The following is a 144,179-nucleotide window of genomic DNA, read 5'->3' as shown; positions in this document are numbered from 1 at the left end:
GATTTGTAGTGTAAATATATAGATGCCGTTTATAGAATACAAAATTAGATCAGAAACATAGTTATTAAAATTGAGAAAGGAAATGCATGGTGAATATGTCAAAGCGACAACCACCCGACCATAGAGCAGATAACAGCCGAAGGCAACCAATGGGTTTCCAATGTAGCGAGAATTCCCGCAGCTGTAGGTGTCCTTCAGCTGGCCCCTAAAAATGTGCATAATAGTTCATTGATAATGGACGTCATACTAAACTCCGTATTATACACAAGAAACTAAAATTTAAAATCATACAAGCCTAACAAAGGCCAGAGGCTCCTGACTTGGGACATGCGCAAAAATTGCGGCGGGGTTAAACATGTTTATGAGATCTCAACCCCCCACCTATACATCTAGCCAGTGTAGAAAAGTAAAAGCATAACAATACGCAACTTATAAATCAGTTCAAGAGAAGTCCGAGTCTGATGTCAAAAGATGTAACAAAAGGAAATAAATAAAATGACAATAGTACATAAATAACAACAGACTACTAACAGTTAACTGACATGCCAGCTCCAGACCTCAATTGAACTACGTAATTGAAAGATTATGTGTTCATCATATGAGTAGTATCATACTATCATAAAATATATGAGAAGAACATAACCCGTGTCATGCCAACAACTGTTTTTTTAGAAATAGATGTGTTTAGTTCCGATTCAAAGACTCTATCAGTGAATCAATATTAAAGCCAAAATATGCAATCTTTAATGACCTGACAACCGTAACGTAACTATATCCCTTTTTGATAAGTCTATTTGAAGGTTTTGTTAGTTTCTGAGGAGAATACCGACATTTTTGTTCTTTAAAAGAATATTTCCATAAAAAATTGGATGTGAAATACCTGAACGTATAAAATGTCTGCATGTTGAGTTATATTTACGATTTATTTCCTTACACCGATGATAAAATTTAGTAAATGTTTTGACCAGTTTGTGATATCGAAAACCCTGGTGTAATAATTTTTCAGTAATACATAAATTACTCTCGCTAAAATCTAATACGTTGTTACATACACGAGAGAATCGTACAAGTTGAGATATATAAACACCATAAGATGATGACAAGGGAACGTCACCATCTACAAAAGGATAATTAACAATAGGAAATGAAAAATCATCTCTCTTATCATAATTTTTTGTATTAAGCTTCCCGTTTATGATATCAAGATATCAAGATCGAGGAAAGGGTAGTGGTCACTGTTATCATTAGCTTTATTTAAGGTAAGTTCTACAGGATAAATTTCTTTAGTATACATACGGAAGTCGTCATTATTGAGAGCCAATATATCATCCAAATATCTAAAAGTATTGTTAAATTTTTGTATCAAATGTTGTTTAATGGGTCTTTGCTAATTTAAGTCATAAATTGTAACTCATAACAATACAAAAACAGGTCCGCAATAAGTGGTGCAGAGTTAATCCCCATTGGAATTCCAATAACTTGACGATATACGGAATCTCCAAAGCGAACAAAAATGTTATCAAGTAAAAATTCAAGCGCATACATAGTATCAAAGCATGTCCAACTGACATAGTTCTTTTGTTTATTGCTACTAAAAAATTATCGCAAAGAGTTTGAACATATGTACTCGCATTCTGACTTTTTAAATGCCCAGTTAATAAGGGATGTGAATTTTTTCTTAATAAGAATATGAGCCAAAGTGGTATATAGGGTAGAAAAATCAAAACTTTGAACAGATTTAAAATCACCAATATATGCATGCAATTTATCAAGTACTTCCAACGAGTTTTTGACACTTCAAAAGTAATTAATTCCACTATTTTCAAATGCCTCATTTGAACAATTTATTATCAGGTTTTTTATTGTACCAAGTGTACTAGTAAGTAAAACAGACAATTTAGTAGTTGAACAATGGACAGTGGCGGGTCCAGGGGTGTTCTTGTGATAGAAACCCTTTTTTTTTATCAATGCATTTGAATGGAAACATATAGTTTGCACCCCCTCCTTGTGTCCTTGATTGGGGACCCCCCTTTTTTTAAATGGATGGATCCGCCACTGCCCCTCATGCATCGGAAAAGATGGACTGATTTTCAATAACTTATCTATTAAATGTTATCATTTTCTACTTATGTTACTTTAAAAGAAGTAACCAAAATCAATGTATGCGTAATCTGTCCATATGTAAGTGTCATATATTATTAACTTTTTTAAAGCCAATCGAGTAAAATACGGATCTATAAATGTATGCTTTTCTTACATGCTAAAGATTTATGATTATTTATACTTTGATATAATTGATGGAACACTTTTCACATATCGATTGTTTGTACAACTTTTTTAGGAAAAAAACGTATGTGCCTGCCCCAAACCAGGAGCCTGTAATTCAGTGGTTGTCGTTTGTTTACTAGTAGGTGCTACATATTTGTTTTTGTTCATTTGTTTTATATAATTAAGGCCGCTAGTTTTCTCGTTTGAAATGTTTTTCATTGTTATTTCTGAACCCTTTATAGATGACAATGCGGTATGGACTTTGCACATTGTCGAAGGCCGTACGGTGACCTACAGTTGTTAATTTCTGTGTCCTTTTGTGGACAGTTGTCTCATTGGGATTTATTATTATTATTATAAGGCATTTTTATATTATATAAAAAAATACAATTACTCTAAGCGCTTTACATGTTAAAACAAAAGTACACAAGTTCGTACACACACGAAATTACAAAGTTAAAAATATACCAAAATATGTATTAAGCTTACATCAAATCAACTATAAAAAGTTAAGACTCAGGCAACTTAAAATGAATTAAAAGAATTATTAATGAATAAGTAAAAATTTGAAAATTCGTTATCTTAATTAAATATTTCTAAAATTTGCTTAATTTTGTGTTTAAAAATAAGTTACTAAAATATTCCAGCTTGTAAAGAAATTAAAAAATAAAAATACAAATACAAACGTTATATCAAAATATACAGAAACACATAAAATCAGAATAAAATGTACAAAATATTAAAAATCAACATTCAGTCAAATACAACCAATCACAGTTCCAGGTCTTAACTATGAGCGATCCACAAATGCAACTTTGAATAGATGCGTGTGTAGTCCTTTCTTAACAAATAGTTCTAGCGATTGTTCATTTCGAAGATTTGTTGGAAGGCTATCCACAGAGTCCCGGCCGCCACATCGAACCTTCGTTCACCATACATTTTGGTCCGATCATTTTTCGGTATCTCAATCAAAGAAGCAGTTTCAGATCGCAACGATTTATACCACAGCTTCTTTTTTATATGTATCATTATTGAACGCATACATATCGTTATCTAGGTTCTTCTATTTTAATTGTATATATATCTACTGCCCCTTTCGAATAAACAAAGAATGGTACACAAAGAAGCTTTAAATAAAATACATTTCAAACAAAGATAAGAAAAAACCAACGAAAGTGGTATTTATTTAACAATTTTGCATTAATGTTAATGCTAATCTTACAGTGCAAGATGCATGCAGTGCACTTAAATTCAAATAATGCCGTGACAGTTTATAGATATTTTTTGTAACAGCTCAGTGGCGGGTCCAGGGGTGTTCTGGGGATAGGAACCTTTTTTTTTGGAGATCAATGCATTTGAATAGGAACATATAGTTGGAACCCCCCACTTGTGTCCTGGATTGGGAACTCCCCCCTTTAAAAAAAAAATGGATGGATCCGCCACTGCCCCTCATGCAGTCGGACAAGATGGACTGATCTATTAAATGTTATCATTTTCTACTTATGTTACTTTAAAAGAAGTAACCAAAATCAATATATGCGTAATCTGTCCATATGTTAGTGTCATTTATCATATATTTAGTACAAAATACAGCTATTTTGTATATCTAATAAAGGTTCTTTTTTCCAGTCTGTATCACCTACCCTGTATCGCATACCCCGTATCGCATGGCTAAACCCGTATCGCATACCCCGTATCGCATGGTAAAACCCGTATCGCATACCTTTTTTTTTTTTTTTTAAGCTTAAGTCAGTTTTTTGGGTTTTTTTTTTGCTTAAGAATTTTTTTTCTATTAAAAAAAAAAAAAAAAAATCAAATATTAAAAAAAAAAAAAAAAAAAAAAATAGGTCAATTTTTTAATGACGTCATTGTTTGGTATGTAACGTCACGAACATCAAGTTTTTACAACAATTTTTTTGGCACACTAAATGCAACTATAAAAAATACAAAACACTTAATAATACAATAATAAACAAAATATTTTCAAAACAACAGATTGTAAGGTAACCTAGGTGCTTCGTATAAATAATTGAGCAGTTATTTGAAAGCTTTGAAACAAGACAAAAGCAGAACTGAAGGTAACCCAGTGCTATGGATCAGAAAACAGTTCATATAATATAAAACTCTTCTGTTGAAATATATGATAAAGCGTATAATACATGGCAAAATCCGTATCTCATGCCGTATCACCCTCGACCAATATCATCCCTCGGGCCTAAGGGCCCTCGGGCTGATATTGATGTCTCGGGATGATACGACATATGATACGGATTTTGCCATGTATTATTCTCTATATATTATCAAACACAATGATAGTCAAAGTTTCAACAGGACATTCACGAAACTTAGGCAGCAATCATTTCATTTTCAGGAGGGAATGGCTATGTTTTTTTTTAAAGTTAGTTTCTAATTGTTTGAGAAGCAAATAATTTGTTTTTGACCCTGAGAAAAAAAATTTGTTTGTTTCACCCTCAGCTGCCATGTTTGCTGCCTTAGGCATGTGTGGATAACTTTTATTCTTTAATAGTTAGTTTAAATAATTGTATACATTTATTTACATCAATCTTTATGAAACCAGTTTTTGACAACCATTATTATAAAAGTTTAAATCGCCATTCAAAAAGTGTTTTCTTTTTACTTATTTTAAGTCATTTACGTTTTACTAAATAAATATCTGTTAACGTTGCAATGATCACAAATTAACCAAATATTTTGATTTTTTCGTGAATTATTTGTCGTAACTTATTGTAAAAAATTGTATGTGTTCCTGTTTTCTTCTATTTTCGCACATATACTGTCAGTCGAAATAGAAAGTACAATGATGTATTTTTAGTTTATTCTATTTTTAGATCATGTTATTACTACGCATATGGGCACTATTGCCACGATTACCTGAGGGCACCGATTACCTAAGGGCATACAGCAGCGGACCTAACTGCCATCTGCCATTAGAACACGGCTTTGTTAACAAAGCGTAATAAGGACGTCATATTAGAATCAATTATAGTCTCAGCGGCAATACCCCTTTGGTTACTTTTTGCGGTTGTAAAATTGCATCTTGAATTTCTTATCAGTCACTTGGTTTTATCTAGTCCGGTGAGTATTAATGGTATTTGAAGATGTGACTTTAATATAAAGAATGATGATTGATCAGCCTAAATCACCGGGGTTGTACTGTACAAACTAATCAGATCTAACATGATTAACGAACCAAGAAAGTCAATTTTTGCACAAAAGGGAAATCTCATTTTAAGTGAGGCTATTCCCACAACTTGTTCTAGTCTTTTCAAGCATGTAAAACGTGTAATATACTAATGCAGGTGAGACGAGCTTTGGATTGACTCTTATGCTACCTAGTCTTGTCACTAATGGATTGCGAAGGGACAAAGAGGTTCCCTTTAAAAAAAACTCTTTCTGAGACCTCATCATTTTTTGAGAAGCTTGTACATTATGGATGTAAGAAAGGATGCCGCGGTTATTTTTAATGTGTAAAATCGGGTCTCCCGTGCACTGCCTTGTGTGCATGTGGTGGTGACTGTGAATAAGCATGTATTCTTGGCCAAATAGAAGTAGTTTTAAATATTTTTTAGTACTATAGTGATTTTATTTTGTTTAAATCAATCTATCCAAAACTCTACATCGAAGAAATAGATTGAGGACTCATCTTTAAAATTTACGTCATATTTTTACCGGAAGTGTCAACTTTATATCTTAGCATTTACAACATGCTAGAATAAGTGGTTTTGGGGATAACTTAAAGCCAAAAGTTTAATGACCAGCACAAAATAAAATCATTTTCTTTACATTTTGAAATAAGTTGAAAATTTGAATAAAAAAATTGATATTTCTCTGTCCGCCATTATGGATACTTCCGGAAGTAAGGGTTTTTAAGACATATGTCTTAATACATTGTCTCCATCAGAAGCACCAAAGGAAGGTTCATACACCATGTAATTATAGTAGCAATACGTTAAAACACATTTCAATTACCCTCCCTAAAAAATAAGCTTATTTAAGTACAATGTCCGCCATATTGGATTTTAACCGGAAGTGGGGTTTCTGAAGACATCTAATCTATTTAATTTATCCAAAATTAGTAAAACACAAAGGTCTGTACCAAATATTATAATAGCATGATAATAGGACATTTTTACACGCTAGCCTTCGATATTGGGCTGATTTAAGTATAACGTCCGCCATTTTGGATTTTACCGGAAGTGCGACATTTTTTTCAAATGCCTCCCTATCTGAAATAAAAGAGTAATAGTTGAGGAAGGTCTATGCCAAATTTCATGCTTGTAACAGGATGTGCACAATTTTTTACAAAGCCGCCGGACAATAAGCACCTGTGTGAAACATTGTTTGCATTGTTTGCATTGTTTCACAAGAAGGTGGCGATGTATAATATAAAACTTTACCTTCGGAAAGAAGTCATATGATGTAAAAAAACTTGAAAAACGAACGACAATTTTTCAAACTACAACAGTAAAGCATACAAAATTGTATTTAATTTAGCATTTATTTACTTTAAAACTGTTCTAAAAGTATTTTGTAGAAAAAGGAGGATCCCGAGTAAAACAGTTCAATACCAATGAATCGATCAGGTTTCACCTGATGATTTACCAAATAATGTAGACAATTTTTTGTTAAAAGTGTTATTGTGAAATACTTGTATTTAATAATAATATAACAAGCTACAGCAAAAATTAAAAACAAACCGACAAAATGAGCTTGACATTATCTGTCTTATGGCAAATTCTTTTTTACACGAATTAGTTTATGTATCAAGAACTATGAATGAAAGGATACAACCGTTTAGAACCGTTTAGAATTTCGAATATGTAAATTGACTTATACACGAAATACTAAAATCATTCGTATTTAATAAAACGGGGCCCAAACGTATTTTTTTCTACATTCATCCTCTTAACTTACGGAAATGGCCTTTTAACTGTCTGTAAATATTGAAATTGAATATGACTCAGCCTTATATTCAATTTCATATGTGATAGTTGTCGGTTTAAACTATTAAGATCGAACTAATCAAAATAGGAAAATTGCACAAAACTACAAATTGAACGAATGATTCTATTCTTGTTTGCATTGTTTTACATTTTTATTTCGAGGCCTTTTGTAGCTGACTATGCAGTATGGGCTTTTCTCATTGTTGAAGGCCTTATGGTGACCTATAGTTGTTAATTTCAGTGTTTTTTTGGTCTCTTGTGGAGAGTTGTCTAATTGCCAAAAAGGGGGGATTTTCCAGTTTTTAGACAATATTTCAAAAGTGCTGACTGGAGGGTACATATCTAAACTTATCCAGTGTACTACAGTCTGTTACTGTTACTCAAGAAATAAACTTGTCACAGAAGATGATCATTTTTAGCTCTCCTGGCCCGTAGGGCCAAGTGAGGTTTTCCCATCACTTTGCGTCCGTCGTCCGTCGTCTGTCGTCTGTCGTCGTCGTCCGTCGTCCGTCGTCGTTAACTTTTACAAAAATCTTCTTCTCTGAAACTACTGGGCCAAATTAAACCAAACTTGGCCACAATCATCATTGGGGTATCTAGTTCAAAATATGTGGCGTGACCCGGCCAACTAGCCAAGATGGCCGCCATTGCTAAAAATAGAACATAGGGATAAAATGCAGTTTTTGGCTTTTAACTCAAAAACCAAAGCATTTAGAGCAAATCTGCAAGGGGTAAAATCGTGTATCAGGTCAAGATCTATGTGGCCTTAAATTTTCGGATGAATCGGACAATCCGTTGTTGGGTTGCTTCCCCTTCATTGGTAATTTCAAGGAAATTTTGCTGTTTTTGGTTATTATCTTGAATATTATTATAGATAGAGATAAACTGTAAGCCGCAATAATGTTCAGCAAAGTAAGATCTACAAATAAGTGATCATGAATGAAATGGTCAGATGACCCCTTTAGGAGTTATCGCCCTTTATAGTCAATTCTTAACCATTTTTCGTAAATCTTAGTAATCTTTTACAAAAATCTTCTCCTCTGAAACTACTGGGCCAAATTAAACCAAACTTTGCCACAATCATCATTGGGGTATTTATTTAAAAAAATGTGTGGCGTGACCAGGCCAACCAACCAAGATGGCTATCACAGCTAAAAATAGAACATAGGGGTAAAATGCATTTTTTGGCTTATAACTCAAAATCAAAGCATTTAGAGCAAATCTGACATCTGATATCTGCCCTGAAATTTTCAGATGAATTAGACAACCTGTTGTTGGGTTGCTGCCCCTGATTTAGTAATTTTAAGGAAATTTTGCTGTTTTTGGTTATTATCTTGAATATTATTATAGATAGAGATAAACTGTTAGAGCAATAATGGTCTATAGTCAATTCTAACCATTTTTCGTAAATCTTAGTAATCTTTTACAAAAAACTTTTCCTCTGAAACTACTGGACCAAGTTCATTATTGATAAAGATAATTGTAAGCAGCAAGAATGTTCAGTAAAGTAAGATGTACAAACACATCACCATCACTAAAACACAATTTTGTCATGAATCCATCTGCGTCCTTTGTTTAATATTCACATAGACCAAGGTGAGCGACACAGGCTCTTTAGAGCCTCTAGTTTCCATTTCGAAACTTTCTATTCAATATGGATAAGTGCATGATGTTGTTGAAGGAGTGATAAAGAATGTTCGGAATTCGTCTACTAATTGCATAATAGACTGGATAAGTGCACTGCAAAACCTGGAATTACCCACAAATTGCACATGTAAATGTCATTACACAATCTGGAGTAAGATGGTTGTCTTCGGTTTTGACAATGCGTCCTCTTTTCCCTGTAAAAGGACAGTTACCAAAAAATGATTTTATAAAAATAGAATACAAGTTCTAGCTTCACATGTACAAAATATCAATTATTGACCTAAGGTTCACAGGTCAAGTCACACTGCAGTCCTTATAGCACATGACCTACCCTTCTTTGATTTTACACGTACTTAACAAACTTCATATTAATTTGTATAACAATAAAAACAACATTTTTGACATCCGAACAATCATGCATACTTAAAATAAGAATTATTTAATCTTGAAGCCAAAGGTCAAGGCTAAATTGCTAGCTTTTCTGATTGTTTACAACAACCTGTCCCATGGTTTTACAAAAAACATACAATACATCATCGATTTATCTCAAAAAACAGAAATATCAAGGCTCGGACAATTAAGTACAAGTTCATAAGATAATACTAAGATAGATATCAATAATTTGACCTTGAGGTCAAAGGTCAAGTAAAAAATGCGGGCTTTGTGGTACAAAACTCACCCTCTTAATATTTTACACTAACATACCAAATACCACTTTTTTATTTGATAATTTCAAAGTGTTTATCACTAATAAGTTTTCATAAAAAGATATAAAAAATCTATGGATAAAAAATAAGACCCCCATCTGCCTTTAACGTTAATTTATAAATTGTTATTTTGAGATTTTTAAAACATATTAGCTCATGTGGCTAGATTACTCTGTTTTATGTATAACATTACAACGGTTTGTAGTGGTATATTGCTTAATTATTTAAATAATTCAATATAATATAATTTTGGATGTAACGCGTCTTCTGATTGGCTGACGTTATTTTGTTATGAGCCCATAGACATAATTTAGTCATGTGACCGTGACGTCATCAACGTTTTTTCATGGTTTTCTACGGTTTAAAATGGAATTAAGAATTAAATTATAAGAAATGACTGTAATATTTTTTCTGTCTATGAAGAAATAACATAAAAAATTTGGTGCACACTGTTAAATAACCCACTACGCGCGTTATTCAGTGTGCACCACATTTTTTATGTTATTTCTTCGTAGACAGAAAAAATATTACAGTCATTTCTTATAATTTAATCACATGACCATGAACCTACCACTTGTCAGACAGTCACCAATTACATGCTTTTGTTTAGACAAATGCATGTCTTGCGTACACAATTTCAATTTTGGTATATATAATAAGTTTATCAACACTTTTTCGTCGTATTTGTGAACAATATCGGTTCTCCTCGTCGTTTATTTTACGACTGACCATAGGTTTCTTAGTCTTACATGTCGGTGGACTGTCGGTTTTCATTTCGTTTACTTACCAAATTTTGTTTGTGTTTATTTTCATATCGTTTGTCACCATGGTATGTACTTATGTTTCGACGATATAACCGATTTTGAAGCAAAAGCTTTAAATGGAGATTGTTAACAAAATTTTTCTTTTGGTTTTATTGGTTGTAAAACAGAAACTATACATTTAAACCTTTGTAACCAATTTTCCAATTATTTTTTTCGACCTTGCAAGCTAAAAATCTTGTTCATTTTTAACTATGAAAATATCATTCTATTTGTGTAGCGTTCTATTCAATAAATTTGAAAGCACTTCTTTAAAGTATTATCACAACCATCTTATGTAAATCTCACTATTCGTGAGTTTTATTTTATTACAAAATTTTTACTACATTGTTACTGTTAAATGTCGTAAATTCATGGGAGGGCTCTGTTATTATTCCACGATTTACATGGTGTAATGTACTATTATACTATTTATTGATGAATTTATCAGTGCTGAGTGTTCTTGTGTTGCCTTGTACTGTATTCCTATTACACAGTGCTGTCATTTTAGCGATATTTTCAATATTGCAATTTAAGCGGGCAATTCAATAATGCTCAACTCATATATTTCTCTTATAATGTGCCGTACCACGTCGGGGAATATGGTAGATGTTATTAAATAGTCCGTTTCTATGTATGTTGGCGTTTGTTTTTGTTGTAGTTCAGTATTTCCTTGGGTCCGTTGTTTTCCTTTTTATGGTTGATGTTTCCCTCGGTTTACAGCCGATTCCAACAAGTGTGTAGCTAAAGGTAGAATCTTTGATTAGCTTCCTTGTTAGCTCAACCATGAAATGATTATTACCTTAAATTTGCGAGGAACAAAGCGCAATAGTATCATCCATTAAAACATTTATATCAATGGCCTGTTTATCATTCACTTAGTACATTATTATAGCATTCCACTAAATACATTCTTATAGCATAGTACTAAGTACAGTATTATAACTAGAACAAGGTCCGTTCTTATAGCACAGCACCAAGTACAGTATTATAGCAAGAACTAGGTCCGATCTTAAAGCAGAGAATGAAGTCTATTCTTATAGCATAGCACGAGAAACATTATTATAACATATCAGTAGGTCCATTTTTATAGCATAGGACTAAGTACATTATTATAGCAGAGAAATGACTACATTAATAAAGCATGGAACTAGGTCTATTCTTATAGAGTAACATTTAGAACATTCTTATAGTAATCCTCTAAAGACTCATTCAGATGTTTTGGAAGCACTACCCTTTCTCAAAAAGATGTAGACGAAACCGATCAGTCATCTGTGTTAGAGAAGCTGTACCGTTACTCAATCACATGCATATGAGACAAGCTTGAGTTCTCAATCAGATTCATATGAGACAGGCTTGGGTTCTCTACCAAAAGGAGAAGCTGTACCCTTACTCTTTCGCAAGTATCTTAAAACTATTTCCATCCTAATAGCATGACATTAGAAAAACTGTCATTACATATTCCTAGTTCCATTCTTATAGCATATCACTTAGTACATTATTATAGCATTCCACTAAATACATTCTTATAGCATAGTACTAAGTACAGTATTATAACTAGAACAAGGTCCGTTCTTATAGCACAGCACCAAGTAAATTATTATAGCAAGAACTAGGTCCATTCTTAAAGCAGAGAATGATGTCTATTTTTATAGCATAGCACCAGAAACATTATTATAACATATCAGTTGGTCCATTCTTATAGCATAGGACTAAGTACATTATCATATCAGAGAAATTACTACATTAATAAAGCATGGAACTAGGTCTATTCTTATAGAGTAACATTTAGAACATTCTTATAGTATTCCTCTAAAGACTCATTCAGATGTTTTGGAAGCACTACCCTTTCTCAAAAAGATGTAGACGAGACCGATCAGTCATCTGTGTTAGAGAAGCTGTACCCTTACTCAATCACATGCATATGAGACAAGCTTGGGTTCTCAATCAGATGCATATGAGACAAGCTTGGGTTCTCAATCAGATGCATATGAGACAAGCTTGGGTTCTCTACCAGAATGAGAAGTTGTACCCTTACTCTTTCACACAAAGATGACATTGTATCCGTACTCATTTACATGTATGAAAAATTGTATTGGAACTCAATCATTTAAATGAGATACTAAACGTATCATAAATTTATTTCGCCTGTAGTTTTAATGTATCAAACACATGTCTGACTATTTTTTATCTTACAGTATAGCACTTTATGATTACAACAACATAGCGCTAGGTCCATTCAGCATGTATCCTTCGTGTATAAGATGTATGCCAGCATGTATCCTTCGTGTATAAGATGTATGCCAGCATGTATCCTTCATGTATTAGACGTATGCCAGCCAGTGACTTCATGTATTAGATGTATGCAAGCATGTATCCTTCATGTATTAGATGTATGCCAGCCAGTGACTTCATGTATAAGATGTATGCCAGCCTGTGACTTCATGTATTATATGTATGCCAGCATGTATCCTTCATGTATCAGATGTATACCAGCATGTATCTTTCATGTATCATATGTATGCCAGCATGTATCCTTCATGTATTAGATGTACGCCAACATGTATCCTTCATGTATTATATGTATGCCAGCCTGTGACATCATGTATTATATATATTCCAGCATGTATCCTTCATGTGTTATATGTATGCCAGCCTGTGACTTCATGTATTATATATATGCCAGCATGTATCCTTCATGTATTAGATGTATGCCAGCATGTATCCTTCATGTATTAGACGTATGCCAGCATGTATCCTTCATGTATTAGACGTATGCCAGCATGTATCCTTCATGTATTAGACGTATGCCAGCCAGTGACTTCATGTATTAGATGTATGCAAGCATGTATCCTTCATGTATTAGATGTATGCCAGCCAGTGACTTCATGTATAAGATGTATGCCAGCCTGTGACTTCATGTATTATATGTATGCCATCATATATCCTTCATATATCAGATATATGCCAGCATGTATCCTTCACGATTAGATGTATGCCAGCTTGTATTCTTTGTGTTTTAGATGTATGCTAGCATGTATCCTTCATGTGGTATATGTATGCCAGCATGTATCCTTCACGTATTAGATGTATGCCAGCATATATCTTTCACGTATGAGATGTATGCTTGCATATATCACTCATGTATAAGATATGTGCCAGCATTTATCCTGCATGTACTAGGTGTATGCCAGCCTGTATCCTTCGTGTATATGTTGTATGCCAGCATTTACCCCTTGTCTATCAGATGTAATATCAGCCTTTATTTTCAACATATCAGGTGTATGCAAGTCTCATCCAAAATGCATCAGAGGTATGTCAGCCTGTACCCTTAATGTTCAAGACTTTAATTGAATATTACTGCAGGAGTTGGAAGTTGTATACGGTAGTGCCTCAGATTAGTTAAAAATATCTTTTTGTATTGATTGATTGTTGGTTGCTTAAAGTTCAGTGGCTAATATTTCATGCATGTTCTGACAGTAACAGACTAATTTTTACATTCGTTTTCAGATGCACAGATTGTACACAAATTATTGGTTTAATGTTGCTGCAGGACCTGAGCATTCGATCCTGTGTTATAAGGTCTAGTAACGAGGTTGGCTACATTGGTTTCAAAATTTTGTCAGATATTTGGACTCCTTTAGTTTTATCCATTGTATTGCCAACAACAATTTTGCCCGCTTACCCCTACTTTTCTTGTCATAATTTTAAAAAGAATAAAATGCGTTTTTTTTCTTTTAAAAGATAAAAAATTTCCGCCTAACTTACGCCGTAAATTGAATGTTTCACACTAAAGGATTTAAAAATCAAAACCTTTCTGGACATTATCTGAAATGTCAAAGATGATCCTATAGTATTGTGATAAATAAACATTATTTTCTTTTGTTTATCCTTTTCATATTTAGAGAGCTACCATTTACTCTAGGGGGGGGGGGGGCTATGACTTAACTAAAAAGAATGGTTGGATAGGAATTTTCAGTAACTTGGCAAAAAAAGGCAGGATAACTATTTATGTAAAAAAAGTCTGGATACAAAAGATAGAAAAGTAAAGGGGCAGGACAGAGATAACAATATAAATAAAATGCCTAGTCCCAATAAAAATCAAATGGGAGCTCCATTAAGGACCTTGTGATAAAATGTATCATTGATAAGCTTTTGTAGGTAATGTTTTGATGCCTAATAGTAATTTTTGTCGAGCCTTCGACTTTAGTCGAACAAGCGAGCCAGAGCAATCCTACATTACGTCGGCGTCCACAATTAGATCTCTGTGGTTAAAGTTTTTGAAATTTTAATAACTTCCTTAAACTATACTGGATTTCTACCAAACTTGGACAAAAGCTTGTTTACGATTATAAGATAGTATCAAGAAGTAAATTATGTTAAAATAAAACTCCATTTTTTTCTGTATTTTTACTTATAAATGGACTTAGATTTTCGTATACTATTTTGGATTTGTACCAAATTTAAACAGACGCTTGTTTATGATCAAAAACTAGTATCTAGAAGTAAATTAAACATATAGTTTGTAGTTAAAGTTTTTAAAACATTTATTATATTCATAAACTATCCTGGATTGTTTACCAAACTTTGCCAGAAGCTTCTTTCAATCAAAACATAGTATCAAGAGGAATATTTCTTTTGACTTTTTTCCTCATTTTTGTTGAGCCTGCGATTAACAGCAAAAGTAGGCGAGACACTGGGTTCCGCGAAACCCTTTCGAATGTTTCAAATAGAGACATAGCCTTGGGATCAAAAGTTTTACCTTTCAGCAACTCAAAAATAGATGCTAAATATTTTTTTCGCTATTAGAATTTCCTGAAATGTTTTTTTTTTGATATCTTGTAACAATTTGTAGTGAACAATATTTAATTTAGTAATTTTCTTATGTTCTTGCTAAAGAATAAACAATTTCTATTGTTATGAAAAACAATGAACTGAGTTGTCGGGTAATAGAAGCAGGGTTTCCAGAAACCCCGCTCGTCACACACTGTTGTCACAATCCATTGTTATTCGTAACAATAGATCTATTCAATTTACACTTGTTTCAGAAAAAAGAAACTACAAAAAAGTATAACAATTAAACGGGATGTAAGAAATAGAAACTATGAAGTGTGACAAGAGAACTGGGGTGTAATACTAGTGTTGTCAATATTTTATCACGCAGCATTACATACTGTGCTGTCTCAAGATATGAACTAGGTAATGGCAGTTCTCTCTTTTTTTTATTCATCAATATACATTTTAGAAAAAATATTTTGGATTTAATGTTTATAGAAAATTTTAGAAGACTACATAGATAAATTTATTCTACAGCTATTTTCCTAATGGATGTAATTCAAAATTCAAAAGTTTGATTGCTTTGTTTTTGTTATTGTTTTCTTAATGATTGTATTAAGATTGACATCTGCAATCAATAGATAGGAAGGGCTTCAGCTTGTATAATGTTATTGGATGCTTTACCTTTACACAAACGAAGCAAGCAGGCTAACCAAAACTTTAAACTACATGCAGTAGGAAAATAACTGTAACTGTCTTGACTAGTGGCTTCTTACTATACGAGGTTTTATATAGATGATTTGCTTATTGTATGTAGTCCTCTATATGTCAGTATATAAATGACACATAGCTGAGAGGGTGATATACCAGATTGTTACCCCGAGCAAACATTGTCAACCGCGGCGAGGGGTACCAATCTGCTCACCCTTTCAGCTATGTGTTATTTAATTTATTATACTGAATGTCCTATTATTATTGTCTTTTACAGATTAATTCTATTTTACAAGTATTTTCTATGACGGCATGTACATAACAACGCTACAGGTATTAGAAAAAAACAACAAATTTTTATTTTGACTGTCAAATAATAAAATCTGAGCCCAAACTAAGAAATTTAGCATTGTATTTAATTACTTGATGTAAATTCAATTCATTGTCCTTTAAACTATCGATTTTTGATTGGTCAAGACGAGAGAGTAACATTCAAAAAAAATTGTCACCCTCTCAGCCATGTGATAGAGTAAATTAACACCCTCGTATCAGCCAATCAACATAGGACATTTTAACGTGGAGCACAATAATTTGTAGTCAATGTGTTTATGTAACATAATATTGTTTATGATAAATTTTATTGAACAAACGTAATGTGCGACACATTCTAAAGCATTTTTCGAAACATAGTCTGACGAATATGTCTGCAGTGCAGTCAATTAATCCTTTTTTTTTATATATATATTTATAAATCTGATTAGTTATGATACAAAAAGCGGATACCCGGTTTTGGTGTTTATTTCTTAATTTTCAGCACCAGTGCCATGTGCATGTGTAACAAAAAAATTGTTCCGGCATGACATTTGATCCACCGGAACAAATTTCATAGCAAATATGTTCCACCGGAATTTATATCACAGAAAATATGTTCCAGCACTGTGAAATTTGTTCCGAAACTATTTTTTTTTTAACAAATGTGACATATATGTCGCATTAGAAACAAACCCCAAAAACGACATATATGTCGCTTTGGCACCCAACACTCAACGACATATATGTCTGTGGCATTAATTCATTTCACACTTAAAACATTACATATAACAAGATACATGCCATGATACCCCGCTCGTTATTCGTAACAATTGATCTACATGCATTCAATTTACACTTGTTTCAGAGATAGAAACTATGAAGTATAACAATATAAAGGTGGTGTAAGACATAGAAACTATGAAATTTAACCAGAGAACGGAGGTGTCATACTAGTGTTGTCATAAATATTTTATAACTCAGCATCACATACTGTGCTGTCTAAAGATATCAACCAGGTAATAACAGATCTTTTTTTTCTTCATATAAATATACGTACATTTGAGAAAAATATCTTATATCGTTGTTTATAGATAATTTGAGTAGACTACGTACTTCAATTTATTTTACAGCTATTTTCCTTATGCATGTTATTCAAAAGTTTGGTTGGTTTGCTTGCTTTGTTGTGTAACTGTGTTCTCACTGATTGTATTTATATTGACAATTGCAATCAGTAGATAGGATGGGCTTCAGCTCATATAATGTTATGGGATGCTTAACCCTTACACAAACAAAGCAAGGAAGCTAACCAAACCTTAAAACTACATGCATTATGAAAATAGCTGTAACTGTCTTGACTCGTGACTACTTACTATATGAGGTTTTATATAGATGATTTGCCTATTGTTTGTTGTCCTCTAAATATCATTTTGTATTTAATTTGTTACGTAATCTGGTTTATGAACACAAATGTTTCAATGATAAATTATATTGAACAAATATAATGCGCGACAAGATTTAAAGCATTTTTCGATACACAGTCCGACTAGTATGTCGGCAATGCAGTCAATAGTTTTTTTTTGTTTTTTATGTATATTTGATTAGTAACGATGCAAAAAGCAGATACCCGGTCTTATTGTTTATCTCTTGTAATATTCATCTGGGGCCGTATGACGATAAAAGAATGACAATTAAAATTTGGAACCAGCGTGTTCTTTGTATTCCACATAAATAATGATACAAAAAATAAATGGGGTTTACATAAATCATATCAGACTGATTTCAAAGGGAAGTAACTCAACGAACATAAATCAAAGTACGTAAAGTACTACATATGAATAATGTTACATCTCCCTTCTCAACACAAACAAAAGAAAATAACATGCACATTTTTACAAATACAGTAGACAAATCCAAATTAATGTTTCAATACAAAGTCAGTGTTCAATAATCGTCCTTGCATAATAAAGTTCATTGTATATAAGCATAAAAAGACTCAAAATGCACGTATACACAATATATGAATTAGGCTTTACTATACGTCCCGATCTTTTAATGTATAAACCATCAGAAGGTTTTTGTTGGGTTTCTGTAGTTTCTGTATCGCTCGTAATTTGGGGCGAGTTATTCATGTTCGAAGTAGGTTCGGCTAATTCAGGCGGAGTTAGGTTGCACTGTGGTTCGTTACAAACAGGGGGTACAATTGAGTAATTTTCGACAGTAGTAAGGGGTACTTCCTCTCTGGTTCCTATTATATGACGTCTATTGCGTCTATAAATACCACCATCTTGACTTTCTACAATGTAAGACCTACTAGCAGGGTGTTGACTAGAGATGATAGCAGGTTTCCATGCCAGAGACCCGGGATTATTGTTTTTCTCTAACGTTATAGCACCAGTGTCATGTAAATGCATGCAAATATGCATTCCAATGACCGATGGTGAACAATGGTATAGACCAATTATCATTTTGTATGTTATAGGTTGCATTGTTTTGATTTATATTGCAATATTGATAAAAGACACCTGCTTTAGCATTAAGAGAGTTAAAAATTCCTTTGAGACTTAAACATAATAAATGATTTACAATTTCTAAACGTCACAATCTTGCTACACTTTTAAAAAAGTGTACTTTTTTATCATCGTTGGTCATCTCCACGATTTTTATTTTCTCACTGGAGCCGAAGTGAATAATAACATTTATTTTGTCGTTGTTGTTCATTGAAAATCAGTCATCAACTGTTTTTATTAGATTTGATTAAACGTTGGAAAACCGTGAAAAAACCATAATGATGAACATGTTTTTCAGATGGGTGTGCTTTAAGGACATGATATATATGTTTTAGTACAGTTCATGAAAAATCTTTTGGTGATCCTATACAAGTTATATACATTAATGATATATCCTTTTTATCACAAATCATTCATGAAGTAATAATGGGATGCAATGAATTGCAAAATAGAATATAAGTTAATTTGTCATCCTAGCCTATAACATATGGACACGTTTGATAATTAATACAGTTTACAAACGTGTTGCCTTAAATGATTTGCGCTATATGAAAAAATAAAGATAAAAAGAAATGATAATTTAGTCCTATATCAACTGCTTTATGGTAATAATTTTAAATAATTTAATTTTGGATGTAACGCGTTTTCTGATTGGCTGACGTTATTTTGTTATCAGCCCATAGACATAATTTAGTCATGTGACCGTGATGTCATCAAGGTTTTTTCATGGTTTTCTACGGTTTGGAATTAAGAATCAAATTATAAGAAATGACTGTAATATTTGTTCTGTCTATTCGAAATAACATAAAAAATGTGGTGCACACTGTTAAGTAACCCGCTACGCGCGTTATTCAGTGTGCACCAAATTTTTTATGTTATTTCTTCATAGACAGAAAAAATATTGGTCATTTCTTAAGTAAATTACTAAACCAATGCATGCATATACATTAAACTAAGTCATCTGTGCACGCGAATTTGAATCATTATATTATAGAACATCCAAATACAGAATCGAGTAATTTTTGCACGTGAACTTGTAGAAGTCACAAGGTCAAAATTTAACGCAAGTCCATTTCCTCTTATCAAACTATACATCATCAGTTGATGAACCCGTTCAAGAACAATGTAACACTATAAAACATTCATATTAGATAAACATTTCCGTATTTATTTACATATATAAAAAGAAAATATCCGTTTATACGTAGATAACCCAGACAAAGGAAATTGAATACATGTAAGGTTGGTTTGTTTATACTTTCCTTCAAACCGAGGCTCTACAATAGCTTTTATAAAACAATGTTTAAGATCTAGTGAGGAAGAATTGCCCCCTCCCCCTTTTTCATAAGAGGAAGGTAAAAAGAAGAACTAGTTTTGACGTTTCCCGGATATAATAGGTCAGCAACAATGTAAGTACATCGTGGGTGATTGACATGACTTTCACAAGAGCATTTAGAGCCTCTTTACTGACATGATAATTATTTACATATAATGACTTAATTGATCTATGATCAATAACTAATCTGATGTTTTAAACAAGGTAGGACTGTCTTGTCTTGATGTTAATATGAAAATTTCAATTTTTTTTTAACTGTATATAAAATGTAAAATTATTCTAAATATTCATGATGCATTTATTTGTACGTTTTCTTTATTATTTAATTAAGAAAAAACGTATAAACAATGCACATAAATTATACTCAAAATAAAAAAAATAAAAAAAATATGTGTGTGATCAAACAGAAGTCGAGTCCACAATAATAATGATTAAAATACTGTTTTGCTATGATAAATTATAAGTATCTATTAAATGATCAAAATAACACCACGGAATTATTCGAATTGCAATCACCTCCTGCACTAGTTTTAGTCTATCTTCGACCATTGCGACTTACACAATGTGCAGAAGTAAGTCTTTAGTTTTCTATATGGTGTGTTTTGTGTATGTCTATGGTCGTTTTCTGTTTTTGCTATGCGTTGTCATTTTACTTTCGACTTGGAAGTTTGAATGTAGCTTTTGCATCTTTGGCCTCTGTTTTAATGTGATCACTATATTTTTTATAAAGTCTGAGTTTACCACATGTGAATGATATTTTATTTTAAACTTCGGCCAGTGTCATTGCATTCTCCTCTAGTGTCGGTTCCCAGAGTTCTAACTTTTGTACATGTTTACGAGGGGTTACATTGATAGATCCAGGGAGTGTTTCGGGGGTATGACCCCCTTTTTCGTTTTATCGTGTCATGGTGTTTCGAAGGTTGGAACTCCACTTTTCAAAATGGCTGGGTTATGATCTATTTCAGAAGGTTAAAGTAGGCGATTTCTCGCGAATTTATCTACTTGACGATGTTTTGCTCTTTTTTCTATTCGGTAAACCCCCACTTTATTCTTTAGTTGTCACTTTATTACCATGTCATTAATGAAATTGAACTTTCAGTTGCATTGTTGTGAACACAAATTACATATTATACTCATAGATGACCTTGGTAGCCTTATTGTGAAAATGTACAGGGTTAAGAGGATCCCTGCATGTACATGTATTTATTGAACAACAAAAACAAATATTAAAGGAACAACATTAGTTGTACCAATTTTCTGCACCTGATGTGCATTTCGACAATTTATGTCTCTTCAGTGATGCTCGGGGCCAAAAAATTACGGTTGAAAATGAAAATCATGACAACTCCAATACTTAAACAATCTACAGTATTTGTTTACTATAACATTTTGACACATGCGTGAAGATCCATGTCTCCCGAAACAGCCTGCAGAGGGTTAAGTGGATTATTTTCAATAAAGGATTTATTACATTAGGGGCTAAAATTGTTACAAAATCAGAATTACAGTTGTGCATGATGTCTTTTGGTTACTGTTTTTCAGCCGTAATTTTCAACAAGTCGAATCTCCTGATTATAATGTTGTAATACAAGTTCTAGTAGAGGAAAACCTTTGGTGTCCTATATTTTTTTTAACGAACCGTTTGTTGTAGGTATTTTGAGATTTAAAAAAAAGGATTAACAAAATACAAAAGATCTAAAAAGAAGTCTTAACAAATTCAAAAAGGGGGTGGAAAGGAGGGGGGGGGGGGTGTCCATAAAACTGGACAACAATCAAACGCTGGACTATATCACCCAACGGAACGATTTGATAAAAATGGGAGAATGAATGTTAGTATTATAGCTAGATAAACCTCTAACTTATTAACCAATTAACCAAAAACAGAATTGATATAATTGAAGAAAGGACAGGGTATGTTAATTCATAACACATATAGTCAGTCATCATGACACACTTGACAAGAAAACAAGAGCAGAGGAACAATATTTGTATTGCTGTTTTTTTTTTTTTTTTTTTTTATCTCAAAGTCACACTGAGGTCATCACAACTCTAGTATTTCTCACATTGCAATGTGCATAGAATAAAAATCAGTTAAATGTGTAGATACAATATAACGTGTCCTGGAGGAGGTGTTCAGTTATAATTTTTTTTCAATACAAATTCGTATATTCTTTCCAATTGAAAAATAAAATGATGTGGTATAATACGACTTCTTCAGACACTGAATGGCGTAGATTTCAGCAACTATAGCTCAACCTGTCTTAAGGGTGTGTTTCACTTGTTTTTTCTAATTGACTAATAACCCTTTTATTCATAAGTTTAATATCTTCTTAAAAGCATCTCATACTTTAAAACGACTTCAACACAAAAGTTAATCGTTTTTTATAGGTAAAAAAGAAGAATAAAATGATGCATCTAATCAGATTCATACTAATTGTAACAATGTTAGTTATGGTGGTCAGTTCTGAGATTGGTGAGTAAACTATTAATTATTTAATGTACCAAATGCATTCAGTGTGTACTAAATCAAGGCAACCGTAGTATACTGCTTTTCAATAGTCATAATTCGATTAAGCAAAAAACAAACCCGGATAACAAACTAAGCCCTAAAGAATCACATCTATATTTTTTTACTATAAAAGGAAAACAACAGAACAACAGAAACACTGAACTACAACAAAGGCATACACCAACATACATAGAAACGGATTGTAGATAACAAATGCCATATTCCTTACTAGGTACATTACATTTTAAGAAAAATGGTGGGTTGAACCTGGTTTTATTCCAAACGAAAATATGTGTATGAATTTTTCCTAACAGCAATTTATCGCTTGTGTAGCATATGTGTTACAACCTCTAAGAACTATTTTCTGCAAAGACAAAGCGCATTGAAACAGACGTTTTTTTTGTTTTTTACAGTGTATACTTTAAAAAGATACATTTTTTTTCGGCTTATATGTACAAATGATGATTATATATTAAAGGAATTAAGATACCTTCACAGTAGCAACAACTATGTTTTCTTGTTTAGAAAATGATTGCACAGACGACCCAACACATTAAAATTACAATAATGCCTGGATAATTTAATGGCAACTAGTCAATAAAAAAGTCGTTTTTCTATATTTGTCGTTATTTGGACAATTTGGTGTAAATAAAATTGAAAATGGAAATGGGGAATGTGTCAAAGATACAACAACCCGACAGCACATATTTGTTTCTGTTATTTTTTTCAAACTTGTGTAGACTGTGATGGTGATGAGCTTGACATATTGAAGTGACACCTGATTGTATTTTGCCCTTTAGATATATATGTCTTTTTTCCTTGAGTTGCTGTGTTATTGACGTATACATACCAAGTGCATTAAAATTTACACCAGGTTTGGTTCATTAGCTGTTCATTTGTTTTAAATGTTGGATTTTCGAATAATTTGTCCTCAAACACCACATACGAGACATTCACTGTCGAAACGCTCTCCAGTGCAACCGGTAATAATGTTGTAAATTTGAAGTTTGTTGTTGTTGAAAAAAATCATACAGATTAGGTTTCATGAAAGTTGTTTTATGCCCTTTATCACATGAGGAAATGCTTATACCACGATAGGAATATGAAAGTTGTTATCCATTCGTTTGTTGTGTTTGAGCTTTTGATTTTGCCATTTGATTAGGTGCTTTCCGTTTTGAATTTACCTCTGAATATAGTATTTATGTGATTTTACTTTATACATGTAACGTTTCATTAATGTTTGTTTTATGCCCTTTATTTTGAAGAACCTGGCACTTGTGTCATTGAGAAAAGATCATGTTCTGCAGAAAAATGTGAACTACAGTTAACAGCATATTGTAATGAAAGAGTTGAAGCTGTACAGTGGTATCATGGTAGAAAACAAATCGAAACTGTTAAGGACACACAATACACGGGATCGTTGAATGAAACCATGGTCCGCTGTAGTTCTCAAATTCCATGTGTACGCACCATTATGAAGCTGATCATGACTCCGTTTTTACCACGTGATTATGGAATGTACAGATGTGTCTTGACGACACATAAGAAAGAAATTCGCTGTGAATCCAATTTTACACTAAAACTTTCAAATCCGATTTTAACAGGTAAGAATGTTACCCTTAATTAAGTTCTAAAGAATATATAAGATGGTAGCAATAAAAATCTAACTTAGAACAAGTACTGCAATTACTACGTAATTATGTAAAGACAAGTAAACTAGAGCAAAGCAACCTTCTATGAACTAATTCATAGAAAACTGCATCTTAAGAAACACAAAGTTAACAAAATGTTAGTTGAACTCAGATGTTCCTTAATAGCAAACAGCTTTTGCTCTAAATAGATACATAACAATATATGGGTGAACCAAACCGATTAAATGGGAAAAAAGGTTCTGCTCTAACTAGATAATATAACAATCTGTAGGTGAACAAAGGCCCATTAGACGGGGAAAAGGTTCTGCTCCAACTAAATAATATAACAATCTTTGGGTGAACAAAGACTCATTAAATGAGAAACAGCTTCTGCTTTAACTACATAATATTACAATCTACGGGTGAACAAAGGCCCATTAAATGAGAAAAAGGTTCTGCTTCAACTCGATATTATAACATTCTATGGGTGAACAAAGGCACAACAAATAGGAAACAGATTCTGCTCCACTAGTCCGTGGGTAAACTCAGTGCTTCGAAATTGGAAACAGCTTCGGCTCTAACTAGATAAATGGCTGACCTGCGCTAAGAGAGCGCAATATTTCTTACATGTAAAAGACATCTTTGTAGATTTCGGTAAAGAGCAGGCTAATGGTGTACAAGGCAGCACTCGCACCCGCCAAGTGGAAAGGGATTGATATAAGTTGCAATAGTTATCAAAAGTACCAGGATTATAATTTAGTACGCCAGACGCGCGTTTCGTCTACATAAGACTCATCAGTGACGCTCATGTCAAAATATTTATAAAGCCAAACAAGAACAAAGTTGAAGAGCATTGAGGATCCCAAATTCCAAAAAGTTGTGCCAAATATGGCTAAGGTAATCTATGCCTGGGATAAGAAAATCCTTAGTGTTTCGAAAAAATCAATAATGTCAATAATGTGGTCATTTTTATAAATTTCCTGTTTACAAAACTTCTGATTTGTTCATGTCAACACCGAAGTGTTGACTACTGGGCTGGTGATACCCTCGGGGACGAAACGTCCACCAGCAGTGGCATCGACCAATAACTTGTGTCTCAATTCACTATGAATAAATATGTTTAAACTTATCTATGGGTGAACACTAGCCCATTTAATAAGAAGCAGATTTTGCTCCACTTGTCCGTGGGCTAACTCAAGTGCTTCGAATTGGAAATAGCTTTGGCTTCGCTTGTTACGTCTAAAATGTGTGTATGGTTCAGGACTATTCGTCAAAAAGAAAGTTTAATTGAATTGTAACAAAGACAAATAGAACACATCTGTGATAGTGATATTGACATTTCGCAAAGGTTAACCTATTGATGCTTGCGCCCGTTGAGTTTCCCAAATGATTACCAACGTTAATGAGTTACATTTTCAATTTGCGAGAACAAAGATTAACTTTGTCATTATTTAGATTTACATCTACATACTTATATACACTTGAAATCAATTTAGGTTATAACCAGTAAAACGAAAATCCGACAAACTGCATTTCCTGACTAATCACATTTATTTGTACCCTTCATGGACCTTCATGTCTGGGCTATATTTTCCCTTTTATTGCGTTATTCAAGTCTTCTTACAGATTTTTCGTAATTCAGTTAAGCAAATTCCTTATTTTGTAAATGGAATAGAATTGACCGCCATGTTTTAGAGTTAAGTTTAAGTTGATTGATTGAATGATTTAATTACTTTTTTGTTTACTTATTTATTCACCCATTTATTTACCCATTTATTTACACCTTTATTCGCCCATTTATTTACACATTTATTAACTCGTTTATGTTGGCACTGAATTATATATTAATTTGCTTTCCTGTTTCATATTTTTTTTTTATTAAATTGACTTGATCTAACTGTATTTTAGGAAAAGGAGATTCTGGAAGTGTACAAATAAAAACCAACTATATATACATTGCCATAGGCGTTGTTGCAGGCTGCGGTTTGATGATAGTTATACTCCTTATTGCCGTGATTAAACTGGCACGAGGGAGACGACAAGGTAATCATACATTTATTAGGTTTATTTTTAAAAAGAGAGACAGAAGACAACGGTCAAGAATCATTAGTCTAAGAGAAGCGGACAACGCCAGGGCAGAAATGAGCAAATCGACGAAATAACAAACAGGTTCACAACAAATTAACGAAGTAAACTAACTACTGAGCAAAACGAACCCGAACAATATGTTGAGATTATCTCAGGTACCACGTAAGGGAAGAAAGATGAAGCTCCGTTATCAAAATATATGGATACATACATTCGCCGTGTTATAATATAATGAAGGTCTAATACGCTAGGCCCTATTGTATTATCCTGTTGATCTGTCGGTTTGAATAAGATTCTCAGTTTTCCTTCAAAGGTTTTTGATTCATTTTATACACGCCGGCTTTCATCACGAAGTGACGTTTTACACCAACAATTAATCGAATCAGTTTAAAAGGGCGAGCGCATTATAAGTTTGGAACGTGGATATTTGATGAATTTTTATTCAATAAGCATCGTGTGCACTGAAATAATTGTATAAACATAAGATTGTGACAAAAATGGTAAATAATTCACACTTTTCAGATATTTTAACTAAGTAAAGCTAAGGTTAAAAAGCAAAATCTCAAAAATACTGAGCTCCGATGAAAATTCAAAGAGAAAAGTCCCTAACAGTTGGCAAAATCAAAAGCTCAAACACATCAAACGAATGGATAACAACTGTCATATTCCTGACTTGATTTCATAGCTAGATCAAACTCTCACTATCTAAGTGGCATATATGGTAGAATATCAATTCTCGTAAAGCCGTTATTGTTTAAATAATTATCTTGAAGTTTATTGTATTCTATTGTATATCTTTTCATTCCTGTAGCAAGGAGTCAAAGTTTTGAAACTTCGAAAGTTAGATTTATACGTTGTTGAAATCCCATTTCGAAACTTAACAAAGCCATTCAGAAAGTATATTTAAAGTTTTTATATCTATACTAAATAGAACAGTTGTAGAACATACAACATACACGATGTACTAGATATATTGAAAGTAACTTATTGTTTGTTTTTTTTTAATTTTAGGAAGAGTTATGGAAAGGTGAGCTATTAAATCAATACTATTTATTTTCAAAGCAAAGTTTAGTTGTTTTCAACGGATGTGGCGGGGTTGATATGCGTGGAAGAGCCTATTTGTCTATTATTAAACATGAATGTTGAATTCATTCAGCTATTCATAGCATTTATGTGAGGACGTTTTGCCACTAATTTTGGAAGACAAAAATACAAGACAAATAAATCATTGAACAAGAAGCACCTCACAAAAGCAGTTTGTAGTTTAAACATCATGTAATCATCGATATACTATTTCAGTTCCAAAAACATTGGTCTTGTCATTATATTGCTTCATATAGGTTTTATACCACCAACTCATAGTACATTTCCTTCAGTTGCATACGAAAAAGGGTAACAAACATATTCCCGTGAATTTGACAGTTGTAGAAAATCAAAACTTCATTTCATTGCACCTATAACCCATCGAGGCAAACAAAAACTTAAAAACTGATCTCATGTTAGTTCCAGCGGAATTACTGATTAAGAGCAAAATCCGGTTTAATTTTGTTGAGAATAATGCGCATTTGTAGGTTGCACTTTGTAAATACAGCTGTTTCCCAAACCATGCCTCTTTTGGGGAGATTTAGAATTAGAATATTCATAGAAAATTAATTTTGTTTACATACTGGTTCCCAGTTATGCTCTCTGTGTTCCAAAGTGGTACAGTTTAAGCCGTAAAAGGAGTTCCTATGGGAAATTGCATTGTCAATATTTACGGAAATGCAAACTGTAGGGTGGTGTGCTATGTCTTCATGTGGACAGATGATGTGTGTGGACTAGCACGTTTAAAATCTGGTTCTTTTAATTTGATTTAGTGCATAGCAGGGTTTCTATCATATCAAATTAATAAGTTATCGTCTTGAAATACATGTTTCTGTGATTCATTAATATTCTTTGGGTGCCAAATTTTGTGGATTCGGGGGTACAAGGGAACCCCAAGTTTAAATGTTCAACGAATAACAATTTTGTCTATAGAAAGGTATGCAAATTTTGCCACCACGAATTTAAATATCCACGAATATGTTTTCATAAATTCACGAAAATTGGTATTCACAAAAATAATTAAACCCACAGTATATTTGCCACTGGATGTTAAAACCAACTATATATACTTTGCCATAGGTGTTGTCACAGGCTGTTGTCTTTTAAAACCCAATTCATCAACATCATCATAATCCACTTCTAATAGTCAAATTTTAAATTTTGAAGTAATGTTTGACAGTTTTTTTTTTTTTTTGTATCCAGCGAAATGAACGCCCAGAACAATAGAAAAGATAGTGCTGGCCAATCACATCATACCTACGCGTCAATTGGTTCTGATATAGCTCATTATGAGAGTCTGTCTGAAAGAAGAGGTACAAAGGAGGGCTATGATTTTCCAAAGCCAGCAGTTTCGATAAAGAAAGGTACAAAAGAGGGCTACGATTTTCCAAAGCCAGCAATTTCTATAAAGAAAGGTACACCTATTCCTAGACCAGTAGTTGGTCGACTGCTGTATCCAAATTTTGATATTTTCCCCCTATTACGTCTGTTTGTTTTGCTCACTTATTTGTATCAATATAATTGAAAAATATGCGACTATCATTCAAAGTGAGATGTGAAGGAAGATAAAGAGATGCCTGTTCCAAGTTGGGAATAATGGAGTTGGTTTCCATTCGTTTGATGTGATTGAGCTTTTGATTATTTTGCAATTCAATTCGAGATTTCCGTATTGATTTTTCGTTGTAGTTCTGTATTGTTTTTAAAAAAAAAATATTTTTCAGTATTAATCAACTGTGTTGTTACTTTGATGATAATATTTCATTATGACATTAAAACACCCTATATAATACAAATTCCCATTGTGGCCAACATGATCCAGAAACAAGCAACAAGTTTGATTTCTTTACTATTTGTATAAAAGCTTCGTATACTGATTAACCCTCTGTGATAAGAATGATAATACAAGGCTGTTTCATGCTGTCTACGTTATGGTTTTATTGCCGTTGATTACTGATTTTATGTTATTCACAAAACACTCTGTTAATAAACTCATCATAGATACTAGGATACAAATTTTATATTAACACCATACGCGCGTTTGTCTCTAAAAGACTCATCAGTGACGCTTGAATAAAAAAAAAATGTTTATAGGCCAAATAAAGTACGAAGTTGAAGACGTAAAGGATAAAAAAATCCTAAAAGTTTTGCCAAAGTTTCTGTTATAACTTACTTGTTTCTTTTCAAAAATACATGTCTCCAATGCTTACAGATTCCGAAGGTTATTTGAAACCAGAAACTTCTGGTAGACTGTCAGAAAACGCAGAACCGGAAGTACCAGATGACGACTACAGTGGTAATAGTTAAAATTACATTTTGTTTCTATTATTAAGGCCACAAGTGACATATACATGTAAGGCTGGGAGCATCAATTCAAAAGAGAATACAACTCTTTACAACACAGGGACTTCTTAAAACGTATTTCCAAACATGTTTAGTGATTCATTCATAATATGATTTCGAGATTTTTTGGCACTGTAAGTTTAACAAATAGTAATTTTTAATGTAACTGTCAAGGTCAAAGAGACTTAATTTTATATTAAATCATTAAATGCCAATGATAAAAACGTATCATCTGTATAAAGATAGTGATGCTACCAATTACATCCAGATATTGTATTGACTTTTTAAGTTTTATATATTTCAGATTTCACTATGGATTCTGCTTTTTCATCGTCGACATTTTCATTTTCCCAAGATGACATCGAGGCTTATGGCAAACGAAAGTATTCGGCTTCAAATACTCAGGACATGGATCCAACCTATACAGTAGAAAATATCCGAAGAAAGTCAAGTAAAGCGTTGTCGAACCCAGAATACACAGCCGGTGTTTTCCAGAAATCTAAGTCGCAGAAAGCTGGGAGTCCAGTTAAAGGGTCAGAACGAGGTCAAGGGTCAGCGAGAAGAAAAGGTATTATATGGTTAATTTTTTATTTGAATAACGAAATACTAGTTATATTTTTCAATTTCAACAAAAATATACAGTTTTGATCGCGAAAATTTAAAAAAAGGTCTTGTCATTATATTATACTCTGAATTAAAAATGTACAATGAAAAACGTATACTTAAAGAAGATGGACACACTTATAAAAATGTATTTTAAAATACATTACTTTAATGCATGTATTTAAATTCACATTCTTATGTTGAGGAAAGTTATTTTCCCTCTGCACGTAAAAGAACTAGTACAATACCTTTTTTTGAAAATGCCCTACTGTAATACAAACGTTTTGGGTTTGTCTTTTTTAAAGCTGTACGTCAAATATAGAACTCACACAAGTGATTCGTTTCAATTTTTTTATTGTCATTTGGTGTACGAACAAAGACATTACCCATAGTCCTTTAGATTCTGAAAAGGCGTATTATGTTTATAACTTGTTTTTTTCTTCAGAAGAATCATGTGATTACCAAAATATCAAAAAGACAAGAAGACTTACATGAGGGAGAATTGTTATTAAGGCACTTAATTAGACGTAAGGAACAGAGGAACTAATAATGTAGATTAAAATGTGGAAAACTGGAATTATAATTTATTAAACGAAAAATTGATAAAAAATATTTTTTTTTTTTTTTTTTAGTATCATCAATGTGTTGAAATCGATCATTGAGTGTTGATTACTTAACGTTTAATGACAATATTTTATGACATATGTATGCCTAGAACAGACTTTTAGTTCTGCAAATGGATAAAAAGTAAACAGTTTTAACTGTTTACAAAATTTTGAATTTTTTGAAATACTAAGGCTTTTCTACCTCAGGCATAGATTACCTTAGCTGTATTTGGCAAAACTTTAAGGAATTTTGGTCCTCAGTGCTCTTCAACTTCATACTTTATTTGACCTTTTTTAACTTTTTTGAATTTGAGCGTAACTAATGAGTCTTTTGTAGACGAAACGGGCAGCTGGCGTATATACAAAATTAAGTCCTGGTATCTATAATGAGTTTATTTGACTGCCACACGGTTGAAAACGATAAATATTGATATATACTGAAATGTTGCTTAGGGATAATCAATTTACCCGAGAGAGAGTTCATGGAAAGGTTCCTATCCCTACAAGAGAGTGGCACTAAAGTTACACTAGACATCAACCTAAACGTCTCCATTCGGACAAGACGTCTCGCTTCTGTTATCCAATTACATATCTAACCTATAAAATACCTCTACAGATCACACATTGTCTTTAACGAAGGATTCGTCTGAAATCTATCATCACAAAACAAAATATACTAATGCTCACAACAGATCTGCCCGGTCAGAACACTCTGAAGGTTCCCCATACAAGCCCAAGGTTTTATTAGCTACAAAATAATGCTTAATCCATCGTTTTCTACATAGAGAAATGCATGTACCAAGTCAGATATACGACAATTGTATTGTATTCGTTTGATGTATTTTAGCTTATGATTTCGTCATTTGATAAGGGACTGTCCGTTTAAAAAAGTAAAATCATTAATAAACGTGTCATATTCCTGACTTGGTACAGGAATTTTTGTGTAAAGCTAATGGTGTATTGAACTTTGTTATGTAGCTAGTTAAACATCTCACTTATATGACATCAAATACCATTATAATTACCTTGGAGTTGGGAATTTCTGTTATTCTACTTTTTCACATGATACAAATAAATAATTATCTGATGGCGTAAACAATTTTATTACTAACTTTGTCTCCTCAAACTATCAGACAGAACGACAGTTGCTTTATGGTCGCTTAGTCTTCGTGTCACACCTGAAACACGCAGATGCACGTTGTTGCCTTCTGTTCTGTATATTGCAAAAGGAAATATCTGTATATTTCTATCCTGGAACTAGCATTGTACATATATTTGTTTAAGCGACGAATTGATTCTATCTAGTATTGCAATCAGTTGTTTTAATTGTCATTTTTTATGATACAAAAACCAATCTAAAATATCGATTTGTTTTGGCCCACGATGACTTTAAAAATAAACTGAAATTGAAAAAGCTTCAAATTATCTCCCTTTGGGGAAAAATGTCATTTTTGTGGCATTGAAATTGACATATCTTTTTTAACGCATCGGTGACCTATATTTTTTTCAAATAAGCTGTACTTTAACAAAACAATTGTAAAAGTTTAGTGATTTCTATAATTTTGTTCTTTATTAATTCAATATTACCTCCTAATGCAACACAAACTAGAGGCTCTTAAGAGCCTGTGTCGCTCACCTTGGTCTATGTGCATATTAAACAAAGGACACATCTGTATTAATGACAAAATTGTGTTTTTGTGATGGTGATATGTTTGTAGATCTTACTTTACTGAACATTCTTGCTTCTTACAATTATCTCTATTTATAATGAACTTAGCCCAGGAGTTACAGAGGGAAATATTTTGTTAAAATTTACCAGAAATTTACCAAATTACCAAATTTATGAAAATTGTAAAAACATTACTATAAAGGGCAATACATCCTTAAGAGGTCAACTGACCAATTTAGTCATGTTGACTTATTTGTGGATCTTACTTTGCTGACCATTATTGCTGTTATCAGTTTATCTCTATTTATAACAATATTCAAGATAATATCCAAAAACAGCTTAATTTCATAAAAAATACCAAGGGGCAGCAACCCAACAACCGGTTGTCGGATTCATCTGAAAATTTCAAGGCAGATAGATCTTGACTTGCATAACAATTTAACCCCATGTCTGAATTGCTCTTGATGCTTTGGTTTCAAGAGTTATAAGCCAAAATCTATATTATATGTTCTAGATTTAGCCATTGCGGCCATCTTGGTTGGTTGGCTGAGTCAGCGCACACATTTTTTAAAAACTAGATACCTCTATGATGATTGTGGCCAAGTATGGTTAAATTTGGCCCAGTAGTTTTAGAGGAGAAGATTTTTGTAAAAGATTACACAAATTTATGAAATATTGGTAAAATATGACTATAAAGGGAAATAACTCCTAAAGGGGTCAACTGACCATTTTGTCCATTCGACTTATTTGTAGATCTTACTTTGCTGAACATTATTGCTCTTTACAGTTTAACTCTATCTGTAATAATATTCAATATAATAGCAAAAAAACCCAGCAAAATTTCCTTAAAATTGCCAATTCAGGGACAGCAACCCAACAACCGATTGTTCGATTCTTCTCAACATCTCAGGGCAGATAGATCTTGACCTGATAAACAATTTTATCAGATTTGCTTTAAATGGTTTGGTTTCAGAGTTATAGACCAAAACCTACATTTTACCGCTATGTTCTATTTTGAGCCATGGCGGCCATCTTGGTTGGTTGGCCGGGTCACGCCACAAATTTTTTAAACTAGATGACCCAATGATGATTGTGGCCAAGTTTGGTTAAATTTGGCCCAGCAGTTTCAGAGGAAAAAAGATTTTTGTAAAAGTTAACGACGACGGACGAAGATGGGAGCTAGACGCCAAGTGATGAGAAAAGCTAACTTGGCCATTCGGGCCAGGTGAGTTAAAAAGTACCTTTAGGATCAAATATCCTTGTATTGATTTAGTGCTAAATATATGGAAAAGTTAGAGAAAATCCTCAGTCTTTTCCCTTGTACTCCTATACTTGATAGATAGAGGATCATTGTATGCAGCGCTAGCAATGATTTCCTTAAAACAAATTCATAAATTTAGTAATGGATTTAAACAAATATAAATACGGACTTATTCAAGTACACATTCTAAGGTGCGCTCGATTTATGTGATTCAGCACGATGTGTTTTGGAATTTGGTTGCTGAGGACTTTTTTAAATGCTTAAATGTATCACATCATGGAAAAAGAAGTGAGTAATCTGTGTTTAAATTTTTTTTCTCACTAAAATTAAATGTATTAAAAGAGGGACGAAAGATACCAAAGGGACAGTCAAACTCATAAATCTAAAACAAACTGACAACGCCATGGCTAAAAATGAAAAAGACAAACAGAAACACAATAGTTCATGACACAACATAGAAAACTAAAGAATAAACAACACGAACCCCACCAAAAACTAGGGGTGATCTCAGATGCTCCGGAAGGGTGTGGATTTTCTACAAAAATCTTGGTTTTATTTTCACCAAATTCTCTTGCTCTTGTAAAAGCAATGAAACATTTAATAATAGAGCTCTGCACGAAGTTTCCTGTTGGTATATGTACAAAATGGTCCAGGTCTATTATTCATAATCTTTACTGTTTGGATGCTGTTGCAGTTTTCGTAATTCATAAGCCATTAAAGGGGTCATAAACCATAACAAAAATGCATGCGGGTCGATTGTGAGCTGAAATAAAAGGTGACCCCATTGTTTTACATGAAAAAAAAGCTTACACATCACAATAGTTGGAGACACACATGGAGCTAAACTATCATATACCATCAAAAGTATCAATACAGGCCCTAGAACCTATTTTGTGTTGTTAAAAAAAATATCTCTACGTTTTTTTCTTTTCTATCATTAGAAATCAAATAAGTTGTACTTTCAACTGGTCGAGGACAAACACATCAATATATAGCAATTTTTAAATGAATGATGATAACAGATGGGTCTTTAATGGTCATTGTCAAATTGTATTCAGGACGACAATATATGAATATGATATGCATATAAATTAAGGAGCAATAATATACTGATGTTCGCAAGTCTTGAATCGATGGATAGGAAACAAATCCGAGTTATAAACTAACACCGAGGTAACCACATCAACTATAAGAGGCAACAGCGAAACAACAGAAACACTGAAGTGCATTTTAGTTCAAGAGATTTTAAGAAAAATGGTGAGTTGAACATGTTGAAACTGGGTTTGAGGGTAGCCAAACCTCGCGCTTTTATGGAAATGTTATACATAACAATTAAATGACAATATTACATGGCAGGACTACATTACAAATAAGTGCAAGACAACTCCAGACAGAGATATACACAAGTAAACAATACAAAAGTACATTTCGACGTGCTAATATTTATCAAAGGTACCAGGTTTATAATTTAAGACGTCAGACGCGCCTTTCGTCTACATAGGACTCATCAGTGACACGCATATCAAAAGAGTTAGAATGCCAAAACAAGTACAAAAATGAAGAACATCGATGAGCTAAATAGTAGTGCCTAATACGGCAAAGGTTATCTTGGCCTGGGATAAGAATCATTAGTATTTAGTATAATTCCTACTTTTGCAAATAGCCAATTTATAAAAATGACCATATAATTGATATTCAGGTCAATACCGAAGTGCTGACTAACCACAGAATGTAAACGATCAAGAAAAACAACCCAAGACAGCTCATACTACAGCATAACCTAACCACGCATTGTCTATCACACGACTGGATCGACGCCACAAAAGTGATGTCACATGTAAATTTCTAAATAATTGATATAGTTCAAACGCAGATTTGTAATTATGGTGTTTGATGTATTTTATAAACCTTGATTTGTACGTGGCCGACCAGCTAACGTGGAGAAGACGAAACTAAGTTGAACAATGTGTGTCTAATCCATTTGTTTTGAACAATAACATATGTTTAAACTAGCTGAGATGTTTTTCAACGTCAATTCACAAGCTAACAGTTTCCGGAAAAAAGTTACCCTACCCAGACCTACTTTTAAATCAAAGTCTACTAGTATTTGTTCTTTTTGAAATAACGAAAACATTAAATTAATATTTTTTTTACCTGTTTGGGTTTGAACGAAAGATATCCAGCTCTATAGGCGAACATACTCCCACAACACTACCCTATCATACCGAAAAACTCCATCCAAAATAAAGAAATACCAAAAAAACTATGCAGTTTTTGTGATTTTATAAGAATTGCAAATTATTTGAAAAATCCAAAAACTCATACAGGAGATTTTTTTCTTTTTTCCTCGACATTGGCTGCAAGGACTATCTTATTTTATAGGGATGCTAAAGCAACAAATCAAACATAAGATATATTTTAACAATTTACCCAGTTTACCACAAAATAAGAATTAACCTCTTATCCTGTCGCCTTTGCGTCCCGTCAGACAGTTCCGTTGAAGAGACCTTGATGAAGTCAAAAATATAAACCAATAACTCGTCAGAAGATTTTGAAAGTACTTTAGAGTAATGAAGTTCATCAACGAAGTAATTTTATAAAGAAGACACCAAAGTCGAAACTATCTTTAGCTCAGAATAAAGAATATGTAAACCGTCTGAAAGCAAGATTGTCTCCTCGTGTTCCCGAAGTTTTGTTCTGTGCACATTTGTTGCTGGTGGATCACGTTGCTCCAACTTATACAATGTAGGGTCTACAGAGAAATGGCGATTTAAGTATTCGAGGTAAAAAGTATGTATAATTTGAACAAAATATGACATAGGAAGAATTTTGCTGACCTTTCAACGTAATTCAAACTAAGTTATGTAAGTTATGTATATTAAATTGTTTAATACAAAAAAATAATTATTCTATCCCTAGTTTTATAATTTTATACTTCATATCGTGTGCATTCAGAGTTAAAGATATCCGAAAAAAAATTAGTTCTTATAGCAACTGTCATAAGTCATCGTACGGCCCTTATTTGTAATTAAAACTCATACCGCAATAAGCGAACCATATAAGGCCCAACCATAACAAAATGTTTAGCAATCCAAACGAGAAAACGGGCCTAAACTATGCACAAAAAGAACAAACGAGTAACAAATATGATACACAGCAACTAACGATAACCACTAATTACAATCACCTGAATGGGGAAAGGCACATAAATAATGAGAGTCGAACATATCTTTATATGTTGTAAATTACACAACAGACTTTCTTTATTCAAAGCATAAATTCGAAAGTACATAAATATTTTCTAATTCACCATGATAAATAAAGTTTATCGTCCTTTCCTACACCTATATCACCCTGCTCTGTCGCTCAGTAATTCTCGTATCAAGACTTCAAAACGAGACCAGGCATTATCAGCGTCACACTGTGAGAGGAGAAGATATCACCGACGTCAGAATGCAAGAAGAGACGTTATCAAGCTTGCTTTCGTCAAGCGTAAATCTGTCTTAGGTAGAGGAAAAAAAATCATTAATAGAACGATAAACAAGATAATCGGGTTTTCTACGTATAGATATTGTAAATTATCATCCGCGCGACACAATGTGAAACCTTTTAGCCCGTTCGCTACGTTCACTCGCCAAAAAGGTTTACATTTTGGCTCACGGCTGATTTTTTACGATACCAATGTGTAGAAAACCCGATAATCTATACTTATACTAATATAATAATGTCTTTTGAATTCAAACAAAATAAAGTTGGTTAGATATAGGGGAAATTGTCCGCATCTTTTTGCACAGAAATCTATCTGACTAAAATGGGATTTAATTTTGTTCATTAGTGAGTTTTTAGTAAAGATTTACATCTAAGACTAGTGTGTAAAATACATTGCATTTTTTCAATTTATTGACGCACTTAGCGAAAATGTATGAATTTAATTTGACAAAGAGAGAAACGTTTAACTGACATTTATTTCAAAGGAGATCCTTTTTTATACGCAGTATTGTAAAACAAGAACACTGTAATTTTACTCCAGTGTCTCGTCAAATTTACATCTTCGAATTTTTACGAATAAAAGGGACTATTCATTTCTTACTTTTGAAACAAACAAAATTATATCCTAAATGCAACATTTCTACACTATTTTACGGCCTTCTAAAATTAAATGATAATAGTTGTGTAAATTAATTGAATACAATTAACTAATTAGCGATACAAATGATATATTCAAGATACATATAACTCATCATAGATTCAAGGATTATTTTATTTTTTAACGCCAGAAATGTGTTTCGTCTACCAAAGTATCATCAGTTACGCTCGAATCCATAAAAGTTAAAAAGGCCAAATAAAGTACGAAGTTGAAGAGCTTGAGGACCAATATTCCTAAAAGTTTGGCAAAATACGACTAAGGTATTCTATTCTTGGGTCGTCTTTGGCCTAAGTATTTCAAAAATTCATAAGTGTTTCAAACAGATAATTCATTAATAAGACCATATTTACGATAGTTCATGTCAGCATAGAAAATATGTTGTAAAAGAAAACATACCAGTCAGGTGGTTACAAATATAGTGAGCCATAACCTTGACAACACGTTCTACATAGAACAAATACTTTATGTAGACTTCCTCGTTCAAAAGTTAATAGAATCAGTATCAATTCATTTGTACATCGAGAAATTGTCTACATCCATTTTATTGTACAGTACATGTCCATTCATTTACATGCAATCTCCCAGTACGTTTACACCAGATGCATAAAGGAGAACACCGTTTTTGAATAAAAATATACAAAGTTAAAATAAATCAGATAATGTGTTTTCAACGATTTTTATATTTTTGTTAATGTTACTGAAAGCATGCGCAATTATTCGCAAGGTTGGTTTTAAACTGTGCATCTTGCAAAACTGGAACCTCCATTCTTCTAAGATATCCCGGTTCAGTCGTACCAAATCTCTCTCATTTTGTCTGTAGCTTATCTGCTCCCAGGTATGAAAATCCATTCCAAGCTCGATTAGAAACGGGAGGGAGTTTTTTCCCACCAATGGAGCTAATCTGTCAATTTGTTCTGCTGTAGGTACCAGATCCCACTTCTCAGGTTCCATATCTGTTTTGTTCAAAGGTGAGGACATATTTTTCAAATGATTCAAATTTAAAGTAAGAACATATACAAAATATGTTATTAAATGGACAAAATATTTCCGTTTTACTTACAATATTAATCAGAGTAGACACATATATATTATTAATCTTATTATTTTTTAGTTGTAATAGTTTTACGGTAGTATTGATGTTTCTACGTAATACCCAAACACAATCTAAACAGCAGCTGACATATATTCATTTTCTATTATTTTAATGCAAATGGCACATAAAGGCATTTAATTTTACAGTAGAAATTTTATCGTAGAAATGCTTCAACAGTTTAATTTCTCTAATCGTGACATGGACATCAGTTTATATTAGTTGACCATGCTATTTTGTATTTTTGGTTGGTAATGTCGAAAAGCATTTGCGTTAACTGCATCAATCGTATCTGTTGCAAATAACTGATAGCTGGCAAAAATGCGATAAATTTATTAATGCAATTGCAATAGAGAAAAACGGAAAATCACTTATAAAAATATATAGTACAGATCGGTACTTGATACTGACTCGTTTCTCCAATTAATCAAAGCATCGCAATAGTTTCTGAAGTTACGGTGCTGCTTGCAATACATTTGCTAGTAGAATGTTTAGAGTATTCCCTTGTTAACTTTTTCTTAGCAGCTATATTGATAATAATGTATTTTGTTTCATATATAAGTTAACAATATAAATTGAACTGCATGTATAGCTTTAAAATTATTCTTAACCTTACGGACAAACGGTACCCATACCCATCTAATATATGAAAATACTGGGAGCATATAACTTACCAAAATTGATAAATTCGCCTTTCACTAGCTGATAAAATAAAAAAAGCTGTTATTTGCGCCATCAGCAATTTTTGCAATATACAATACGGTCAAATTGTTTTTTAATATCAGGATACATAATAACAATATGTATAAAAAACACAGCAACTGGAGAAACACACATTTTGACTGTATGCATACAGAAATATCATGATGACTATAAGCATGTGTTTTAATTCAAACATTATTCACTGGCGTTGTCAGTTTATTTACGCTTAATGAGTTTCACTGTCCCTCTGGTGTCTTTAGTGCCTCTTTTATTGGAATTAACATATTAAACAGTATAGTTTTATTTTTAAATAAATGCTATAGGTAACTTTATTCTTAGGAAATTTTATGAAAAATAAATACAATTCAAAATATCGTCATCGATTTGTATGCTTTTTATGGTTTGTAATGTGCTGTAATCAACTAACATGCGTATTCTGTAGGCATTTAAAAAATAAATCAAACATACTGTACAACAATGTCACGTCATTTTTGTTGTTCACCAAAAAAACATTTACCTTGCAGAGTGTGTGTATACTTTTCTTTTCATTTTTTTCTAATGCTTCTCTGATATCTTTAAATGTCACCACCTTGCTATCTCGACATTGTCTCAAAATTTCAAAGCTTGATGTCTTCGGATCTTCAGTTTCTAATATGGTTTCAACTGCACTATTCGGCAATCCCAAGTATATTGCCAATTCGTGAGCCTCAAATGAACTGTACAACAACGACAAACGTCGTAAGTGTAGGTCTGATGGTGTTGCCTTCAGGAACTCTTCATTAGTAACTGAATCGAAAATATACACTTCAAATGAATAGAAAACATATTTCTTGCTTGGTACAGGAATTTCCTTTTGCAAAAAAAGATCGATTAAGCAGACTTTTGTAGCTAGCTTAACCATTATTTGTACGACATTGCATCAATTACTTTAAAACATAATTTGAATAAGAAAACACTTTAAACAAATCATTCTACAGAAAAAAACCCCACATTAAACATAATAATAAAAAATTAATTGACTATAACGATTCGAATTTTTTTAAGGAAAACAACTATAGATTTTTTACACCAGGCATAGATTACTTAAGACCCATTTGAATTGTGGGGTCCAAATGCTCCTCAACTGCGTATCATATTTTGCACGTTTTAATCCTTTGTTCTAGCAACACCGATGGACATTTTGGAAACGAAACGAGTGTCTGGCAAAAACAATGATAATCCTAGTATCTTTTGATGAGTTCATTTGCCAAACCACCGAACAATATTTAACATACATATGATATCAAAATTAGTGGGAAACAGGTAGATACAAATTGTTTGCACAAACAAACATAAAACATTGAAAACTGATACACACAGCATTATTTCAAAATTAAAAAAAAAGTAATAATGTGTCCGAAGTACACGGATGCCCCACTCGCATTATCATTTTCCATGTTCAATGGACCGTGAAATTTGGTAAAAAATCTAAATTGGCCTTAATAGTAAAAAGATCAACCAATAGGAAACATATGTTCTAAGTTTCAATTTGATTGGACTCGAACGTCATCAAAAATTACCTTGACTAAAAACTTTAACCTGAAAATCACACTTTTAATTTTTATGTTCAGTGGACCATGAAATGGGGTCAAAAGTCTAATTTTGTTTTAAAATAAGAAAGATCATTTCATTAGGAACATATGTACTAAGTGTCAAGTTGTTTTCAGCTTCATCAAAAACAACCTTGACTAAAAACCTTAACCTAAAGTGGGACGAACGGACGGACATACGAACGGACGAACAAACGGACGGATGAACGGACGGACGAACGGACGGACGAACGGACGGATAAACGGACGGAAGGACGCACAGACCAGAATACATAATGCCCCTCTACTATCGTAGATGCCAATGACATGCATTCTTTTTAACATTCACTTCGACCAGGTAGAGGTATATTCCTGTCAGACAAAGAAATAATAATACTTGAACAGATTTACCGCATTATTCGACGTAAAGTAACATAATACCAACATAATAAAATAAAAAGATGCGGCATAAGCGCATACAACTCCTGTTAACCTTTTTAAGCGTTTTTGAGTTATTGTCCGAAAAAACTGGAGGATACACCATTTTATTAATTAATCCAAAATAATCCAAGTGAAGTTAAAAATTTGAAAAAAAAGCGTGCACATATGTCGTTAATAAACTTCAATTTTTGCTTTTACTTGATATACGATAACACGATAATTTCTACTGTCTATCTGAATAAACGGCCGTTAACTCTATGTCCGTTTAGTCAGTAGTGAATTTGCGTTAACCTCATATTTCACAAGTTTATGTTCACGCTCACTTAAAAGTAAACGGGCGTTTTTATAACCAGGAAGATTTGGACTATTTGCGATTAGAAATAAATTAAGATCAGACAATATATTTTAAGTGCTAAAGTGACAATTTGTTAATCCGTCTATCTAACCTTTTATATTTCTTTATATTTAACAATTTCTAGATTTGCACTATTTGCGATTAGAAATGAATTAAGATCAGACAATTTATTTTAAGTGCTAAAGTGACAATTTGTTAATCCGTCTATTTAACCTTTTATATTGGTTGATCTTAATTTATTTCTAATCGCAAATAGTCCAAATCTTCCTGGTTATATTTACTACAGATTTCACAAGTGAATTTTACATGCACTTGAGAGTAAACGCGCCTTTACTTTTCGAGTTAAACGATTGTGTAAACTAAGAAATAAATTTCGTGTTCATTGTACATTTATTTTACTAAATAAACTTTTATCTTTATATTTTACGTATATGTGTTACAAACCAGATCAATTCAAAAACACTATTAATTCGAAATATCAACTTTTACAAAAAATCAGTCCTAATGACTTTACTGAGTAGCAGATTTTCTACATTTTCTTTTCAAACGTTACTTGTACAAATATTGAGCCGGATAGAAAGTTTATCCAGCACATCGGAAAAAATATTCTTATATGATGGGATAAAAGCATCACGGTTTACGTTGCACGGTTTTCCATATTTAAAAGCCTCTTCCTAAATATAATTATCTCTGTGCATTTCATTTTTGGTTTTCAAATGGTAATTCAACGTATTTGCCTATGATTCACATATATTTTTTTATTAAATATTCTGTTTTCCGAATGTTCAAAAATATACTCAATCTGAACATGAATGAAATAATTGCCCCTGGCCGTTAGGCATGAACAAGTCAATCAACCTACATATTTTATCAATAGTATACTATTCCAAGAAGTACACCTCTATACTTTTCATTATACAGTACAGTCATTGTGAGTGTTGGTGGATGCCGTTTAATAGTTTGTTTAATTAACAAACCATCACGAACCACTGATTTTAGTGACGGTTTATTATTAATATATACAGATAGGAAATAATAGCACTCTGAATTGATGTTGAAAAAATGTAGTTTTTTGTTTCAATATTGGTGTCATCTTTATTATACAATCCGTCCTGACAAGGAAATATTATTGATCTACATGATAAAGTGCAAAAATGGAAGGTTTTGGTTGGTGCCGACACATAATTTTGTTTTACGAGTCATCATAAAGTATCAAAACTACTGAAATTTCTTCACTATTCAGTGTACAATGTATGAAGAGGACAATTGCTGGTACTCTTATTTGATTCGGAACGTTTTGTACTCATTGTCTTCTGATATTGCTGTCATTATTATTAAAATATCGAAGAATCTCCTTTTAAATGATTAAGGATTGTCTTGTGCAGTACGGCGTTAAAATTTGCTTGTACTTTATGTAATATTTGGTTTAAAACCAACTTTGTAAACTCCGTTTGCAGGCACTTCTGGTATGTCAGTACATAGAAATGGAAAGTTCACAATTTTATACTATAAACCTTCAAACTATTCCCGTAAATATAGACTAAATCTAAAATCATTTTGTAATGTTAACGAGTTCTTTTTTTGTGACAAGATAGGGTACACTTTAAATGTCGAATAATCTCCTTTTAATTGATTAAGGAGTGTCTTGTGCAGTACTGACTTAATTTATTTCAAACCTTTTTTTATTGAGGTTTGGCAACAACGATTTGAATTTTTATTTAAATTCAGGAGGAACTATTTTCAAGTAAGTGATGTATAGTATTAGATATCAGTTCTACTGGTAGGTAAATTCGAAAACTGAAAACAATTGAAAGGTTTCTGAGACATTCTTTCTGAAACTGTTTTGACTCCTCCTTTAGAAGTAGTAAATAAGCAGCCTGGTGAATCTCATTCAAAGTTTGTACGATCACGAAAAATAATTGAATTAAATTGGATCAAAAAATTAATGACAACAATATTGGAACACAATGAATACGAAAAAAAATTCCGCATCAATATGTCCTTTTTTATTCAAAATATCGAATCATAAACAAATTTTATTGGTTTAGATATATCAAACTAACTCGGTTTACAATATATTTGACTGCATCAACCAAAAATTACCATGTTTGACCTCATTAACTAAAACAAGACATGTTGGCACTATAGATCGATGCGAACACAATTATGCGGTTATAAAATAAAGAGCAAATATGGTCAGTTTTCTAAAAAGTATGCAAAAAATGTTGTAGTCTATGTGTTTCAATATTGCCGACATTTGTCTTATACAGTCAATCTTGACTTAAAAATATAATTGATTTATTATGCGGCCAATATAGATTTGCATGATGAAGTAAAGATATGTTCCGTCATGGTCAATAGGATCAAATAGATTTATTTTACGAGTCATCCTGAATCGTCAGCCAGTCTGAGATGTAAAGACTGCTGGATTTTGGTGATGATAAAAATATTTGAATTAAAGAGCGACATACTGTAAACCAACTTATTTTCGCGACTTTCGCGAGTAGAAAAATAACGCGAATATTAATTGTCGCGAATATGTACAACTTGGTTCTTCTTTCCTTATTCAACTTCATCAAGTAAATCAGAAAATCGCAAAATTTAATAGCCGCGAAGTGGTCAAGAAAGGGTGAAACGCGAAATATAGTATCCGCGAAAATAAGTTGGTTTACAGTACTTGTATTTGTGAAGAAATTTTGAATTAATCAAAGAGATGTTATAACATTTTTAATTTACTGTAATCGTAATAATTTCAATCGAATATTACCAGTTAGTCATTTAATTTTGATGTACCTTTGTTATTTAAGGTCAGTGTACCAAGGATTCGATGAAAATCTGTGGTAACGCGTGTTTTCTTCAAACGTTTAACGTGCGTTTACTTTTGCCGAAAATATAAGTCGCGCCTTTTTTCGCGTTTAGCGTTGAAGTGGGGGTAAACGACCCTTTACTCTTTACATAATTAGAAGACGGGACGTGTTTGCGTTATTGTGGAGGTTAACGCAAAAGTTAACGCCCGTTTTACTTGTTTTGTCTCCTGAAATTTGGAAATTAACGAGCAATTTACTCGGCGTTAACATAAAGTGCATGCAAGTAAAGTGCACGCGAGTAAACGACGAGTAAACTTTTTTGGCCTACATGTCTACATGTAATGCTTGGTCTGCACCACAATGAATCTCCAAATTGATCCGATATCCCGGGCCTGTATTTTTTTATCATTACTTCCTTGATAGAGATTTGCTGCACACAAGGAAGGTATTAAACCTAGATTTAATTGGTGAAGTTTAGGTCATCTCTTCGTAAATGTAACGGGCGCCATCACAAGTTCGTTGATCTTTATGGAATATTTGTTTCACATATGATATCGGATATGTTCTTTATGTTGTAACTACAATCCGTTCCCTATTTACGAATGTGTTCTACCGAACTAGACTATTCACCTTGATTGTAATAACACGATCAACTCGACAAGAGAGACTTATGGAGCAGGATCTGCTTACCCTTCGCGAACACCTGAGATCACCCAGAGTTTTCGGTGGGGTTCGTGTTGCTTTTTCTTAAGTTTTCTATGTTGTTTCCCGTGTACTATTATTTGTCTGTTTGTCTTTTTCTTGTTAAGCCATGGCATTGTCAGATCTCTTAGTTTGACCGACCATCTGGTTTATTCGCCCTTCTCTCATATATATGATGATAGTTGTCCACAATGAGAGAATATTAAAACCAAAATGATATTTGACCTTACTCAGGAATACATTACCTGGGCACCCTGCTTTACACTCTTCTTCATTCTGAGAAAATAAATAAATATTAAAATTATTTTGAGCATTTTTTTCCATTGTGTACACCAATGCAATACATCTTATCAGAAGGTGTTGCGCCATATTGTTTGAATTGAACATTAAAAAAGTTAAAGCAATTTGTTTTGATTTTTTTTAACTTTTTGTTTGAAATATGCGTGAGCATATAGTATCTAACAGGCGCGAAAAGTAACAAAAGTACCGAACATTAGGAAATAATCGAAAGGGAAAGTCCCTTATCAAATTGTAAAACCACAAGGTCATGTCTTTCAGTACATTTTTTCAATGTTCCTAATATCCAAATATGATATAATTCTAAACGATCAGCAAGTTACCGATGTAAGATTAGAGTGTGTAATCGAATGATGCGAATCTCGAGATCTTATTTGTCACAGTTTGAATAAAACATTTTTTGAAATGTATCAATACCTTACCTTTACAGCAATCCACGATGTAATTGTGTAAATGCTGTGTTCAATGCCATGTGAAGGACATGTCCAAACTTTGTCTGGGTTATCCCGATCGTTGTCAGAGAGGAAGCATGGGTTATCGGATGAGTTACAACATATCCTAGTCATAAAGGATGCATTACTGGTTTGAGTATGGTCGCTACTTGTTCTTATATACAGCCGACTTATCTTCTCTATTGCTGATGTTAGACATTCATAGATGCTGGAAGCAAGATCTCTCATTATAAGTGTGCTTGATGTAGCATGGACAAGACGGGCAATTATCTTATCATCTTTGCAGGTAATGGACATATCCAAAGACGGGTCAATGGTAAACACCCCTGACCTATGAAACAGCATTTCCTTGTTGGTCTTCCCGTATGATTTAACCGCCCAGACATATAGACAGTAACTCAGAAATCGGAAGGATAATGCAGGAGGTATCATCAATGAGGACGATTGAAAGGCTATGGAGATACTCCTGTGTGTGAAGCTGACTGACTGAAGGTATCCAGAATCATCTTTAGCTCGTACCATACTTGCAACATAGTAAAACTCAGCAGGAATACGGGTGTTGTTTGAATTGTATCTCTTTGGTTCAACCAATATATCCAAGTAGCCCATAACATCCAATAAATAATCTTTATTTTCGTAAAAGTTCAGATATTTTTTTCTTTTCCAAACTGTTTGGATGCCCTTTTTGGATACCATTCCGGTCTTGCCCATTACATCCCACAACTCTTCTCTTTCGGTGTCTCCCTTACAGAACCTTCTATCAGTTACAATAGATTTAAATGCATCAATGAGCAGAGTGGGAGACAAAATTATACGGTCGTTCAATTTATGTTCATCAAAGTACAACACCTTACCAATGGAATGTTGAAATTTAAGAAACACTTTTAACTCGGATTCTGTCAAAGGTCGTATAGGCTGTTGTGAGTTGATTTGCTGCAATTGCTCAAGGGTAATCAAGTGAATATTACGTTTGATGAGCGATGCACATTCAAGTTCTAAAGGGATAAAGCACTTTGGAAGTGGTTCTCCCCATGTTGGCTGACACTCCGTCTCGCTAATAATGATATCCTTTATTTTTGCCATTTCTGGGTCTTTCTTGTTTTTAGCGTTTACGAATACCTTGTCATCAATCAGCAAATGTTGCTTAAATGGCGTTTTTTCAAACATGTTTTTGATTTCCGAGAATAGTTCTTTTCGTCTTTGTGCAATTTCAGTCTAAAAACAACGAAAAAGATTCAAACACAAATTATTATTTATACATAGATATATATCTTATAATAACATTAACGGTACCAATTTTCCTGCACCAGATACCATTTCGACAGAACATGTCTCTTCAGTGATGCTCGTGGCCAAAATATTTGAAATCCAAAGCTTATATAACAGATGAAGAGCTATAATCCAAAAGGTCTAAAAAGTAAAGCCAAATCCGAAAAAAATCAGAGCTTTGCATGAGGGAGATACATTCCTTAATTTTTAATAATTTCTAAAATTTTGTAACAGCAAATGTTATAAATTATCCGTCGGATGTGTAAGTTGTGATTTAGAATTGTCAAGTTGCTTTCAACAATCGACATACTACTTAAGATATAATCAGAAAAGTAAACAGGGATTTGTTTAATTAGGCCAATAAAATTCAAACATTTCAAATACGAAATACAATGAATATATACCTAACAAATCAGTTATCAGTGTAATGATATACATGTACATAGAAATATTGAAATAATGAAATGTGATTTGGTTACCAAATATTTAACAAAGTTGTTATAACGACGATACATGAAGGTAAAACGAGGGACGAAAGATACCAAAGGAACACTCAAACTCATTATCGAAAATAAACTTACAACGCCATGGCTAAAAATGAAAAAGACAAACAGACAAAGAATAGTACACATGACACAATATATATCACTAAAGAGTCAACAACACAAACCCCACCAAAAAATAGGGATGATCTCAGGTGCTCCGGAAGGGTAAGCAGATTCTGCTCCAAATGTGGTACCCGTCGTGTTGCCTATTTTTAGACACTGTGGTGCCTTTCATGACGAACAAATGTCATACCGTATAGCCATATGTTAACAGCGCCGACACAAAACCATTCAAACAAAACTTACAGCATTAATATATTGCTTCACTTAAACTTTAGCTACCTTTACATAACATTCAATTAACCCTTAGACTTTGGTTACAATAAAATTATTTTTGTTTTATTTTTTGTTTTGCAATATGTTATGTCTTCTGATTGTGTGTATTTAACTGTTTCTGATGAATGACTACTTATGGGATGACGCCATTGTCATGCCGTAATAAATCAAAATTGTTGATCATATCATATACTTACAATTTTGAATTTATCCTTGTGGGTGAGAACAATCATAATTTTAGGATAACCTTCAACACTTCCTTTGCAGTATGTTACAATTGTGTTGATCCAGAATAGCAGATAATCTGTACAAATAAATACAACAAAAAAAAAAGAAATTTAAAGAAATATTCATTCGTATACATTCCCATTGATAATCATACTTTAATGACAATAAAAAAAATATCTGTCGTTTCCTGTAGAAATTAACCAAAAATCAAGGGTATAAGGTAAAGTATTAATATACATTGTTTTGTTTTTGCAGATCTGAAATTACAGTTGAGAATTCCATTTAGAAATACTTGTTTATTTTTTTTTGCCCTATCCTTTATCTATTTTAAATAACATTACTCATCTAAATACCTTTTGCTGTTTTAGGTCCACTCTTTCCAGGGAGATACTGTTCAGTTGGACACGGATCATCAAGTCTTCTTCTTCCATCCAATACAATCATGTAAATAGCTCTGTAGGTTAAAAAAGTCTGATGGGTTGAGTAGAAAACATCTTGCCCTCCAAAATCCCAAATAACTATAGGTGCAATCTTCTTGGTGTGTAACAGCTTTGATGCAACTTCAGAAGATTTCTCTAAGAAACTTTCTTTTGTGATTGACAAATTGACTTCTTTTACCTTTTTGGAAACGCCAAAATAGTTTTTGAGTTTTCTGATTAGTCCAGGTTTAGTTACAGTTTCTAAATGCATATTACCAGTTGAACCTGAATCCAAATCTACACAGTTTCGGACTTTATTTGAGGTATCCGATTGAACAACATTGGCGAGCTTGTCTATAGTGAACATAATGTTTTCCTGCAAAGAAGGAAGTTCTTGTATGTTTTTTTCAATCCCTTTGTCTGTATCATCCGAAAATTTACAATCATCGACTAATATACTTGACTTGCTTTGTGAAGTTGGAGGACTTCTACCACGCTTTCCTACACCAAAACTGTCATCTATGTCGTGTAGATCTGTGTGTGTTGTTTCATTTGTAGATGCTTCTGCTGCACCTATCGACAAGGATATGCTTCCTTTATCTTTTGTTGTTTGACTGATTTGGGTTTTATCATGGTCCATAAGTTGTCTTTCCTTCGGTGTTTTGTTTTGTAAAAGAGATCTAGATAAAGTTAAATCTTCCATCGAAAAGGCTGAATATAGAAAAAAAATGTAAACAGATTAAGTGGGTATAAGTTAAAAAAATGTCACTTGTTAAAAAAAAGATGCAAATAATGGTATTTCATAGACGTTGTGTAATGAACAATCGGAATTCGCATAAACGTTTTCAGTATAAGTGTTTAAACAATTGCCATAGGTAAATTTGACTCTCTACAAACATACTATAATATGAAACAGTTTACCAACAAATATCTTCTTCTCATTCAATAAAAACAAACATGTAAAGCATTAAGTGTACTCACGTACTTTTCAATCTTTTAATACACCTTATACATTGCATGTATTTGTCTACTTGCAAACAAGAAAATATTTGTTAATGCTCGACTGACACCAGTTAGAAGGAAAAAAAAAAAAAAATTGCAAATTATTATTTAAGGCCGTATATATACATAGAGATGGAACATACAACGACTACTTTTAAAGAAAATAAAACAACTTCTTCACAAAAAATGTCTGCGCACGTAAACAATTGTTATGCATACTAAATTTAGTTAATTAACTTTTGAATTATATTCCTATCGTTAAAATACATTGAAAAATTGTGTGCTCTTTAGATGTAATCGACGGGAATAATTGATTTTATTTATTGAACGACGACTAAAATACGATCATGCTCGTTGATAACATCGAAAGACAACGATTTATTTTAATTTTCATAATATCGACTCCTTACATAACAATATAATAAACTAGATATAATTGGTTAGAATTAGAAAAAAAGCAAAGTTGCAATATTTTAATAAGAACACCAGTTCATTAAAATATGTTTCGACTACATATGATTAATAATTTGATAAAGACATTTCATTATCAAATTTCGTGCATCACGGTATTATCAACTGTTAACAGTAAAATCACAAAAATACTGAACTCCGAGGAAATTCAAAACTGACATGGCACATAATTTGTTTTATGAAAAAAATGTCCCATCGAGCCTGACTTTATAGCCAGCCAAATCCCCATCTGTTACCTTGAGGTCCATCAAACCAGTAATGATTTTCTACATCCATGAAGGAAAGACCATTGTATAACTCTATTCCATCTGTTGACAATCTGATTTTCGTTGCCTCTTTTCCGACAAGATATCTGGCGATAGTTGTTTTTCCTGTACCCTGTTCACCAACAAGCATTACTCTTGACTCAAAATGGGGATAGCTTTCTTCTTCCAATAAACTAGAGAACACTTGTGCCGATCTTTTATCAAATTTCTTAACTTCTACTGGAAGTCCTTAAATTTGTTATGACATAGAATTACATGATAATTAAAACAAATGCAATCATAACACATCTTCGGACTTTAATACTGATGTTGGCATACATGTAGATTGTACATTGGTTTTTCTAAGCACATATTTATAATGTTTTGTGAGTATAATAGATATATCTAAAAATGTTTCGAACAAAAACTGCATTCCTTCGAGTTGACAAAAATACCTATCCAATCCAATCACAACAGTCACGTCTCAGTCATTACAGCTGAACAAACGTGCTGGGTTAGCTCTTCCTTACCCGCTAGCTTCGATGAGGGTTAAGTGATAGATGGATCAACGACTTACTACTTTTGATGACAGAAACCAATCGCTGTACAGAGTCGGAATACGTTAGGCATTATCCGCGTAACCCGCGTCCGCTTACACTCAAAAACCCATTATGGTTGTGGGAGTGTTATGCCGACTGACGTCCGAGGGTTGTATCCTAGTTTTTAAATTATGGACCTACATTTCACGGTCTCACGACATTGGTCTTGATAACGCTTCCTGTCATCGTCAATACTACGTCCGCGACTCATCTATCACTAGTCTATCATCTAAGTTAGCGGGCTGCCAAACTGAACAATCCGTCCCTTAAGCCACCGTTGTAAAAAGTAAAAAACAAAAGCAACTCATCAAAGCCAAGATGGCGGCCTACCTACGGCGTCCTCACCTGTTTCTGATCCACCGTAGAAAATATGTAAAAGCTCATCAAACGCATTTCGGCAACGAGCCGACCGTGCGAAGGTTGAAAAGTCAGTCAAGATCGTTAAACACTTCTATCATCATACTTTAGTTGTAACACCACCCAATCCTAGTACGTCACAACATATCTTGAGTCTTTTAAGGCTCCAATATTTTCATTTTGTTGCTATAGAATATTTTGGAAACTTGAGGTTATATGGTTTCGAAAGTTTGTTCACTAGAAAAATGGGATGAACATTTGATTGGTTAACTTCCAATGGTGGTTATTTTCTTATATGCAATGAAATGTTATATGAATTTTGTCTATATTACTGGACTGGATAATAGTTAACTCATACCAAGTATTTCTTTATTTGAAACAAAGTTGACCTATGCAAATTTTTTTGTATTAATTGTGGAAATCAATGGTGGTATGACACCTATAGCAACCAATATTAGACTGCATACAATGCTTTCAAAAAGATAAAGTAATGGCTTTGATTTGAAATTGTGTATTTAGAATAGAATTATGAAAATATGATTAATTAAAATTAATATTGAAAAAAAAATTGCAATAATCAAAAGTACATTTTAGATATGATCGAAATGTTCTAATTAATTATTCAAAAGGCTATCTTCCACAACCAAAATTAAAAAAAAATATATAGTAAATTAGAGAAACAAACTTAATTATTTCAAAACAACCCACCCATGATTCATAATTGCATACACGGTGATTTTAGCTATGTAAATTATTTAGAGAAAGGCAACATCAGTATACCGCTGTTCAAAAGTCCTTAATCGAAAACAAATCCGGGATTCAAACTAAAACCGAGGGAAACACATCAACTATAAGAGGAAACAACAGAAACACTGAAGTGCCAAAAAAAATATAATTAAACTACAAATAAAATACATAGAAACGATTTATTAGATAACGACTGTCATATTCCTGACTTGTTACAGAAATAAATATATATCATAGTCCAGGTAAATCTATTTAAAAAACGATTACAAATCACAAATAATTGGATTTTAGCAATTTCTATAGACCAACATCATGATCAAAGCTATAGGTTGCACTTTGTAAATACAGCTGTTTCTGAAAACACGCCTCTTTGGGGGAGAAATTGAATATTCATAGAAAATTAATTTTGTTTACATACTGGTTCCCAGTTATGCTCTCTGTGTTCCATATCGCAGAGACAGAACTTGGGAATGATACCAGTAAATAAACACGTGCATATTGTTAACATTGAAATCTGTGGTAACCTTTCATTCGAGGTAGGGGTAGTTAAGAAAATTAGTGTAAGTTTAAACTCTGAGAAGTTCAGGGCATATAAACGTTGAAAATATGCCGCACAGCCCTATATTTTGACCTTTGAAAAAAAATTGTGGTGCAAAAAGTAAAATCACAAAAATACTGAACTCAGAGGAAAATCAATAAGGAAAGTCAATAATCACATGGCAAAATCAAATAACAAAACGCATCAAAAACGAATGGACAAGAACTGTCATATTCCTGACTTGGTACAGGCATTTTCAAATGTAGAAAATGGTGGATTAAACCTGGTTCTATAGCGCTAACCCTCTCACTTTAATAACAATCTCATCAAATTCCGTTATATTTACATGATACGTTAAATAAAGTCACAATTAATAAAATAGTCAAAATATGGGTACATCAGTCATCATCGTATTACAATTTTAAAAGGGGACAATCTAACCGAACACAAAAAATGAACTTTCAATTCTAGGATAAGATTTTTTTCAAAACTTCATAGTAAAAGTGGTACAGTTTTAGCCGTAGATAGTTATCAAAGGTACCAGAATTATAATTTAGTAAAAAGAGTTCCTATGGGAAATTGCATTGTCAATATTTACAGAAATGCAACCTATATAGGGTGAAAAAGGGGAACATTCAGAATTTAACCAAAATTGCTTTATTTCACAGATTTTAAAGAAATTAACTCAAATATGAAGTTTTATAAATATTTAATGAAGATTGATAGAATCCTGGGCCTTAGATATGATGACTCGGCATAAATTCACAGTTTACAGTATGCATAGTTTACTGAAAGTCCTGGATACAAAATTAATTCATAATATTTGCATATTTGTAAGTTAAATTGTTAAGAAGTGCTTATATTTACTCTTATCAGACATTGAAACTCATAGATCCTTCCTGAATATTATTTATGGAGTATTTGTGTCCTTTTGATAACCCAAAATTAAGCCGCAACACCTAAATCTGCTTTTAAATCACCACGGCATAATAAATACAAGCTAGAAAAACAAAAATATCTAAAAAAACTTACAATAGTGTGTTCTATCCTGAATATGTACTAAATATTCCAAATTGCTAGAAACAGCAGATTGATTTAGGAAATTTGAGGCCCCAGGGGAAAAAATCCTAGAAAATTGCCTACCCCCTGGGTCATAAAACAAATAATTTAACTTGTAATTGCTATGATTTTATGATTTTAAAGTTCTTGATATAGAAAACAATAACTATGCTTGGAAGTAATGCAAAAATCAGATGTTAGCAGTCATCTCTACAACATTTTAAGTGAATTTATATCTCAGACTGGTATCTGCATACATACAACTATAGCAAATATGGCTTTGTTTGGTCACTTCTAGTATATATAGTAGCTAAATTGTGTCAGATATATGGTTACAGATGGTTCTGTTGTTACAAAAATTCTAAATTGACCATTTGAGGCAGAAAATGTGTTCTTTAATTGACAAATAGGCATACAGTAAGATGTGGAATTGAGACAGAGGCTGGATTGGATACTTTATATAATCGTGAATGTTGTAATGATTGACTGCTAAACATTACATTTATAATATTCTGATATGCTTTCAATATGTTATCAAAACAGTTTTTAACAGGTTCTAGGCATTTTTTATCAGAAAATATGCAAATAGGGTAAGTTGGCAATATTTAAAGTCCTGTTTTCAAATTCTTTAAAAAATTGAAACAGGGGAGGGGGTATAAAATGTATAGTAAAGAAAAACTTAGAGTATACACAGTGATTTCTTTAAAACTATAATTCTAATAAATGAGTATTAATGTGAGAAAAACTGATTTTAGAGAGTTTTCTATTTGAATAAATGTCTGTATAGGTTGCACTTTGTAAATACAGCTGTTTCTAAAAACACGCCTCTTTTGGGGAGAAATTGAATATTCATAGAAAATTAATTTTGTTTACATACTGGTTCCCAGTTATGCTCTCTGTGTTCCATATCGCAGAGACAGAACTTGGGAATGTTACCAGTAAATAAACACGTGCATATTGTTTACATTGAAATCTGTGGTAACCTTTCATTCGAGGTAGGGGTAGTTAAGAAAATTAGTGTAAGTTTAAACTCTGAGAAGTTCAGGGCATATAAACGTTGAAAATATGCCGCACAGCCCTATATTTTGACCTTTGAAAAAAATTGTGGTGCAAATGAACTTTCAATTCTAGGATAAGATAAAATATTGACAATTTTCAAAACTTCATAGTAAAAGTGGTACAGTTTTAGCCGTAAAAAGAGTTCCTATGGGAAATTGCATTGTCAATATTTACAGAAATGCAATCTTTACGCTACACACTGATACATTAAATTACAAGTTAAAATAAACATACAATTTATTGTTAAAAATTGTTAAAGATTTTCCATAACCTGGCATTTCTCTTTATACATGTGATCCAAAGTATAATTAACGATAAAAATCGGATTCAATCTTGAATATTTATTTTATTCATAAGAAAAAAGACCATTTTATACCCGTATAACTGCCCGAGGTTTTGTTACTTTTGTATAATTTACCTTCACCTACTACGTCATACGTGCTATCGGCGACTTTCATTTTATCTTAAGTTAGCAGAAGTAGAAATTAAGGGAGCGAGAATGAACTGAAATTTTATTTAGTATGGTGTATATATGGTGTCGCATTTAACGGGAAAACTGAATATAGTCAGATTATAGGTTTATTTGAGTTTCTTATAGATGACAGACGTAAAAAGTTGACAACTAAAGTGAAATGAAAGAACTTTCAGCCGTACAAAGATCAAAATTGTGCGCTTAACATTTAACAATGAATAGTTTGTAGTAAATCCGTTATTTGCAGCATCAATTGATTGAATGTATTTGTCCTGCATTTTGTTTTGTTTTGTTGTAAACTCTGTCCCGCCTTTTTATTAATTTAATTCTGGAAGATCATATGCAGTATAAGCTTTTACAAAGGTCGAAATAGAAGTTTGTTCGGTATATTTTAACCTTTATATATATATATATAGGAAGATGTAGTATGAGTGCCAATGTGACAACTCTGCATCCAAGTCACAATATGTAAAAGTTAACCATTATAGGATCTAAGTACGGTTTTAACATGGAACCTTCGTTCACATCGAACAGCAAATTATAATGGGCCCCAAACATAAACTTTGCTATTTGTCAGTTCGCGGATATGCTCCTAGTTTATACATGAGGCAATAAGATTTTTTTTTTAAAGCTTAGTATAATCCCCTTGGACAAAACTCAAGTAAATCTTTATTTTTGTCCTCTTTTTTTCAAATACAAAAAGGAGTAGTTCATATCATTCCATTTAATAACATCCCAATGTGAAGATGTGTATTAAAAACCTGCATATACTGCATTTAGTATCCTTTTTTCATGTGAAAATTTACCAATTATAAGACTGATTTGACTCAAATAATATTATAGATAACACGTGTCATCCACCAACATAAACCTTACACTTTAATTTTGCAAGGGAATTCAATCTCAGCACAGATGTATTCTTTTAAAAGTATATGTTAAACATAGCCATTCCTTTTGTATAAAGCATTAGACTTGTCTTCGCATAAACTTGCGTTTATGATTCTTTGATATACGATTGATGTAATGAACTAGTCGTGTTACTCTTATGAAATGCGTTAATAAGTTAAATCAAATGACTAGACATCACGCAATAGTGGATTGGTAATTGACTCTTGAAATTCTATCGACTGAAACATGATATGCATGACAAACCATAGTCAAGACTGTTACTAGTACAAAAAACATAACTACTGATTTTTTTTAGGTTGACGGGAAGGGTTAGTAATTCCTATTCCACACGGAACAGCTGTCGTGTTGCAAACCCGGTTATATGTTCAATATGGTACAGAGGCAAAATTTGCGCACGTAAATTTTACATAAATCTCACATGAAATTCACTTGAAAAATTTCACAGCAGATTCACCTCAAACGACCTTATACATGAAAAAAATGTATTTTGCATGATTTGTTTGAAAATTAAGATGTTTTCTGAATAACTGTATTTTATAATTTCATATGAATTTCACGTGAACAAAATGCATGTGGGTTTCACGTGAAAGTCACATGAAATAAGGCATATGGACAAAGCACAAAAGACCCAATAAATTCAAAAGTATCATTCATCAACATCTTAAGAAGCAAAATAATCCTATTAAATATTTAACATTTCAACTTTTAGAAGTGGTAAATAAGCAGCCTGGTGAATCTCATACAAAGTTTGTACGATCACGGAAAATAATTGAATTAAATTCGATTAAAAAACTTCAGACTGTCCACCCTCTTGGTCTTAATGATAATATTATGGGAATTGATAATATATCAAGAACCGATACTGTTAACATTTTGAATTTAGTTTCTAAAACTGTTTGTAAAAATCGTTCTCATATCGCAGTCCTAAGTATGAAATCGTTGAAATTATAATGACATATTGTTATTTTAAACTGTTTCCCAAAATTGATCGCCCTGAAGATCATAAAAAACATTTTATTAAAATAAAGGTATGTTAATAAAGGTTTTGATTTTGTAAATATTGCCGGTATTTTTAACGACCATTCTGTTAAAGACCAAATTCCTGGATATTTTAATAATACTGAACTCTCTCTTATTTGTTATATTTACAAGAAATCTACCCGGAAGTACGTATTTAATTATAGCCAACTGTGTAAAGATGTAAATATCAGTGAAAATACACATATGTCATGTAGTTGTAGTAATTCCAAATACACTTATGCCCTATTTCCCATGTCATAACAGGAGACCTTAACATCGTTCGCGACCGAGAGTTAAAGTCCTTCCTAGTAAAGGACCTAAATATCGTCCCTCGTTTTGATATCTATATCATTAACGGAAAGCTTAATACAAAAATTTATGATAAAAGAGAAATTTTTTCATTTCCTATTGTTAATTATCAATTTTTAGATGGTGACGTTCCTTGTCACCATCTTATGGTGTTTAAATATCTCAAATTGTACGATTCGCTCGTGTATGTAACAACGTATTAGATTATAGCGAGCGAAATTTATGTATTACTGAAAAATTATTAGACCAGGGTTTTCAATATCACAAACTAGTCAAAACATTTACTACATTTTATCATCGGTATAAGGAAATAATTCGTAAATATAACTCAACATGCAGACATCTTATACGTTCAGGTATTTCACATCCAATCTTTTATGGTAATATTCTTTACAAAGCAGAAAAATGTCAGTGTTCACCTCATAAGCTTACACAACCTTTAAACAGACTTAATTAAGAAGGGATATAGTAAGGATACTGTTGTCAGGTCCTTAAAGATTGCATATTTTGGCGTTAATATTGATTCACTTATAGGGTCTTTGCATCGGAACTAAACACATTTATTTAAAAAAAAAAACACAGTTGTTGGCATGACACGGGTTATGATAGTATGATACTAAACCTCTAACGGGAGGGATTGTGCCTGATATTCATGTGATGAAGAAATAATCTTTCAATCAGTTTAATTGAGGTCTGGAACTGGCATGTCAGTTAACTGCTAGTAGTCTGTTCTTATCTATGTATAAGTGTCATTTTATTTATTTTCCTTTGTTACATCTTCTGACATCGGACTCGGACTTCTCTTGAACTTAATTTTTTAATGTGCGTATTGAATTGCGTTTACTTTTCTACATTGGCTAGAGGTATAGGGGAGGGTTGAGATCTCACAGACATGTTTAACCCCGCCGCAATTTTGCGCCTGTCCCAAGTCAGGGGCCCCTGGCCTTTATTAGTCTTGGATGATTCTCAATTTTAGTTTCTTGTGTCTAATTCGGAGTTTATTATGACGTCCATTATCACTGTACTAGTATACATTTTTAAGGGGCCAGCTGGAGGACGCCCCCTGGTGCGGGAGTTTCTCCCTACATTGAAGACCCATTGGTGGCTTTCGGCTGTTGTCTGTTCTATGGTCGGGTTGTTGTCGCTTTGACACATTCCCCATTTCCTTTCTCAATTGTACATAAGCGAAAAGACAGAAAAGAAAACAAAACATTCCAAAAGTAAAATAACACAATGACGGGATGTTCTGTGCCACGTCAAATAGATTTACCAATAAATAAATGCAACAGTAGTATACCCCTGTTCGAAATTCATATATCGATTGAGAAAAAACAAATTCGTGTTACAAACCAAAACTGAGGAAAACGCATCAAATATAAGAGGAGAACAGAAACACAACATTGAAATGTAACTCACAGAGAAACGTACTATAATATAACAATGGCCATTTTCCTGACTTGGTACAGGACATAGTAAGAAAAAAAGGTGGGTTGAACCTGGTTGTGTAGCATCCCGAACATCCCGCTTCTACGGCAATGTTAAATATAACAAAAAAATGACAACATTACATGACAGGACTACAATACAAATAAATGGGAGAACATATAGGACAGAAAAACACTATTTCACGTTATCAAATCATCGTGTATAATTTTTAATGATCTTTATTTATGCGAAGCGGTTTAAAAAGTCTGTTTCTTGCAAATTTACTCGACGATAGATATATAGTTGTATTAAGGTAGCACTACAGTCTAACTGATTTTTTTAAGATTTTTTTTTAATCACATAATTTTGAAGTAAGTATTATTCTGCACAGTTTGTAAAAATCAAAAAATCATTATTATATCACAGCAGGGAGTAAATTGATAATGAACTTATGTAAATAAAAGCACATGGTAATTAATCTAAATATATAGGCATTTAGGAGGGGCTAATATGTCAATCATCTGTTGATGCCAGTGTCCAGTTGTTAATCACTGACTACAAGATAAATAGTGTGGTCTTATCATGTGTATTTATATGAGTTTGAAGTAAACAGAGAAATTGGAAGTTATTAAAAAGGAGAAAATCTTACCAAAATGAACAAAACTATATATATAAGGATAAGAGTGTGAAAGTATTTTGAAAAGCCTCTGACAAACTTTAAATTTTTAAGGTTCTTACTACAAACAAGAAGAATATGGCTCTGAATCTGTCTTTTGTTTTAGGCACTATAAACAATTTTAAGTTCATGTGAAATTTTTCAATTCCATTAAACTCAAAAATCATGTGTGACAGTCTTTTTTCAGGAAAGGGATGGTTTTGATCTTTTTTGGAACATACCTTTTATTGCATAATTTTAATGTTCTAGCTAATTTCATAGTATATTTCTTTTTAAAATACTAATAAAATCATTCTTTATAGTGACTCTAGTGATGTTAAATGTTGATTACTTGCAGCTGGTCATTCCTGTTATTCACTTATCTTAGACTGCCTGGATAGAGGCGGAGCTTTATCTATATTTAATTTTTACATCACATATGTTGGTCAAATCTGTGACGTCAAACTACTGCCAAATGCCAAGTTAGTGTTGGTCAGTGCACATATAATGCAAAACTTACAGTCTTAGAGCATCAGAGACACAAAGTGTGAGGTTGTATTGATAAAAGAATGGTGTCAGAACACTCCTTGGGTGTTTTCAGTAGAAATTTTGTATTAATGATGCATTTATAGGGGTTCTAAGGGGGAAATTCAGTTTTAAGGTCATTTCTCAGAACATGTTTTCATGAGAATTGTTAGCAAAAACGGAAAATAGAAACTTCAAGGGTACCTTTTTGGTTTGACTTTGATATATGTGATTAAAGGGAGTATTATCTACAATACCGTGTCCCAGTTTTTGGATAATTTGTTTCTAAATGAATTCATAGGTGTCCAAAGATGAAAGGTGAAATGATGTTTGGCACCCAGCAGTTAAATCAATATATCTTCTTACTGGATAAATATATCAAAAATCTGAGACACAGTTTTGTTTATAGTGTATGGTTGATTAAAGTGATGAAAACAAAATTTTTACTACCATTTGACCTGAATGTGTCATTTTCATCCAAGTTGGAAGACCACTTTTTTGGCAATTAAGGAGCTATAATTTGAGATTTATCATACCAACAATTAATTTATTTACAAATTAAGAAGAATTATTATTTCAGCTTTATAATGAATTAAAGATTTTAAAAATCCATTGAGTATTTTGGAGAAATAATCTTTAAAGACTGTTGGTTGAAGTCAGAAAATTCTGACTGTAGTGCTACCTTAAAACCGTGCCCGACTGAGATGCATTTTTAAAAATAAATCTTAATTGAAAGAATCTAGTCAATGACTTTAACATAGAAAATAAAATAAAAAATCTGTATCTAATACCTTTAATTCATATGATGGTGTCTTTTTAATATACTCCTAAAAATATTGTGACTTAATTGACTAAATACAATGGTAATGGAATATATGTATACATAAATGATTCAATTAAGTCTATCTTATTGATTTTTATTTCAATCTAAAATTGACAGACATAGGTCTGTTTAAAACTAAACGTCACGTAACAAGAAGACGAAAAAATATTATCATTATAATTTCTTAAATTCTTAAGTAGTGATACAATTGATAGGCGTTGATTCCGGAAAAAGAAACAATGAGCCCGGAGTCGCGGGCGCCATTCGAAAGTTCCTTCGTGTTTTAAAGCAAACATATTTTATCGCCAGAACGGTTTGCATATACATGTCTGATAAATGTATAGTCAATTTTTAAATTGTACCGATCGTTTAAAACGATGATTGAATAAGCAAGTTTTTCCGAGTTAATATACAGGTCATAATTATAAAATACTCACCAGGCACAAGTGTCTTTTCGTAATCCTGCAAAGAGCATTATGTCTTGAACTTGAACGTTCTTTTTCTTTAAATGAGTGATACTAACAATTTATATTTATGAAAGACCTTTCAGTAATAGATGCTGTTAGTCGCAATACTAACCTGTCCCAAGCTGCAATAGGAGAAATTATTTACAAAAAAGTCCGTTTCTCATTTACTTATAGTAGCCGTAATTGATTGTAAATTGATGACGTTCTGTTTTTGGCATTCTTTGACCTTGTAACAAAAAGAGGGAAAGAGGGCTAGTAGCTCAACTTACGGCTTCGATCAAAATTCAATTTTATTCTGTTACGGCATATTTTTAACCTCAAACAAACGCTCTGTCGTATTGTAAAAATAACCACTCTAAAATGTAATTATTTGGTTAAGGTTGATTAAGTTTGCATCTCGTGGTGAATATGCATGACAAGCTGTAACTTTGGAAATTAATGCGATGTTTTATCATTGACAATGCGACAGGGTTATGATCTCTATAATTTTAACACACATCATGATTTTTTTTTATAAGAAATGAACAGACTTTTTCTCGATATCGCAAAATTTAAAATCGCATTTTAGTTTATAGAAAAATATTCAACGAGTGACCGAACAACACAATAATTGACGAATGCGCGAAGCGCATGCATTAATAATGTGAATTTGTATGTCACAAGTTGAATATTTTCGATATTTGAATTCTTTGATTAGTTATTCTTTTTATTACATTGACAAATGGATTTTTAATGAAATTAAAGTAGAAAATGTGAGGACCTATATCTTTTTCTACGCATTCACAACTTGTTTTGATCGGACGATTTCGACAACGTCTTGACAACGCCTATTGCTGTCAAATGAGTGAAAGAATCACATTTATTTCACATATGACATTAACGGATTTTATTAAACTGAAAAATCAATGTAGTTCATTGCAACAAATGTAATAAATACATATATATATATATTGTAGAATGTTTAAGATTATATTACCGTTAATAACTTTACTATGACATCGCTCCTTGCTACTTTTGATGGCTTTTTTCCCTGAATCAAACAAAGTTTCACATTTATTAGATAGCACAAGCAGTCATTGTTGATGCACTTATTTTTCCTGACTGCAAGTATTTCGTCAGGGTCAGAAATGGCTTAAGCGTGTATGTTCATACACGTAAACTTAAAATGTTATTTAAGAAAAATTATATATGAACTTATCGATATTGTATTAAATACCATAAATTGTTTTTTGTTTTCTAAAAAAACGTTGAATCCATAAATAGTTGTTTATTAATTATGAAAGAACATTGTTTGGTTAGCTTTATTATTGATTAGTAATAAAAAAGAATAGAAAAATATAGACACTAAGTAATTTGTAACGAAAGATGTAATATTGATGAATAAAAAAACTACCAGATACTTATAGAAACTGTTAATATTTGAGTTTGAATTAGTTTTGACCGTCAGGATAGAGAATTCGAACAGCTAAACACTTAGTTATATCCTTTTAAATATGTAACGTGGTCCACATACATTTAATGATTAATGATTATGTTATGCATAAAAAGTATATCCAAAACAGAGAACCGTGGTGCAGTGATTAGTGCATTGGACTATCATAACAAAGGTTCCTGGTTCGATTCCGGGTCAGAAATGAAAATTTAAGGACCTGACTTTTCGGCTCTCCCTTGACACCATTTGCGAGTGTGGGCTTGAGGAAACGATGATATTCATCGGAAGGGGACGATAAATGGCTGACCCGTGATCTCTTGCACGTAAAAAAACACCCTTGTAGACTTCAAAAAAGAGAAGGCCTATGTCGCCACAAGGCAGCACTTGTACCCGCAAAGTGGAATGGGATTAATATAAGTTGCAAAACTTGTTTCCCAATCCACTATAAATAAATATGTTTAAACTAAAACACATATGAGGCTGCATGAAACATATACAATTAAGTTTATCGACCTCATTCTTTGACAATTCGAAGCGTTGTGAATCATGTTTATACAATAAATGACACTTAAAATTAGCTCAGTTAAGGCAGGGGTAACACCAGTCATTAACATTATAGCAATAAGGTTAGTGGTGTACAAGGCTCGTACAAACATGTACAGGGTACAGCGAGACAACTATGAGACTAACACTATTTGATTGTAAACAAGAAACTGCACTGTCAATAACCCAAATAAAAGCAAAAACAATTATGTTTTGATTCAACAATCTCATAATAGATACCAAGATTGTAATTTGGTATTTTCCCCAGAGCGCACTTTGTCTATACAAGACTAATCAGTGACGCTCGAATAATATAGATGTAAACAAAAGGCCAAATAAAGTACTAATTTGAACAGCATTGAGGACAAAAAAAAAAAATCCTAACATTTTTGCCAGCTATGTAATCTATTCCTTACTAGTACTTACCTCATTATTTAGTATGTTTGGATTACAGTCATTTCTGTTTAACAAATACTTGACCATCAACTCATCACGTTCAGCGGCATGATGAAGGACAGTATTCCCAGCCTTGAAAAAATACAAAAAAAATAAAATAAAAACGAAATTTAATCTATATTATAAACGACTCTTTCGTGAAAATCTTTTTCTCGAATTATCATACTGAAACACTAGGAATCGCTGTTAACGCTCAAATTTACTTTAAAAAATCATATGGAGCTTTGTTAATTCATCTCTGTAATGAAATGTAATGATGTGAAATCAGTTAGAGAACTTTCATTTTAAACTTGCTACTTTTATTTTATGTTTATGCCGTCCTTTTCAAGACTTATAACATTATTTTTTGAAGAGGACGGCATGAAAATATAATAAAACTAGCAAGTTCAAATAATTTAATTACAAATCAAATATAAGTATAACTCTACTAACGGCTTTAGGGGTCAGCTGAAGGACGCCTCCGGGTGCGGGAATTTCTCGCTTCATTGAAGACCTGTTGGTGACCTTCTGCTGTTGTTTTCTTATTTGGTCGGGTTGTTGTCTCTTTCACCCATTCCCCATTTCCATTCTCAATTTTATTTGTTGTTCAACATACAGGTATCGAACACAATATTTTGAAACGCGGTCCTATAGGACCATTAGCATCATAAAGTATACATGTGTTCCTAGATTATGCAAGTGTTCAAGCTGCTCTTTGATCAGGTTTTTGTCTCTTGGGCACATGCCCCAATTCAATTCTCAATTTGTATGTTATGTCAATATTTTTTTACCTGTTACACCTTACAAAAACTCCCCGTGTCAATAAATATTATTGTACCTAACTATCTATTTGGTTTATAGTGGTAAAATATTGACATAACATAAAAAATGAGAATTGAATCGGGGCATTTGTAGTATTTTATCGATCTCGAGTGTATGATTATAAAAAAAAAAGTACGATTTAGTTGATGCAGTCCAATATTTTTCATTGATAAACAAGTATGTGTTGCTAATCGATTTAAACACGTATTGGAAAATTTGATTGATCTGATCAAACTGGTTTGGATGTAGGTCGATTTATAGGAGAAACACGAGATTGTTATTTGATTTGATGCACATTGAACGTTTGAAGGAGAAATAATCCTACCAGGACTCCTCCTATTTGTCGACTTCAAAAAAGTTTTCGATTCATTATCATGGGATTTCTTACAAGAAGTATTAAGATTTTTCAATTATGGACAATCTATTCGAAATTGGTTGAGAATTTTCTACTCAAATATTAATTCAGTTGTATACCAAGGGGGTCCTTTATCAGGGCGGGGTCGTAGACAAGGCGTTCAACTTTCTCCTTATTTGTATATTGTGTTCTAAAATACTTGCTATGAAGCTTCGCAGTAATAAGAGTCTTAATTTGCTAATGATACTGCTATTTTTTAAGATGGATCTGAGGTATCACTAATGGAAATCATAATAGCACTTAACAATTTTTGGAAGGTCTCAGGCTTAAAAATTAACTACAGTAAAACCCAGGTTGTATGGATTGGCGGTATGGACTTTGTTCTAGCTTATCATTTGGTAAACATGATTTTTCGTTCCTTGGAATAAACTTTGATGTAGATTTATCAAAGATCATACAATAACACAATAAATTATGATAAAAAACTATTAAAAGATTGATTCTCTTTGTAATCAATAGAGTGAGAGAACCCTAACTCCAATTTGGCGTTATACAGTGGTTAAAACATTGTACTGTTGCCTTTATTATTCTCAACAAGTTAAAATAAAATTATGGAAATGTTTTGTGTCACTAATGATACAATGAAACTAATTTTCACATTTTCATTTTAAATTACTACAAAAAGGAGAGCACTTAGTTTTGACTACGAATTATTTCCTGAAAAAGATTGTACAAAGCTTTCTGTGTTCTTTTTGCAATATACACCCAAAAATCATTATACACTTATTAGGAAGTACAAATTTTGTTAGAAATTTTGATATTGGACTTCATCTATATAACATAATTAAATGTAGTTGTAAGACTTTTGTTTTTGGCATTTTTGATTTAAGAAACTATATTGTACAAAATAAGATATTGCTTTGTATCAAATATATTACTTATTCGAGTCGATGTTTGAATACAGTTCTTTCACTTCAAGCACTCATACAAAAATTGATAATCTCTACTTTATTGAACAAACTGTAGCTATTTATAAAGAAAAACAAGAACAGTCAACTCAAGGTATCTATTCTTTTGTTTCGTTCTTTAAGATTTTGTTAACAATGTTTGATGCATATAAATAAAATAAAAAACAGTGCACACACAAATTATTCACTTCTTGTCTAAAATGTATGAGACACAAACATATTTTTTTCTTGTTTCCGATGAAACAGTTTTTAAACGGGATATTGATTTGATCCCTGAAGACAAAACCTAAAACAACAACGCTTTTGATTGTTAATCACAACACATAAAATGCATAACATCAATTATGTATTGACAGTTCACTTAGAAACACAAACAAATACTCTAACGATAATTTCTAAAGATACTTGGATAACCATATGTCTGTTCTATGTTTCTTTGGAATTTGATGCAAAGAATAAGAACTGGATCTCCAATCACTGTAATGGATTACAAAAATACAAAAGTATTTCTACAAACGACGGTATTTTGCTTGATTGTCCACGTGCTTCACGCAACTTTTTACTAAATTTTTATCATCAATTTCCTCAGCGGGACTACAGAGTTAATGTGAAACGGCCTATTCTAGAGGTGAATTGAATGAAGCAAACTGGATATTTAAAAAAAGATCTTTAAGGGTACATATAATATAAGACTCTTTCATCTTGCAATAGTATTAAAACATTTAAATTTTTCTACGCGTTGTCCTCATTCCAAACTAAAACAGGGATCTCACAAATGAAGTCGATTTAAGGGAGTCGTCAATTTGAGCAATGGTGATTCAATCAGTAATAATGTTAATTGTAGTCAACCTGACATTATAAAGCAAAACAAAATCAATATATTAATGATATGTGTATTGTGCTTATATATGATATTTCAGTCTTGATGTATCTTTGGATTGATCAGTTTTTAATATGAGTCCAGACAGATTTTCCTTAGAAAGACAAATTGAAAGAGTTGATATTGCTTTGTTCAATGAAAAAAAGCATGGCTAAAGTAGATACAAGTACCTTGTCTTAAGGAGATACAAACTAATCTTTGTAAAAATCACTCTGATTAAAACAATAAATTTTATGAACTGACATTATCAAGAAGCTTTGTATCTTGATTGATAACATACTTGTTAAGTTTGGTGAACGTGTTTTATTAAAAAAAAATATCGGCATTCTCATTGAAACACTTCTTGCCGACTTGTTTCTTTTTTATGAGGCTCACTTCATACAGGAACTGTTTCGGTTCGTGTTGCTTAGTCCTTTTTTCTATGTTGTGTTGTGTGTACTATTATTCGTCTGTTCGTCTGTTCGTCTTGGCGTTGTCAGTTCACTTTCGATTTGTAAGTTTGAATGTGTCTTTGGTATCTTTCGCCCGCTCTATTTAAACACTATACCAAATTAATGGATACAACACATTTAATACAATTATGAAAGGAAATTGTGAATGTGTCAAAGAGACAACAACCCGACCAAAGAGCAGAAAAGAGCCGAAGCCCACCAATGGGTCTTCGATGCAGCGATAATCTCCCGAACGCGGAGGCGTTCTTCAGCTGGCCCCTAACTGTTTGTTTTCTTTTCATACTGTTAAAAGCTCCTGATTTTTATTAGTATTTCGAGTAATTTGAAATAAACGAAACATTGAAAACCAACGTTAAAGTTGATTTAATTTTCGTAGCAATATTATTTTGAAAGTTGTTTTTTTGTGGGGATTTTCTAAAGTCAGGTCTAGAATAGTAACTGGATTTAACGTTCACAAATTCAAGAGTATATCTCAATCAGGATAAACCTTTATGCCTTGTCCAATTTCGGCTATACTAAAATATCGTTTTGCCTTATACATATGTTATAAGCTCGTCATATTTAAAAGGCTTTTAAATTTTTGAGATACGCATCTGGTGAATAAACATTGATATCGATAACGTTAATGCAATTGTATAATGCAAATATATAGTTCTTTCATAAAAAACCCAAACGATATCTCCTTTTGTTATAAGGTTTAATGCAATTTTTTAGATTACAAAATTTATGAAAATCTGAAACTGGCTTGATGCTGGTCTGCGCAATTCAATGATTACCACGTTCGATATTGATGTTTGGTTAATTATTTATTTTAATTTTAGTTTCTAGTTTACGTGTTATCTTAGATAAAACTTACATTGTCCTTCAAATTAATATTGATTCCATTGTCAATAAGCAAATGACAAATATCTGAATTCCACCCTTTTGCAGCATCATGTAGTGCAGTCGAACCAACCTTGATTATATAATAGTTTCAAAATTAAAGTGTACATGAATATTTACAAAAACAAAAAACACAAGAGGAAGAGGAGTAAAAAAAAAAAAGGAATTTCTAACCTCATGTTTTTTTTTTATATCTTTATCAGATATTTCAATATCAAAATTAATGGTACGTTTTCTTGTTGCCTAATCTATGTAAGATTTTCTACTTGTTAAATATATGGCAGTTATTTCCGCAAATGAAGGGTTAGTCAGGATAGATTAATAATATGTACTTACGTTTACAAGCGACCTTTCTGAAGAAATCGTACTTTCTTTAATAGTACAAGTAATTGACCTGAATATAGCTAAATATCTTTTGATATTTTCGACTTGTGTCTCGATGGTATATTTTGCCTCTTCTTAGTTAGAAGCCTATGACAGACGTTCAATTTAGAATCCATATCCAAAAAAGATGTTTTGATAAAATACCACAAGTGATCGCTTCAATATATGAAAATGTTGCAGATTAACTAAAGCATACTGTAAGAGTACAATAGGGACACAAAAAACAAAACACGACATGACCAAACCAATAGATAAACAAACTATTATTGTTTTGAACATCCAATAAATATGCAACCAAGCCTAAACATAAAAACTACTCATCATAGAAACAAGGATAACTTATGTGTACACCAGACACACAAAATTCATCATTGACGCTCGAATAAAAAACGGAAAAACGGAAAATAACGAGCAAAGTTAGAAGCACTGAGGACCCAATATATCAGAATGTTTGCACAATACAACTGCGTATATTGAAAGATAGTTGAAATGTAATCCGACTGGTCATCTTATTACTGGTGACGTACATATTGTAACTTACACTTCTATGCGAAATGCGTTCACCAACGTTTATGCAAGTATCTTGTCTAAAAAAGGGATACATTTTCTTGTTAAAAAACCCCAAATCTGATTAAAAATTAAAAAAAAAATGTTTGCTTAAAATTAATCATCTAAACTTTACAAAATATGTAATCAAGAAATTAAGCATCTTTATAATGTCCGTTTCCGACATTTTTATTTTTAATCAGATTCCCATGAGAATCAATGGGAACCTCTTCTTGTTGACCAGTGCATTTAGTCATATGAAGCTTACTTCAGACAGGGAATTCTTATGAAGAAAGAAAGATAGGAGTATCCTTTACGATATGATAAGCACGTTCCGTATTTAGCTGTATATATATAGAGCAACAGTCACTTAGGTCTGCTACGGTTGCTCTTTTGATAATGACAATGTAAAAGAACTTCAAACACACGGTTTACGAGCACAAAATTAGAAAGCAATATAATCCTCTTTCATCTACCTTTTACAAACTAATCTAACGTTTGTTTTTGTGAAGTCTTACGGATATTTTATTCGTCAATGATTGTGTTTCTCATTTTGAAAGATATTATGACATTTAATTGTGTAACAGTTATAAACCATTTGTAGTCGTTCACTCCAAGAAAAATAAGAAGAAGATATCAATGATCATATTGCAAGTTTTACTGCTACTTTATTACATATTAATGAATTAGGCGGGGAATTTACCTGCACTATGTTTTTTAAAGAAATGTTCATCCGATTGATTATGGTGACTCAATTCTCACACTGTTATATATCATATAAACAACTTACCTTGTTCCGAAAATTGATCTTAATACCACTGTCAATAAGCAAATGGACAATGTCTGTATCACGTACATATGTAGCAGTGTGCAAAGCAGTTAAACCATCCTTGATATAGAAAATCCAGTTAAAATATAACCGCGTTAATCACACAAAAATTCAGACGCCAGAAGTAAAATGACTAATGCAGTGCAGATACATTTTATTGGTTTTATTTATGTCTTCTAGTGGTTTTTAAAAATGGTATGTATTTTCGCGATGGATACCGGGAATATGTCAAAAAGACAACAACCCGCCCAAAAACTAGATTACAGCCGAAGCCAAAAATGAGTACTAAACGCAGCTAGAAAATCCTGCACCCGGAAATGGTCCTCAGCTTGCTCTCAATCAAAAATGTGTACTTGTAAAGTGAAAATTGACTTCATACTGAACTTCAAAACATATAAATGAAATAAAAACTAAAAAAAAAAAGAGGCTAGGCCAGAGGATTCTGACTTGGGACAGGCGCATCAATGGTGCAGGGTTTAACATGTTTGTGAGATACAAATCATACTCTTTTGTCATGCATTCCACATAAATACTGTTACTTTGCTATATCAGTACATATCTGTCTTCATTCTAAATAGTTTTTCAATGTTGCTGCTAATCACATAACATTACCTATTAAAACTTACTGTTTCAAATTTTATGAATATGGGCTTAGAATAACAAATTCCAAAGATAATCAGATTCATATCTTGAATAAAATCTATGAAATAACAATGAGGTTCGGTTAATAACATAAATTTATGACAAAAGGCATTTATCCCGGTCCTCATAATTATAAACAATTGTTTTTCTACCGTAATTGCTTAGCATTTATATCTTCCAGTTGTTACAATAGCTCATATCTTATGTTCCGTAACATGATTGTCTTGTTAGAGATTTTCTGCCATTGCATCAAGTGTTTACCATGGTTAGTTATCTCATTGTAATCATACCACATCTTCTATTTCTATCAAAGATGTAGTATTCCTTCTAAAGTTGTATGGACAATTTGTATGACTATAGCAACAGATATGTCCTGCTTGATATTTGTCATGCAGCACACAATCCAGATCAAGTAATGGATATGGTGTTTTTTCATTAATTAAGTGCACCATGGCTGAAATTTTTGTGAAAGCTGGTTAACCTACCTTATTATAACGGACTTTGAAATAGTGTAACATAAACAAGGTTAAAAGTGACCTCTAGTCGTAGATAGTAGATGTTTTTGTGTTCTGTTAAATTGTTCCTTTTAAAATTGTTATACGATGATGACTGATGTACCCATATTTTGACTATTCTATTTATTATGGTTGTTTATTTAACGCATCAATGTAAATATAACGGAATTTGATGAGACTGTCATTAAAGTGAGAGGGTTAGCGCTATAGAACCAGGTTTAATCCACCATTTTCTACATTTGAAAATGCCTGTACCAAGTCAGGAATATGACAGTTCTTGTCCATTCGTTGTTGATGCGTTTTGTTATTTGATTTTGCCATGTGCTTACGGATTTTCCGAATTGATTTTCCTCTAAGTTCAGTATTTTTGTAATTTTGCTTTTTACCGTAACATTAATATAATATAACATAATACATATGTCGTTTAATGTTGGCAAACATATAGTTTTTTCTTTTAAAACATTTTGTAAAAAAATCCTCGTAACTATGTAAATATGTACATAAAGCAAGTATAGACAGACTTTGAATATACAAACATATGGAAAACGAAGCAGTGATATCCTAGCCAGTTCGAGTAGGATAAGTGTAGCTCATTTTATGGTTTTTCATGTTATGCATTGTTATTGTTGGAGTTCATTCTTCGATTTGAGTTTTTGCAATGGTTTTTATTGGACATTTTGATTTCTAGTTATTATGCTTTGATCATAAATGTATCATGTGTATACTCTGACAAAAGTTCCAGCATCTTGAAACAGTAACTTTCATTGATTGTGAGTGTGTATACCTTGAAAAATAAGTTGTCTTACTTTTACATAATCTTGCAATACATACTGAAGCTGTACTATTTGTGCAGTCAAATTGCATTGACCGTATATTCATATGTGATATACAGTTACTGAGTATATCTTGACTCGTAACAGGTAGACATACTCGTCACAGCTTCGTTCCTACCTTTTTCTAAGCCTTGTACAAATATCTTGGATATTTCCAGACAATGTATGATAATTCCATATATACGGTTTTACTAAATGTATTAAGTAAAAGTGAGAATAAAAATGGGGAATGTGTCAAAGCGACAACAACCCGACCATAGTTCAGACAACAGCCGAAGGTCACCAATGGGTCTTCAATGTAGCGAGAACTGCCGCACCTGGATGAGCCAATGAATGACAGAAAAGAGTATTTTTTTGTGTAAATCAAGCTATGTTTTCGAATACAAATTCGTTGTTATTTTCTAACATTGATTTAATATTGACTTTATATTGACAATAGAAACAATAACCGTTGTGTACGTGTAAGCAAATACAAACGATGTATAAGCACTCTACTAGATAATGCAAGTTGTTCACAATTTACAAAATGTGCAGCCGTTGCTTTACTATTGCTTCGTTTTGTGTAAAATCAATTGAAATTGTTTTACTGAAATTAGGAAAATATTATCTAACATAAATTTTAGCAAATGATAAATTTGACGTGAGTTAAAACTAGTACAGCTATTTCGTCTCTGCTTGTATATTTTGTTCTTTGAGAATTAAATCATTTCAACTAGTTTCGAGATATACTAATTAAGGCCAAACAGTTATGTATTAACGAACTGAAAAGATATGGTTTGATTTCTAATCAGACATCTCTCCAAAAGTGAATAAACAACAAGGAAGTAAACAAGTAGAAGTCGCCGTTCCTTCTTAATATATCGAGTTGGGACGACTACATACAGAATAAAGTTGGGTTTGAATGTGTTGAATGTGTTTGCTGGCCGAATAACCATATCAAAACACAAAAGACACATAGTACAGATATAAGACTAATATAAGTTAGTTCAAAGACACAATTAACCAATAGATAATGATTTGTAGAAGACTACAATATTATCAAACACCTCCAACATCCAATTGTCTTACATTTCTAAGGGTCAAACCATTATCTTCAGAAAAAACATGAATTTTTGCAATGCCCAAATATAGGTTTCGACAGATTGCAGAACCGTTAATGTACATGTGAACATTACAATAATATTTAGTTAAGTTTTTAAATACATCAACATACATGTCTTTACAAATAAAAATAATAAGATATATTTTTTTTTAATTTTTATTTCATTTTAAAGACCAATAAGTGTACCAAGATCTATCAAATTTATGGGATCGGTAGACAACAATTATGCAGATATTTCACACGATATGAAACAAAATGTTAGCATTTTTTTTGGGTCAAATATCATTTGATAGACGTTTATTGAAATGCACACTTTTTTTATTTCATGTGTCTGAAGCGATTTCCTGGATTGTCCCGCACACCCATACCCAAAAAATTAATAGCCATGGAATTTTAAAATATGCTTCAACCTTGGGAGCGCTATAATTTAACAGACCATAAAGATGCCAGACAAAGTTATCCATTTGTTATTACACTTAAGGTCCAGTAAAATTGATATTGATTTTGTGATATCAAATATTCACATGGTGAATAGTTGTGTCAATAATGAAAATCATACCGCATGTCCTTTTGTTATTATGTGATTGATTGTTTTTCAGTGGTTTTATATTTAGGTTTATGACAATTTTGATTTCTTCAGCAAATGCTTGGGCCAAAAATATTGCATTTGTTTTGGTTCGATTGATTCCCCCCTTTTTGAAAGTGCCTTTGAATTCGGTAGTTTTTATTATACTTTTCGACTGACCTTTCCATGTGCATTGAGGTCAATTCCAGCCTCAATTAACATCTTTATAATTTCTGTTTTCCTGTTCAACACAGCGTGGTGAAGTACGGTTTCACCATTCTGGAAAAAACCCAACATTAGTTAATTAACAAAAAATATTTAATGATTACGGTAACAACTAATTTTATAATAGAAATACAATGCAATAAGAATGTACTCAACCTAGTGTTCGATATTAGAATTAAAATAGAAATTGTCATAATTGTATACTGCATGTTTGTATGTTGGTATAAACGAATGAATCACGCATTTGAATTTACTGACGAATACATATTTCCAATTGCTTTAACGATAAAAAAAAGCCCATTGCTTTCTAATATTGAGTTTTACATGTAAATAACGATGAAAATCAGTTTCGACCAATTTTAAATGTTATGATATTTGTTTTTCTCAGTGTTTACTCGGTTCCTTACACCATATTTATAAAATGAAATATGCAACCTAGTAGTATTTTGTGCACCGCATGTTTACATTCACGAACTTAGTACTTGTCCATCACCAGTAGAATTTTTTATTATCCTACAGCAGATATATTCATTCTTACGGATTTTATTTTGTCCTGTAGAACACACGTTAATCCAAAATGTACATTTGTCTCACAACAAAATGTTTGCATAAACAAATGCAAAGGAGTTTTACTTTTTGGGGAGAATATTTGTTATCCAAAAAGACGATTGCAAATCCTTTGAAAAAATACTACCTTATGAAATTTTGATTTGTTTTGTCCAAAGAGTATAACTGCCATATAGGAGCAGAATATATGGTATATATTGCTTTACCCTATAGAAGCAAGACTATCTACATGATGTTTCAAATATTCTTGATGAAATAGTTTGAATTTGAAAGATTATAAGACAGATGAAAATATCACACTTTTTAACCTGTATACATGAGGAATGAACACTATTGTTTGTCCCATATTAGCTAGAATCATGCTTTATACCAACAAAAGTCACATCGTTTTGCCTGTACAATTGTACCAAGTCAGGAATATGACAGTTCTTGTTCATTCGTTTTTGATGTGATTTGTAATTTGATTTTGCCATGTGATTATTGACTTTCCGAGTAGATTTTCCTCTAAATTCAGTATTTTTGTGATTTTTATGTTCTATATTCTATCTCATATTCTAATATGCAACATACTTGGTATTTCATATGCAGATGCATGGTTTAGTATTGCCAATACAAAGCCATTAAATCTCAAATTTAGGGAAACCTTTTTACAGATTTTAGAAAAAAAAAGAGTTTATAAGAAAAGGCAACAGTAGTATACCGCTGTTTGAAATTCACAAATCGATTGAGAAAAAAACCCAACACTAACCTGGGTTCCAAACTTTAACTGAGGAAAACGCATCAAATAGAAGAGGAGAACCACGAAACAACAGAAACACAACATTAAAATGTAACACACACAGAAACGAACTATAATAAAACAATGGCATTTTTCCTGACTTGGTACAGGACATATTAAGAAAAAAACATGGGGCAAATGCATAACGGATTATTCATCTTTAATTGTTTTTGACATCGAAAGATGAAATGAATCATGGTGACATATCATGTTGTCTAAATAATATGCAACACAAGAGATTTCTATTTGACCAATCTCACATTTATTTTTTTTGTTTTTATTTTTGAAATTTCATAATTTTAATTACCTTGTCTGGGAAATTGATATCAATACCCTTTTGAATAAGCAAGTGCACCATTTCTGTATTTCCTTTACTTACTGCGTTAAACAGTAAAATTGGCCCATCCTTGAAAGAAGAAAATCAAGTTGCAGTTAATCATGACGTTAGATATTCATATAAATATCAACTAAGAACATCTGTAAAGTTGAAGTGAATTGTTGTTGTTGAAGACCGCACTTTGAACTATAATGGTTTACTTTTATAAATTGTGACTTGGTTGGAGATTTGTCACATTGGCACTCATACCGAATCTTTCTTTATCTATACACCCTTTTATAGTTAAGGTTTGGTTGTCCATATTGTTTCTTCATAGCTATAATAAAAAAAGGATATAGGATATATGGTATGTTGTATGATTGCAAATGAGACAACTCTATTCTAAATGCAACAAATAAAGATAGTAAATTCGTTACATAGTTTACTAATGACCTAATACGGTATATACATGATATACGGAGTCAATTGATTCCATATGGGGTGAGAGCAAACATACTATGTAACAACGAAAAGATTCACAGGTTACCGAGCCCTAATCTTAATTGATGTTTTTGATTGTTATATATTTTTATTTACAGTTTACCTTGTTCCGAAAATTGATCTGTGTACCACTGTCAATAAGCATACGGACGACGTCTGTAAATCCTGTATCTGAAGCAGTTTGCAGTGCAGTCAAACCATCCTTGATAAAACAAAAACAGTTAAGAGAAAGCCGTGTTAAAATCTGAGGAAAAAAATGACTTCTGAAGCAGAAGGGAAGAAACTAAGTTTTAAAAGCAGTGTTCTGCATTGTTTGTCTTTCTATCTTTGAAACCTTTTTTTTTTTTTCATAAAGGTACGGTATTTGTTCTTAGAAGTATGATTATATTTTCCGTTTGTTATACTCTGCATCTTTTCATATATCATGTTGAGAAATGTGGTTTACATCATTAAGTTGAACATCAACTGGTTTTAATACCCACTAACAACTATCTTGTATTTGTGTTTTGTGACATGAATACTATACTGAAAACTATATGACGCATTTATAAAGATTCATTTCTACATAGCAACTATTCAACAGCGCCGTTATATTACTCCAAATTGATACGATATACCATTTTACGTTCCCTATCAAGGTATCCTTGATAGATGGTTACTGCCAACAATGAAGCCATTGTATCAAGTGGTGTTCCTAGAGGAACCTACTTGGAAGAAAAACGGTGTCCCCAGTTTACCCTCAAAGTGTAAACTAAACTCTATGCAAATAGGGATTCCAATTTATGATGCTGCATACAGTACGGTTTTCTACCCTCAGCCTGGGCTTACACCGGACAGCAATATCGCATAGTCTGTTAATCATCACATGTATAAAATCAGTGGGAGGTAAAATGTTCCCTTTCATATTTTTTTTGTAAATAGAAAACGTATTCATGAAAGCAAATAAAAAGGTACTCGGGATGAAAATAAAGATGACTAATACATAATGAAATCCATGCAACCAAGTTTATGGTAAAGTAAGAGTTGCTCAGTTTGAATGTTTTCTATGTTATATAAAAAAGAAGATGTGGTATCATTGCCAATGAGACAATTATCCACAAAAGACCAAAATGACACAGATATTAACAACTATAGGTCACCGTAATGCCTTCAACAATGAGCAAAGCCCATACCGCATATTCAGCTCTAAAAAGCCCCGATTAGACAATGTAAAACAATTCAAGCGAGAAAACAAACGGCCTTATTTATGTAAAAAATGAACGAAAAACAAATATGTAACACATAAACAAACGACAACCACTGAATTACAGGCTCCTGACTTGGGACAGGCACATACATAAATAATGTGGCGGAATTAAACATGTTAGCGGGATCCCAACCCTCCCCTTAACCTGGGACAATGGTATAAAATTACAACATAAGAACGAACTATAAAAATCAGTTAAAAAAGGCTTTAACTCATCAGATGGACAAAAAATACAATTGGACGTGGCCGGGTATTTATACATCCCAACACGAAAAGACACAGTGAACAGATCTGAGAGTACTCGCAGTTATCTGACAGCTAGTTCAAAGCCACTAACAACTGATAAAAAAAACCATGCATCTTGGACTTAACTATCAATCCATACACATCCAACATTCAATGGATTTAGTGTAAAGACGTCATAAACAGCCAGACAAAAACATGACCTTGTGCAATGACAAGTTACAGATATCGACAGATTGTAGATCCATGAATATGTATTAGTATTATTTAGTTAGCTTTTAATTTACTGATAACAAAATCAATATTTATACCAATCAAAACAATATTCTATGATCTTATTACAGTGTTGAATAGGTAACCAATAAGAATAAGTTTATTTAAAGGAGCGACAAGTTAACATGGATCATTTCTTAATTTCCTGACACGGTTAACAACATTTCCGTAAAAATGAGGATGTGCTATCCCGTTTGAAAGTTTTCTACAGTTACAATCAAATCTTTATATCTATGGAAAAATTTAGTATCGGTTTTGAGTAATTTATGGTAACGATATCCCTGGTTTAATAATTTACCAGTTATACATAGGTAGCGTTCGTTAAAATCAAAAACGTCATAACAGACACGGGCGAAGCGAACAAGTTCTGAAATATAAACACCGTAAGATGGTGCCATGCCAAAGAAATATCACCATCTAAAAATGGAAAATTAACAATAGGGAACGAAAAATCGTCTAGTGTCGTATATTTTAGTGTGGAGGTTCCCGTTTAAAACCGAAATATCTAAATCCAGGATATAAATGGGAATAAATAAAATAAACGGTACCAATTTTCTTGCACCAGATGCGCATTTCGACAATACATGTCTCTTCAGTGATGCTCGTGGCCAAAATATTTGAAATCCAAAGCGTATATAAAAGATGAAGAGCTATAATTCAAAAGGTCCAAAAAGTGTAGCCAAATCCGTGAAAGGAATCAGAGCTTTGCACGAGGGAGATACATTCCTTAATTTATATTAATTTCTAATATTTTGAAACAGTAAATTTTAATAACACAAACAATCCGTATTTTCATGCCAGTACCGAAGTACTGGCTACTGGGCTGGTGATACCCTCGGGGACTAATAGTCCACCAGCAGAGGCATCGACCCAGTGGTAGTAATAAAATTAACGGTACCAATTTTCTTGCACCAGATGCGCATTTCGACAATACATGTCTCTTCAGTGATGCTCGTGGCCAAAATATTTGAAATCCAAAGCGTATATAAAAGATGAAGAGCTATAATTCAAAAGGTCCAAAAAGTGTAGCCAAATCCGTGAAAGGAATCAGAGCTTTGCACGAGGGAGATACATTCCTTAATTTATATTAATTTCTAATATTTTGAAACAGTAAATTTTAATAACACAAACAATCCGTATTTTCATGCCAGTACCGAAGTACTGGCTACTGGGCTGGTGATACCCTCGGGGACTTTTTTTTCTTGCTATCATGGTATGTCGTAACAATAGTGTGAATCTCTAAAAAATATGGTTACTTTATTTTTTTCATAGTATTATAACATATTCCGTGGTAGGTCAATGTCTTACAAAAAAATAACTTTTTGTTTGCGCTTTGAAAGAAAATAATTGATCCTCTGAAAGTTGATGTACTAATTGGTTTCATATTGAAATTGAAATGAGTTATCAAAAGTACCAGAATTATAATTTAGCACGCCAGACGCGCGTTTACTCTACATAAGACTCATCAGCGACGCTCATATCAAAATATTTATAAAGCCAAACAAGTACAAAGTTGAAGAGCATTGAGGATTCAAATTCCAAAAACTTGTGCCAAATACGGCTAAGTTAATGTATGATTGGGATAAGAATATCCTTAGTTTTTCGAAAAATTAAAAAAATTATAAACAGGAAATTTATAAAAATGACAACATTATTCATGTTATTGATATTCATTTACTGGGCTGCTGATACCCTCGGGGACGAAACGTCCACCAGCAGTGGCATCGACCCAGTGGTGTAAATAGTTATCAAAGGTACCAGGATTATAATTTAGTAGGCCATACGCGCGTTTCGTCTACATATGACTCATCAGTGACGCTCATATCAAAACATTTATAATACCAAACAAGTACAAAGTTGAAGAGCATTGAAGATTCATAATTCCCAAAAGTTGTGCCAAATACGGCTAAGGTAATCTATGCCTGGGGTAAACAGTTTTTTATTTTTTCGAAAACTTAAAAATTTTGTAAACAGGAAATTTATAAAAATGACAACATTATTGATTTTCATCTCAACACCGAAGTGTTGACTACTGGGATGCAATGTGCGTCCATTGCATTGAAATTGCTTCATTTTGTGTTAACACTCGGAATAATGTAGCTGAAATTCAAACTTTACATAGATTTTCGTATTTTCAAGAGGGCCTGATTCGTGTACTTAGAAATAAACGAGAAATAATTGATATACAATAACAAACAACAATTCATTTATTTAAAGGCTCAAGAGATGGGACAGAAGATAGCTGTATTAAAGTATTAAAATGTTTGCTGAAATAATAACGATATTTAAAACACAAAAGTTCAGAAATGAGAGTACATGCAGTTACTGATTGCTAGTTTAAAGCAAGAAAGAACTATTGAAAAAACCCGTCTCCATGACTTAACAAGGTTCCAGATCACAGCAACATGTATTGAATTAAGGATAAAGACGTCATTACCGATCAATCAAAAAGGTGAAAAGTTGCAATGACAAATTTGGATATATGAATATACGTGTAATAATAATATTAAGTTTGGTTTTAACTTGCAGTTAACAAAATCAATATTTTCCCCGATAAACAAAGTATTCAAGTAATTTTTACGTGTAGGAATTTAACTATGGAATTGTTTCATTTGAAAGATCGTAAGTTTACCCAGATCGTATTTTAATTTACGTCACATCAAAGTTCAAAAACAAAGAAATACGTTTTAGATTTAATTCAAGATTATCTTCTCTTGTGTATTTTCCTTTATTTCTAAATTGAGATATACATGTATCTTAACATATTCTAATATTTTTTGTCTTCAATTTTTCTATTCTAAAATTATATTACACACAATTGAGGAAGGAATGTCTGTTTTTAACACTCATAAATGTATATACTGTTAATGGAAGTCTACCCTTTCAAGTTAAAAAGGATCCATAAAACTTATTTTATGACATGTCATGCGTCTGATGCAGTTTTAGGGAAAACCTTCAATCGGAACGTTCTAACCTTAACATTTTAAAGCCATGGATGTGCACATAGGATACAACGTTAGTAACGTTATCACCAAACAGACACTAAAGAGAACAGAAAGAATCACGTTTTTTAAATGCAAATATAATGCAGTAAATATATACAATAACAGTTGGCTTGAATGCCAATGAGACAACTCTCCATTCCAGTTAGAATTTGTTTCACACTTTTTGAAAATAAACCATTAAAGGTCAAAACCTTCAACAAGTAGTCTTGGCTCACTTCGTAAAGTATTAAAATTTATATTGATGATATTAAACATTAACATGTGATTATATATAGGAAGATGTGGTGTGAGTGCCAATGAGACAACTCTCCATCCAAATAAGAATTTAAAAAAGTAAACCATTATAGGTCAATGTACGGCCTTCAACACGGAGCCTTGGCTCATACCGACCAACAAGCTATAAAGGGCCCCAAAATAACTAGTGTAAGATCATTCAAAAGGGAAAACCAACGGTCTAATCTATATAAAAAAACGAAAAACGAGAAAACGTATAAATTACATAAAGAAACGACAACTACTGTATATCAGATTCCTGACTTAGGACAGGTGCAAACATTTGCAGCGGGATTTAAATGTTACCAAACCTTCTCCCTTTTTCTGAAAAAATAGCATAACATCACAACATAGAAAAACACACGACAAGATATCAATTGGCAGGAATAACTCAATCAAAAAACGTGCATTTATACACTTTGCACGAATAAATTTGTGATCTGCGATATCTGAATGCAAATGCACAGTTCATAAAATATTAGGGACAGACAGTCAAGATCAAAAAGCAAACAAACAAGTCCAAACAAAGCCATGGCAAGACACCACTGCGAAATAGTTAACCCTTCGAAAATTATAACTTTTGAAAAAAACCCCAGTTCTAATAATACAGGTTAATCTTTAAGTTTATACACATGTAGTGAAAATTAGAAGATATTCCAAATAATCAAAGCTGGTATATAGACAAGTTTCATATTGATATATGATAACAAAAAAGTATTATAAACAGTATCAATAGGTCGAATTAACAAGAAAATGCGATTTGATTTGTTCATTTTTTAGTGTGATTTATCGCCAACTGACCTGTTCTTGTAAATTGAGATCAATCCCAGCATCAATTAGAAACTTGACAATTTCTGTATTACCGTTTAATGCAGCGAGGTGAAGTGCAGATTTACCATTCTGGATAAACATGAATAAAAATAATGAATTCAACATAATCTTGAATGATTAACGAAACAACTCATGTTCTCAGAGAAAAAAATATTATTGCACTACTGCTATAATTAACTGGTTAGCCGATATCACATTTAAATCAGAAATTACTATTAACATTTACTGCATGTATGCATTTTGAAATAATATAATGCATCGTGTATTGAAATTAACAAACATATATAATCTATACCTTTGAACTTGACGGTAACATATGATTTACAATCAGTGAATACTTATAGTATGATCCCCACGAAACTTATACTATTTTACAATGACCTACAGTATAAAACGAACACTTTGCAGTACACACAAATTAAAAAAAACCCAAAAGCTTAAAAGTTAAAGTTAACATTTATACATGAAATGCTTTAGAAAATAAACTGTACTGTGTAGTAGTGTCTCTCTTCATCACTAAGACCAAATAATGTTACCGTTTTTGAAAATATAATTGAGATTTTGAATAGTGAATATATAACGTTTTTGAACTTAATAACTAGTGGATAGGATGATAACAGTGATATTGAATCGCATATATATTTAAAATAAATCGCATGTAGTAACCAATATTACATGATCATTTTATTTTAATTCTATCATTACACATCAAAAAGATAAGCATTCTACATATCGTGTTAAAACTAATGTTTATATCAAATATTTTGTATTTTCAAAAAGCGATCAAACTCAGTTTTCCATACCATCATTTATTCTACAAAAGACACACTTGCATACGAAATTGAAAATGAGCTAACTATTCGCACTTTATATACAATGTATGCATTTTGCTACAATAACTGTTAGGACCATACAACTTACACGTAAAGACACACTGTCACGGAATAAAAGTTCCTTTATAGCATAAGTTCCAAATGGAAATATTATTCTGGAATATTATTTCCACTGGAACTACTATTACAGTAAATGTTCCTAACTGAATAAATGGCAAAGAACATGTGTTCCAACAGGAACAGATATTATGGCATTTTTTATAACAAAGTTTCCAGTTGAACGTCTAACAAGCGGTTAAAATATATGTTGACAACACAAGTAATGACAAAATAAATCTATGAAATAGTTTTTTCAATGGATATATGTTCTACTGATAATTGTGTTTTTTTTTATGTTTATAAGCCAACTGATATCAAAAGTTTGTTTATTTCAAACGGTCAACATGAATAAAAGTTAACATAAAATTGAGATTGGAAACTGGGAATGTATCAAAAGGATAACAGCCCAACCAATGAGGAGAAAACAGCATATATGGTTTGTTTTTCACTTCACATTTTAACACACATTAGTACATATGCAAAATAATCCAATATAAATGCCTACCTGTGACTTTGACAAAGCAGTAGGTTCATTAAGACTCCCTTTTAGCCCCCCAAATTTAGCAATTTTTCAAAATGGTTAAAATACAAACGTTTAGCTATTTATTGTAAAATAGAATACTTCTGCTACATAAATAGAGGATGTTTTTGACAAATAATGCACATAAATAGGGTTTTGTACTCTATTTGGCCTTTTTAACATTTTTTTATTAGAGTGTCACTGATGAGTTTTTTTTTAGACAAAACGCGCGTCTGGCGTGTATATATAAAATGTTAATCCTGGTATCTATGATGAGTTTACTAGCATCATTAAGTCATGCTAAATTACTGAAATTTTCACAATTTTATTATTTGAGTTAAATTTTAGACAGTTTCCGTCTTAAATGGAAGTGGCCGCATTCGTGTTCATTCATAATATTTGAATGTAAGTTGTAGTTGATGATAATAAATAACATATATAAAGTTTGAGAGTGAACACGGATTCGGCCACTTTCAGGTTTGACAAAAACCATCTGAAAAGTTACATATTACGGCATTTTTGATAGATTTTTCTTAAATAGCTTGAATTTGAGCGTCTGAAATAAATAAATGAGTTTGAATCTTTCACATGAACTAATTGAATCGACTTAGGCAGGCTCTTAAGTGTTTAAAAAGTGTCTATATTCTATCATTATATGAACCTTAAATTTTGGGCCAAAATCGGCCCTTACCGAACCTACTTCTTCGTTAAACGATACTCCAAAATTGATCATAATCAATATAACATATACACCAGTGACTTTGGAAGATGCATGTAGTGCACTTAATCCATCTCTTTCAATGTTGTTAATATGTAAAAAAGTGAACTATAGAAAAATGTGGATGGTTATCTAGGCGTCCCCTCACAAATGATATCGGATATGTTCCTTGCGTTGTAACTACAATCCCCTTCTCTTTCATGAATATGACCTACCGAATAAGACTATTTACCGGATTTGTAATCACATAAGCAACGCGACGGGTGCCACATGTGGGGCAAGATCTGCTTACCCTTCCGGAGCACCCGAGATCACCCCTAGTTTGTGGTGGGGGTCGTGTTGTTTATTCTTTAGTTTTCTATGTTGTGTCATGTGTACTATTGTTTTTTCTGTTTGTCTTTTTCATTTTTAACCATGGCGTTGTCAGTTTGTTTTAGATTTATGAGTTTGACTGTCCCTTTGGTATCTTTCGTCCCTCTCTTAACATTGATTTTGAAGTTAGTTTAAAAAAAGGTTCACAATCTCCAACTTTATCACAGCTAGGTCGCCTTATTTGGGTTTTGGTAGCAATACACAGTTAGAAGTTTAGTTTCGCATTATGGCCCCTGTGAAATTTTTAAATATGAAAGTTTTTGTACAATAAAATTGATTTTTAGATAATTGAAGAATAATATAGCCTTTTTAGTGGGTTTATATGAACACTTAGATTGATTTTAACATGTTTTATAGGCCATTTCAGTGATTGACAGTCCGTATTTTCCTATCCGTACCGTTCATAGGTCCATAAATTATTGTAGAGTTTATTAACAAAGATTTTGCGCTCGATCAATTCAATTCAATTTTATGGAAAATCGAGCAGGAAGACATATGATTTTTTTGGGACCACTTGATAGATATAAACCTATGGATTCAGGAAAGGTATCACTGTAATTCATTGAAATTTTCCTTTAGACCAAATTTTGGAGACTTTTGTGACATGTTCACCCCCCTTTTTTGCTATATTTTGTATCTAAGAAATGCAGATTGTTGCCATGGTTACACCCAAAAGGGATTATATTTCACCCTTATGACCATTAGAAATCAAATCCATGGAAGATTCTCTTTCTACAAGTATATACATGCATAACACACATATAAAGCCTTCTTTGTTAGACAGGAGGGGAAAGAGCGTGTTTAAAAATTATGAGTGTCAATTTTAAGTTTTTTTCCTAACTGTGTATTGCTACCTTTATTCTGATTAGGTCAAAACAATGCTTTTAAGTGTAATATATTTCAAGATTAGATGTTATTGAACATTATTGAATAATTCTTATATCATTTGCATATCTATAAATACTTGAATTGGATTGGTCAATTATAATTTTTCTCTTGGTTTACACTTCGATAAACCCTATTTCCGAAACTACTTTCGCAATCTATTCATGCGCGATACACACTCTTGCATGGATATTGGGATTTTCAGCAAGTTGAGATTATTAAAGAATTGCATAACAGTTGTTTCTATTCTAATGCATATATAACCCCAAAAAAAAGGAAATAAAATAAATGCAATAAACCTTCGAAAATGTAAAAAAATTAAATTTAAATAAATTCCGGGAAATTTCACGTATGATTTGGCGAATTTACGTCATGGCAAAACACGACGTCATACGATTGAAAACTTGCAGACGGAAGATTATTTCGTTACTTGTACGCTTCAAATTCGGATAGTATCTAATTAAAATGAAGTTTTTGAGGTAGGTTCTATTTCATTTTAGATTATGTTGCGTTTATCGGACATTTAAGTTTTTTAGAAAGTCAAGATGGCGGCGTTCTCCTTAGTTGTGCCATTGTGTTTCTGATGGTACATATATTAGCCATCAAAGAAAAATGTAAATTAGTAATCACGTATGCTTGCTGAAGAATTATAAGGATTAAACACATTTTTTTCTAGAGGTTATTGATGTGTAAACCGGGGCGATTAACTTACAAACTTTTATTCAGTTTGTAAGTTAAACGCCCCGGTTTACACATCAATAACCTCAAGAAAAAATGTGTTTAATCCTATATTAAATGATATAGAACCAAAATTCGTCATTTGTTGTGTTTTCGAAGTTTCATAGTTTAACGTATATTCACGTGTGTATTAGATGCAAAATCTGACACAATTACTACCCAATATCCAATTCGATCGAAAAATAATAATTTGATACTAAACCCCTAACGGGTGGATTGTGCCTGATGTTCATATGATAAAATCATAATATTTCAGTCAGTTTAATTGAAGTCTGGAGCTGGCATGTCAGTTAACTGCTAGTAGTCTGTTGTTATTTATGTATTATTGTCATTTTGTTTATTTGCTTTGGTTACAAATTATAACAACAAACTCGGACTTCTCTTGAACTGAATTTTAATGCACGTATTTTTATGCGTTTACTTTTCTGCAATGGCTAGAGGTATAGGGGGAGAGTTGAGATCTCACAAACATGTTTAATCCCGCCGCATTTTTGCGCCTATCCGGAGCCTCTGGCCTTTGTTAGTCTTGTATCATTTTTATTTTATTTTCTTGTGTACAATTTGGAAATTAGTATGGCGTTTATTATCACTGAACTAGTATATATTTGTTTAGGGGCCAGCTGAAGGACGCCTGCGGGTGCGGGAATTTCTCGCTACATTGAAGACCCCATGGTGACCTTCTTCTGTTGTTTTTTTTCTATGGTCGGGTTGTTGTCTCTTTGACACATTCCCTATTTCCATTCTCAATTTTATAATTCTGCTTTAATTTTAGAGTGTTATGATGTTTATGACCGTTTTCATCAGTGTATGCAACGATTGTTGTCCTTTCCAGTTTTAAACATTTAAGTAGAGGCACAGTTGTGTTTTATTAGACCTGAAATCCCAGTTTTACAAACGTAAATCATAAAGAACAAAAATACAAATTTTTAGGGAAAAGTTTGTTTTCTGTTGCGTTAAAAGACTCATTTGAAGTATGATTTATGCTTTATTTGTAGTCTACATGTCTTCATTGAATAATTCAGATAAATGATCGATTTTCAAGAAAAAGAAATGAATAGTAACTTACACCATACTACATAAATGATTCACTTAATATTTGAATATTGCAAGTATTAACTTAAGTTCATGAATCAACACGCACATTAACATGAGCTGAAAAAGACCACCAGGAACTCCGACTATATTTTAGTATTGTCGAACTGGTTAGACTTAGATATGGTTTCAAGTGATACATTTTTAAATATGTTTACATTCCATCGGGATACTTTAAAAAGCATTGGGATACTTTGGCAAGTAGAAGTATATTTCTAAAAAAAAATTGGTACACTTTTAACGAGTACCATTATACTTTTAAAGAGAATCGGTATACTTTTATCAAGTATCAGTATAATCATAAATAGCAACGGTACATGTATACTTAGAATGATTATCAATACGTATTATACTCAGTCAACCATGAAATTTAGGTAATACTGAACAAGATGTGTTTGATTTGTGATGTCTGTTCAAAACTGTATTATATGATTGAAGCGATGAAGTCTTGTGGTATATAATTATTGATTCAGAGAATGATTTAAGTGCACAATGTTTATAAGGCATTCAAAAGTGAATGTACAGCATAGTGACTCCAAAACCTGTGACCTGAATTAAACTTTAGTGGCAGTGTTTGATTCGGGAAAAGTGCACAGCGAGCGTCCACACTCCATTAATCCTAGTGTGATCGAATATTTAACTGAAATCAACTTACATTGTCCTGTAAATTGACTTCTATGCCATGATAGATAAGCAATTGAACACTTTTAGAATTCCCGCAATTCGCAGCTAAATGTAGTGCGGTTGAACCATCCTTTAAATAGAAATACGTTAATGTTATTTATGTAGTTTATAATGAATATGTTAGAAAGAATCAATCAATATTATTCAAGAACACAAGTTTTTTACTCACATGACTAAAACGTATTCAAGAAAAAGATTCTAAAGCATCTCAACTGATAATCCTGTTTCTCATTTATTTTTTTGTTTTTTATTATGTGTTTTTGTCATAAGAAATACAAATTTATGTTAAAGGAGAAACATTTAGAATGTGCATGACTTCAGAATATATATCTATCAATTTTTAATTTCTAATTGTCCTTTTGATACCTATTTGGAACATCATGTTACTGTCATACAAAAGTACCAGGTTTACTCAACCACTTTCTACATAAAAAAATGTCTGTACTAAGCTTGGAATAGGAAATTTGTTATCCATCGTTTGATATGTTTGAGCTTTTGATGTTGTCATTTGATGAGGGACTTTCCGTTGTGAATAACATAGATATGAATACCATAAAAGTTATATATGAAAGAAAAGCGGTCAGACTAGGTCCTCATGAAATTGCATTCACATTAGAGTCATCTATAAAAATTGAAAATTTTAAATGTCGACAGTAATTGATAAGACAAAATTGGAGTCTGTAATTATGAAAATTTAGACATTTTATATAGTATAATATAGCTTGAGTCAAAGTACATTGTTTATGGTTTATAGTATTAGAATAATGATTGTATAAAAAAAATATGATTAAAAAGTATTAGCCTATCATGGTTATTGTAGTCAATGCACATATTTTATGTGGGTATCTTATACATATTTACTTACTATTTTGAAATTAAAGTATAGAAATGTTAGATGCTTCTAACCATATATGGATATAATTTTTTTATACACTAAATGTAAATCCAAGGTTGAAAGTGGACTATTTTTTTTATTGCCTTCTATTTACCCTAGATAGATGGTTTCACTTTGTAAACAAGGACCCTTAACCTGATCCTGGATGACTAAGGTAAATGTACACAGGAAATATTTACGAAGAAAAGGTTTATATGTCTTAAAAAATAAAAAAAAAATGTCGACAGTCACTCAATACGGACATTATGTCAGATTTTGGTTGATGTTGAGGAAATATAATCAAAGAAAGTGTAATACTAGTAGGAAAAGTCTTTTTTGTAGATATACGTTAACAGAATTAAATTTGCGTTGATGCAAAGCAAAATAAAGACCTGAAAATAAAATTGTTAATTCCGTGTGATAGAAAACAACACACAATGAACAGTAAATAACAGGAACTGTTTCATTACTATAATCAATAACTCTCAAGGTAAATCATAAGTGTATACTTGTTGAGATAGAATTTTCTTACACTTTGCCAAAAGGAAGATTATACAATGCTTTTTTCAAAAAATATAATATAAAGTATGGGTTACCGTGCTGTTTTCTAACATATGAGTCGCTGAAAATTGCCTAAATTTGGTTAAATTGTTTACGTAAGAAGATAGGTTTTATAATATATTTTAAGAAAATGAATAGAAACAAAATTGTGTCACCACTCTTGCTACAAGTGAAAGTTAAAAAAATCCATATCATGCCAGTATGATTACTTAATACCCCAGTCCCACTAGGCCACGATCGCACTACGATCTGTGAAAAAAATGCAAATTTTGATGATCGTGGTACGATCGTGTAGGTCGCAGTAAGGTCGTTCCACGGTCGTGGTGAGGTCTTCAAGATCGCTAAGAGCGTGGCCAACTTTGAACATGTTCAAAACAATCGTGATGTGGTCGTGGCGAAATAAGGTCGTAGTAGAAGCGTAGTGAGAGCGCACTAAGATCGTATTAAGATCGCAAAGGTCGCTGTACAATCGTAGCGAGAGCGTAGCGAAAGCGTGATTCTATTCGGAGATATTGCGCTACGATCTCACAGCGACGTTATCACGACCTTACTACGACCATCACGTTCTCACCGCGACCCAACTACGCTACCACTACGACTTTACCACGCTGTTCACGAATATTGTACGATTCTAGCACGCCCTTGCCGTCCTCATCACGCACTTCTCACGACCTTATTACGTTCAAACTACGACCATCATTTTTATTGTCATTTTCACATAAAATACTTAAAAAAATTCCGTAGATTTTGTTTGTCTGAATGTATTTATCCATTTGCTCTAACGGCTCAACCATGCTTCTTGTTTTTATATAGATAAGACCGTTGGTTTTCCCCGTTTAAATGGTTTAACATTAATACTTTTGGGGACCCTTTATAGCGTGCTGTTCGGTGTGAGCCAAGGCTCTGTATTGAAGGCCGTACCTTGGCCTATAATGGTTTACTTTTATAGATTTTTAGGTTGATGGAGAGTTGTCTTATTGGCACTCATACCACATCTCCTTATATATATTGACATATCTGTGTCATCTCTTCTATTGTTCACTAAAATATCGTCATTTGAGCTTTATGGACCAGCAATAGGTTGTAATTTAGGTTTCATTGGTCGTTCCGACATCTCTTGATATTATACTACTTATGTGTATAGTATCAGTTTAATTGAAGTCTGGAGCTGGCATGTCAGTTAACTGCTAGTAGTCTGTTGTTATTTATGTATTATTGTCATTTTGTTTATTTTCTTTAGTCACATCTTCTGACATCGGACACGGACTTCTCTTGAACTGAATTTTAATGTGCGTATTGTTATGCGTTTACTTTTCTGCAATGGCTAGAGGTATAGGGGGAGAGTTGAGTTCTCACAAACATGTTTAACCCTAATATTTTTGCGCCTGTCCCAAGTCAGGAGCCTCTGGCCTTTGTTAGTCTTTTGTTAGTACTATTTTAAATTTTAGTTTCTTGTGTACTATTTGGAGTTTAGTATACTGTTCATACTTTGTTCCCTCTGCCTCTGCCTCTATATCAATCCCTAGTAGACTTTGGTGGCCTGACTGTATTGTTTCAGAGAAATCTCCGTTTTAATCAGAAATAGAAGGAATGGAACTATATTGATATGAAACACGTTATTGACGGTATTGCTAAGAACGTAGTAAGATCGCGGTATGAACGTAGTATTATCGTGGTAAGAACGTGCTATAATCGCAGTAAGACCGTGTTGCAATCGGATAACTCGTGGTATGGTCGTAGTGAGAACGTGAAGAGCGTAGAAAGATCTTTATAAGCGTAGTGAGGTCGCAGAATAAGCGCGGTGAGAACGTGGTTTAATCGTAGCGGGATCGTTGTAGAAGCGTAATTAGGACGTACAAAATGTAGTAGCATTGTGAAAGCAACGAAAATTAACATGTTCATGCCGCTCATACCGCGACCTCACCACGATCTAAATTTATTTTAGATCGCGGTGAGCGTGGTGCGATCGTGGTCTAGTGGGACTGGAGCTTTAAGAGATATCTCCTCTCAAATGGCCTATTTAAAAAAAATGATGATAAAAAAACTCATTATTTGATATTTGTATAAATATTTTGAATAATACAACAAATCACCAAGTTTCTTTAAATAAACTGACAGCCTTACCATTACTTTGCAAATCTGTCTTGAAATTTTACAGTTTTAAGCAAATAATTAGACCGATTTGTGTTTACTGAGATTGAACAATCCAAGATGGTGGTGTACCATGAATCTGCCTTAAAAAATTGAAAATTCAGGCTAAAGTCTTTCAACATTGCAATCTTCCATGAAGGCACACACATTACTCTTAGTAAATATATATGAGAAGATTTACCCAAGCTAAAATGGCGGCGTTGACCGTAAAATAATCAGAGAAACAAATATGACAAAGGTTTGCTTATAGCTAACTAGTTTTGAAAAAAAAATGTAATTTTGAGAAACTAAAAAAACCAGAAGTAGTAAGGGTATAGAAATAGATAGAAAATAAGGGAGGCATGTGTTTTTTTTATTATCACTTGGTTAGAATTTGAGATTTAAAAGCTAGTATCATTATATAGGGGCGTTACATCAACTAAAAGAAACGATAGCCAGTAGGTAAAACTCACAAAATCAAACTTAATTTATTTTGTGCAACTTATCATTTTGCCGGAAAGGTAAACAAGCATTCGACATGTGTTGTTGACTACTATGTTTGCAACGAATAAATTTACATCGACCCATCTGTAACTTCAATGCATTTGTTGAAGGCCGTACATTGACCTATAATGGTTTACTTTTTTAAACTGTTATTTAGATGGAGAGTTGTCTAATTGGCACTCACACCGCATCTTCCTATATCTATTTGTCAGTTTGTTATTAAACATAATCATAGCATTATAACTTACCTTGTTCTGTAAGTCCATATCAATTCCTTTCCAAATAAGCCAATCGTACATTTCTGAATTGCGTTTATGTACTGCATGATGGAGTGCGGTCGAACCATCCTTGATTGAGAAAACAGTACAGTCATGTTGGATACAATATTCATAGTTTTTATTAAAACTTCTATAATAGATTACTGTCTCAATCTGATTCTGATCAGTAAAATATTAATTTGTGCTAAACATGTTTCTTGTTGTCATATTTTAAACTTCACCAGTCAAACCACCAACACATTAGTTCTTCATCAAAGCACCAAATCTAAACCTTAAGGGTTTGATTATTCAAATCCATTAGTATAAAAATGTTTGTTATTTACAGAGAGCCTACAAATGTAATGTCTTTTAATTTAATCTGGCGTGATTACAAAATTTCAATCTTGAATCATGAAAAGTTTATTTACATTTTTCGATGACAGAGCTGGTGGAAAATGAATTACATGGTGAACCACCAGCCCAGTAGTCAGCACTTCTGTGTTGAAATGAATCATCTTTAAAATTGTCATAATTTAAATTAACTGGTCACAAAACTGTGATGGATTTCCTACTTCAGAACTTGATGTATATGGCCAAACTTTCAGGAATTTTTGGTCCTTAACGCTTAACAAATTGTACTTTATTTAGCTTTTTTTAAAGTTCATATGAGTGGAGCGTCACTGATCAGTATTAAAGCCCTGGTCACAACGAACCCACGACACATGTATGCAGCTCCACGACATGAAATTTGGTCAAATGTCAGGTCATCTGTGATCGTCATACGATAATCGCACGACAGATGCACGATGTTTTGAGCATCTTTACGCTGTCGTGTGTCGTGGGACGAAAATTGGACATGCACCTTTTTTTGCCGTACGATATTTTTCTTTTCACTGTCTTGTTGCTGTCGTGAGAGTGTCTTAACATAAGTTGTGCGACTGTCGAGCGACAAACACATTGTCATAGGTACCAACTTCAACCATTTAATCAAAGCAATCGTCGTCGAAGGACTGTCATACAACAACCTCATGACTGTCGCTAGACACTCTTGATACAGTCGCACAATTGTCTCACGAATACTTTTCGTAAGATTCTCGCACAGCATCGATTATCTGTCGTACGAGAGGTACGTTCGTCTTGCTGCATATTTACGTTTTATTGAGAAGAATACGATTCGGCGGGAATTATTGTTTGGCGAAACATACCGTCTACCGTTTAAAGAAGAGGGTTTTTCCACTAGAACGATTATGTTCAACCCTGTTGAATAGGCACCTTGTCGGCCTCCAAGAAGAGCAAAATATAGTCCTGTTAGCGTTGATTTGAGCCCGTGAACAGTATATGGACGCCCGATGTTGGTGTGTTCAGCCATGGATCGAATAGCGCCTGTTGATTTTGCAGTCAAGTTCATTGATGCAAAGGGTGAAACGGAATCCTTCCGGCGATTTTTTTGATTCATGTGGATGGAGCCTGGCATGTATGAAGAGATTTTGCGAAGAGTCGCCACTCGCATCACATATGAACAATAATCGTACGACTTTGGCACGACAGTAACACGACAGTAACACGACAGTCACACGCGCATCAGAATATATGGAAACCTGAAAATAGCCCCTTACAGCTCACGATTGTCGCACGACTGTCGCATGACCGACTTGCGACAAACACACGACAGTACATTGAACAACTACATTTTTTTTTCTGTCTTGTACCAATCATGGAACCATCGTGGGCATGTCATAGCTGATGTGACAATTCGAAATATGTTGACATTTTACACGATAGTGCCACGACAACTATTTCATAGACCTTCCACGACAAAAAAAATATCTTCCGTTCTGTTGTGATCGGCTTTTGGTAGGACGAAATACGCGTCTGGTGCAAAGTCAAAATTCCAATCCTGCTTTCAATGATGAGTTTAATTAGTACTGAATCTGTGTGTAATTATGCGTAATGTGCGCTTAATGAAAAATAGTTTGTCTGTCGAAGAAATTATATTACATAGTGTTTTTTACGATTGCAAATTTGTATGTTCATTACTGAGCGTATATTCAAATCAATAAGGATATCCATTGCAAAGGCATGCGTGAATATAAATCACAATAGATGGAAAATCAAGTTGACACCGTAAAATTATTTGAAATACAATTATGATAACAGTAAGATTCTGAGGATCTTGACAAAAATATTGCGTTTATAAAAATGCCGGCTTGAAACTATATTTGAACAAGTGGTTTGAGCATTATAATAAGGTAGCATATATATAAACTAAAGAGTAGATTGAAAACGTAAAGTACGAACAGCGTCATACAGTTAGACAGTTTCAGTCTTTTATAACTTTAAAATATATTGTTGGTTATCTAAGCAAGAATTTGCCATATATTGAAGACTGTAATGTTCTTTAAGAATATATTTACGCTTGTCCAATCTTTGATTTAAGGATGTTTGCTCCTGTATTTTTATGTTTTTTGCAAGATTTTTGGAATCCTCTGGTTTTATCCATGTATTGTCATTTACAAAAATTGCCCACTTACTCCTACTTTTCTTTTCATAATTTTGTCACATAAAGTAAAAAAAGCCATATTTCAAAATTTTAAAAATTCTTGTTATTTTTTTCATAGTTTTTGAAACGAATAAGGTGCCAATGTTAAATATATGAAAAGTCTAGAGAGAATTATTTCCAATGGCTTATATCTCGAAAACGAGCACACGGACCCTTCTCTTTATTTTTTACTTTTTTAATTACTTTATGTATATACTATTATTTTTTGAATAGTCTTTTTGAATAGAAAACTTACATTATCCTGTAAATTGATATCAAAACCATTGTCAATAAGCAAATTAAACATATCTGAATTCCGAATATGCACAGCGTGGTGTAGTACGGTGGAACCATTCTAGAAAGAAAAACAAATAACTATTATATTAGAAATATATCTAAAAAAGGATATGAGCAGAGTTGATTTAACCTAGTGTAGCGATTGCAATTATCTCATTAAATGGCCAGTACTTGTACTTGATTGCATGATTGGTATTCGACCAGTCAGAATTTGTTTGATTTGTTATAAGTGTATTTAAAAATCTGTAGTCCATTTCAAAGAAGTTAATATAGTGTCCACAGTTTATTTGGTAGTTATATACAACATGTATTTTTTCAAACTCCAATGCAAATGATTTTGATCTGTTATTTCATATCGTATGATAGTGAATAAAATATCTGAGATGAAATAAAGATGTTTTCTTTTCACATCTTTTTAATCTTCCGAAGTTCAATTTATAGATAACAACAACCAGTTATTATTTCTATATAATTGTTACTATTAAAGTTAAACTTATGGTAAACACATATTTACAGATTTGAAAGAATGTACTAATTACTATGTGACATCATGTGTGCTTCATACAAACATAATATCTAATTACATATCCAGGATACATGTTTTTATAAGTACAAATGGCAACAAGTATTTATTGAATCTTGTCATTCTTGAGAGAATTAGATAATACAATATGCTGACCTACTTAATAATTGGCTATCAAGTAAACTCATCATAGATCAAATCAAAAATGTTATAAAAGGCCAAAAGGCGAGCATGCAATTACCTGTAACTTTAATAACTTAAGATAGTCTGAATTACACAGGTGATCTTTCAATAGTTATTATCAATAAGGGAGGAAGTCGAAACTATTGCATATTTGACTATTTGTAAAAAGATATATAAAAGTACAATTTGTAGATGCATGTATTTACATATTTTGTAGGATTCGATGTATCAAAGGACTTATTTTAAGGAGTTATATCTTGGAGAAACTTATATTTCAACCCAAAATGAAGAACTTGATCTTCCATCACTGTATTGGATACATACATTACAAACAACGATATATTGCTTGATTGTCCAAGTGCTCCGCGAAACCATTTTCTAAACGTTTAACATTTTTTTTTTATCAGGAATCGATGCCGCACTCCAAAATCATTGTGAAACTGCCAATTCTAGAGGTAACGTGAATCAGATGCGGATACTAAAACATTCTAAAGATCCTTAGGAGTAAATATAGTCTAAGACTCTCGCATCTTGCCATAGTATTACAACATTTGACTTTTCGACACTAAACATAGGTATTCCCCATTCCAAACTAAAAGACAACTTGAAAGAGTAAGTTTTAATTTGAATCATTAAAAATAATAGCGAACGTAAATACAAGTATCTTGTCTTGAGTAGAGATAAATCCTACCATGTAAAGAATCACTCCGATTCAAACCAAAATTTCTCTGCAACTAACATTATCAAGATGCTTGATTTTTTGATAGACAACATATTTGTTATTGCTGGAGGACTAGTTTTTCATAAGACTGTCGGAATTCCGATGGGAACCGATAGTGCCCCTCTTCTTGCCGACTTGTTTCCTTATTATTATGAAGCAGACTTCATATAGGAACTTCTTAGGAAGACAGATAAGAAGTTAGCGATATCATTTGACTTTACGTTCCACTATATAGATGACGTTATCTCACTTAATTATACAGAATTTGGTGACGTACTATGTTGAACGAATCTATTCCATCAAAAATACGGAGTTTATATCTACTATTAAAAACGATGTTCCCGGGCTTGTATTTCTGATCATATTTTTTTTGAAAGAGGATTAATGCTCACAAGGAAGCTTTTAAACCAGAAGTTCCAAATGGTGAAGTTGAAATCATTCCTTCGTAAACTTTACAGACGCCATCGATTTGGTTGACCGCTACGGTATAACCGTTCTACAGATGCTATCGAGTATGTTCAATATGTCGTAAATATAATACACTTTTTTTTCATAAATGTAACCTACCGAATAAGACTATATACCGGATTTGTAAACACATAAGCAACACGGCGGATGCCACTTGTGGAGCAGGATCTGCTTACCCCTTTTGAGCACCTCAAATCAACCCCAGTTTTTGTTTGGGTTTGTGTTGCTTTGTCTTTAGTTTTCTATGTTGTGTCTTCTGTACTATCATACGTCTGTTTGTCTTATTATTTTTAGCCATGGCTTTGTCAGTTTATTTTAAATCTATGATTTTGACTGACCTCTCTGGTATCTTTCGCCCCTCCTTTATAGGTATATTTGATAAAAACATCTGGACGAAACGTTTTAAAATTATGTATTTATTTCTTTTTACAAATTTTTATATAAGAATGAAAATTTGAAAAAAGAGCCCACAAATTGGTAAAGCAGACATATGCTGGTAGATAGTATGATAAAAACATTTCAAGGGTAAAGCCTATACATGAGGTCACCTTTGGTTCCGAAATTGCAGTCAGTATAAGTACAAGTTAAATAAAGATAAAGAATAGATTGATACTAATTCATCTTTATCGAGTACTAGTATTTATCAGTATAGTTCAGAATAAGGTCAAGACCAAATCGGTACAGATGAGTATTGCTAATTACACGAAGTTCAAGTTATTTCTGATATTATTCTTACTTTTTCATAATGGACGAGTAAAAATCGAAACAGTCGAGTACAAGTACTGCATATTCCAGACTTTTACTAATTTATTATGAACGATAAAGATTATTACACAATGTAAGTTGCTTTAACTCTTTTTTCACATTGTTACTTATTATAAGTCTTTGTTTTATTCACACATCTTTGTCAATATAATTACATTTGATGGGGCTGTCAAACAGGTGAGATGTTAAGCTAGCTATAAAACCAGGTTCTACATAAGAAAATGCCTGAACCGAGTCAGGAATATGACAGTTGTTATCGATTTGTTTGATGTGTTGGAGCTTTTGATTTTGCCATACGATTCAGTATATTCTGTTTAAAAAATATTTGCATTTCTTTTACAAATTTTAATTGTCTACTAAGATGAAGAAAAAAACACTTGTAAATAAAGATTAAAATGAACAAAAACATATGTACAGTTTTCATAAAGTAACAATAACGTATTGAGTTTATCTTCCTGTAATATATTGGAAACAGTTTTTAATGTGCATAGTGTAATTTACTTTAATTTGCGATATTGGTTTGATCGTTGGGGAAGGCCGTTTGGGGACCTATAGCGGTTTATTTTTTTTGTCTTTTTGTCTCTTGTGGAGAGTTGTCTTATTGACAAGTTTACCATACCTTCATTTTTATATTTGTTCTATACCTTTGATTATAACCAGAAATCCGTCTTCCAAATTATTCTACGACTGTTATCTGTATTTATCTAAATGTTACTTTAACAACAAGAACACCGTACTTTTTGTGCACTACATATAAAAATATTTTATGTTGTTGGGGATTAAATGGCTTACACAGTTGATTGTTTCTTTCAAATGTTAGATTATAATTGATGACATTTGTGTGCCTTTTAGCGCTAAAGTTATGGTGATATTTTTTGTAACTATAGTTAAAAAATCATGTGTTGTTTAGATTTAAATATAATATATATGTCGTGTACAAGTTGCGATTTTGTACAGGTTATAACATGTACAAAAATAATGTACATGTTATAACTTGTATAATGCAAAAATACAAGTTATAACATGTACAAAAGTACATCGTACATGTTATAACCTGTACAAAATATTGCTGAAAAATGGTTTAAACTTGTACGAAATTGAAAAATAAGGATATGTTTCTATTATTGCAACAGATGTTATTAACCTCAATAATATTTTCATAACTTTTTTATTATTCCTTCATGCTAGTGTGTTTTGTCCTTTTTATGATACAGTTAATGTCCAGGGGTCGGTATTTTGAAGCATTGCTCAGACCTGTCATAAGATATATATGTCTGAGGATAGCCAGGACAGATGTGTTTACAAATAAAATTTAATTGAGAATGGAAATGGGGTATGTGTCTAAAAAAACAACGCCGATGGAGCAGACAATATCCAAAGGCCAGAAATAAATGCTTTCAAAGTAGAGGATATATATTTAAAACAATCAAAATGACATTCGCCTCAAGCAATGATCTCATAGTTTATAAAATAAAAATTTAGTAACAAATTTACATAAGTCATGCTGAAGGCCAAAAATGTTGAAGAGTAAATCCAAATATATTTACAATGAAGCGTGGTCCAATTAAACTATTTCAGCTTTCTCTTGCCTTTACAGAGTAAGCATATGGGAAATTGTTTGAGTCTTTGTATGCTATATTTGGAGAGGGAGGAGTATTACCCAAAATAATAAGTCATTGTTCTTGGATATTTTTTGGATGAATTTAGTTAGTAGTATATAATGTAATTGTCATTGGGGAAATGCAAGCTTTTAGTAAATAGTGTCACACTTATTTAAGCCATGATGGAACGCATAAAACATACAATTACATAAAAACACATTTTGACAACATAAGTCATGAAACATATATTTCTAAAATTTTGTGATCGTTGTCCTCTACAGAAAAAAATATTTTAGTTGTTCTTTATGCATTGGTAAATTTAAATGTATTTTTGACTTCATTAAGATTAATCTTAAATTTTGTACAAGTTAAAACCATTTTTAAGCAACATTTTGTACAGGTTATAACATGTATGAGGTACTTTTGAACATGTTATAACTTGTATTTTTGCATTATACAAGTTATAACATGTACAACATTTTTGTACATGTTATAACCTGTACAAAATCGCAACTTGTACACGACATATACATAGACGTAAGAACAAAGTGCCCACACTAAATGGGAAAGAATATTTAAACGAATCATACTAGATAAATATACGAAATAAGTATGCATGTTTTTAAACCCCTCTAAAAACTTTGAAATCGATCGAATTGTTAGACGCACCATTTACGTAACTAATTCAATTATTATTCATTTTCTGATATCCTTAAAATTTGATTGATTTTTCAAAGGTTACTTAGTTGTGCAAATGTGAGTGAAATATTATAATACAAATGTATTTCATTTCAGACATTTATCTTGAAAAACTGAAATGAATTACAAGGACAGATTGTCTGAAATGTGTTTTCAAAAGTTTGATTGACAAAAAGTGTGTCTTTTCTTTTCGTACTCGATCTGACTGTAATTATGCATAATGCATATATGCTGTATGATAAAAAAATACATATAAAAAGAAAATGGGAGTATGATTACCAATGAGCCAATTCTTCAAAAGTAATCATTATTTTGCCGAAGCAGATATATCATTTACACCTCTTAATATTAAAACTTCTTCCTGGAAAGTGTTGTATTTTCATCGCTCAATATATATGTAAATAATTTTAACCTGCAAATAACCGTCTAATGTACAAATAACAGGTTCACAAATAAGTTCTAGATTTTTTTTTGTACTTATTTAAATAAAGTTTCCTGTTCTCCTGCTTCCTTTTTCAGCAAACGGTAATGTGCATATTTCCTTTTCCGTACCAGTATTTTTGGGTACTTTTCGTGGTCCCCCTTTAAGGTTTGTCGATTCATGTGAGGCCATGATTTAGAGGACGTTAAGCAACAAATGGCAAATGGAAGTCAGGGGATAAGAATCATAAATTCAGACTGCTTTTCCTTTATACAGCTATATATCATATGGTTGGGTTGACACAAAACATGTGTTATAAGCTACAATATTTGCAAAGAACTAAGTTGTCAGTTTGTTTTATAGCATATAAACAAATTACCTTGTCCTGTAAATTGACTTCGATATCATTATCAATAAGCAAATTGATAAGTTCTGTATCGCCACCTCTTGCAGCGTGGTGCAGTACCGTCGAACCTTCCTTGATAGAGAAATACTTTACGGTGAAATCAAATACATACTTTTATTTCATATAAATGTTTGAGATTGCAATTGTATTTCGAAATGTTCATTTGTTTTGTACTTCTTACTAAATTTGACTGTAAACATGCATATTGTTTGAATAATGAATAGAATACAATATACTTCTTTCGATGTATTGATATCACTATACTGAAATGTATTTGAAATTTGGTTACATTTAATCATAAGCTATAAAGACAAGCGTTCCATATGGTGAAGTTGAAATCATCCCTTCGCCATCACGCGTTGGTAGACACCGTTATGTTATAACCGTTTCAAAGATGATATCGAATACGTTCCTTATGTCGTTACTAAAGTACCCTTCCCTTTCCACGATGTGACCTATCGAATTAGACGATATATTGGATTTGTAATAACATACGCAACACGACGGGTGCCACATGTGGAGCAGGATCTGTTTACCTTTCCAGGGCACATGAAATCATCCCCAGTTGTTGTTTGGTTTCGTGTTATTTAGTCTTTAGTTTTCTATGTTGTATTCTCTATACTATTATTTGTCTGTTTGTCTCTTTTATTTTAAGCCATGGCGTTGTCAGTTTATTTTCAATCCATGAGTTTGACTATCCCTCCGGTATCTTTCGTCCTTCTTTTATATAGAATAAAGTGGTATATGCGGTCAAATAGTTTTGTTGTACAAGTTAGCATGAGGTATCAAAACTACTGAAATTGTGTTACATAACCAATGTTTTGAATGAAAGGAGAACATTCTGGCATCATAATTTATGCGACCAAATCTTTGTATTGATTGTATTCCAATATCATGAATATTGAAGTCATTTGTGTTACACATTGAATCCTGGCATAAAAAAAGTATGGCAGATGTGTTATGTGGGTATATAGATTTACAAAATAAAGTGCAAATATGGTCAGTTTTGGTTGATGCGGTCAAAAATTTTGTTGTACAAGTCAAGAAGCATCGAAAGTGCTAAAATTTTGTTTCTTATTAATATTTGAATTAAAGGAGAACTTACTGGCACCCTTAATATATGCGACCATAAATTTGTATTTATTGTATTCCAATATTGCTGTCATTTGTAGTATACAATGAATCCTGACATAAAAATATTTTTTTTTGTAATATATATTTTATTCTTTTCATATCATTTTCAAATCTCATCTACAAATAAAGATGTACAAACAAATTATTCTGCTATAAATCCTAAACATATAGTTAACCATCCTTGTTATAAATTATAAAATTATAAAATACAAAGTCAAATAACAGAATACAGAATACATCTGCATTGAGCTTTGACATAAAAACATGACAACATTTGTTATGCGGGTCTATAGATTTACAAATCAGAGTACACATACGGTAAGTTTTGGTTGATGCAGTCAAATAATTGTGTTGTTCAAGTCAGCATGAGGTTTCAAAACTGATGAAATTTGTTACGTATTAATACTTTGATTAAAGCATAGATGTAATTACTGGGTATTACATCCAATGATAAAAGGTAGGACATGCTGACATCCTAAATTTATGCGAACAAGCATTTGTTTTTATTGTTTACCAATATTGCTGTCATTTGCATTTATTGTATACTAAAATTGCTGTCATTTGTATTATACATTGAATTCTGAAATGTGACTGATTCACTATGTGGCTATGTAGATTTACAAAAAAAATACAAATTTGGTTGATGCGGTCTAATAATTTTGTTATACAAGTCAGCCTGAGGTATTTAAACTACTAAAATGTTGTTACGTATCAAAGGAGGACATGTTGGCACCTTAAATTTATTGAGGCAACATTTTGTGGTCATATGTTTCAATTTGGTTTTCATTTTGTATTTTTGTAAATTCTAATTTGACATTAAACTATTGCTGAAAAAGACATAGTATGCGGCTATATAGATATACATAATACAGTACAAATATGGTGGAATTTTATAGGTATTAGCATATATATTCAATGTCCGTTAGCATTTGAACCAAGATCATTTTTTAAATTTATAGGAAGGCAGATCAGGATTAAATTTGTATAACAAGTTACGTTTTATGCGTACTTTATTTACAAATATAGGTATTTTATCTTGTTTGTATCACAAAAGTATTGATTTCACTTTGTTTTAGATGTTTCAATACATGTATACCAAGAAACAATGATACTGAAAATTGTTTTATAAACATCGATGTAGAGCGGTCCTACTTACAGATTAACTTGATGTTGAGTAGACCAGTCATACGTTAACTTGAATGTCTGATTGCTCTTCTTTCGTGCATCTTTATTTTGCATTGGTGGTGAGTAAAGAAGACACTCGTCTTTTTGTAGACAGTCATATTTGCCATGGGAGAGATACACAAGTGAATAATCTTTATTTTCATTACAGATGTGAGGTTGTTATATAAGATATATTGTCAACTAACCTTGTCCTGTAAATTGATATCTATACCAATATCAATAAGCAATCGGAACATTTCAGTATCTAGTTTCCTTGCAGCATGATACAGTACGGACGAACCAACCTTTGATACAAAAAACACATAGTTAATTCAAAATAAAACCAAAGGAGTACGTCAGTAAAACTCCTTGTCGGTCCCAAAATATAGCAGTTTTACAAAAAATGTGAAAATGTTATCTTTAAGCTATTTATTGGAAATTAAAACGCTTCTGCCACATTAATATGATCTGATTTTGATAATAAAATGCACATATATCAGGTACTAGTATCAATAAGTCACGCTAAATTACCGAAATCTTCACAATTTTAGCATTTTTTGTTAAATTCTATGCGGTTTTCTACCGAAATGAAAGTGGCCGCATTCGTGTTCTTTCATAATATTGGAATGTAAGTTGTATTTGATGATATTACATAACATATACAAAGGTTGAGGATGAACACGGATGCGGCCACTTTCATTTTTGAAAAAAACCCATCTAAAAAGTGACATTTTTGGCAGATTTGATAGATGTTTTATATTTGAGCTTGAATCAGAGCATTTGAATGACTAGATTAGTTAAAACCTTTCACTGAAATGAATCGAGTCAATTTAAATAGACACATAAGTGTTTAAAAATTTTGAGTGGTTTTACACTGGTAAATTTGGGACCCTTTATAGCTTGTTGTTCGGTGTAAGAGAAGGCTCCGTGTTGAAGGCCGTACTTTGAACTATAATGGTTTACTTTTAAAAATTGGTATTTGGATGGAGAGTTGTCTAATTGTAATTCACAACACAAAGTGTAAAAAAAACAGTTTGACAAAATTAGTTTATGAGATATAACATTATGGTCAGTGTCAAAGCAATAAGTTCATGTTCACCCAACTGTTTTAAAAGTTTTAATCTGAATGACTTGGTTTGAGTATAACATTTAGTGTGTTGTCTTCTCAAGGTTAAACTTTTACACTGCGAACATGAAATGTTTCCGATGAATATGCAGTCAGTTTCATCAAAAACATTCAATTACTCTCTATCTTTACATTTAAATTTCTAAATACCATTCAAACAACGTACCACATCTTGTATGTTGATATCAATACCATTGTCAATAAGCAAAAAGAGTATATCTTTGTTGCCCTTATCTATAGCATGATTTAATGCGGTCAACCCATCCTAAATAGAAGAAAAAAACCAGTCATGTTAAATATGAATAAAAAGTTAAAGAAACAGCAAAATTGACGTAGCTTTGTGTCGCTTTTATTTAATTCTTTTTTTGCTTTTAAATATGTGTGTTTTCTGTTCATTATTCACAAAACAGAAAAAAGCAATTTCATTAAACACATGTTCCAAAATATGTGTCTGTGTTGTTTTTTATGATTCCTTTCACTGAAATTAATGAACCTGAAATTTGAGGCCAAAATCGGCCCTTACCGGACCTACTCCCTTATGTTTTTTGAGTGGTTTTACACTAGTAATTTTGGGACACTTTATAGCTTGTTGTTGTGTAAGAGAAGGTTCCGTGTTGAAGGCCGTACTTTTTAATGCAAAGATGTAACGTTTACCTATCACAATTATTACATTCCGTTAATGTATGTATAGACTTCACTTGAAAAGGTACACAACGGACCTAACGGGAGGGTATGTACTTGAGTTTTATATGATGAAGACATAATCTTTCAATCAGTTGAATTGAGATTTAGAGCTGGCATTTCAGTTACTGCTAGGAGTCTTTAATTAATGTATGTATCATTGTCATTTTGCTTAAGTTCGTTTAATTTTGTTACCTATTCTGACATCAGACTCCGACTTCTTTTCAACTGAGTTTAATTATAGGTTTTGCTATATATTTCTTTATTTTACATTCATTTGATTAGTTAATGACTGAGATGTCACAAAATATGTTTAACCCTGTCGCATTTTTTGCGCCTGTCCCAAGTATGAAACTTCTGGCGTTTGTAAGTCTTGTATGTTGTTTTGATTTTAACTTTTGGTTCATTTATATGTTTTGTAGTTTAGTGTGACGTCCTGTATTGGATTTGTACACAATTTTATTAAACGGTCAGCTGAAACAACCTCAGAGTGCGGATTTTCTCGCTGTGTTGAACACCCATTGGTGGCCTTCGGCTTCCGTCTGCCCTTCGGTCAGGTTGTTGTCTCTTTGACATAATTCTCATTCTCAATGTTAGTATAACATAAAATTAACATGAATGAAACATATGTATTCAAGTATTCAATAAATACAATCCAAGAAATAGTATCATTACCCTTTACACATGTTTTTATTCGTTTTGAATACAGTAAATCATGTTTCGCCTTTTTAACTGATTAGTTTGTAGATTTGTGTTGCAGTGTCAAAAATTAAGAGAATCTACACAATGCTACTACCTGTCGATACATTTATTTTTTGACATTGCACAAGTCATGTCTTCTCTGACTGTTCGTGACGTTAAAATACTAAATTCCTGGGATATGCTTAAGTTGATTTTAAACATATTTTTTTATAATTAATTGTTTTTTTTGTTTGCTTTTAACTAGCTGTCAGTAACTGCGAGTACTCTCAAATCGTACTTTCTTGTTAATTTTACCTGTTGAAACTATTTGTTAAGTTTTTGTTGTTATTTTATATTAATATTGATCTTGTCTATATACCAGCTTTGATTATTTGGAATATCTACTAATGTTCACTTCTTCGTACTACATTTGTATGCACATCAAGATTATTCTCCTTACATTTGTACAGGGAAGTTTTACCTAGCTCTTATTGTAAAGTTAAATTGTTGATATTATCCCATTTGATTCCAGCGTTAAATTAGGTATTCTTAATTATTGGAAGATTTTATGTGTTTTTCATTTACCTGCATATATTATGAACACCTTTGTTTTTTCAAAAGTGATTATTTTCTAATAGTTGTTTAATATTTTGTGGTGGCGCTTGTCATGGCTTTGTTTGGACTTGTTAGTTTGCTTTTTTGACCTTGAATGTTTGTTCATAACATGTTAACTATGAATCTGTATTTAGGTATCGCAGATAACATTTATTCCTTCGTAGTGTGTTTTTTGATTGAGTTAAGCCTTCCAATTGATACTTTATTGTGTGTTTGTCTATGTTGTGATGTTATACTATTTTTGAAGAAAAATGGAGAAGGTTTGGTACCATTGAAACGTTTAATCCCGTTGCAAATGTTTGCACCTGTCCTAAGTCAGGAATCTGATGTTCAGTAGCTTTCGTTTGTTTATGTAATTTAATTCATACGTGTTTCTCGTTTCTCGTTTTTATATAGATAAGATCGTCGGTTTTCCCGTTTAGATGGTTTTACGTTAGTAATTTTGGTGCATTTTATGGCTTGTTGTTCGGTGATAGCCAACGGTCCGATATCCGATGCATGAAAACAAAAATCGATGATAAAATTATGGTCAATATTGCTTTATGAATTTGACATTGAATTAAGCTAAACGTTAACAAATAAATGAATACTACATTTATCATTGACTGACCTTGTCTTGTAAATTAAGATCAATACCACCGTCAATTAGCAACTGGACGCTGTCCGTGTTTCCGTACGAAACAGAAGCAGCCAGATGTAGTGCAGTTTTACCATTCTGACAAAAACAAAACATGTTTTTTTTTATTAGCATGTGTGTATGTTATGGAAAAGTTTTATTTACAGTATGAATTTGAAATAAGTTTTATTTTAAAGAAAATCATGAAAACTGTAGATTGTGAATTAAAAAAAACCAACCTTGGTCATAGAATTTACAAGTAAATAGCTTCTTTTCGATTTGGAATTCGTGTTGCAAATGGTGGTTATGTAATGAATCATGTATTATGTCAATTCTTACTCAATACCTTCGATGCATTTGGCAACCACTGTTCTTAATGTGGATACTCCTCTTCGTGCTTCATTTTACCTTTTATTTGAGCCTTTTTTACGTGGAAATCTGTACAAGTTTATATTCATTCGACAAACAACAGATACAGATTGCCAAGATTTCAGAATGATTCGGAAATTTAAGACGAGAGACAGACAAGTTTTTTTTCAGTATATTTTACATGTGGTAACATTGTGGTTAAGTCTTTGGTTAAACTTTATTCTCATATTATTTGAAAAAAAAATTTTGATGGAACTTTATAAATTTACGACAGACGTATTTTGTCGAAACAAATCATTATACCAATGCCAACATATTTAAAGTTAACATAATTATTTTATATGTCACATTCGATTTTCTTAAACTGATTTGATAAAATTAGACTATTACTTTTTTTAATCGAATTTGTTATACTTTTCATGTAAAGGACTTTATAGTCAATTAAAAAGTTGGTGTTTTTATCAAAATTAAAGGCCGCAAAACATAGTATAGTATTTTTTCTTACATTCTTCTTATTTCGAGGTTGTGTTATTGACAATCACTTTTTTCAACAGATGATTATTTATGAAGATAGACGGTATTTGTAGCCTTATCTTGCAAATGTTTATATTCATATATCCGAATTTAGTTTAAGGGGGCTCGAGGGTAAATTCTATTTCTTTTTTGAAATATAGGATTTCATTATTTTTTTCTATACATAAATTTATCCTAACCTAGAAAAGAAAAAAAAATATATTGGGTCACGTTCATTTTAGCTCACAGATGCATTAAAAAATGCATTTTTGTTAAGGTACTTTTTCCCGTTAAACTTATAAGGGACATAAAGGTAATATCGAAAAAAAAACGAACTAAATTACAGAAATCGCTTATATTTTACAATTGTTTAGATTAAGTACATCTTATCTGAAAAAAATAATAATATAGGTCATCTATGAGTTATAAAAAAAAGTATTTCAATTGTAATGGCATTTTTTAAAGGTTAGATAGTTCGTAGCTTTTTCAATGATATAAACATTTTAAAAGTCATCTAGGGCGAATACGAATTGATTTTTTTTTGGTTGCTTTTTGCGCCATATCAGAAAGTAAAAACTTCTAGTGTAATAAACATCATAAATAAAATTTGTAACGAAAAAACAAATTATTGAAATTGTTGCTGATTTTTGTACACGCGAGCTTCTTTAATAAGGGATTACCATTATGATAGCCGGGAAACGAAGCTTGAAAAACTAGTAAGATTATCTAGGTTAGTACTAACATGAGCAACAAGACGGGTGACGAATGTGTAGAAGGATATGCTTATCTTTCCGAAGCACATCAGATCAACCCCAGTTTTTGGTTAGGTTCGTTTTGCTTAGTCTTTAGTTTTCTATGTTGTGTCTTCGGTACTATTATTCGTCTGTTTATCTTTTTATTTTAAGCCATGGCTTTGTCAGTTTATTTTAAATCTATGATTTTGACTGACTCTCTGGTATCTTTTGTCCCTCTTTTATAGGTTGCACTTTGTAAATACAGCTGTTTCTGAAAACCCTCCTCTTTTGGAGAGAAATTGAATATTCATAGAAAATTAATTTTGTTAACATACTGGTTCCCAGTTATGCTATCTGTGTTCCATATCGCAGAGACAGAACTTTGAAATGTTACCAGTAAATAAACACGTGCATATTGTTTACATTGAAATATGTGGTAACCTTTCATTCGAGGTAGGGGTAGTTCAGAAAATTAGTGTAAGTTTAAACTCTGAGAAGTTCAGGGCATATATACGTTGAAAATATGCCGCTCAGCCCTATATTTTGACCTTTGAAAATAATTGTGGTGCAAATGAACTTTCAATTCTAGGATAAGTTTTTTTTCAAAACATCATAGTAAAATAGGTACAGTTTAAGCCGTAAAAGGAGTTCCCTTGGGAAATTGCATTGCCAATATTAACAGAAATGCAACCTATAGGTAAATTTGATAAAAACATCTGGACGAATCGTTTCAAAATTATGTATTTATTTCTTTTAAATGAAAATTTTAAAAGAGAGCCCACAAATATGTTGTGTTTAGGGTACTTTTGTTTATCTGTTTGTCTTGTTCTTTTTAGCCATGACGTTGTCAGTTTATTTTTGTATATAAATTTGAATGTTCCTTTGGAATTGTTCGCCCCTTTTGTGACATCATTTATACGGCCCTCATATATGATGTTGTGGACAAACCTTAGATTGTGGACATTTTGACATTAAATTGCGACCAACAAATACAGACGAACAATACAGATTATAAGTGAGCCCAGTTACACTTGACTTGCTTGCCATTTTGAAGTACTTTTTATGAATAATATTAATGACAATAAAGTGTAAATACCAATTTAAAATAGAAATTTGTGGTATTTATAAAACTCTGAAAGATCGACAACATATTTTGCTTTGGTTAAGTGTCCAATATTAAAAAAACGACTAGAAATTAGACACCGCCGTTTTACGTTCTTATACAGCAAGTATTCGGTGCGTTCGAGTCAGATCTTATTCGACTTGGATGTTAGAGCTCTTACAAAAGGTAGAAGTTTGTAAGAAATTTCAAGACAATCTAGAAAGGATTACACAATGTTTACCCTAGTGAACTATTTTCGTATTTCAAGTACAACGGTAACGCTAAAGTGCGATGATCTGGGCTAAAGTACGATGGGCACGATAAAGTGCGAGTGTCCGCGAAAGTATACACGTGAGAGACGTAGTTGAATTATGACGTTAACAATAGTTTATACAAACCGAAAATGAACACGCTGAAATAAGAATATTTGATTTACAAAGTGTTTTGCTTAATTAAAATCCAAACGTGCGTTATCGGTGGAAGCAAATGTGAGTTGTTATGGTGCTGGAAAAGGACTTGTATCCTGCAGGGGGACCATTTTGATACATAGATTCAGAAGTATACCCGTAAGTATCCTGTATCCTGTATCCTGCTTCAATTGGAATCTAACGGATACATTTGTTTGCGGTCCCCGTTAAAATATTGAAGATTTTAGTGAACGTCGGTTAAAAAAAAAAGGTACATGTTTATAAGTTATAATTTTTCGGTTAAAAAATAGTGTGTACATTGTAGGAAATAAAACATGTATTTGTACTCTCTAGAAAAAAGGAAACAACTATAAGAACATTGCATGTTCTCTTCCATTTAAATTATGTTAGCGTAAACAAATAACTGAAACAAAATGAACGAATATTGAAGTAGTAATTTACAATGACGACTGTAAGGGAGGCGTTCACATTAATGATAGACTGCGTGAACGGCGAACTACACCAACTATCAAAATATTTAATACGCACGAATTGTTAAAAATCATTTACAGGAAAAGTTGTTTTTTGTGACACCCTAATAACCTTTTAGCAATTATTACGTGTTCGGTTTTCCAAATTTATAAACAATCACTTAAGCCTTTCGGTAAATTTTAAGGCCTATCTTATATCTTATACCTTAGCATACTAGTTTTTGCAGATTCTGAAATACTATTTTTTAACACACATTAACTTTAACGTTATGAGCACTTTAACGATATCCTTTTGCTCCATCACACTTTAGCCTACACCACCACACTTTAGCGTAGACCATCGCACTTTAGCGTAGACCATCGCACTTTAGCGTAGACCATCGCACTTTAGCGTAGACCATCACACTTTAGCGTAGACCATCGCACTTTAGCGTAGACCATCGCACTTTAGCGTGACCATCGCACTTTAGAGTCCAATCAAACTTTAGAATCCTACATATATACCAGTCTATATTCTTGTAAATTGTAAACTTACAGTGTTGAAATTACTCACCCTATTTTGATAATTTATATTTGCTCCTCTTTTTAAATATCTTTCAATTTTATTTCTAAATCCTTTCTTTGCAGCTTTCAGTAGATCCTATACAACATTATACAAAGAAATCATACATGCTGTATTTAAACTAAATATTTCATTCAAGCAAAACGACCTTACACAGATTGATCATTGACCTTACATTTGCTTTAACTTTAATACATGTATTGAACACTGAATGAACAACATGATAGTAGGGATCGTGTTCAGTTACGAAATATACCAATGGGCAAGTAACACTACGGATGCAGTTATAAAAGTAGGAATATCTCTGGTAATAATTTGATAGTTTTCATTTCCCACAATCTATTGTTTTATGTTTTTTTCATTAGAAGACAATATACATAGAAACTTTATAAATCAGTAGACATCGAATTTAAAACCTAGTACGTTAAAAAAGCAAATATGATTAAATACCGAACAATTTGGAAAAATTCAAAACGGAAACTCGATAATCAAATAGCGAGATCAAAAGCTCAAAAATATCAAACGAATGAATAACTGATCATTCGTTTTTACTACTGGAAGATATTTGAGTGAGTTAAAACATTACCCACCCATTACTTTAAAAATTTACTAACATATTCAATTGCTTCAACAAATTGTTTAGATTTGACGCTGTGGCTGCCATTTCAAACGGAATAGCTCATCTTAATTTGTATGAATGACTGCTACTATCTTTTGAACTTCGCGCGAATGACTTATTAAGGTGTAATATTTTTTTTTCATTTTTCGTTCAGTGCACTTATGCAATGCATGATCATATTTACAATGTAAGACGCATTTTAATTATCAAAAATGCGATAGCCTAAAGGTAAAAATATTAGAGAAACGATACGTAACATATATATTTTCTCCGATTAATCCATTTAATATTTTGTATTTTACAGTAAAAGGCAGTTCTTGATATAATAATTTAACTTTCTTGATCATTTAATTTATTTAAAAGAAAGCAAATAAATTCTTGAAAAAGAAATGTCTACTTTGTTAAAATAACCCTAAAATTCGTTTACCTCCCCAATCTGTTTATTTCTTTTGGCAGAACTCATTTTGGAATTACTGTAAAAAATATCAATGTTTATTTGAGATTGTAGTAAGAACTTTTCTCTTTTTTTACATAAAGACTATAATGGAATGTAATGGTATCTAGTAAGAAATTTCATTGATAAGAATTGATATAAATAAAAAATAAATGGTATTTTTATCCTGATAAACTGCAAGCACTTATTTGACATAACCCATACAACAGTGATGACCACAAACTAAAATCAATTGCTATGTAACATCTGATATAATATAATATAATCATATTGTTAAACATAAAGCTAATTACAATCGTATTCAAGGTGAAGTATTACAAAAATATTCTAATAAGGAAATAAAGAAAGCAGTAATCCCTGGGTGTTCAAAAAGCTTTGAAATACTCTATAAATGGAATAGCGCATTCTGTCGATGAGTCTATCTGGTATATTAAACTCATCTGCATAATTGATTTGAAATCATATCATCCATTCAACATCTGAAAAGTATAAACAATACAATACTAGGTCAGGACTTGTCTTACAATACATTTTCAAAATATCTCCGTACTGGTTTGGCAAATTGCTTGTATTCAACTGTGTACTGATCAATAGCTGTGTAGACAAATCAATATGATGTTGAGATGTACTGGTAAAACCCAATAGCTCAACAGTCTGTATGGTGTCTGCTCTATACTTGGGTTGTTGTCTCTTTGACACATTTTTTTTATGATAAAGGCAATTACTATTCACTTTGCAGGGGTTCAGTACAACTAATTTTTAGTTTTTAAGTGCCTGTGTCAAAGTGACTTAGTTTTTGGTTTTTATTCCAAAGTCAGTAGAACTGTTTTTACTGTCTAAATTGCCATTATTGTCTCCGAGTCACGTAGGCTCAAGCTATTGAATGTTAAGAAAATGGTAAAAAATAAAAATTAATGGTTTTGAAGTTCATCCAAACAAACTTTAAACCCAAGGGAACAAGTAGCTTTCCAAGACAAAATTTGAAAAATCCGAAAAAAGAGGGATAGGGCCTAAACAGGCCTTATCATACCTTGTCCTTTAATTAAACCCAATGCGTAGTTAATAAAGTGTTTATTAGATTTTTTACTATATTTGTCGAAAATTTTCTATAATAATACAATTGTCATTTGATTCTTTAGTAAGTAATTACTGCATTTTAAAATGCAATGCTATAACAACAACAAAATCTATCTTAACAAATTAATTCAAAAAACATTCTCCAATCATTGTCATATATAAATGGAAAAAAGAACTAGAAATAAATTATAATTTTACCAAATATATGGTTAAGTTTATACACCAACATTTAAAACTGAATAAACTTAAAATGTATAGATGGAAATTAATAAGTTGCATTTTACCGAATAGAGAAAATCTCTACAAATGAAAAATCGACAATAGTCCGTTTTGTCAACTTTGTCAACTTAAAAACACGTATCAACACTTTTTTATCGAATGTAAATTTCTAAAAGAATTTTGAGAAATCATCAATAAAATCTTATTTCAAATGAATTTTATTAAAAGAAATCAACTTAAAAGATATCGTAATAGGCTACAAAATAACAGATAGCAAGTATATCGGACTCAATGTATTTCTGACAATTATAGAATTTGCTATCTACAAATCATACTGTTTATTATCACTGAACTAGTATATATTTGTTTAGGGGCCAGCTGAAGGACGCCTCCGGGTGCGGGAATTTCTCGCTACATTGAAGACCTGTTGGTGACCTTCTGCTGTTGTTTTTTCTGTGGTCGGGTTGTTGTCACTTTGACACATTCCCCTTTTCCATTTTCCATTTTATGTATCCAATCAAGGAAATGAATATACTAAGGTATTCATTATCTTTAAAGCTGAATTTGACGAATGCGTAAGATCCTACAATCTACAAGAATATACTACAGTCCTAGTGTTTCAAACTCTAATTTCTCCAAAAAGTAAAGCACTTTATTAATTATTTTTCTAAGACACCTCAACTAATATATATAAATACAAAACTCACCTAATAAGTTTAAAATCCAAGTAGAATAAGATACAAAATCGCCAAATTCAACAATATATAGACTTCAAAAAGCATCCTATCACCTTTAAATAAGGTAAATCAACCGATCAAGAAAATCGATATTCCACACACTTGAATCATGTAACTTTTAAACGAGTCGAATTGACACAAGATATTCAATTTCGGATAAGTGTATTATATTATTATATGTATTGAACATTGTATTTAATTGAAAAAAGTATATAATTAATTTCAGATCAGTGTATTGAATTGTATTATATTATTATTGAACATTTTATTTAATTGTACTTTTCTTATATGAAATATAAGAAAATTATATTACTCAATTTATTTCACTTGACTGGGCGGAGTTTAACCGGTTCGCTCATAATAAACCAGTCCATTTATAGTTAGGGGTTTAAGGATAAACTCAAAAATGAAGTGTCCAGTCATTGTTTTGTAAATTCCTTTGATGACACTGATAGGTGATTAGAAATCAGTAATAATTATAACGGTTATCATCCTTATCACACACATCTTCACATAGATTGTCCTTATGCAAATAAAAACGTAAGCTCTGCCCGATCAGTTTAAATAACATTGGTAATACTTGTCTATATGAAACCCTGTTCTTATAGATACTTACAATTTCAGAGTACCTTACAGTTAAAGCTGTAGCGGTAAGGTCATTGATAACAGCTTTAGTGCAATTTATATGCAATTTAAAAAAAAAATAACAAAAATATCAGTATATGGAAATTGTGGCTGTTGTCAAAACGTAAACGTTTATGGTAACGAAATGCTTGGTCTGTGTTGCAATAAATGCTAAGTTAAAATGCACAAATAACGTTCAATACAGTAGTAAAAGTTGTCTCCACGAATCAGTTACTCCCCCTTTGGTGTCGATAGATAATCTTTTCGTTTCCTTCGTAGCAGTATTTTGTCTCTTTTTCTAAAACAATTGATTTTAAATGTCGTTCTCAAATATGTTATGAATACAAAAAAAATTATCTATTTTGTCTAAAACATATGTCATTCTACACTTGTTTTTTTAATTCACTGCCAACTGTTGATTTCGTCTCCGAATCCAGCGTTTAGCAATATTCGTTTCAAACCCGTCTTTTATAGAATAACTTTTAGACATTGAACATTATGGTTCACAATATTAAGAACAAAACACTTACCACAAAACATACTTAGAGTTAGTATATATCTATCATGTGCCTTGTTTTTCTCACTTACGACAGCGGTATTGTAATCCGTCTATTTCCATATCGATTCATTTTCATAATACACGTTTAACTATTAACAAAAGAATTTAACTTCAAATATAATTTAAACATTACAATGTTGAATGCATACAAAAGAAAACGAGGCCAAGGTATTGTTTATGGGACAAAAGCATTGAGAGCTATTGAAATTACACACGCAATATATTCCTTGTTAAAAAACGTATAATTTGGTATGTATAAGTCAGAAACAAATCAAAGTTTTTATCCATGATTATGTATCCTAGTTTTAACATCAATTATTGAAGGCCTTATTAATTTTAAAAACGTAACTGTACGTCAATTCTTCTTATCGAAAAGGACATAGTTAAAAGGTGAACCAATGATGTAAAGATGTATCACTTTTTAATATGCATAGAAAAGAATCAATAATTCTTTTAAATCAAGTATTATATACAAACGACAGGTAACACAGAAATTGGCCGGTGACAACCGTTACCGTATAGTTTTTGTAAAGGAATATTCATGTTAAGGTCCGAGGCGGTTATTATCGAACTGTTTTTATTAAACCTTTGTTTTGTATCTGACTAGTTCGTGTACGACGTTTCATCAAATATTTTTGAATTAAGAAAAAGATAGCAAAACTAAACATATTAGAAACGGAAATAAAATTTAACACATTTTTTCACCTCCCTTCAATCGATAGTTTTTTTCTTCAAAACATTCAAGAATCTAATTATTTAAAAAAAAAAAAAATTTCAAGTAAAAGATGAATCTTTTACACCTTTTAAATTTTTCAAAATGCAACTTCGGAAGAAAGTAGTGTATGAAAAAGATTTCAGAGGTAAGCAAGGTAACATTTCATTTTTATTGTGGAACATGAAAAAAGGGGAGGGGTATTATAAACTTGAAATGAACAGGCTGCATTCTTTTGTTGTTGACAAAATGCAGAATGTGCAATCCCATCTTCCCATTCCACATTAGAAAATCATAAAAATTGATCCTTTGCTGCTGCCGAATATATGAACTCAATACATATGAATTTAATAACAGAATAAATGTATTAAAATAAGTATTTCCTATTTTCATTAGGTTTTTCAATTGCATTTTTTCATGCTTATAGATTATTTGTGTTAGTGATGGTGTTGCTTATGATCAAATACGTGACACTTTATGATGCAATTGCAGCTTCCCTTCCAAAGTTGATGACATGAGGTAAATATTTTTGAACATGTATTAAACGGCCGCTTCCTTTTTTTAGGAGCAATATTGCATTGTTGAGTTGATACGGGTCTTATGTTTCGATAAAATATAATTGTTTGTATTTCTTTAATTTTAGCAATATCCGGAAAACTATTAATGTCCGTATACTGGAAAACAATACAGATATGCACCGACTATTTAGCTTCAAGCGGGAGAAGGGTTGTGTTATTTTATATGAAAAGAGAAGATAATTACGGAAAGATAAGTTGAGTGAAATGTTTATTTACCATATGCAAGGGGTAAAGTTTTGATATAAAAAGAAATGGTTACAACTGTTGTTAACATCCTGGAATTCGAACATGATAAATTATGTTATAATATTTAATGCTACTTTTGACAATAAGTCTTTGTAAAACATAAATAGCAAATAAAATCATAAACATAATCTAATAATAAAAATAAAATTACAAAAAAATGTATGTGTGTCACCTAATCGAACTTTAGATAGATCTCCAAAAATGAAATTAAACATATTCAATGGCAGGATTACCTATTTTAAAACTACCAAGTCAGGAACATGGCAGTTGTTATCTTATACACGGTGGGTAAGGTTGTCCTGCGAGGAAACGTTCTGTGCTGGTGATTCGGTCCTGACGGGTGCTGGTAGGTCCTGATTCTGTGCTGGTGGGTTTGTTTACATTGTTTCAGAACGGCAATAAAACAACTGGTTTGTTGCTAAAATTTTCTGATACGTCATAAGTACCATGCAAAGCATATTACAACAATATTTTATTTCAAAAGTCGTGGAAGTTTGCTAAACGAAATTGTCCTGACGCCGTGCTGGTGATTAAAAAAAAACGGTCCTGGTTCTGTGCTCCTCTGTCCTGGTTCTGTGCCTTTATATTTTAGTCAAAAGAGTCAAATATTCAAGATCATTGATGCTTAACTGTATTTGAATAATAAGCTGTTATCTGTTTTCTTATTGTTTATAATCATAAATTTACTGTGAATCTGTTTACTGCAATTATAAACAAAATAAGGCCGTATTTTTTTTTATTGACTGTTTTTTGTTTTCTCATTTAAAATGAAATGAAATAATATCGGATATTAATATATTAATGAACTGAACAAAACATACAATACAAACAAAGTTGATCAAGGCAAACGCTCAGATGTAAGTCAGTCTGAACACGTCTTAGATGAGTTTAAATAATGAATTCAGTGTAATCTAAGCATCCTGAATATTGTTTCTCTGACAAAGTACGATACTGTAGATACTTTTCTTTCTTTTTATTCGACAACACGAAACTAAGATCAGCCTTGTTTCTGCGCGTTAGAATCATATGGTTTCAGCAGTTAAAATCGGATTTCTAAGTAAAAGAATGACTAGTCTATAGTATTGTGTTTATTACGTGTTTTTCATTGCGGGGGGTGGGGATATGGAAGAGGGAGGTCACAGTGAAATTATTCAAGCTAGGATAAGTTTAGAAATTCTATCATTGATGTATTTTAGGTGTTTTTTTTCAACTTCATTTTATGTCTTATTTCAGTTATTTTGGAAAGTTCAATAGAACACTTAAAAAATATATCACTATTCTATGGAAGGCCGGACTAGAATTTGTCAGAGAATGAAGACGAGATAAGCTAGATAACATTTACAGAAATATTTTTTTTTTTAAGTTTTGCGTTTTAAAATTACAAAAGAAAGTCTATTGTCAAAGATTTTATGATAAAGAATTAAGGGGGAAGTGAATGATTTTCTATATTTAAATATATTTCATGACTAAAAATAAGAATATGCCTTAATTTTGATTGAAAACGAGTGAAAAACGAGTGGACGGAAAAAAATACCAGACTAAGCAATACAATTTTATTTAAATATTGGTAATATCACGAGGCTTTTAAGTTTTGTGTGCCAAACACACCTTCTCTGTAGTAATGACTCGTTACTGAGGTATTTCACTTCACGCATTTATTTCATTTTTTTATACAGTGAATTCTTAGTATTATAACATAAACATGTAGCCTTTTCATATATATATTTTTAAAAAGTCGAATCTAAAGCCAGATATATCAGTTTTACATTTAATATGTGTTTTCAGGACAAAACAGTCAATTAAAACACGCCTTGGAAATAAAATGCAATGATTGCCCATGTATACCCTCCCAACAAAATTAAATAAAAGAGTTGTTGCCGGATGTGGAGGGGGAGGGGTCAAATGTGCAAATTAAAATCAATATTTTGTCTTCGTGTACGTTTTTGTAGTTTTGTTTTACGTAAACAAACTAACACACACATACATATAGTATTGTTGATTTTTTTAAAACTTATGTTCAATGTATACATGGGTAACACCAGTTACTAGGATAATAATCCTGTCACGTATGAATTGGGTAAAATAAATCAGAAAAAAAGATTGAAATATGAAAATTTACATGCGATGGGTGCAACATCATACCAACAATAAGCACGGCTCACCAGGGTTGAAACTTAAAAAGTAAATCGAACTCCATGAAAATTTGATTTAAATATAAAAAAGCAGATATGCTTATAATTGCCAATGTAATAATTCTCAGCAAGAGACCAAAAATGACACAAAAGTTAACAACTATAGGTCCGCTTTGTTCTGTTCGTTCCAACAAAGTTATTAAGTTTTTGTTGAGAATTTAACCTTTACGACAAGAAGAAAACTATTTAGAATTTAATGCAAAGAAAGTTTTTCGACAAACAAACTTTCATTTTTTTCTTATCCTATGTTAAATTCCATGCAATCTCCACCCCTTCGTGATCAGTAGCTGTAAAATACTTCTTGGTATCTTCTTAATGCCTATATAATGTCTGATTTAAACATATGAAATAACTGTTGTGAGCATAAGATCCACTGCACACTTTGAAAGCTCTGCTTTATCAAACATTAACAAATGAACTTTATGACCGGTACGATTGAGATTTTTATCTAGGAGAAATTGGTTTATCTACCAGTATTAGTTGAAAATACGGCTAAGAACTAGCTTTCAGTAGCTGCGAGTTTGCGTTGTTCAATAATTTGTGTCTAATTGTTATTATTTTATGTGATAATTTGTTGTGTTGTTACACCACTGTACCAATGAATGAGGAAAGAAGGAGTGGTTGGTTGGATGGAGTTGCGAGGTGTATTGGAACGCATATTTAACTGAAACAAACCAGTCAAACCTTAATGTCAATATAAGACCCCCACTTATAAATGTCGCTTTACTTTAAGCACCTTTTAAAACTGTTTAAGTTAACATATCATGTAAAGAATCGTCAATTCAAGGGCATTTAAAATTTTAAATAAAACTATTCTAATTAGATATATGTTCATCTGATATCGAGCGGAAGATGTTGTCCATTTGTAATAATAATCTTTTTTTCGTAAGCAATACAACTTATAGAATACAAGTTACGATTATTTAAAAAAAACCTTATAAAACAGCCAAATGGATGCACAAAAGTTAAAATAGGAATCACAGATCCGATTGAATACAATTATCAGCCAAATTTTATTGATTTTATAACAGTTGTTTCAAATATGACAATTTTTTTCCACAAAATCACCAGCACCGTATCAGGACCCACCAGCACAATGACAGGACCCACCAGCACAGTATCAGGACATAAAAAAACTGAGAAAATGCTAAATTTTATTAAATTGCACTGGTTTTTCACAAAATAATCTTGTCTTTTGGATTTGGGTATAGAAAGCGGACTACATGAGCATTTCTGTTTTATTTTTTTAGTTTTAGATTTTCTGAACACGAGCACTTTTGTGTTACGCTTACTGAAACAGTTTAGAGGGTCAAATTTTTAATGGTTTGCCTATGAACCCAAAAGAAACAAAACTGAGAAATCTCAACGGATTCCTTCCATTTTTTATTAGAGAAATTGTCCAAAACCATCATTTTGTCTTTGTTTACATTTTTTCAATGATCACCAGCACCTGTCAGGACCGAATCACCAGCACAGAACGTTCTCTCACAGGACAACCCACCGTGATATGGAAAGATTAAATGATACATCCCGTATTTTTCATAATACATTGTACTTGATAACTTGATAAATAATTATAAAACTTTAATGTTACTGCAGAAAGTAATAGGTCCGGTAAGGGCCGATTTATGCCTCAAATTTCAGGTTCATCTAACGAAAGATTTTGAACACTTTTTAAACACTTTTAAGTGTCAATTTCAATTAAATCAATTAGTTGCGGTGAAAGATGTTAACTGATTTAGTTATTAAAAACGTTCCGATTTAAGTCAAAATATGACAAATCTATCAATTATGCAAAAAAACGTCTGTTTTCAGATGGTGTTTGTCAAAAATTAAAGTGGCCGCACCCGTGTTCATCCTCAACCTTTATATATGTTATGGATTATCATAAAATACAACTTACATTTCAATACTAAGAATTAACACGAATGTGGCCACTTTCATTTAAGACGGAAACCGTCTAAAATTCAAATAGAATGCTCAAATTGTGAAGATTTCAGTAAGTTAGCAATACTTAATGATGCTAGTACCCGATATACGTGCATTGTATTGCCAAAAAATAGCCCATATTTATGTAGCAGAAGCATTCTTCTTTCCAGTAAATAGATATAAAAAGATTACATTTTCACAATTTTGTAAAACTGCTATATTTTGGGGTCAAAAAGGAATCTTACTGAACCTACTCCTTTACACAAGACCACAGGCACTTGTATCTGATTTTTTTCCCTTTATACCTTAATATTACATGGTTTAACGATTTTTTTTGGAACAATTGTTTGTACCCAAGACGCCTGATCACATTCAAACAAACACAAATGTCCATTTCTAGATTTAATATTTCAATTACACAGTGAACATTCTATAACACCATCCTTGTATTTCTTTTATTGGAAGGTTATTTGTCTTTTGCCGATGATGAGTTTATTATCCCAACTGGTCCTCTATTCCCGTGTCTGAAATTTTTTCGACCGATTCCCAAGGTGTATGTATATCTCGAACTCCTCCGCTTTACCCATGTCTAAAGTGACGTTTTACATTCTATTACAGAATGGCAGAAATGTAAAGAACACATTGAATGAGCATTTTACTGTATTTAAGTATGAGTGTTACTATATCTGTACATTGTACACATTAAAATAATAGATTGTGTAAATGTTTTTTTTTATAATCCATTTGCACCTTGTATACTAGTAAAAAAAAGAATGCTTTGTATCAGAGTTTCACAATGTATGGAACGTTATACAGGCGTCGGTATTGGTCAAAACGCTTCTATTTGATAAAAAATACTTACCCCTTTTTGTCTAACAAATGTTAACACTCGTCTACATTTTTTCAACATAATCCAAATTGCTTACAAAAGATAATATCTCTACCCTGCAGACAAAACAGATTTATGGATTCGAAATTTCCATAGACTGTTTTTCTAACTTTCCTGTCCTTTCACCTCTACATACGATAGTAATACACAGTTAGGAGTTTGGTTTTGCATTTGGACTATTTCAAACATTAAAGTAATTGTGAAACTGAATTCATTTCTAGACAGCTGAGTACTAGTTTAGCCTTGAAAGATGTTTTTTTAAAAACATCAAGATTACTTTTACGTGCTTTATGGGCTAAAGTAGACATATTTCAGGAAATGCTTCGTATGGAACGCCCGTTCAAAACCCAACATCACATGTTGAAAGTAGTGATGGATAAAGACTTTGTGGACAGAACAATAAAAACTTTGTGGACAGAACAATAAAGACTTTGTGGACAGAACAATAAAGACTTTGTGGACAGAACAATAAAGACTTTGTGGACAGAACAATAAAGACTTTGTGGACAGAACAATAAAGACTTTGTGGACAGAACAATAAAGACTTTGTGGACAGAACAATAAAGACTTTGTGGACAGAACAATAAAGACTTTGTCGACAGAACAATAAAGACTTTGTGGACAGAACAATAAAGACTTTGTGGACAGAACAATAAAGACTTTGTGGACAGAACAATTAAGACTTTGTGGACAGAACAATAAAAACTTTGTGGACAGAACAATTAAGACTTTGTGGACAGAACAATAAAGACTTTGTGGACAGAACAATAAAGACTTTGTGGACAGAACAATAAAGACTTTGTGGACAGAACAATTAAGACTTTGTGGACAGAACAATAAAAACTTTGTGGACAGAACAATAAAGACTTTGTGGACAGAACAATAAAAACTTTGTGGACAGAACAATAAAGACTTTGTGGACAGAACAATAAAGACTTTGTGGACAGAACAATAAAGACTTTGTGGATAGAACAATAAAAACTTTGTGGACAGAACAATAAAGACTTTGTGGACAGAACAATAAAGACTTTGTGGACAGAACAATTAAGACTTTGTGGACAGAACAATAAAAACTTTGTGGACAGAACAATAAAGACTTTGTGGACAGAACAATTAAGACTTTGTGGACAGAACAATAAAGACTTTGTGGACAGAACAATAAAGACTTTGTGGACAGAACAATAAAGACTTTGTGGACAGAACAATAAAGACTTTGTGGACAGAACAATAAAGACTTTGTGGACAGAACAATTAAGACTTTGTGGACAGAACAATAAAGACTTTGTGGACAGAACAATAAAGACTTTGTGGACAGAACAATAAAGACTTTGTGGACAGAACAATAAAGACTTTGTGGACAGAACAATAAAAACTTTGTGGACAGAACAATAAAGACTTTGTGGACAGAACAATAAAAACTTTGTGGACAGAACAATAAAGACTTTGTGGACAGAACAATAAAAACTTTGTGGACAGAACAATAAAGACTTTGTGGACAGAACAATAAAGACTTTGTGGACAGAACAATAAAGACTTTGTGGACAGAACAATAAAAACTTTGTGGACAGAACAATAAAAACTTTGTGGACAGAACAATAAAGACTTTGTGGACAGAACAATAAAAACTTTGTGGACAGAACAATAAAGACTTTGTGGACAGAACAATAAAGACTTTGTGGACAGAACAATAAAGACTTTGTGGACAGAACAATAAAGACTTTGTGGACAGAACAATAAAGACTTTGTGGACAGAACAATAAAGACTTTGTGGACAGAACAATAAAGACTTTGTGGACAGAACAATAAAAACTTTGTGGACAGAACAATAAAGACTTTGTGGACAGAACAATAAAGACTTTGTAGACAGAACAATAAAAACTTTGTGGACAGAACAATAAAGACTTTGTGGACATAACAATAAAGACTTTGTGGACAGAACAATAAAGACTTTGTGGACAGAACAATAAAGACTTTGTGGACAGAACAATAAAGACTTTGTGGACAGAACAATAAAAACTTTGTGGACAGAACAATAAAGACTTTGTGGACAGAACAATAAAAACTTTGTGGACAGAACAATAAAGACTTTGTGGACAGAACAATAAAAACTTTGTGGACAGAACAATAAAGACTTTGTGGACAGAACAATAAAAACTTTGTGGACAGAACAATAAAAACTTTGTGGACAGAACAATAAAGACTTTGTGGACAGAACAATAAAGACTTTGTGGACAGAACAATAAAAACTTTGTGGACAGAACAATAAAAACTTTGTGGACAGAACAATAAAGACTTTGTGGACAGAACAATAAAGACTTTGTGGACAGAACAATAAAGACTTTGTGGACAGAACAATAAAGACTTTGTGGACAGAACAATAAAAACTTTGTGGACAGAACAATAAAGACTTTGTGGACAGAACAATAAAAACTTTGTGGACAGAACAATAAAGACTTTGTGGACAGAACAATAAAGACTTTGTGGACAGAACAATAAAGACTTTGTGGACAGAACAATAAAGACTTTGTGGACAGAACAATAAAAACTTTGTGGACAGAACAATAAAGACTTTGTGGACAGAACAATAAAAACTTTGTGGACAGAACAATAAAGACTTTGTGGACAGAACAATAAAGACTTTGTGGACAGAACAATAAAGACTTTGTGGACAGAACAATAAAAACTTTGTGGACAGAACAATAAAAACTTTGTGGACAGAACAATAAAGACTTTGTGGACAGAACAATAAAAACTTTGTGGACAGAACAATAAAGACTTTGTGGACAGAACAATAAAAACTTTGTGGACAGAACAATAAAGACTTTGTGGACAGAACAATAAAGACTTTGTGGACAGAACAATAAAGACTTTGTGGACAGAACAATAAAAACTTTGTGGACAGAACAATAAAAACTTTGTGGACAGAACAATAAAGACTTTGTGGACAGAACAATAAAAACTTTGTGGACAGAACAATAAAGACTTTGTGGACAGAACAATAAAGACTTTGTGGACAGAACAATAAAGACTTTGTGGACAGAACAATAAAGACTTTGTGGACAGAACAATAAAGACTTTGTGGACAGAACAATAAAGACTTTGTGGACAGAACAATAAAGACTTTGTGGACAGAACAATAAAGACTTTGTGGACAGAACAATAAAAACTTTGTGGACAGAACAATAAAGACTTTGTGGACAGAACAATAAAGACTTTGTAGACAGAACAATAAAAACTTTGTGGACAGAACAATAAAGACTTTGTGGACATAACAATAAAGACTTTGTGGACAGAACAATAAAGACTTTGTGGACAGAACAATAAAGACTTTGTGGACAGAACAATAAAGACTTTGTGGACAGAACAATAAAAACTTTGTGGACAGAACAATAAAGACTTTGTGGACAGAACAATAAAAACTTTGTGGACAGAACAATAAAGACTTTGTGGACAGAACAATAAAAACTTTGTGGACAGAACAATAAAGACTTTGTGGACAGAACAATAAAAACTTTGTGGACAGAACAATAAAAACTTTGTGGACAGAACAATAAAGACTTTGTGGACAGAACAATAAAGACTTTGTGGACAGAACAATAAAAACTTTGTGGACAGAACAATAAAAACTTTGTGGACAGAACAATAAAGACTTTGTGGACAGAACAATAAAGACTTTGTGGACAGAACAATAAAGACTTTGTGGACAGAACAATAAAGACTTTGTGGACAGAACAATAAAAACTTTGTGGACAGAACAATAAAGACTTTGTGGACAGAACAATAAAAACTTTGTGGACAGAACAATAAAGACTTTGTGGACAGAACAATAAAGACTTTGTGGACAGAACAATAAAGACTTTGTGGACAGAACAATAAAGACTTTGTGGACAGAACAATAAAAACTTTGTGGACAGAACAATAAAGACTTTGTGGACAGAACAATAAAAACTTTGTGGACAGAACAATAAAGACTTTGTGGACAGAACAATAAAAACTTTGTGGACAGAACAATAAAGACTTTGTGGACAGAACAATAAAAACTTTGTGGACAGAACAATAAAGACTTTGTGGACAGAACAATAAAGACTTTGTGGACAGAACAATAAAGACTTTGTGGACAGAACAATAAAGACTTTGTGGACAGAACAATAAAAACTTTGTGGACAGAACAATAAAGACTTTGTGGACAGAACAATAAAGACTTTGTGGACAGAACAATAAAGACTTTGTGGACAGAACAATAAAAACTTTGTGGACAGAACAATAAAGACTTTGTGGACAGAACAATAAAGACTTTGTGGACAGAACAATAAAGACTTTGTGGACAGAACAATAAAGACTTTGTGGACAGAACAATAAAGACTTTGTGGACAGAACAATAAAGACTTTGTGGACAGAACAATAAAGACTTTGTGGACAGAACAATAAAGACTTTGTGGACAGAACAATAAAAACTTTGTGGACAGAACAATAAAGACTTTGTGGACAGAACAATACAGACTTTGTGGACAGAACAATAAAGACTTTGTGGACAGAACAATAAAAACTTTTTAACTGATATAAAAAAAGTATATCCGTTGATAAGAAGTGGAAAATATCAATTGGTAATTTTAAAAACCATAAGTCGAATTTAAACTGACTAAAACAGAAAGACTACACAGAGACAAAATAGTTATCATAGGTACCAGGATAAAAATTTCAACCATAATCTAAAAACTAAACACCAGGTCCTACCATCACTAAAAAAAACTTAGGTGCTTCAAAAGGGAAAGAAACTAATTTATATGATTTATTGCCTAATCACGGTGGAGTGATAGCTCTCCAGGGGCGTTAATAAACGGTAGGTAATGGCAAACGTACCATACTAATGTTCGCGCAATAAACGTGTTTTTTAAATCTTTATTTCAATCAGTTACCATCGAGACCAGCCGTTTGGAAAAAAACATTTGTTGAAGGGTTTTGCAACCTAAATTTATTTTAGTTTTGCTCATAAATTTCGGCGCTAGAATGTCTGTATGTCATTTTTGTGTCTTTGTTAAAATAGTAATTTATTTTTTATGTGATTATGAATATTTTCTGATTTGCTGTATCATTTGTATCATATTGGAAAAAGGACTGGTGTGGACTCAAATCAATCAGTTTTCTAGAGCTTGACATATTGCCTGGTACAAACAGATGTCTATTGTTTAAGATGCATCTTATGTGAACATAAGGGTAGATAAATACACATGTTGTATGCTCGCCTAATCTTTAGAAATGGTGATTACGAACATTTTTGTTGAGGTTAAAGATAGTATCGTATAGTTTCCACATTATTTTAAATATACGCTGACGCGCTATTTGTTTACAATACACACATATGCTACCCATGAAAACAAAAGGGTAAAGCGTCCATAAAAAGTTCGAATATATTATCTCGATATATAGCTAGTACTGTATCATTCTGTGCCGAAATTTTTCTACGGGGTCATAACTTTCTCTGGTTACTCCTTTTGTATAATGTTTTAAAAACCTTTTTTTCAATATAAACAATTTTCCTCTCACAACTTCGATATGCCAATAGCCTTTAATGCATACATCACGGCGATTGATAGCAGGAATCTGTCAATTCCAAAATGTACTTACTTTTAATGCTGTTCTATGTTTTTCATATCTCTATTGACTATGTATATGATATAAGTATATGTGGTATGAGTGCCTATGAGACATCACTCTCATCCATGTCACAATTTATAAAAGGTAAGGTTGGCTAACACCGAACATGAAGATAAAAAGAGCTCCTTTGTAAATGTAATTGATTGCTAGTTGGAATGAAGGCGATTTTACAGAAAATTTGATTCAATTTACCTGTAATGGGATAACAACTTTCAGATCCTTGACTTCAAATGTATTTTGTTATTATAAATATCACCGGTACGATTTGTACTTAAAGTTGATAATCAGATAAAGTAGAGAAGAAAGAACAGGACAGGTAAATAAAAGGTGAATGAAAATTCCGAATCGATAAAACCATTTCCTCTGTGAGGTAGCAATATTATCTTTTGTAAACTTTTTTGGAAAATTGTACACGAGGATTTACACTGTTAGACAATATAAACAGATATTTCAGTAAGTACTTGTTTTCTCTTTTTAATTCAGAAACGAATTGAACAAGGCAGACGTCGGTGTAACTTTTTATGCAAAGTCCTATTTTGTATTCATGATAGAAAAGGTGAAATTGAAGAACAAAGATGAACCAATTTACAAGATCTATTATTTCAAAGTGTTCAATGTACAGATAGTGACACAATGTACCAAATACAGTAAAATGCACATTCAATGTGTTTTATTATTACTTTTTGCCATTCTCTTCTGCAAGGGATGCAACCTGTAAAGCTTCGCTTCAGACATGGGAATAGTGGATAATTATGGATATGATCTGAGCGTCACTGATGAGTCTTATGTAGACGAAACGCGCGTCTGGCGTATTAAATTATAATCTTTGTACCTGATAAATATTTACACCACTGGGTCGATGCCACTGCTAGTGGACGTTTCGTCTCCGAGAGTATCACCAGCCCAGTAGTCAGCACTTCAGTGTTGACATGAATATCAATTATATGGTCATTTTTTATAAATTTACTGTTACACAACTTAGAATTTTTCGAAAAACTAAGGATTTTCTTATCCCAGGAATAGATTACCTTAGCTGTATTTGGCACAATTTTTTGTAATTTTAGATACTCAATGCTCTTCAACTTTGTTCTTATTTGGCTTTATATAACTATTTTGATCTGAGCGTCACTGGTGAGTCTTATGTAGACGAAACGCGCGTCTGACGTATTAAATTATAATCCTGGTACCTTTGATAAATATTAACACCACTGGGTCGATATCACTGCTGGTGGACGTTTCGTCCCCGAGGGTTTCGCCAGCCCAGTAGTCAGCACTTCGGTGTTGACATGAATATCAATTATATGGTCATTTTTATAAATTTCCTGTTACAAAACTTAGATTTTTTCGCAAAACTAAGGATTTTTTTTATCCCAGGAATAGATTATCTTAGCTGTATTTGGCACAACATTTTGGAATTTTGGATACTCTTTGCTCTTCAACGTTGTAATTGTTTGGCTTTATATAACTATTTTGATCTGAGCGTCACTGATGAGTCTTATGTAGACGAAACAAGCGTCTGGCGTATTAAATTATAATCATGGTACCTTTGATAAATATTGGAAAAATTAGCACACATTCGACATAATATATGGAACCTATAAAACACAGGGAATACTTACAACAAGGAATTACAGATTATCCCTTTTATCGTTAATGGTTTTATATAATTTTTACTGTGATATTGAAATATTCAAATCTAGAAAAGGACATTTTTATTTGTTTGTATGAGTTCAGGCGTCTTGGGTACAGGTTATTGTCCTTAAAAATCTTTAGACTGTGTTATATGAAGGTATAAAGTACACAATTTGCCTGTGGTCTTTCGTAAATTTCTGCACTACGTTTGTTTATCAAGTAGTATAAAAAAATACGGGATGTATCACTTACTTTTTCTATTAGTGGTATTTAAAAGGATTTTTACTGTATTTCGTCATAAACTGTGATTCAATAAAACAAGAAACAAGCCTACATCAACACTGTATTTCATAAATTCAATGAAGCATCAAGGTAAAATTGTAGCGTGCAAAAAATCCTGAACAACTAACTTATTAGAGGAACAAGTATACATACACAACATTTTATTGTTGACACTGCTAAATAGTTTTGTTGAAGAGATTTCCAATATATGAAGTTATCATTATGTTGGTCTGTACGATCACTATCTTAAAATATATAACGTATAAATTTTTTGATAACGAAATAGAAAACCCGACCTAAAACCATAACATTCCAGGGTACCTATCCTTGTAACTGTATGAATGTCTATAAGTGGGCTTTTAAACTTTATATTTAAATCTTCGTAACTGCATTTATTAATGTTAATGTTTACACAAATCTTTTAATCAGTGTACAGAAGATTAAAATATAAAAATGGTCGTAAACAAAATATATTGAAATGGACTCTTCGAGGTGAGTCTAAACAAAAACCACTAGGTCTACATTTGTGGTAGAAACAATTTAACTCATACATTAAAAACATGCAATGAGAAATGCAATATCATATCCTACATAAACTACAATCAATTAATTAACCATTGTCGTCATTCCGTTAACTGTACTTTGTTTTTCATTGTAAAAGAATTCATGAACTTTAGTATTTTTTTCAAATATAGGTAAATGATTTATGTATATATCATATGAAGCGAGAAGCTCCCGGGAGCCTGAATCCCTCACCTTGCAAATATATGACGTTTCATTTTAATAGTAAACTTTTATACTTAAGGATGTTTGCTTGTCATGTTTTGGACTTTTTGTCAGATTTTCGAAATCCTCTGGTTTTACCCATTTAAATGTCTAAAATTTTTTTGTCCATGAACCCCTATATTTCTTTTTATAAATCTTTTCCATGTATAATTATAAGCCATTTGTAAAAGTCCTATAAAAAAATATTTATTGTTTAATAGTTTTTGGTGAACTTTAACTGGTCAATGATAAAGCTATGAAAAACCAAGAGAGAACATTTTCCCGCCAAAATTTCAATGGCTAATATCTGAAAAACAAGCACATTGACCCCAATATTATTTTTGCTTTTTTGATTCTTCAAATAATCCCCTATCAATATATACTAGTTGTAAGGAAAGTTATTTATTATGAAACTGAACAGCAAACATCCTTAATACTAATTCCCTGGGATGTGTTTCAGTGGATTTCAGTTTCAGCTGATTATAATTTATTATGTTTAGCTTTTCACTAGCTATCAGTATCTGCGTGTACTCTCAAATTTCACTTTCATTTTTATTTGACCTGTTGATGCCATTTATAATGCAAGTTTGTTCTGTACGTTGTGTCATGGAAATATTATATTGACAGGAACTACTACGACCCGACTTCAAACGTTTCATCTGCGATGCCACGCCCACTTTAATGACATGTTAATTAGCTTGAAACATGGCACGTTATTTACATACCAGCGTATGGTGCCCTACAATATTGTCATTCTCGGTTGCTTTCGGGATTACGGAAATAAACGAAGAAATCGAAAGTTGTGATAAATTCTAAGGAAACAGCAATCGGCAAACCTCGGCAGATTCCGTTACCTAACTGTGCCGATTGAGTGATTGCTGGATTAATGCGAGTCATCATTAATTCTATAGAAAAAACGCATTGACGATGGAAATTTGTACCAAATTTATTGAATAAATGCCCATTTTAATTGATTTATTTTTTCGGTAGAAATTGCACTATATGTAATATAACCGCAAGTTGTGATTATATAATAACTGCTGTTTACTCCATTGAGTGGCACACATTTCCTGCATAATTAAGACGATTGTAAATGATTGTTCTGATAAAATCAAAAGATCAAAGAGAGTTAAAATAAATGTAGGAATTTTAAGCTTCGCTCTAAATCCAGTGTAAGATCATTCGTTGGTATATACGAATGTTCAGCTGAACCCCGATGTGTTGAATTTTCTTGTAGAACTGCGACTAAAGGATTTGTATAGTGACATTATACAAATTCTTGTACAAGTATTATTTGGACGGTTTCATTTGGTCGGATAGTGATAACATATTTTAGGGGACAGAAATGTATTATATAAATATCTATATAACGTAGTTAGATCTCTGTTTTCTTCTGCTGTATTTTGTTGATTGCCGGGTACTTGCTCGATTAATTTTCGTATTGTAAACTGGAAATTTCTACTTTCCAGGATTACAATGTATCCAGTAACTTAACCATATATATTACTCTAAACTTCACAGTTTTAACATTTATCAAATAAATTTATTGTTAACCGGCGGTAACCGGAACACTTTAATCGCAATTTAAACTTCACCCACAAACTAATAAAATAATGTCACTCACTATTTTAAATCGTTGTAGAATAATTAGTTATGGGCCGATTTTCATGTTTTATGCATCAGTCGATTTGTTTAAATAAGTTGATCACGAATAAAGGTCTACCGACGCGATTGAATTAAGTAAAAGTGTTTTCCGACAGGTAATATTGTTAAGCTGTCTCGATTAAAACCACGTGATTGATAAGAAGTATCTCTGGTCAATTTATGACCGCGGCATCGCAGATAGTCACAAAAGAAATTAACGACAACGTACTAATTAAACAGTTTCCATATCTTTTCTACAGGGCTACCCGGGTTATAAATAAATGCTAATTAATCGTTGTAGTTCCTGTCAATATAATGCTTCCATGGTTTACTTATACACGGTTATATCTTTCGTTTGTGTTTTCTCTTATTTTTGAGATATTGAGATAAGACGTGGCACGGTACTTGTCTATCCCAAATTCATGTATTTGGTTTTCATGTTATATTTGTTATTCTCGTGGTGTTTTGTCTGATGATTGGTCCGTTTCTGTGTGTGTTGCGTTTCGGTGTTGTGTCGTTGTTCTCCTCTTATATTTAATGCGTTTCGCTCGGTTTTGGTTTGTTACCCCGATTTTGTTTTTTGTCCATGGATTTATGAGTTTTGAACAGCGGTATACTACTGTTGCCTTTATTTATATCTTGTGTATATTCCAGCTTTTATATGAGTTTGGTATTACTATATATGCTCAATTCTTCGTACTCTAAACATCAAAACTATTTATCTGGTAAACATTTTTTTTCTCCATTTGAACTTTACATGTGGACTAAACAACACAATTATTTTCAATATTTTTTTAAATAGTTAATTTTGTTCAAGCTCATTGTTATTTCTCTGAAATTGTTAACATTTCACAGCGGTATTATACTATTACTTTAATTAGTCATCCCTAATTCTATTGATTTTGTGTTTACATTGTATCATTGCTCGTTCATTGTATGTTCTTTTGTGTTAATATATCTTTTGATTGCGTTTAGCCATTTCAGTTAATATTTTATAGTGTGTCTCCCTATGTTGATAATAACATTATTGTTTCAGATAAGGATGAAGGTTTGGTAGCATAAAAACGTTTAAAACCACTGCAAATGTTTGCACCTGTCCAAAGTTTTAATCTGATGTTCATAAGTTGCCGTTTGTCCATTTGGTTCAGATGTGTTTCTTATTTCTCGTATTTTATATAGATAAGACAGTTACTTCTCTTGATTGAATGGTTTTACACTAGTAATGTTTGGGGCTATTTATAGCTTGCTGTTCGTTGTGAGCTAAGTTTCCGTACTTTGACCTATAATAATTTACTTTTATAAATTGTGTCTTGGATCATGTGGATGGAGATTTGTCTCATTTGCACTCATACCACATCTTCTTGTATATATTGCAAGAGCTAAAAATATTTATGACAATCAAAACAGTGCATATCAGAGATTTTGAAAAAATTCTAAGCTGCTGTTATTTACAAAAAAAAATAATCATTAGATAAAAATTATCAAATTTTCTTGAAAAATGGTTCACCTTAATTATTAACTAATTCGAATTAAGCATATATTCTTTTAGGTATTAACAATCCACACAGCGTAAAGAGGAAGCACATATTTTATCCAGGTATAAATAAAACTATCCTTTGTACAAATGTTGCTAAAACATGCAAATTATATGATCTGCCAAATCATGTTAAAAAGAGACACGTTTTTTTTTTACTTTTTATGTTTAAATGTCTCTTTGATATCTGTCTTTTGTAAGTATTTAGCACTCAGGAAACGGCAAAACATGTCACTGCATTGCTCTTTGCTAATTGCACTTTTTTCTATTGATAATGTATTCTGCTTTATAAAGAAAGTTATTGCAATTACTTTTTCTAATTTTTTTTTAACATTTGTATTGCATGCTTGTGTATTACCCTTCGTGTACATGTCATGACGCATATTATCAGATTATTACATGGCATGTTTCATATCGCACGCATTATTAGCCATAGGTTCAATATCAGCCATAGAGCCGCATGTTATGATCTTTCTATCATCTGCTTCAACAATGGAGAACAAAAACCAGATTCATTTATTGATCCTTTTACGTGGTTCCCAAAAAGAAGTTCAAAGAGTGAAAAGCTCACGGACGTCGGACCCCAAATTTAGTTCATTCGATATGAAATCTTCCTATCAAATGCCTCAACAGAAAGGAACATTTTTTAACATGGACGAATCTTTCTTACTTTCTAAATTATGTTTGAAACTTTAAAAAAATGCATTTATATAATAATTTATTTGTGTTTTTGTTTTTTTACGTAATAAACTTTCCAGTATCCAAATAATTGTTTTGTTCACTACTTTGTAATATTTTTCACTGAAAACGTAGCATTAAGGTGTATTTTCCGGAAACGAAGAAAAATAATAGATCAATATATTGATCCTTTTACGTGGTCCTCAAATAGAAGTTCAGAGAGTGAAAAGTTCTCGAAAGTCGGACCCAAACTGTAATTCATGCGATATGGAATCTTTCTATCTTATGCCTCAACAGAGAAGAAAAGCAGCATAATGATATATTTTAATATGGACGATAGACAATTAATTCAACAAGATATATAATGAATACTGTTTGGAAAAGTCAACATTTTTAAAGCAGCTTTCTAAATTGTTTTTTTTTTCATTTTACACAATACAATTTCCAGTATCCAAATCAAGGTTTTGTGCCCTACTTTTGTAATGTTTTTCACTGAAAACGTACCATTGAGGTGTATTTTCCCGAATTTGCCGAGTATCACCTGAATGCCATGCGATAACGTGAAAGGAACGTAAAAGGAAGGGCATGTGATAAAAATCGAAGCATGTGGTAAACGTTTCATATCAGCCTGCTAAGCACCAATTCAAAAAATATTAAATTTACGTAAATTTAATGCTATTATCATACGGTAAAAATCATATGTTATATAGTCTAAGTATACGACAAACGTTTATATCGTGTGGGTGTTTTTTTTTATCTCGATACACACACTCAGTAGAATATTTTGATGTCTATATTATTTGTATCTCTCATTAAACATTAAGGACTTATTTGACTTTTACATTGTATTGTAAGTAAAAACAAGCATTATTCACTAATAGCTTATTTTTATATTCACGAAAACTGAGATATATAATGGTTTTCAGTAATTGCTTCACAAATTCAAATTCTATGTAGATATCCAAACAGGAACTTGTATATTAAAGGATTTCGAAATATGACATACTCGATTTAAAAGCAACCATTATTTCATTTATGACCGCTGTAGTCTTGACTTTAGATGTCTATCTGTTAATTTTCGTTTCTTTGCTGTTCTATTCCCGTATTTTTCATATCAACTGATAAACAACAGACAGAGATCTCAAAACAAATATTAATTTTAAGCTCATGTAAGAAAATCACTTACTTTCTCAAGCTTTTAAAGAATAAGTCTTATGTGCAATTCCTTTAATATGTGATATCTTGTTAGATTGTTTATTTTGAAGGTCGGAGATGGAGACAAGAGAACATGTAAGCATACTTTATTCATAGAAAACACACAAAAAGATCTTTCTACACTTGCATAGTAATGACCTAATAATGCCCATTGGCCAGGAATTGTAACCTAAAATGATTAAACACTGTTTAACGGCATCTAAAATTAAACGAACGTCATCATACATTGTAGCTCTTGTCAGATATATATACAATGAAAGGTCAATCATGTCAATGTCAGAAAAATATAAACTTTTTTGTATGAGTCTGATAAACTGGGGAGTGAGGTTTTCCGAGCCCTTCGCCATTTTTGTACCGAATACAAAAAAGTTTAATATTTTCATGACCTTGACCTCAGATTGTTTTTTTATACTGCAACTAAAACATCGATAGCTATTTAAATTGAAACACAAATTTCAAACTTATTTTCCCCTTAATGAACTCTGTTTTGTTGAAAAAATGGTTCATGATGAAATTGGCGTTGTACAAAGTATACATTTTAGCTGTATTACTATGTTTAGGAAATGTATACAGTATATTTCATTATTCTAATAAGTTATTAAAGTCATCTACTAAATCCCAAAACATGGCAAGAGATGATGTCTTTGTTTCTGATTTTACCACGCATTTGTTCACATATACATAGTACACCCATGGTTTTTAAATCCCATCCTATCTTTGTTTTTATCTGTAATTTGGAAGATTGTTGTCTGGTGGAGAATTGTTTCGTCGTTTTTCGATAATATTTTAATTATCCAGAAGACATAATATGCAATAAAGCTAACACTTATAAAAGATAAATTGATCGTCCTTGACCTTGGTTTGACGGAAATTGCACCACTCCAATATTTGACAACCGGTAAAGGTATATGCATATGATATGCTTTCGATTGGTACCTCATCTAAACTATGTTTTAGGGTGCATAAAGAATGAAAAAATGGGTAATGTCACGCCACGTTTTCTCAAATGTTGAATATGTTTTTGTTAACAAATGGTAAAGAAATTTACGTGCTTGAAAGAAAATTAAACTTAAATTAAAAAAATGACGTTTTGTAACGAAAGAAAACAATATCCTTACTCGATGTTTATAAATTTTGAAATTTTAAAGAAAACAATGTATATGTTCGGTACTCTTGTTTCAAATTAAGAAGAAAATGAAAAACAGCACATGAATCAGAAAGCAGCACCAATAAGTTTTCTCTGATTATATAGAATAATTACATTAGATGTGTGTTTCATTATGATGCGTTATTGTGATTAATATATATTGATAACTGCATTCTCACGTCATTCCTTAATCAACTTCATTTTAAAATGATTTGTAAAATTCATGTTGACACGAGCTTTTGCAATGATGTGCACATGTATATAAAAAAAAACTTGATAGTAATAGTGTTTTTATGATCATAGCGAAAAAATGATTTTTTGGTATTGAATGCTTCTTTTATAAATTAATAGGGTTGTAAAAGTGTTGACCGTGCGCACATTTAATAATTTAGCGTCCCGCCTTCATACAAAATGTACTTCGGTCAACGCTTTTAAACCCCAATGAATTTACAAAACGAAGCATTCATTCAAACAATAGATCATATTGCTACTGCCACTCCAGAACGATATTTAGAAAATAAAAAAAAATCGGTGTTGTCACTTTTGGTGTATTTCTGTTCAAGTTGTATAATTAGAAGGTTATACCCAGTCAATTGAGGACAATGGTAAACGTGAATATCAAATTGTCAAATATATTCCACGTTAGGTATTCAGGCTCCGGGTACCATCTTGTGTTCTTTGCATGTGTTAAATCATCTATACTTATAATAAATATAAATCGGAATCGTTACCAGCATTCGACAGTGTATAGTTTTAGTTTGTTGTTCGCAATAGATAATTAGTTATCATGTTAAGTGTACTACATATAGATATAGGAAGATGTGGTGTGAGTGCCAATGAGACAACTCTCCATCCAAATAACAATTTAAAAATTAAACCATTATAGGTAAAAGTACGGCCTTCAACACGGAGCCTTGGCTCACACCGAACAACACGCTATAAAGGGCCCCAAAATTACTAGTGTAAAACCATTCACACGGGAAAACCAACGGTCTAATCTATATAAACAAAACGAGAAACGAGAAACACGTATATATTACATAAACAAACGACAACTACTGTACATCAGATTCCTGACTTAGGGCAGGTGCAAACATTTGCAGCGGGATTAAACGTTTTAATGGACCCAAACCTTCTCCCTTTTTCTGAAACAGTAGCATATACTCGTTTGAAAATATTATATGAATATTTTTATTTTTGAATTAGCACAATATATCTTAAGATACTATATTATAATCATTTCTGAAAAAAATATATATTTTGCATTACAGCCCGACAACGACTCACTATTCTCTGCCGTATATTGTCGAAACTTATCACTTGCCAACACACTCTTAAGAGATGGAGAGAATCCAAATATACCGAACGAAGTATGTATTCATTGAAGTTTTATTCTTATTATTGTTTATTTTATTTAACTGTCAAGCAAGAAAGCAGTTGATGGGTTACGGTATCCCCATTCTTTGTATGAAGTGTATGTACTTTTAACATCCGATAGATCTCATTGCTTATTGCTTTAATAATATTGTTATAGTTCTAATACATTGGTATTTTATATGATAAGATAAGGACAAGAGAGCAAAGTGTTTGATTTATTTGACGTTGATGTTGAATTCAAATAACACCATCCAGATTCGCCTATTAAACTTGCGCAAAGTACATGTAGCACTTATCATTGAAATTTATTACCAATGTTTTGTATTCCATTACTGAAAATAATCCCTTTTTCACGCGTCAAATTGCTTAATTATGGATTTCATATATATATTGATGACTACGACATATCAATGGCTAAATAAAAAGTACTTAAACTGGACATTTTGTCAGAATGGATCAAAACGTCGCATTCAAGTTGAATGATCGACTAAAGTGTGTTTTCCACTGCTGGTGGACGTTTCGTCCACGAGGGTATCACCAGCCCAGTAGTCAACATTTCGGTGTTGAACTGAATATCAATAATGTGGTGATGTTTATAATTCATGTTTGAATTTTTCGAAAAACTAAGGATTTTCTTATCCCAGGCATAGATAAGACGTCTTTGTCACAACTTTTTTTGGAATTTTGGATCTTCAATGCTCTTCAACTTTGTACATTTGTACTTGTTTGGCTTTATCAATATTTTGATATGAGGATAACTGATGAGTCTTATGTAGACGAAACGCGCGTCTGGCGTCCTAAATAATCATTGTACCTTTGATAACTATTTAAACCACTGGGTCGATGCCACTATTTGTGGACGTTTCGTCCCCGAGGGTATCATCAGCCCAGTAGTCAGCATGTCAGTGTTGACATGAATATCAATAATGTAGTCATTTTTATAAATACCCTGTTTACAAAACTTTGAACTTTTCGAAAAACTAAGGACTTTCTCATCACAGGCATATATTACCTTCGCCGTATTTAGCACAACTTTTTGGAATTTTGAATCCTCAATGCTCTTCAACTTTGTAATTGTTTGGCTTTATAAATATTTTGATATAAGCGTCACGGATGAGCAAAACCGAGAACTTACCTTGTTTTTATTGGATACCACATAATTTTGTACAAAAACGGTATTTTTCCGGCTCATCTGCATGTTAAACTGAAGAATTAGATCTACAAAACTTCTGCCCTCAGTGAAGGATGGTCTTCACACACCATACGGCACATTTTGTTAATAGTGAACAAAAAGGTAGACTTTTTTTTCAAAACATTGCTGGCATTCCTATGGAAATAAACTGTGAGCCTCTTCTTGCATTTCTATTCATATTTTCCAAAGAAATATTGATGATGTTCTTTCCATTTTCATTCCAAAATATTTTGATTTGGTTACAGCAATATATCCCCTCGAACTAGAAATTAAAAAAACACAGACATACACTGCTTCTTCTGCCTAATTGTTTTACTTATACCTCAAATATGGCATACACATTCATGGATGTACAAGAATCTATGACAAACAAGACGATTTACCTTTGAAATTGTAAATTTCCTCTACCTTAGTAGCAATATAGTAACTATTGTATACCACATTGCCTCACATTCTCATTAAGAAAAAATTCAAACACCTAATTAAATGGGCATTTAAAAAATCAGAATGTGAATATATATGTTCAAACTCTTTTAGGTCATTTTTTAGTAGCAATAAACAAAAAAACTATGTTAATTGGACATGCTTTAATACTATATATGCCCTTGAAATTTTACTAGATAACATTTTTGTTCGCTTAGGGGATTCCGTATATCGTCAGATTATCGGAATTCCAATGGGGACTAACTGTGCACCACTTATCGCGGACCTCTTTTTGTATTGTTATGAGTTACAATTTATGACAAAAATAAGCAAAGACCCATCAAAACAACATCTGATAAACAAATTTAATAATACTTTTAGATATTTGGATGATATTTTGGCTCTCAATAATGACGACTTCAGTATGTATATTAATGAAATTTATCCTGGTGAACTTACTTTAAATAAAGCTAATACTAACAATGACCACTGCCCTTTCCTCGATCTTGATATCTATATCACTAACGGAAAGTTGAATACTAAAATTTATGGTAAAAGGGATGATTTTTCATTTCCTATCGTTAATTATCCGTTTTTAGATGGTGATGTTCCCTTGTCACCATCTTACGGTGTTTATATATCTCAACTTGTACGATTCGCTCGTGTATGTAACAATGTTTTAGATTTTAACGAGAGAAATTTATGTATTACTGAAAAATTATTACACCAGGGTTTTCGATATCACAAACTAGTCAAAACATTTACTAAATTTTATCATCGGTATAAAGACATCATTCGAAAATATAGCTCAACATGCAGACTTCTTATACGTTCAGGTATTTCACATCCAATTTTTTATGGAAATATTCTTTATAAAGCACAAATGTGTCAGTATTCACCTCATAAACTTACAAAACCTTTGAATAGACTTATTAAGAAGGGATATAATTACGATACTGTTGTCAAGTCATTAAAGATTGCATATTTTGGCGTTAATATTGAGTCACTTATAAGGTCTTTGCGTCGGAACTAAACACATTTGTTCTAAAAACAGTTGTTGACATGACACGGGTTATGTTCTTCTCATATATGTTATGATGGTATGATACTAAACCCATAACGGAAAGGATTGTGCCTGATGTTCATATGATGAAATCATAATCTTTCAGTCAGTTTAATTGAAGTCTGGAGCTGGCATGTCAGTTAACTGCTAGTAGTCTGTTGTTATTTATGTATTAATGTCATTTTGTTTATTTTCTTTGGTTACATCTTCTGACATCAGACTCGGACTTCTCTTGAACTGAATTTTAATGTGCGTATTGTTATGCGTTTACTTTTCTACATTGGTTAGAGGTATAGGGGGAGGGTTGAGATCTCACAAACATGTTTAACATCGCCGCATTTTTGCGCCTGTCCCAAGTCAGGAGCCTCTGGCCTTTGTTAGTCTTGTATTATTTTAATTTTAGTTTCTTGTGTACAATTTAGAAATTATTATGGCGTTCATTATCACTGAACTAGTATATATTTGTTTAGGGGCCAGCTGAAGGACGCCTCCGGGTGCGGGAATTTCTCGCTACATTGAAGACCTGTTGGTGACCTTCTGCTGTTGTTGTTTTTTTTTTTGTTTTTTTTTTTTTAATTTTTGGTCGGGTTGTTGTCTCTTTGACACATTCCCCATTTCCATTCTCAGTTTTACACCTGCATACGGTATATACATTTCACAACCTGTTTGATATTCAAGAGCTTGCAGCTGCTATTCACACTTGTTTGAACGACAAAAGAGATAAGTCCATCTAAAGTAAAATGCGGAAAAAAGAAATAATTTGTTTTCAAAACTTTGCTCTGGATACTATTTTAGGATCATGTTTAAACATTTTGTTCAAAGTTTGTAAAATTCCATAAAGATTTTACATAATTTATCTATTTAAGGGTTTGCGTGAATCTAATGAGGATGCTAAAATTTCCAAAATCTGTTAGAGTAGTTACAGTCTTAGAAGTTTTACTTTTAACATTAAAAGACATATTGCAAGAATATTGTAAGAATGGGTCATGCTTTTATTCATTTAATGAATGGCTAAGATTTATTTTGAATTTATTGAACCATAAAATTAAATTTTGACTCTTCACATTGAAAAATCTGCGAAAAGTAAATACACCAAATTTATTGATAACAAAATGAAATGACTACGAAGGTACTAGTATATGGTCGAAAGAAGGATGAATAGTACATTCATGTCGTACTTGGTAAAAAAAAAGTAAAATCACAAAAATACCGAACTCAGAGGAAAATCAATTTGGAAAGTCCACAATCACAAAAAAAACCCACACTGGGATTTAAAGAGGAACAATCGTTGAATTATCAAGGAGCTTGATTTCTTGATTGACGACATATATATTTGTCCATTTGGACGACATGTGTTTAATTAAAAAATCGGCATTTTTATTTAAACGAAGTGTGCTTCCCCACTCTCCGACTTGTTTCTATATTCATACAATACAGACCTAATACAAGAGCGTTTTTGAAAAAATAAAAATAAGTAAGCATTATCCTGTAATCTCATTACCAGCTATACGCCTGATGTCCTTTCTCTAAATAATTCAAGAGATGATTGCGTCCTCGTAATTGTGAACTTTCAATTTTTTAATGAAGCAACATCCCAGTAGCGCTTGTACACTTATGATGTATAGCTCTTACTGTTAATACGATATCCCATAACTTTTATTCCCATTCATGATTGCCTTGATACAGGGTGCTGCTAACAAGGTAGCTATTAAACACAGAGTTCCAAGTGGAAAATTGAAATCATCAGTACGAAAAATTCACATACGCTATTATTAGTTGGTTGACTGTTGTTGAATATTTGTTTCACAGATGGCGACGGATAAGTGTCAATTGAAGTTCAATCCCGTCCTTTTTTTTCTTGAATGTGATCTTTCGAATTAGACTAGGATTTGTACTTATTGTCGTATGACGTTAAAAATATAAGCCATGCATTTGTTTGTGAGTTTATTTCCATAAACAATATTACGGGTGCAACATGCCGGAGTACAGGAGATCATATCTAGTTTTGGGCAGAGGATCGTGCTGTTCAATCTGGATTTGTCTAAAAGTGTTGTCTTTTGTATACTGTTGTTTACGGAAGCGCATTAACACCACATTTTTCTTCTTCCTATGTTTGCGTTATAACAAACCTTTGCGTTACAACGCAAACCTGCTATATAACGCAAACCTTTTTCTTTATTACGCAAACTCTTGCGAAACATCGCAAACATTTGCGTTAAACGCAAACATTTATTTTATCTTATTATTATTGACTAAAAATGAACAGAATAATATAAGAAGATGTGGTATGAGTGCCAATAAGAAAACTCTCCATCTAAGTCAATATTCGTAAAAGTAAACATATATAAAATTCCAACCGCTCGAAACCGTTCAAAAACAACCAGGAGAATCGCACAAGCAATTTGAAAAATCACGCGAAGTTCGCGAATTGTTTTGGATAAAAAGACTTCAAACAGCTTATCCTCTCGGTCTAAATGATAAAATATTAGGGCAGGGGAACATATCTAAAACTCATATCGATGTCATTAATATTGTTGATAAACGACTTAGAAATAATAGGTCTCATGGTAAACGCAAGAACCGTAATCAACGTATTAAACATCGTATAAATTATACACTTGCTGATCTGTTATCTATAATAAAGAATAATGGCAGACATCAAGTATTATGCAAACTGGGTCAGATACCTATAAGTAAATTATATGCTATTTTTCTGGAGTGTGATAAAATTTCTTTTTTTAGCCCATTTTATGAATACACCCGTATTATTACAGCCTTTTGTCATCATAGGCTTTTTCCTATTATTGATAAACCTGAAAATCATAAACGACATTTTCTCAAATTAAAATATATAAATAGAGGTATTGATTTTATTAATTTGTCTAGCATATTCAATGACTCTTCTGTCTATAGCTTAATACCTCCATATTTTGATAATATAGAACAACCCATTATTTCGTATTCTTATAAAAAACCAAGCAGAAATTTGATTTTCAATTATACGTCAATTACAACAGACGTCAATATAGAAAATAATGTTCCTTCCACTTGAGATTGCGAAACATCTAGTTTTAAATATGTTCCCTATGGTCATGTTATCACAGGAGACCTCAACATCGTCGATGACCGTGAAGTCATAACTTTTCTAAAGAAAGGACCGAAATACCGTCCTCCATCTACAATAGATTGGAAACAGTGTCGTCAGGTCATTAAAGACGCTCTGTCCGCCTATTGTAAAAATTGGTGCAAACGTGAAAAATCCGATAAAAAATCTTTAGACAGTTATTTGAATAAAATTATGAATACGGTTGATATTCGAATATCTCATTTAGAAAACAATTCTGAAATTAAT

General features: G+C 32.2%; 2 protein-coding genes across 8 annotated transcripts; one reads left to right on the top strand and one right to left on the bottom strand.

The window, feature by feature from the left end:
* The first annotated feature begins 19,942 nt into the window (after nucleotides 1–19,942).
* LOC139503899 (uncharacterized) lies at nucleotides 19,943–30,892 on the top strand. 7 transcript variants are annotated; one of them, XM_071293904.1, is made up of 9 exons: nucleotides 19,943–20,101; nucleotides 22,417–22,501; nucleotides 23,803–24,141; nucleotides 26,077–26,211; nucleotides 27,268–27,283; nucleotides 28,543–28,754; nucleotides 29,549–29,632; nucleotides 29,984–30,247; nucleotides 30,728–30,892. In XM_071293904.1, the coding sequence occupies exons 2-9, from the start codon at nucleotides 22,435–22,437 to the stop codon at nucleotides 30,775–30,777; spliced, it is 1,167 nt and encodes a 388-aa protein (XP_071150005.1). In that variant the 5' UTR covers nucleotides 19,943–20,101; nucleotides 22,417–22,434; the 3' UTR covers nucleotides 30,778–30,892. The 7 variants fall into 7 exon arrangements, with proteins under 7 accessions (XP_071150005.1, XP_071150001.1, XP_071150007.1 ...); XM_071293901.1 differs by having other exon boundaries at nucleotides 20,093–21,619; nucleotides 21,768–22,501; XM_071293903.1 differs by having other exon boundaries at nucleotides 20,101–20,232.
* Nucleotides 30,893–38,197: 7,305 nt separating this feature from the next.
* Nucleotides 38,198–112,467, bottom strand: LOC139504000 (uncharacterized). Its single transcript, XM_071294050.1, has 17 exons — nucleotides 112,432–112,467; nucleotides 111,377–111,463; nucleotides 107,202–107,306; nucleotides 104,781–104,879; nucleotides 103,695–103,793; nucleotides 82,271–82,369; nucleotides 74,223–74,321; nucleotides 64,259–64,360; nucleotides 63,680–63,731; nucleotides 62,834–62,887; nucleotides 50,885–51,142; nucleotides 49,110–49,886; nucleotides 48,726–48,832; nucleotides 46,349–47,593; nucleotides 45,875–45,905; nucleotides 40,274–40,542; nucleotides 38,198–38,251 (listed from the first exon to the last, which is right to left on the bottom strand). Exons 1-17 carry the CDS (start codon nucleotides 112,465–112,467, stop codon nucleotides 38,198–38,200), a joined length of 3,573 nt encoding a protein of 1,190 aa, XP_071150151.1.
* Nucleotides 112,468–144,179: the final 31,712 nt, after the last annotated feature.

Source organism: Mytilus edulis, chromosome 14 (assembly GCF_963676685.1).
Source record: "Mytilus edulis chromosome 14, xbMytEdul2.2, whole genome shotgun sequence".
Classification (NCBI taxonomy): domain Eukaryota; kingdom Metazoa; phylum Mollusca; class Bivalvia; order Mytilida; family Mytilidae; genus Mytilus; species Mytilus edulis.
This window is presented reverse-complemented; position numbering and strand designations above follow the sequence as displayed.

What these genes read in the sequence shown, in the direction of transcription:
- LOC139503899 (XM_071293900.1), top strand. Translation starts at nt 22,435, where the DNA reads ATGATGCATCTAATCAGATTCATACTAATTGTAACAATGTTAGTTATG. An exon ending in GGTAATCATACATTTATTAG is followed by an intron (nt 26,231 to 28,542) that starts GTTTATTTTTAA and finishes TTTTGTATCCAG; the next exon opens with CGAAATGAACGCCCAGAACA. An exon ending in AGCAATTTCTATAAAGAAAG is followed by an intron (nt 28,755 to 29,548) that starts GTACACCTATTC and finishes CAATGCTTACAG; the next exon opens with ATTCCGAAGGTTATTTGAAA.
- LOC139504000 (XM_071294050.1), bottom strand. Translation starts at nt 112,467, where the DNA reads ATGAGTTCTGCCAAAAGAAATAAACAGATTGGGGAG. An exon ending in TCATAGTAAAGTTATTAACG is followed by an intron (nt 51,143 to 62,833) that starts GTAATATAATCT and finishes AACAAATTTAAG; the next exon opens with GACTTCCAGTAGAAGTTAAG. An exon ending in CTGGTTTGATGGACCTCAAG is followed by an intron (nt 49,887 to 50,884) that starts GTAACAGATGGG and finishes TTCTATATTCAG; the next exon opens with CCTTTTCGATGGAAGATTTA.